General features: G+C 39.8%; 8 protein-coding genes across 20 annotated transcripts; 3 read left to right on the top strand and 5 right to left on the bottom strand.

The window, feature by feature from the left end:
- Positions 1 to 3,496: 3,496 nt before the first annotated feature.
- On the top strand, positions 3,497 to 5,569 carry EloC (transcription elongation factor elongin C). 2 transcript variants are annotated; one of them, XM_089590883.1, is made up of 4 exons: positions 3,497 to 3,660; positions 3,974 to 4,059; positions 4,262 to 4,455; positions 4,522 to 5,569. In XM_089590883.1, exons 2-4 carry the CDS (start codon positions 4,027 to 4,029, stop codon positions 4,661 to 4,663), a joined length of 369 nt encoding a protein of 122 aa, XP_089447009.1. In that variant the 5' UTR covers positions 3,497 to 3,660; positions 3,974 to 4,026; the 3' UTR covers positions 4,664 to 5,569. The 2 variants fall into 2 exon arrangements, with proteins under 2 accessions (XP_089447009.1, XP_014212006.1); XM_014356520.2 differs by having other exon boundaries at positions 4,001 to 4,059; positions 4,522 to 5,568.
- A 42-nt stretch (positions 5,570 to 5,611) lies between these two features.
- Positions 5,612 to 6,372, bottom strand: Blos2 (biogenesis of lysosome-related organelles complex 1 subunit 2). Of its 2 annotated transcripts, none has more exons than XM_014356521.2 (2): positions 6,291 to 6,372; positions 5,612 to 6,222 (listed from the first exon to the last, which is right to left on the bottom strand). In XM_014356521.2, exon 2 carries the CDS (start codon positions 6,194 to 6,196, stop codon positions 5,711 to 5,713), a length of 486 nt encoding a protein of 161 aa, XP_014212007.1. In that variant the 5' UTR covers positions 6,197 to 6,222; positions 6,291 to 6,372; the 3' UTR covers positions 5,612 to 5,710. The 2 variants fall into 2 exon arrangements, with proteins under 2 accessions (XP_014212007.1, XP_089447008.1); XM_089590882.1 differs by having other exon boundaries at positions 5,612 to 6,216.
- A 6,136-nt stretch (positions 6,373 to 12,508) lies between these two features.
- On the top strand, positions 12,509 to 23,706 carry Atet (ABC transporter expressed in trachea). 3 transcript variants are annotated; one of them, XM_014356563.3, is made up of 12 exons: positions 12,509 to 13,188; positions 16,178 to 16,397; positions 18,492 to 18,715; positions 19,253 to 19,370; positions 19,768 to 19,957; positions 20,043 to 20,250; positions 20,365 to 20,541; positions 20,630 to 21,033; positions 22,147 to 22,315; positions 22,412 to 22,512; positions 22,604 to 22,759; positions 22,840 to 23,705. In XM_014356563.3, the coding sequence occupies exons 2-12, from the start codon at positions 16,240 to 16,242 to the stop codon at positions 23,182 to 23,184; spliced, it is 2,250 nt and encodes a 749-aa protein (XP_014212049.2). In that variant the 5' UTR covers positions 12,509 to 13,188; positions 16,178 to 16,239; the 3' UTR covers positions 23,185 to 23,705. The 3 variants fall into 3 exon arrangements, with proteins under 3 accessions (XP_014212049.2, XP_089447787.1, XP_089447786.1); XM_089591661.1 differs by lacking the exon at positions 12,509 to 13,188 and having other exon boundaries at positions 16,134 to 16,397; positions 18,504 to 18,715; positions 22,840 to 23,706; XM_089591660.1 differs by lacking the exon at positions 12,509 to 13,188 and having other exon boundaries at positions 16,134 to 16,397.
- Positions 23,707 to 25,511: 1,805 nt separating this feature from the next.
- LOC106641917 (trypsin-1-like) lies at positions 25,512 to 26,465 on the bottom strand. Its single transcript, XM_014356498.2, has 2 exons — positions 26,034 to 26,465; positions 25,512 to 25,960 (listed from the first exon to the last, which is right to left on the bottom strand). The coding sequence occupies exons 1-2, from the start codon at positions 26,225 to 26,227 to the stop codon at positions 25,579 to 25,581; spliced, it is 576 nt and encodes a 191-aa protein (XP_014211984.2). The 5' UTR covers positions 26,228 to 26,465; the 3' UTR covers positions 25,512 to 25,578.
- Positions 26,466 to 29,283: 2,818 nt separating this feature from the next.
- Positions 29,284 to 35,706, bottom strand: LOC106641965 (uncharacterized). 8 transcript variants are annotated; one of them, XM_014356565.3, is made up of 5 exons: positions 35,493 to 35,706; positions 33,061 to 33,184; positions 32,807 to 32,908; positions 31,845 to 32,357; positions 29,284 to 31,632 (listed from the first exon to the last, which is right to left on the bottom strand). In XM_014356565.3, the coding sequence occupies exons 3-5, from the start codon at positions 32,828 to 32,830 to the stop codon at positions 30,325 to 30,327; spliced, it is 1,845 nt and encodes a 614-aa protein (XP_014212051.2). In that variant the 5' UTR covers positions 32,831 to 32,908; positions 33,061 to 33,184; positions 35,493 to 35,706; the 3' UTR covers positions 29,284 to 30,324. The 8 variants fall into 8 exon arrangements, with proteins under 8 accessions (XP_014212051.2, XP_089447331.1, XP_014212050.2 ...); XM_089591205.1 differs by lacking the exon at positions 35,493 to 35,706 and adding an exon at positions 35,194 to 35,410; XM_014356564.3 differs by lacking the exon at positions 35,493 to 35,706 and adding an exon at positions 34,523 to 35,035.
- A 3,583-nt stretch (positions 35,707 to 39,289) lies between these two features.
- TTLL5 (Tubulin tyrosine ligase-like 5) lies at positions 39,290 to 95,701 on the bottom strand. Of its 2 annotated transcripts, none has more exons than XM_089591112.1 (15): positions 95,208 to 95,701; positions 77,502 to 77,684; positions 74,732 to 74,815; positions 74,469 to 74,592; positions 44,796 to 44,902; positions 43,553 to 43,766; positions 43,121 to 43,377; positions 42,338 to 42,537; positions 42,033 to 42,259; positions 41,756 to 41,954; positions 41,508 to 41,673; positions 41,277 to 41,420; positions 41,052 to 41,202; positions 40,807 to 40,973; positions 39,290 to 40,739 (listed from the first exon to the last, which is right to left on the bottom strand). In XM_089591112.1, exons 2-15 carry the CDS (start codon positions 77,675 to 77,677, stop codon positions 40,520 to 40,522), a joined length of 2,436 nt encoding a protein of 811 aa, XP_089447238.1. In that variant the 5' UTR covers positions 77,678 to 77,684; positions 95,208 to 95,701; the 3' UTR covers positions 39,290 to 40,519. The 2 variants fall into 2 exon arrangements, with proteins under 2 accessions (XP_089447238.1, XP_089447239.1); XM_089591113.1 differs by lacking the exon at positions 95,208 to 95,701 and adding an exon at positions 94,733 to 94,778.
- Positions 63,610 to 73,493, top strand: LOC106641973 (uncharacterized). Its single transcript, XM_014356589.2, has 2 exons — positions 63,610 to 63,978; positions 71,555 to 73,493. The coding sequence occupies exon 2, from the start codon at positions 71,592 to 71,594 to the stop codon at positions 73,425 to 73,427; it is 1,836 nt and encodes a 611-aa protein (XP_014212075.2). The 5' UTR covers positions 63,610 to 63,978; positions 71,555 to 71,591; the 3' UTR covers positions 73,428 to 73,493.
- Positions 95,702 to 98,636: 2,935 nt separating the features above from the next.
- LOC106641919 (Molybdenum cofactor synthesis 2A) lies at positions 98,637 to 101,269 on the bottom strand. The gene is made up of 8 exons (XM_014356500.3): positions 100,959 to 101,269; positions 100,656 to 100,802; positions 100,269 to 100,572; positions 99,684 to 99,999; positions 99,509 to 99,609; positions 99,212 to 99,432; positions 99,044 to 99,127; positions 98,637 to 98,973 (listed from the first exon to the last, which is right to left on the bottom strand). Exons 1-8 carry the CDS (start codon positions 101,265 to 101,267, stop codon positions 98,902 to 98,904), a joined length of 1,554 nt encoding a protein of 517 aa, XP_014211986.2. The 5' UTR covers positions 101,268 to 101,269; the 3' UTR covers positions 98,637 to 98,901.
- Between the last annotated feature and the right edge of the window lie 14,472 nt (positions 101,270 to 115,741).

Raw genomic sequence — 115,741 nt, 5'->3', positions numbered from 1 at the left:
AAACCAGCCGCAACTAATGTAGTAGATGAAAAATAAAAAGTTGACATGATTGATGCTGTTTGCGGCAAGTTTACAATACATCTTTTACCCAAAAATTGACCTATATATTTATACTTTTGGAAGTAGATTTAGGTGAAAGATAAATTGTAAACTTGCCGCAAATAGCACAGACAACGTTAGCTTTTTATTTGATACGTATACAATTAGTTGAGGCTTGTTTAAAATCGATTACATGGCTTTACTGTAAATTGTAATACTTACAATAGAGCCATGTAATCGTTGGTATATTAGCATGAATTAATACAAGGAAAAAAGTTCAACTCACTGAAGTTAAATATACCCGATGATAACACGCACGATTTCTCATATTCTAGAAAAAAATCAAAGAAAACATATTGATGGATGATGATCCAAAGCTTGTATAAGTTTCTTGCAGTTTTTTTTTTGGTAACAAAACTTAGTAACTTCCCTAAGATATACTACTTGAAATAATGAACTTTTCAAAAAAAAAAAGAACATCCTTGAATTTTTTTAAAAATAATTTCATTGCATTCTTTTAAAGTACACTAATTCGTGTGGTACCTCGTGATATTTTTCGTTTCCAAAATATCATCACAACAGTAGTGCTTGAATAAGTATGTTTAGTTTGAAGTAAACGTTTGCTATGGCATCCAAACATACTCATCAAAATAATTTTTCTCAGAGCTACGCAAAACCATTATATATTATATTTGCTTTATTCAAACACGTTACTTATAGATAATTACAACAGGTTAAATACATCGTAAGATATCTCTTGTCAATCAATTAAACGTGTGTGCAATCCAATTGTCATCTTGATCCTAGCTCCCCCCCCCCCCTACATAAGACACCCTTGTATAAACAAAATTCATTAATAGTAGTAATAGTAAAATAGTAGTACTTGTAGTAATCACTACTAAGTAGTTGATTTTATAAGCCGAATAAGATAAGTAGAACATTTATGGTTTTGGAGGGAGATTCGCAGGTAAAAATTAGATTGTAAACTTGCCGCAAACAGCATTTATCACGTTAACTTTTTATTTTCTATCTATTTAATTAGTTGCGGCTGGTTTATAATTGACTAAATGGCTTTACTATAAGTTATAGTAATAATTATTTCGATCAGCGCCATCTAGCGGTATTTTTTTTTTCGCCAAAAGTGGCCTCTAAAATTCTGAAACCGAGCACTAGCGCTTAAAGCCATTTAGCAAATTATAAACCAGCCGCAATTTATCTCGTAGCTATAAAATAGAAATTTAACTGTACATGTGTTTTTGGCGGCAAGTTAACAATTTATCTTTTACTCGAAAATATATCTTCAAAAGTACAAATACATAGGCGGTCGATTTTTGGTAGAAAATAGATTGTTAACTTGCCGCCAAAAACACATATACGGTTAATTTTTTATTTTATAGCTACAAGATAAGTTGCGGCTGGTTTATAACTTGCTAAATGGCTCTAAGCGCTAGTGCTCGGTTTCAGAATTTTAGAGGCCACTTTTGGCGAAAAAAAAAATACCGCTAGATGGCGCTGATCGAAATAATTATTACTATAACTTATAGTAAAGCCATTTAGTCAATTATAAACCAGCCGCAACTAATTCAATAGATAGAAAATGAAAAGTTTACGTGATAAATGCTGTTTGCGGCAAGTTTACAATCTAATTTTTACCTGCGAATCTCCCTCCAAAACCATAAATGTTCTACTTATCTTATTCGGCTTATAAAATCAACTACTTAGTAGTGATTACTACAAGTACTACTATTTTACTATTACTACTATTAATGATATTTGTTCATTCAAGGGTGCCTTATGTAGGGGGGGGGCAAGGATCAAGATGACAATTGCATTGCACACACGTTTTATTGATTGACAAGAGATATCTTACGTTGTATTTAACCTGTTGTTATTATCTATAAGTAACGTGTTTGAATAAAGCAAATATAATATACAATGTTTTTGCGTAGCTCTGAGAAAAATTATTTTGATGAGTATGTTTGGATGCCATAGCAAACGTTTACTTCAAACTAAACATACTTATTCAAGCACTACTGTTGTGATGATATTTTGGAAACGAAAAATATCACGAGGTACCACACGAATTAGTGTACTTTAAAAGAATGCAATGAAATTATTTTTAAAAAAATTCAAGGATGTTCTTTTTTTTTTTGAAAAGTTCATTATTTCAAGTAGTATATCTTAGGGAAGTTACTAAGTTTTGTTACCAAAAAAAAAACTGCAAGAAACTTATACAAGCTTTGGATCATCATCCATCAATATGTTTTTTTTGATTTTTTTCTAGAATATGAGAAATCGTGCGTGTTATCATCGGGTATATTTAACTTCAGTGAGTTGAACTTTTTTCCTTGTAATAATTCATGCTAATATACCAACGATTACATGGCTGTACTATAATTATTACAATTGACAGTAGAGCCATGTAATCGATTATAAACAAGCCTCAACTAATTGTATACGTATCAAATAAAAAGCTAACGTTGTCTGTGCTATTTGCGGCAAGTTTACAATTTATCTTTCACCTAAATCTACTTCCAAAAGTATAAATTTATAGGTCAATTTTTGGGTAAAAGATGTATTGTAAACTTGCCGCAAACAGCATCAATCATGTCAACTTTTTATTTTTCATCTACTACATTAGTTGCGGCTGGTTTATAAGTAATGTTATGGCTCCATTTACTTTAAGTAGTAATAATTATTTTGATCAGCGCCATCTAGCGGTATTTTTTTTTTCGCCAAAAGTGGCCTCTAAAATTCTGAAACCGAGCATTAGCGCTTAGAGCCATTTAGCCAGTTATAAGCCAGCCGCAACTCATTTAGTAGTTATAAAATGAAAAAATAACAGTATATGTGTTTTTGGCGGCAGGTTAACAATCTATTTTTACCAAAAAATTGACCTCCTATGTGTTTATACTTTGGAAGACAAATTTACGAGTATAAGATAAATTGTTAACCTGCCGCCAAAAACACATATATCGTTATTTTTTTATTTTATAACTACCAGATGAGTTGCGGCTGGTTTATAATTGGCTAAATGGCTCTAAGCGCTAATGCTGCGGGTCAAAAGTTTAGGGCCACTTTTTAGTTCAGAAAACCGCAACGCTAGATGGCGCTGATCCATATAATTATTACAACTTACAGTAGAGCCATGTAATTTAGTATAAACCAGCCGCAACTACTGCGGTAGGTAGAAGATAAAAAGATAAAATTTTCTATGCTATTTGCGGCAAGTTTACAATTTATATATATTTGTTTTTCGTCAGATGTCAGAGGTTTTTGCGTCTTTACCGTTACATACAACATACAGTGATACAGTACTGATGGACTGATGGTATATTGGTATGATGCGTGATGGCAGATGGCAGAGTTTGCGAAATAAAGTAGTAAGTATACCTCCGCACAGTCCACACCAGAGGTCCGCACAATCCTTCAGAGTCCAGAGGAGTCCTCTCCTCGCCATTTCCTCGCAGTCAGAGCTGTCGCAGTGCGAGGCTCGCACGTCACCCTAGCATACATATAACTACATGTGATACTTTAATGACATATCACTGCTTCATTTACCCTTGAAAATCAGCTGTATCATCCTAATACAATTTCTCCGTGTTTTTGTTATTAATTTAGGTAAAGTGAAGCATTTTTTTGATACATTTTTCACTCTACGAATTATCGTTTGATCGATTTTCAAGCTCAAATCACGTAAATCATGAAGAAAATATTAATGCTCTAGTGTCATTATTGTTTTGTTTTTCATGCGTTTTTTCTTTTACATTAATGTATACTATACTATTTGGCATTTAAGTTCTGAAGTTTTGATTTTGCATGACGTATTTTATTTGTAGAGATATTTACAGTACCAACACCTACTTAGCTAATTTAAATTGAAATCTTTGAAATTTTGAGGTTATCAAATAATTACGATATAAAATGTAAAAAGTTTACAGCCGTTTTCTCACTTCTTCAGGATAAATAACATAAGAAGCCTACAAAATGTCAGGAGACGTTAATATGCAAACAGAAAAGGTATACCTCAATAATCATCTCTCAAGTTATTGTTAACATTGTGAAGTAATGAATACATAACCTTAAATTTTTTTTTTTTTTTTTTTTTTCACATTTTGTCTAAAGTATGAATTGATGTGATTGTCACATAGTTTCTTCAATCTTCCTCAATCTTTTTGATGGCAGGTTATCTTATTCTATTTTATTTTATTCATACTTACAGCAAGAGTCTGGCCCAGTTTATGGTGGCTGTGAAGGACCCGATGCTATGTATGTAAAGTTAGTCAGTAGCGATGGTCATGAATTCATTTTGAAACGAGAACATGCACTAACGAGTGGGACAATCAAAGCTATGTTGAGTGGACCTGGTCAGTTTGCAGAAAATGAAGCCAATGAAGTCAATTTTAGGGAAATTCCGTAAGTATTAAAAAATTTAGTTGACAATTACTGAAACTAAGAAAAAAAATGTCTTGTTTGTTACAGATCACATGTTTTGCAAAGAGTTTGCATGTATTTCACGTACAAAGTCAGATATACAAATTCGAGCACAGAAATTCCAGAATTTCCTATTGCACCGGAAATAGCTTTAGAACTTTTAATGGCCAGTAATTTTTTGGACTGTTAAGCGTTCATGTTCTAACTTACTATTTGAAAGTTTTGCAAGACATTAAAGTGATAAAAATATATCTTTTTCACTGAAAAAGCCTTTTTACCATGTAATGAAACTCAATTTCTTTCATATTGTGGATAAGATATGGGCTTTAATACACATAATTAATTAGATACAGTGGATGAATAATTTAATTATTATTTCACTTGTCCATGAGTATAAGTCAAAGTTAACATTAATGCTTAAAACAGAAAAAAGTCCGTCTAGCCTTAAATCGTGAATTGAAAGGAAACAGTACCATAGTGAACAATTTAAACAACTTATCAATAATCAATAATTCTCAAATAAACTAGGTATTTGCAAGTATCTTTAAAAGTTAGTTTAAAAGTAAAATCAAAGACTGGGCTTTATTTAAATTGAAGTTTTAAAAATAATTTCTTTTCTAACAAGTGTTTGTAACGTCTTTAAATGTTAAGGTTTTTGATTCATGATTGGATCTGTAACTATAAGTAGACATTTTAATTCAATGAACATCTGTTATTTGTATGCTTTTATTTTTTTGCAATGATTAGAAAATTTATAGAAAAAAAAATCTAAATAACTTTTTATTTCAAAGCAAAGCTAATTAATATGCTTATAAATTTGTTTTCAAATGAAATTTCACTTTTTGAATTGTGATAAATAATAATAACAATTATGATACACACAATTTGTAAGAGTTATTTATTTCTAAGTTCCTTATTATGATGATCATCTATTGTGGAATGATTGTACAAATAAAATTGAAATATCATTTTTTTATATGCAAATAGTTATAAACGTTGTTTGGTTTTGGATAAATTAACATTAAATTTTTTTATCAACATTCAAACTTTATCAATTATTTTACAGTTTTACAAATATATAATAATTAAATTACAACAATCGAAATAATATCTTACATTCATACAAGTGCAAGTAGCAAATCACAGACATTAATGTAAATGCAGTTCAAAGTACTGCATTCAATGATTTACGACTTTAAATTTGAAAACCAAAATAACCAATACCCTTGAAAAATATTCACTTTTTGGATTCTTTTTCCATGTCCTTAAATTTTGCTTCTAATCTGTTGGAGTAAGCCAAGAGTTTGTAAGCAGCCTGTTCTAATTTTGTCACACTCTCATCTATTTCGTTGATGTTATCTAAAACTGGCTGTAACTTTTTGTACTTTTGATTGAGCAAGTCTAAAGATTGAGCCACATTTGTAGAGATATTCTTAAGCTCCGAGTACTTTGTGATTGTTTCTCTATTCATACGTTCTAGAAGCTTGTAATCTTCATGAGTTGCAGTGAGTTCTTCTTGTAGGTACTCACTCGTCTTTTGAAACATAGTGTTTGCAAGGCGACTGAGATTCGGATCATGTGGATCCAGAGCTTCAAAGCTGCTTGTACTGGTTGACAAAGTTGTACCTCTTTTTGGAGATTCAAATCTCAAGTTTGATTCCCCTTCTTGGGGATGTTTCAGTTCAGTTTGTTCAGGAAGTACTTCTTCACTTGCTGATGCCATTTTTACGTCACAATTAGTTTCTGAAACTTTAGTTTTATCATACATTTATTTTAATTCAAAGAAAAAACTTTGTAACAGACACATTGTTACTTACAATGAATGATGAAAATTAAAAACCTTTTGTTGTACTTGTATTAACAACCATTGGTTCGTAATTTTTCGGAATTGATTTTAACAATCTGATGTATATTACTTTATAATCCATTAATTAACAAACACAAGGAATTCGTAAAAAAAATAAACAATACGACACTTAACCTAAATATAAGTGTGGAATTTTGCTTTTGTATGAAATAAAAAACATTTATTTTATCATTTGTGCGTACAACAAAAAATGTAGCTTTTTAGATTGAATAGTTGTCCATAAATCACATATTAAAAACCCATCACGAAAAATGACTTGCTAACAACAATGACGCAGACGACAGATAATGAACAAAAAAAAAAATAGAAACCACCTATACTTACCTACCAACTTGACAGCACAGAGATTGGTCATTTTCACGTTACGTATAAAATTCAAACTGATTCTACATTTATAGGCGATTAATTTATCTTTTAATAGTGTAATCCTTGTAGTAACGAAGCAAAGTTTATTCTTCTAAGATTATAAATAATATAACTATTTTTCATGATGAGTCAGTGTATACATATTTTCTCTTGAAATATATCGTCAAATTGAGTTCAAACATAATGTAAATGCACTCAATCATACGTATTTATGATCACCTTCTTTAGAGATAAATGTTAAGTATAACTAAGTAAATAACCTTTGTTGCTTTTAACAAAATATATTTTTTCTCGGATACATGAATTTGATAAACACCAAATCCTAATTAATATTATTTGATTTTTATACAAACATAGAGAGCATTGTTCCAGAAACAAGTTAGCTGAAAAACTATCAAGACAAGTATGTCATTATCGTCATTGATTTATCAATATTATTCACCCTTTCTGGACTTATGCGTTTTTTTTTTTTTTTAATTTTTTTGTTTCGATTATTGTTTGCAATTTTGCCATACGTTTTGAAAAAAAAAAAAAAAAAAAAAAAAAAAAAAAAAAAAAAAAAAAAAAAAAAGAAAGAAAGAAATGCTTGGCTATGTGTAGGATGCTGGCCTTAAAATGATTCTTTGAAACTACCTGGGGAAAATAATGTGTACATACGAGTCTCAGAAAATACTTGACTCAAGTTCTGGAAAATGTTCGATCTTCAAATGATAGTCAAGTACAGTAGCGAGTTCTTCCGAAAGATGAGGAAATCCAATCTGAGTATTTAATTAATTGATATTCTTATTAACGCCCATCCGGCCGTTCCTCAAAACGGGGTGTTACGACGCAAACGGGCCGAACATAGATAAAACTTACTTTTTTCCTTCAAATAATGATAACAAAACACATTTCAACCTAAAAAAACTCAAGAAGGAGCGCTTGGCAATAATAAATAATGAAAAAAAAGAGGGTAAAGTAGCTCATTGGTTGGTAGTTGCAATTACAAATGGGACTCAATATCATAGCTTAAAGCAGGCCATTATTTGATATATTCTTGGTATCGATTGACGCACATGACGTATATAAATCCATAAACTGTACCTTTCAAGGGCCGAATCTCAAATGTTTTTGACACCTCATTTTTCTATGATCTTTCAATTTCCCCCAGTATCAGTAAATTACACAATAATCGTAAGTATGTACATTAAAATATATTTCCCTTTCACCCCAAAAATCTACCCACGCAATAACAACCTTACGCATGTACGTACCAATTACGTACACCCATGAATGTTTTAACGCAAAAGTTGGAACAATATAAGTAAGTAAGTATGCGCGTGTGCGCGAAGAAGCTCGGGAAAAGTTGTGTATAGCATTATTGCACATAATAGCTGCGAGAGCACACGCGAGAGCGCTTCTATACATATATAGTGGTACATGTATAATACATAAATGTGCAACGCTCGCGTACACCCGGCTCTCCTTTCTTTGTCTCCCTCGTTATATTTTGTGCTGCACATCATGATGTTGTTATATACATATACATATTTCTTTTTTTATAAAACGAGTAAAGAAATATATAAGTATACCTACCATATACACACGTACAATCGGGGGAGTGCACGCGCACTCGGAGAGAGACGAAAGCATTGGATAGGTATACACGCGCACTCGGTTTATCGACCCGACTCTCGCTCGCTTGCCTTTACTTGCGCTTCTCTCTGTGTGTGCATATTCCTCGATTCCCTTCTTTTTCATGCAGTTTCGCGCACATTTTTCCCAACCACAACCACATTCGCATAAATGTGTATGAATGGTAGCGCTCTCGCTTTTAATTACATTTATTGCAAGTGATGTCGTTTTCCTCAAAAAAAAAAAAAAAATAATAATTGAAAAAAAAAACAACAACAACAACAACAACAACAAAAACAAAAACAAAGATAGAAAAAGCATTGCTTTTGCATTGGGGGAAGAGGAGCGGGCTTTCTTTTCCTTCCCTCCCAGAGAGTTGTACGTAGGTGGGTGGGGTTCGATAGATTTATATCCTCGCGATTTTCATTGAGGGAAAGTCGAACTCGCGGGTGTGTTGGGGGTATATCGATGAGCGGCGCCTTTATATATATTTCCACTCTCGGCGCGTGGAACTGTCTTCGCTGTATATACTGGTGCATGCGCTCTACGAGCAACAAAACGGACCGAGATTTTCGCGAGCGCAGTGCCGATCGAGTTGGAGCCCCGGGTTTCTGACAAAACAGACTCTGTACGATTTCACCACTATTCACAAATTTTTAATTAATAAAGGCAATTACTCGTGTCTTACGATTACCGATCTTCGCCGGCAGCAGGAAACATTCGTCGATCGAGGGACAAAAAGGAAACAACACTTTTTTTTTTCTCTTTTCCACCGTCATAATATGCGTGTATATACATGCACGTGTTTTGATTCCGACGCTCTGACTAACGCGATCTCTTTCATCGCGCGGGTGATAAGGTGCCAGCGTCATGCGCGACTGGAGACACTGGATTTTGGAAAAATCGGCAAATCGAAAACGGTATACCTACGCACGAACGATATATATACATGACACTCCCGACAAAGAGCAGCCGTCGGAACAGTTTTCCCAAGCCAATAGAGCACACGTTGTTGCGTCAGGGCATTGTTGTTATTTTTTTTTTTTTTTTTTTCACGCTGGCATTTCAATTGGAGATAGGATACGTACTTCGCACAACGCTGCACACAGTTCAGTGTCGTCGTTGTTGGCAGAGTGCATGAGTCACACTCGAGAGTGCGAGCGCACCCGGTGCGGCTGTTGTGTCGCTGAGTGCAGCTGCACTCGGAGAAAGGATGAAACAGTGAACAAAAAAAAAAAAAAAAAAACTTCAGCGTCCCGGGAAAGATATCGTGCTGTTAATGAGCCGCACGCGATCGAGTCCGGCCGAGAGCAGTGCCGCCACGCGGTGCGCTCGGATGACTTTGAGGGGATGGTTTTTGTGGCTGTGGGAAAATCGCAAGCAAACTTTACGGCTTTGTTTTGTAGGGACTTGAAGATGATCGGGTGTTTTTGCGTACAATCATCGTTGACTCTTTTTCAAACAGGTCCGCGTGTGGATGCAAAACAACGCGGCTTCGTATGCAACGAGAAAAATGTTTCCCGACCATCCGCAACTGAAACAAATAGGATAAAAATCACTCGGCAATTCATGCTTGACGTGGTATCTATCGCGTGCGCGTAGCATTGATTATATGCGTGTAAAAGAAATGGGGGAAAAACAAGTAAAAGAAAGCTCAGCAGCGCTAACTGTACAAATAATGGTATAAAAATAAAATCGGCTGAGCATTTAGGTGCATGACGACAATGACGATCGAGTCACGATGAGCACACTGGTACATTATAATATATGATTGGGTTCTTTGTTTGCGTGTGCGTAGGTATACATACGTGTTTTATGGATTAGCGGTGACCAACACATAAATAGACGAATAAGGCAAAGCCGTGAGTTCAATTGATGTTTATTTCGAGCACATAGACCGACATATATATGTTTACCTTCATTTAACGGGATGAACAAAAAAGAAGGTTCGGACGAGCGATTTTTGATTTCAAGAGAGACACGAATGTTTTTGTTTTTTTTTTTTTTGTTTTGCCTTATCATATCGACAAAGCGGTAACGTGGGTAATTTCTGACGTCTCGACGACTAATGTTTTAGCTGTCGCAAAATAGTAGTTGCGCGCATGACTCGCTTATTATTTGTAGCTGAAATTGCCGTGATTACGACCAAACGTCGCGGTATTATTCAGCGCTTAATTTGCGTGCTTGCGTAGACGTATTTCTTTCAGCAGTAACGAGATAAGCTCACTCGTAATATGGGACTTGCAAGAAATAAAAACAAAAAAAACTTGATTCATACGTGGACCACGAGAGAGTGTGTCATTGATGCGTTGTGCAGTGCTGTATGAAAAGTCCAAGGATTTTATTTTTATTTTTATTTTTTTTCCTACTTGTAGGTACATCAAAACAATAAGTCATCATTTTTAAAAGTTGAAAAGTAAAAAAATCGATGAATATTCAAAGTTCGAGGAATAATTTTAAACAAAAATAATGTGCGTAACGTTGAAAAGTAGGAAAGATAAAAAATGCACACGTAGAGGCGACCTTCCGTATACACGACAAATAAAATATGTATGCACGTACAACGACACAAGCGTTTAAAAAAGACTTAAAAATCGTGCCCTCTGTTACTCGTCTCTTGCAAGGTTTCGATCTCGCCGCCAATTTTTTTTGTTCTCCTTTTTGTTACTCCTTCTCTATAGTCGACTACACGTGCCGGAAGAAAAAAAAAAAAATCGGCACATCAGAACACGTTGAAATATGAAGAAAATTGAATGGTACGAGTGGATCACCTGTACCCGGGTATTGATGGAGACGCGGTGCGATGAGGCTACGTAAAGTTATACAGTGCACGGCTCGACCTCGGTTTTCTCCAGGAAACAGGAAGTAACGATTACGCTGCTCTGAATCCGAGGTATATGTGATTACACATCACTGTACGCGCTTAAGCTGCGCAGAGAGACCATCACCGCGCGCGCTGGAACAGATTGCCTTTCATCCTGTATCTGTTTTTCCGCTTGGCGTTTAAGATAATCGCGCGTGTGCTTCGTACAAACGCGTTTAGCTATAGATTTAACGAACAAAAGCCGATTCAACGTCTCAAAAACAATAAATCCCTAAAGAACGCCGTATTACCTCTTTGTACGCACGTCGAAATGTTGCTCTCACGAGTTTTTTCTCGTTTACACGCAAGCGGTGCCAATCAGCAGTTTCCTGAATTTTCCTCCGGTCCAGCTGTGACAACCGTTTTTCCGAGCGCGTAGCCGCGCTACCTTTGGGTGCCGTTTTCGCGTCATACTTATCCTCTTTTGACGTATTCGGTATTTGGATCATCGACAAAGCTCTCGGCTCCTTTGTTATACCTTGCTTTTGCCATTTTTACGTATTTTCGGGCAAAAACAAATTCCACCCTTGTGCGTCTCTTTGAGGCTCGTGGAAAAAAGAATTCCCTTTGAGTTGCACCGCGTAAATAAATGTACTTGCAACTGTTTTTCGCAAAAAGCGCGTTTCATTGGGTACCTATGAATTGCGCTTGCAAAAATGGCACATCATCCTAGAAACTGCACTTTGGTGCGATTTGCCATTATACCTTCGAGACCTGTCGGTGATTAAAAGTTACGTGAGCAAAAAATTCCAAAGCTCATGAGATACTCTATACATGTACGTCCTAATTCCGAGGAAGGAAAAAAAAAAAAAAATGCCTCTGGAAAATCCTTCGTTCGCGCGTAACAATGGGCGCGCAACGCGGTGTGTGCCTCCTTGCAGCTCCGGGCGGTCCTATACCCACGTCCCGGACAAAGGAAAAGACAGCGCTGGCACCAAGAGCCTCTCCGCGTATATACGCTTGCATCCCACACACCCAGTCGTCATATCATATCTTTGTCCCTTTCTCGCGTCGTGGTTCCGTCCGAGGCTCCGAGAGGAAGAGCCTCATAGCTACGGCACTGCGGCACGATCAGTAGTACAAGCCTCTGTGTGTTGTACACAGCGACAGTAGTAGCGGGGCCGCCGGTCTGACGGCTAGCCTGGCTGGTGTGTGGTGGGTAAAAAAAAGAGCGTAAATATATAAGATATACACACAGCTGTGCTCACGCGCATATATATATATAGATAAATCGGGTCGCATCGGCGCGTAACTACCTTACGTGTATATATATACACCTCCGCTATCTATAAAACCACTATACCACTCCGGCTGCAGGGTATAAACTACTCTTCGACCGACTCGTATCGGTATATTCCTATCGGGCGTCAGTGCTGGTGCACCAGCCGGACGGACACATCGGCCAGTCACTCTCGGGCTTTAACACACACTCCACCGTCACTTTTGTACCTCCAGTGTTATATATCTACTAACTAAACTATCTCCATTGGCGCTCGCTCTGTATATTATACACAATACAACTTCTGTCAAGCCGGAACGGATATGGTGTGCGCGCGGTAACAAGGTTGTATTATATATTATACGAGGGATAAGTAGTTTCGTGGCGTTACGAACGACTGCAGGCCGTGGAGCTGCGCCGTTGACATGTGACTGTGGGTGTGTGCAAAATAAAGTAAAAAAAAATAGTCAACGAAAAAAAAAATAGTTAAAGAAACGTGTACTCGTGTGCCGCGTGGTACGGGTGTCGCTGTTGAATTACCAAGTGCCCCGTGAATTGTGGAGTAAAAGGAGCACCATCAACACCACCAGCAGCACAGCTGATATACTTGCAATTATTACGACAGTCCGACGCCGGGAGGGAAGAGGGGGATAGAGAGAAGGAGGGTGTGTGGAGCAGCCCTTGTTCTTCGCTGACATATTATATATCACACGTATATAATATAATACACGCTGCTGCGAGTGCCAGAGATGGGCACAAATTTTCTACCCTACTCGAGATAAAATTGTTCGTACATAAATATATATGCATTATACATATACACGAATGAATAAAATATATATATGTACAATTAGCAAGTGGAACGAAGGGGAGTAGTGGGTGTAACGGTGCTGCGACGAGGCTTCGCACGCGGATTTATCAACGAATACGAAGATTTGATTTAGAGGGCCAGGTTTTTATTTTTGGTGCTGTTGTTTTTGTTCGTTTGCTCCAAAAGTGGGGTGTGCGAGGGTGCATGCATCCTTTGTAGTGTACATATACATACATGTATGAGAGAGAAGGGTGAAGCGATTGATCGTCGTCGGCTGAATGGGTGGATATTTCGGAACGCTTTGGCCACCAAACGAAAAAAAAAAAAAAAAATTATACCGGAAAGGGTGGAAGATGCTGGGGATCTTTGGCCCAGCCTGACAAAAAAATATCCTTCCTTGGACTCTAGTACTCGCGAGTGATCCAGTGGCTTGTCGTTTGTCATTGTTTCAGTTCGCGACGATGACAGTCATATGCTATACTTGATGTTGAAAAACACTTGTGCACAGTGGATAACGAATTGACAAATTTCATTAGTCGCAGGTGTTTAATTGTTCTCCCGGTGACGAGTAAACTAAAACAAACAAAAAAAAAAAAATAAAAAAATAAACTAAAATAAACGTATACAACTACATAGCTCTTCGATCGGCATGCGGTATTCCTAAATTATCCAAAAAGCTCCGTAACACTTTTAAAAATAATTGGCTCGCTATGCGTTATTGGATGGCATTCAAATGCGCACACACACACGTGAGGGCGCGCGCGCACTCACCACTCGCGCGGTGTATAGGTATACTTACATATTTGAAACAGAGCACATTTTGCGCGTACTCGCATGAAATTGCTATTTTGAGTTGTCGGGCCGGCACCAGTTGTTGAACTTAATTCCCCGAAATAAGTAATTCGGGCGCGCGAGTTCACGGGGCTCGTTTTGTACACGTCTTTTACCGGCCGATCGAACGAATACTCGTTGAAAATTTGGAAAAGACTCGGTGTCGCATGATACATGACAGTGGCTTATCATTACCCAACACGTGTGGGCCTAACGGCATGCACGTATAATATGTATATTTATATATCGGTCGAGGGAAGGTATTTAAAGGTCACGGAGATGTTATCGTATAACTGCAACGACGAGAATTGGAAATTCACTCGAGAATAATCAAACTTTTGGATCGGGTGTACTGTAACGGGTACTTGTACGCTCGATACGCGTCTGGTCATCACTTGTGGATGAATCGTTATATATACATATATGTATCCATTAGCCGACCGGTCACGCTGTCCGTGTACATGTAGGTGAACGAGGTACTCGAGAGCGTATCAATTTTCGTTTTTAATTTCTCTTAATCGAAGCTAATATTTACCCCAATTGAGAGCGCACGACCCGAGAGAAAACTCGGCTCTCGAGTACACGATTCGTATACGTGTGTGTGTGTGTGTGTGTGTGTGTGTGTGTGTGTGTATGCGCGTTGGGCGTTTAATTTCTATAAAAAGCACCGCACGGCTATACCGCGCGCTTGCATGAACGACTATAGGTAGTGGGTATATTACATATACATATATATACTTGTACCGTGAGTATATAATACACACACCCTGACTGTTACAATAATGTTAGTTTCAGCTGAAAAGCCGCGATGCTATACATATATCCTGCACACCCATGATTTCCTTGAGATATTTTCGTCTCGATTTCTATCATCCAACAAACCATGGGATTTTTTTTTTCCCTTTTCAATTTTTTCAAGCGGTAAACGCGTTTAAAACGACATACTTGTGAATTATCTCGTATACGCAAGAAAAAAGTGTAATCTGCGTTGCTGATTGTAATTATTTTTTTCTTCATATTCGATTCGCGCAAAACGTTTGCTGGTGTATAACGTAGATTGTATATATAATAGGAAAAAACTAATAGTCTCGCATTTTTTTCGTGAAAAGTTAACGACTCTTTTTCCCCCATTGTTTTTGTTCCACGTGTTTGGCGAACATTTTCTTTCATTTCTTTCATTATCAGTAGACAAAAGTTAATATACACACGTGAGTGTGCTTGGAACAAAGTAACAAAAGTTTACTTGAAATAACTTGAAAATCGAAGCTTTTGCACAAGACAAGAGTATGAAATGTCGTGCAAACACGCTAGACTTGCACATGTAGCGCTTGCACGTGACGAGCCAACCATTATTTTGATACGACGCGGGTCGTGCAAGTGGCGATACAAGCAAGTATTAGATAGCCTTTTTTTTTTTTTTTTTACGTCAAAGTCGCAAATATCGCGTAAATGATTAAACTGAGGCTTTTCCAGACAATTATTTTCCTCCGCTAGTCGGTTCGTCTTCTTTTTTTAATGGAAATGTAAGAAACACAATACCGTCGTGTGTTGCCTGTGCAATCGTCAAAGCTATACAACTCGATGTACAATAGTACGTACCTATGTTTGATCGATTCCATGTGCGAGTGCATTTAGCTTTCATCACTTGCAAGCACACGTTTCGAGACACTCGACAAAAAACATTTACACGTTCCCCGAAAAGTCACTTTCCCCGAAAAATGCACTTTTTTTATTGAAAAAAATTCAACACATAGATGTATATATTTGTAAAAAATATTACAACACGTTTAAAGGCATAACGTGTATTCGGTGAGAATTGCTATCTTTATTTCATGTTAACATATCGACCGTGCGACACACATACGCGAGGGAGTAAGCGTTTTATTAAATACGCGTCTATAACTTACAAAGTCAAACGTAATGAAAATAATTACATCGATGAAACACTAAATTTTCCACAAAATATACATACTTAATGTCCCGATAAAACTGTTAATGGATTCGCAAAAGTATCAATGAGCTGCTTTCGCGTATTTTTTTACACAATTCCACCAGAGCACGAAAATAAATGACAATGTATTATAAAAAAAAAAAAAAAAAAAAAGTGGTTGAATGAAACATGCATGTTTTCAGGGGAAAAAAAAAAAAAAAGATTGTCACCCGCAAGCAACCCCGAGGCTTGACGGAGCCCGATAATGGCAGATCTGGCGGATCTGGCGCTCGACACCGCAGTTGAATCGCAGTACGATGGCAGCGAGCAAATTCAGTTCATACCGGGCGGAAGCCGCCAGGTGACGATACGCCCGCCACCGGCGAGTCTCCACCTCGAGCACGTCAACAGCACCGGCGCTGAGTAATGATCCATTCACTTTCAACCTCTACCGTCACCACAATCTAGCCTTTTTTTTTTCCTTTTCTTTCCATTGCAACACCATCACGAACAACTAATCATCGTCCCCTATATTGCAGTACGAGAAAAAAATGTCCAACTAATAAAGCGCCGAGTCCGAGACGATAAATGACAATTGGCCGGGATCGAAAGTTAAGTGATGCATTAATCCCGCAAAGAAGGTCACCCCCGGCTCTTTCTCTTTCGAAGGAATCAACGAGGCATAAGAAAATAAACACATACGTATACTACGCGCGCTCGATTTATCTCCGGCCGATCGATGAGTCCACGTACGCGCTGTACGTATATTTATATACCCGCGACTCTTTGCTACTTCGTGACGATTCTGGTCCCGATGTACATGACATTTCGTGCCGGAAGCCTTGCCGATGAATAACTCGGTAGCTATATCTTTCTCTTTCGCCGCGATGACGAATGCCGATGATACGTATTACCTGTGTACACCGCAACAACGTTGTTACCGAACGCGACCGTCCCAGCGCCAAAAGGACGCTTCGACTTTCTCAATTTTTTTTTTTTTCTTTCTTTCATCCTCCCCCGTGTCATTGGCCAAACGAGGGCTCGTTAACACACGGCTCTAGAGATTTGGATTAAAATGGCCATGCCTGACGCGTAGAAAAATCTCGCTGGATAAAAAGGTCCCTCGAGTAAGTGCTCCTTTCTTTTATCCAAGCCGGTTTTTGACCCTTGGGATGATGTTGTTGCATGTTCATTTTTTCACCGATCATTTGTATGTGTACATATACAGCTCAGTTGGGCTCTGTTGAGTCATTTCGGTAGTTGCAGATCATTTTGGTCAAGTTGTAGAGAAAAACTTTTCTTGAAAACTGGTGAAAGCCCGCATCGATTCGCAGTACACTTCCATCTCATTGTCGAGCGTCTGCTGCAGTATGAAGCAAAAAAAAAAGGGAAAAAACGCAATTTTTGTACAACGGCCAATTTCACGGAAACTCGCTGCACACGTTACGTGTATTTGTCCGAATTCGACGCTAGTCGCTAATTCCAAAAGCACACGAGTATAGACGCGGAAAGACGCGCTGAGCTGTTGGATTCGTGTCACGCCGAAAGGCAAACATCAGGGATTTTGCAAAAAAAAAAAAAAAAAAAAAAAAAAGAAAGAAAGAGGCGCAAGTGCGAATTGATTATCTCGCAACAAGAGAGAGAGAGAGAGAGTCCTTCATGTGCCTCCCGATGCAGCCACCCATAAGTCCTTCCCTCGCGCTCCTCCTTCCCTCGTCGAAATATCGATCTCGCGAAAAATTTTATCTCTCAACAATGAACAACCGCAAAGGGCACACGTGCAGAAGAACTTGTTTGCCTTTTTCGCTGACGTAATTTCTCGGGGAAAAAGTTACCTATTCCACTTTTTTTTTTTCTTCCTTTTTTCGTTTGCATAGAAGAAAAAAAAAAAAAAAAAAAAAAAACCAAATTGCCACTAAAATAAAATGCATAAATTTCTCGCCACGCCGGGTTTTTATCGACGCCCGACCTCCGATCGCATATATATGTGTGTATGTCGTAAGGGCGATTTCCATGCTAAACGCGCGGAATGAATTATCCGAGCTAAAAATATACGATCGCACAGAATCCATCGGCCCGTATATCCATATCGTCTCCCGAGCGGGTTTCCGAATCGCCACGCTTATTTGCACGATAAGTATAGGTGCACATACATGTAGATATATCGGTATGCTTACACACGACGCGTCGTCTTACGTGTCTCTCTCTAAGTAGTCTCTTATCGATTGGCCAGCCCGCGCGGGAGGGAATTCATTTACGGAAGCTACGTGGAGGACGATTTACATATGCACCCTATCGCTGGTGTATATACATATATAATCGTTTATCAATTTTTTTCAATGCCACTCGATTGCGTGCGAACGCTATAGTAAAAGAAGAAGAAAGAAAACAGCGTACCCCTCTGCTTGAAAAGCTATATAACCATTGTACGAGGATGGGAAGGATAGAAACGCGAGTCTTCCGAGGGGATGAGGAGGCCTCGAGATATGTGTATATATCTCTGATGATTGTCCGTAGGGATCCGGGGAGTAATAATTGCGGCTGCAGCGTTGCCAGCTGTAAGAACAACGGTTGCGGCGGCGCGAGCCTACCGAGCCGGAAAATCATGCCGAACGGGCCGGGTGTCCACGGCCAGGGGAACAAAAAGCCGGCCGTGTCGCTCACTCACCTGCCGAGGCGGCCGCCCGTCGACATCGAGTTCAAGAATCTCACCTACAGCGTCTACGAGGACAGATTGAGAGGTATACACAACTCTTATCTGTACTTTTTTTTTTTTTTTTTTTTTTTTTTTTTTCCACGTACACCTATACTCGAGAGTACATGGCTTATTAAGCTTTGTTTCTCGCTCTTATACAACGCGCCCACGGGGTGAACGACCCGTACGCGCGCGAACAAATAAAAAAAAAAAAAAAAAAACATAAATAACAATTTCAATCGTAAAAGTGTAACGCAACATATGTATACCTCCGCGAGGCTCGGCGCAATAAACTTTTGCCAATTTTATCCTCTGGCTGTAAAAACTTTGCCAAACATGTTTACACGCATCTACGTATATGCATAACAGGCGAAAGATTGATGGCTCCCTGAAATATACACATATATATATATGCAGTGCGTTTCTGCAAGTGTTTGCTCGAGTAGTTACGTCGTTGCTGACGAAAAGAGGGAGAAGGATGTAAAAAGGCGGAAAAGTTGGCCATTGCCGATGTGTATATATATATTCATGTATAACATGTACATTGGATATGCGTAATGAATGGTTTCCCCTTTCATTTCAGGCTACAAGACCATATTGAAATGCGTGCAAGGAAAATTCAAATCCGGCGAGCTGACGGCCATAATGGGCCCCTCCGGAGCCGGCAAGAGCACCCTCATGAACGTACTGGCCGGTTACAAGTAATGCACATCAAGTGTATATATTTTACTAGATTTTGCTCTCGCGAAGCGCAAACGTAATATAGAGCGCAAAAAAATTTTCCTAGCTCTCTTTTTTTTTCTACTTTCATCGCGTGCACGAACAAAGACAGAGGGAAAGAAAAAAAAAAAAAATTTACCTATACCCCGGGAGAAGAGCGCGCGCGGATCGATAACTCGATAACACGTGTACCTACGTACACACGCTTTGAAGGTCGCAATTATATCTCATATACCGCGCTGGGGTCTATTACGTGGGTATGAACGATTCATCAATCAAAAGAAAAGAAAAAAAAGAAGAAAAAAAAAAAAAATTAAATAAACAAAGTTTGGACTACGTGTTTCTCTCTGTGATAACGTCGATACTGTTTGTTGGAAGGACGTCCTGCTTGAGCGGCTCGGTTTTGATAAACGGAAAGGAAAGGAATCTCCGTAGGTTCAGAAAAATGTCGTGCTACATCATGCAAGATGACCGCCTCCTGCCCCACCTCACAGTCTACGAAGCCATGACTGTGTCCGCGAATCTCAAGCTGGGCAAGGACATAAGCACGTGTGCCAAACGAGTTGTGGTGAGTGAGAGCTTTTGTTCGATCGACGGATTAAACAAAAGAATCATAATATGTATCGAGACGAGAAAAATCTTTGGTATCGCAGATCCAAGAGATAATCGAGACGATGGGCCTGAGCGAAGCGTGCAACACGCAAACCCACAGTCTGAGCGGTGGCCAAAGGAAGAGGCTGTCCATTGCCCTCGAGCTGGTGAACAATCCGCCGGTCATGTTCTTCGACGAGCCGACCTCTGGCCTCGACAGTTCCTCTTGCTTTCAGTGCTTGAGCCTCCTCAAGTCCCTCAGCAGGGGAGGTGAGGAGCAAAAAAAAAAAAAAAAAAAAAAAATGCCCACAAATGGCACACCGACCGTATACGCGAGATCTATTATACTATTGAAAAAAAAAAAATGGTTTTTTACCCACGCAGGTAGGACAATCATCTGTACGATTCACCAGCCGAGCGCCCGGCTCTTCGAGATGTTCGATTACCTGTACATCCTAGCCGAGGGCCAGAGCATCTACCAGGGCAACGTGGGCGGACTCGTGCCCTTTCTCTCGTCGATGTGCCTCCACTGCCCGAGCTACCACAACCCGGCCGACTACGGTACGTACACCAAATACCATACATGTACTCCCCGTTTCGACCGATCGACAATTAATTGGAAAATGGCCCCTCCGTTTGTCCGAGGCAGTGATGGAAGTAGCGTGCGGCGAGCACGGCGAGTGCGTGCAGAAGCTCGTCTCGGCGGTGAACAACGGCAAGTGCAACAACTACCAGCAGCAGCAGGCGGTGCTGGCGGCGATGCACGGCGCCTCGAACGACGTCGCGAAGCAGGCGATGCTCCACCAGCCAGCCGAGCCGGAACCGGAGATCGGCACGACGCCCGTGTCGGGGGACGCGGTGAGCGCGAGCAGCAAAACGACGCCGCCCGAGGCCAACGGGACCAATGTCGTGGTGAGCGTGCCCGTGTCGTGCACGACCTCGCTCCTCGACAGTGCCGAGAGCATCGAGGCCAAGGTTGGCTTTCCCACGAGCGGCTGGATCCAGTTCTGGATACTACTCAAGAGGACCTTTCTCTCCCAGACCCGCGATCTGGTGCGTGCAGTTTATCTCATTTTTCACGCGTTCCTACCTTTCGCGCGAAACGTGCTAGCTCACTGGCAATTAAACCTTCGCATCGGCTTGTATAATTTCCATACGCGTTACGGTGTGATGAGCGTAATAAAAGGGCCCAATATTATACTGAACTGCAGGCACGTCTGATCTCTCTATGGGTTGTATCGATTTCGAACACGTGTTACTTTTTAAAAGGAAGCGAGCTACTCACTTCTTATATACTCATAACATATACTCATAATCCTTATGTATTTCGAAAATAATGTTTTCCTACTTCGGAAAAATAGTATATTGGCCACATAAGTGCCATCCAATCGGCACTAAAGTATACCTTATGGTACTTCTGCGACGACAACTACTATTATTGTTACTATATTCTTTCGTTAATGGTACACTCAAATTTACGGATAAGGAGATTCTGGACGTGCTTTCGTGAGTTTTGAAATCAGTTTCGAGAAATAATAATACTTATACCACTGGAGCCTCTATGGGATTGCCCATGCATCGGACCGTAGACCGATGACAACGACCGGTATGTACTTAAACAGCCGCAACCCCCCGACGCTTAAATTTTCCTCTCGTCCGAACGAGTTTTTCCACTTTATACTACGCACCTCCTCTGCCTTGTCTCACGTCAGGTATACAGAAAATATACACACACACACGTGCACGTGCTGCTTTCTCCTCTAATGTACACATACATATATACCTTACAAGGAGCACGACGATGCTGTTGCTAAGCGCAATGAGTCATCGGCAGTTCTTTGTCCATGATATGTAATAAAGCTCTTCCTCAAGATAAACTCCCCCCCCCCTCCTATTTTTTCCTACCTTTCTCGAAACAGGATTTGGTTTTAGATGCATATTTTGTCATGCACGATCGAAAATAATGCCTCAAGAGATTTTCCTGGCCCGATACTTTCACTGGAAATCGGCAAATAAGTAGGATCGCTGATGGGCTGAAAAAAATTAATTACAATGGCACCTTACGATGGTCACACTCAATAATTTTTTTCTTGAAATGAAGTGTATATTAAAAAACGGTGATGGAATATAAATGTTCAACAAACCAACAATAATAAATTATTTCAGACGCTGACGCGGCTGAGGCTAGTGTCGCACATAGTCGTTGGTTTCCTCATCGGTACTATTTACTACGACATTGGTAACGATGCCTCTAAAACGATGAGCAATGCCGGCTGTGTCTTTTTTACCGTCATGTTTGTCATGTTCACCGCCATGATGCCAACTATTCTCACATGTAATTAAAATCGGTTTTCTTCCGTCATTGCTATTAAGTATATTATACCTACAACAAAAGAAAACAAAAAATTAACGCCTCATCGATTGATTACAGTTCCAATGGAAATGGCCGTTTTTGCCAGGGAACACCTCAATTATTGGTACTCGCTGAAAGCGTACTACTTTGCGAGAACCTTGACTGACATACCGTTTCAAGTGATTATCTTTTTTTTTTCACTTATCTTACACCAAGACCGCATGTATTACAAAAACGATGAATTATGATGATTTTTGCTTCTTTCAACAGATCGTGTATACGATAGCCTACGTAATAATAGTGTACTTCATGACGTCGCAGCCCCTCGAGCCCGAGAGATTTTTCATGTTTCTAAACATTTGCATATTAACGTCTCTGGTCGCCCAATCCATCGGCTTACTGATAGGCGCCGCAATGACTGTCGAGGTAAGAAATATACATACATACATATAATATATGTGGCGTTGAACCAAAACCGATTTTGGGAAAAAAAAAAAAAATTACAGACGGGCGTGTTCATCGGGCCAGTGTCGACGGTCCCGATAATCCTGTTCTCGGGCTTTTTCGTCAACTTCAACGTTATCCCGTCGTACCTGCGCATCTTTTGCTACATCTCGTACATGCGTTACGGCTTCGAGGGGGCGATGGTCACGATATTCGGCTATGATAGGCGTAGCCTCAAGTGCCCCGAGGACTTTTGCCTGTACAAGTCGCCCCGGAAATTCCTCATGGACATGTCCATGGACAAGGCGGACTACTGGGTCGACTCTCTCGCCCTCATCGGCTTCCTCACCTGCCTGCGGATAGTCGCCTACTTTGTGCTCAGGCTCAAGCTGCGCCTGCTGCGCTAGACCAATATAACCCTTTTCCTTTTTTTTCATTTTTTTTTCTCCCACACACGCATCATATTACACACCACGTAGGTATACATGAATTAGAATTACGTTACGTATGTATATATATATATATAAATGCATACTTACGCGCAAGGGATCCAAAGACGCGTCTCGGGCTCTCTAAATGTAAGTACGTATAAACATGTACGTGTGTGTATGCGTGTGTCTGTTCGGAGGGTGATTTTTATACGTACTCGTGCGAATGATATTATATCCGACCGCAAGTATTAATCGTTCGCGGTGGAGGAGAACTCGGGATGGAAACATCCAGAGGCACGTTGGAATATTTTTCACCGCGTACATAGGGGAAGGGAGAATTTTTTCTACGGCGATTTGTACATTGTATAGACGGTATCGTTGCAAATTTCTTTGTTTTTTTTTTGTTTCTTCGAGCGCGTGTGCGTGTGTCTGATGGTTGAGGCTGAAGTTCTATCGGGAAGGGGGGAGGAAAAGGGATTCATTGTTTTTTTTTTTTTCTTTTTTTTTTTTTTTTATATAACGTTCACAGCCGACTACAATTCCCATTTACTGCCGAGTGTGTTTGTGTTGTCATTGGTTCGTGTAGTGCCAACGATCCGAGAAAACCAACAATACTATGTGAACGAGAACTAATTGTAATAATAATAATTGATAATGATGATGATTGTAGCTTATGTGTTGCGATATTTATAAAAAAAGCGTTTTATTTTTCTATTAATCTTTTTTTTCCCATTAAAGTGTATCGTTGGACACGGGCTTCAATTGATTTTTAATAATCTCGAATATGTTAACTCATCGATTGATATCGTTAGTTTTTTGTATGCAGAGTTGTTATTGTGTATTTTTGAGTATACAACACGAGGAAGAAAAATTCTAACGAAACCGAAATGATCTCATTGAAAAAAAGTGTCGACGTGTTGCAATAAATTTGTAAACGATCTATAATATGTAAGCTTAATAGACGATGATATTCAGAGACAAGGTAAACAATAATGATTTACATAATATGTTTCAATTGTTGACATACCTTATTGTATACGTGTAACATATGCGATGGAATTCCGATGTTTACAATTTAGTGAGTACACGCGCTAGTTCAATTATTATTGTCCATCGTGGAGGATATGGTATTATTACGACTAAATTAAAAAATACAACTTGTAATTGCCTTAGCTACATGAACAACCCTTAATAAAATGTACACACGTCGTTACGTAAACATATTATATACGCAACCCTTACTATGATTACCATCACTTAATCTTTTGTTTATCAATTATAATAATCTTTTATCCAAGAGAACAAGTATTTTTATGCCTAAATAATGTACATATACATTTATACTCTTGAGAAGTGCACGTCGATGTACACGGTATGTATGTCGCGAGAGATAACAGTTGTGAGAGGGTAAACACAAACAGCAGAGTACGCGCTAAGATGCGAGGAAGCAAAATTGTTTTGTGATACAGTAACTATACTCGGTTCCTCGCCAATTCGACTAATTCATCTTTGTAAAGGGCACGAAGGTCATAAATTTTGTTACGTTATTGGCATGATGTATAAACATAAATATAATATATGATCCTGTGAAAAATTATTGTTACACGGAAATCCGATGATAAACCAAGTGTACCTGCGACGACGCGAATCAATTTTTATAAACTATTGTAATGATATGTATATCCGATAGCTATAAAATTTTATATTTTACTTATAGTAGGAATCTCATTGTGCTAATAACACTTTTATTTTATTTTTTATTATCGTGTACATTGCTGAACGTTAACGTTGTAACTATTATTCGTCACGTTTTTCGTATAGGTATATGTTTCTTTTTTTTTTCATTTTACATTATTTATAAACAACTAAGATCTGTCTCGAAACTTTTTTTCCCACGGCTGAGACGAAGGAAAACTGTAGGGGGAAAACATGTCTCAATCACCAGTTAAATTATTCGATGTTCTATAGATTTGTACTATTTTTGTATAATTACCAATACTATTATTATCATTTGTATTTTCTTTATTCTCAAAATAAAACGAAACATTTGTTAACACCATTGTACATCAGCATGGGGACTTTATTCTACGTCATGTTATCCAGTAACCACCTACTTGGGAAAAAAAAAAAACATTATAAACAAACATTTTTATAGTCGTATAGGTATACCAGTCAAAGTCCACGAAAGACTGCCCGAATTTCTACCACGATGACATTAACGAGTAAGAAAATAAAAAATAAAATTTACGCAAAAACGTCGTTTTATTAAAATATAAATACTTATTAAGTAATATACAAGCACGAAAAAATGTATGTATCTATATATACACGAAGAGTAAAAAACAATAAGCAAACAAATGTATACAACAATCAAAGGAACAACAAGTCACGAGAACTCAGAGTGTGATTTTCGATCCAGCGTCTGTAGTGGGAGACCTCCGTGTACACGCCGGGATAGTAGGCAGCCGCGCACCCGTTGCCCCAAGAGACGATGCCGGCGAGCCGACCCTCTATGGTGAGCGGACCGCCCGAGTCACCCTGGCAAGAGTCCTTGCCACCGGAGCCGTAGTAAGAGGCGCATATCTGGCCCTCTGGTAGGCCCCCGAAGCTCTTGTACGCGTCGTTGCAGATGTCCTTGCTCACGATCGGTATCGAGACCGCCTGTAGCTGTATAGGCATGCCCTTGCCCGTGCTGCCCCAGCCGGTGATTACCGCCTTGACTCCCGGGGGTGCCTCCTCGCTCGTGTTGAACCTTCAAAAGTAATGTCATATTTTTTTATCCGCTACTCAATGTTTTTGTGTGTATTAATAGTGCGGTTGGTTACAGTTCGATGGGCTGGCGCGTGTCGTCGAGGACGAAGGGTTCGACGAGCCGTAGGACGGCGACGTCGTTCTGGGGTACCCCGTTGCTGTTGATCCCGTAGTTGTCGTGCCTCAAGATCTCGGCGACCTTGTGCAGGCTGCCACCCGTGCCCCACTTGGACGTGCCCGCGCGCACCGTCAGCTGCTTGGGGGACATGCCCACGCAGTGGCCCGCCGTAAGGACGTGGCTGGCCGAGACGATAGAGCCGCCGCAGACGTGCGAGCCGTAGCGTTGGAGGGACACTTGGTGCGGGAAGGTCTCGATTTTTGCGTTCTCGCCTCCGACAATACGCCCGTGCGGGAAGAGGGACGACTTTTTCACGTGCCCGGCTGATGCGTTTGTTGCAGCGCAGGGTTTTTTTTTAAATAACGTAACAATAATCAGTTGTTTACACTTTCAGGTAACCACACGTATATATATATATATATATATATATATACACATGGTGCGCAAATTCAAGTAAAAAAGATAAAAATTGTATTTGACGAGTATCAAGAGGAAGGTGGAGCATCTTAATTCTGGGACCCGATACAACGTATTTAAACCTCGTAATCCGGGGGACAGGTGATTATCGATTTATCGATGGATTAACAATTGTAAACAAACAATTATATAAACAAAAATAATTCATAATAAAGTACATAAAAATGCCAAAAGTAATTCCTTTTTTTTACACAAGTAATTTTTTTGAGCAATTGTATGACACATAAAAAATTTTTAAAAAATTGAGCGAGTTACATTTTAAATGAGATGAAAGGTGTATAAACGGTGTTTTTAGTTTAAGAAAAATAAAAATTCAGAGAAACTTGGACGTTTGAATAATAATTTAATCTTTTATATGTTTACGGTAATAGACACAACAAATGCGTTCTAAATACTTTCCTTTTTTTTTACATGAATTATGGTTAAACCACTTTTTAAAATGATGTATTTAGAGAAATAATTTGTTGTCCTTTTAAAAAAAGAGTTATCTGTTTGTATGAAAAAAAAAATTTTTTTTCTCAAGTAGAAACAATTATATTTGCACTTTCTATACTTTTAAATCATACAAGAATTCTTAGCTTCAACTGATATTGCACGAAAAGATAATTCAAAATTGTAATTGTCGATTACGATCTTAAATGATTTACCGCGTTTCAATTGCGATGCAACATGAGAGAGTCATATCAGCACTCGACACTTTTATACCACACACGTTAAATAGACCACGTATAATTTTTTTGCTTAATGACGATTTTGCCGGAAAAAAGCAAGAAAAGTACTTGTAAAAATCTAAATACAATTTTTTTCTTCATTTAATTACCTGAATGTTAACTATACAAAATTATCCATCCAATGTCTTTACCAAGTTAGTCTTATAATGGTTAAATTAAAAATCAATGAATGGTAAATGGTAAATCAAGCATTTAAATCACGTTCACAAGCTGCTAACAGACTTCTTTTCGTACCATAAACGATTTTTTTTTTTTTAATCGACAATTCGCACGGATAACTAATTATTTTTGTTTCCGATAAAAATCAACGTGAGAGAGTGTGTATGTTATTATAACGCGTAAACATGGTAAAACTCACCTCCATCGACAGTAGCGGCAGAGGCAGCAGCAATGGCCAAAGTGACCGTAATTAAGAAGCGAAACATCGTGATTGTTTTTAGGTATGAAAAACTTAAAAGCGCCACTCGGGTATTTATACCGTTTTACATGCGACTCGCGTGTACATTTGTTACACCTACTTCGTCGAATTGTTTTTTATCTATATAATATATATATATCCTATCCATTGCAGATACGATAAAAAAACTATATATGCATGTATATCGCCCGTTTTATTGTTATCAAAGGCGATCCAGATAGCTCAATTACACATTATCGGATGGAATTTGTTTTATACATTAAGATTCATCACATACATTGCTCATATGCCACTCTCGCTGGCTTGCATTTGAAGCGCCTTATATACGTAAGTACCACACGATAAATCATAAGTGAGCTGCTGTCGTTGGAAAAGAAATTTTGGACGTTGCATGGACAGCCAATTTGTTGTAATGTTAAAAAAAAAAATCTACTTGAAAATCACGTCATTGACACGAATATGTATTGGTGTCAGACGATATCTCGGAATCAAACTAAGTACACCTAATGTACATATACCTATATTTCCAATCGTACGAAGTTAACGAAGTAGTTTTCTCACCATTGAAGTTTCGCTTGCGCTAAGAATTTTCGATACGATCATTTAATGAAAAAAAATAGTCAACGTACAAAAATGTTTCATCTTGACGAAAGCCCCTGGAAGCGCACGTACATACAATCTTAGCATAAAAATAAATTAAATAAAACTTGAATTCGTGCCGGCGGTGACATATGCCCAACTCATTCCTTTGCTTACACCGCATACGCATACTAAAAAGTCACTTATACCGCTGAATGATAAAAAAAAAAAAAAATAGGTCCGATTTGAATATTCATCAGAGAATTAGTATGTTTCTCAGCGCTCGCTTGATATGATTGTGGCATACTTTTGAACCAAGGAAACCTATGTACATATAGTAGATTTTTGTTAATGCGGTAATGAGGAGCCGTAGTTTTCACACCGTCGTTAATAACTATGGCAATGGTTTTTTTTTTTTTTTTTTGCAGAGAAAGCCACAAATAAGTACACCAAAAATCAAAAACAAAGGGCGTTTCTGCGAGATGTGTCGTGACTTGGTAGTCAGAGGAAGATTTCTTTCTTACCGACAAGCTGGGAGGAACTCTCTGATCCTTTTGTTAGCCTCAGAGAAATAAGAAAATATTATGGAAATCGGGTAAAAGGTAATAAAAGTGACAATACAAATTGAAAATGGATAAAAATTGTTGATTAATGATAAAATTTTTTTAATTAAGTCAAAGTTAAAAAACAGAATAGAGCATGAGAAAAGGCAGCTTTGTGTGTACCAATGAACTAGCAGTGATTTTATCAGGGAATAATGATGTAAGGTATTAAAGAATTTTTTTAATTTCGGTATATCAATGTTTGTATTAGATTTAGGGTTAATCTAAAAGTATCTATTCGCGCGGTAGCACATGGCACGTCCACATCATTACAAAAATAATTCATGTGAAAAAGTTCTTCCCAGCATATATTGGGTTTTAAATGGCTCATAATTTTCAAGCATCGAATAAAAGGGTGAATATCGATAAAAGGTAATTATTAAATTATTACACAAATCGTTCTGCTTGCTTAATTTATTTTCATCGTTCAAAATACGATGTATAAATTGAGAAAATATGTTTCAAATATTAGGCGCTGACAATCAATTGATTCTTATTACGTATTTATAAAATTCTAAGGACAGTGAGCAAATCCAGTCACAATAATAAATTAAAGTTGGATTTGTCACTTGAAATTTTATTTTTTACTTTTAGTTTTTTTTTTTTAATATTTTTTTATAACTTTTTTGCGTTAATTGGTGTCAGTTTCAACTAAATACGTTTTTAATTCATTTGAAAGTTTGCGGCTTTACGAATCAAATAATAATAATAAAAAAAAATAAAAAAAAGAATAACTAAAGCTACAATCACTTTAATAAATTATTAACTTGAATTAGAAGTTGTAAACAAACTAACTAAAAGAATCGATTGTATAACCATTTTTCTCTTGAACTGATAACGCAACTGGACTTACATCGTATGCCTCACATTATAATGATCGTGCTCGTCAATTTAGCATTTCGTATAGCATAAAAACAAAACATTAGGCTTGTGCAATCGCCTAGATGACTTATGACTATTTGCTCACAAGATTACGCAACACGAGTCTTCGCAATTGTGGAGTCGAAGGCGAAGATTCATCGAATTACGTAGAGAACAACGCACTCGATTAGCGATTAATGCGAGTGCCACCGTAACAATTATGTACAAGTTATTATTTTTTTTTTTTTTTACAAGCACTATTATGTACAAGTACTATTATTTGTTTTACTCCTACTTCTTGTTAATGGTTCATCAGTATCATATCTAAATTTCATATCGTAACATTCAAATGACTAAAAATAGTTGTAAAAAAGACGCGAGTTTCGCTTTTAATCACATATTAAAAGTTTTTACCCTAGATGTAACATTAAAAATGTTTAACAAAATTGGATATTATTATAAAAGTAACACTGATCTGTCATAAATAGACCATTATTTACATCCAAAATCTAGAGGAAAATTAATTAATTTAAAATCATAATCCTAACTGCTATATCAAACAAGTTTCAAGACTATTATTTACATATTTATTGTTACGCTGACGTTATCGTCGTCCTCAAATTCTTGAAGCTTCATTCTGTTCAAACTTATCATGTCTGGTATGTCGAGATAACTTTGTACTTTGTCAACTACCAGATTCGGAAGACAAGATTGAAAAACGGCATTAAGGTTGTCAACCACAGACGCTATGGCTTTAGTCTCCTCTTTGCTTATTGGTCTCAAACCCAAGACAAGGTTCCTGTCCAGCATGTTTGCATAGTCAGTGAAGTAGTGTGTATGATTCTCGAAGATACTACGAATGTTGGGCTTGTTGACATACGAAAGCAAGCTGCGCCTATTGCCCCGCAAGAACTGGTAGTACGTTATCTCGTCATCCATGGAAGTTGTCTTCAAAAGCTTAACTTCTTTGATGCAACAATTCTTAAAGTACTTGCATTCTTCCTTGAGTCTATACTCATGAGCCAAGATTCTCCTCAAACCGTCTTCCACTTGCAAGTCTGCTACGTCTCTCTTGATCATGTATTTCATTAGCAAAGTCTTTATGTCAGCGTTCAATGAAGCATAGCGTGGATTATTATGCAAATTGGCTACACTCGCTCCAAAATCTAATAGGAGTTCGAATATCTGTAGATAATTATGATCTATGGCGTACTGTAAGGCGGTCTTGCCATGAATATTTCGAATATTGACATCAGTGTTACAATGGAAGAGTAATTGTTTCACCAAAATCAAGTTGCCCTTCGATACCGCGTGATGAAGTGCCGTCATGCCTTCAACGTCCGCCTGATTTACATCTAACGTCTCTTGACGAAACAAAAGGTTAATGCACGCACCGTCGTCGTCGTTTACAATGGCAGCTACAAATGGGTTCCTACCGGAATCATCCGTAATGTTGACATCAGCGTTGTTTTCTACCAACAAACCAAGCATGAACAAGGAATGCTTATAAACCGCGTAGTGCAATGGCGTGCCACTGAACTTGGAGCGGGCATTTACGTCCACGCCGTTTTCGAGTAGCAACTGGACAAAGTCGTGCCTAACTTTATTGACCGCGTAATGCATCAGATTCGCGTCATTGTAGTCTCGTTCATGGAGATTAGCGCCATAACTCATGAGCAGCTTGAATGTTTCAATGTCACCGCCGAGCACCGCATGAAACAACGCTGTCCGACCGTCCGTGTCTCGACGATACAGTGGAAGACCACATCCTATTAAATATTCGACGATTCGGTAAGAACCCTTTCCACAGGCGATAAATAACAGTGCGTTGGACCATTCATCGTCACATATGACGCGTTGAGTACCTTCTAGAAGAGCTTGCAAAAGCTAAAATCAAAACATTTCTAGTTAACAATTACGTCAACACTCGAATGAGCATTGTTGAAGTTAATTTCAATTTGCAGACAAACCGACAACACGATAACGAACGAATGGCAAAGAAAGAAAAAAAAAAAAAAAAAAAAAAAAAAAAATGCAAAGCCCGATAAGTACAGCATTTTTATGAATTTTCGTGATTTGTAAAGTGAAAAACCACTTACGTTAGAGTCATTCATTCCTATAACCATGTGCCAATAAGTATCAGGCGCACGATGTGGGTAGACGATCTGGTCCGGATGGCAGCCTCGATCGATGAGCAATTTAATGACGTCGGTATTACCGCCGCGTATGGCATTGTGAAGCGTAGTGACCGGCCAAAGGGAGTTAGCCTGTACGACGGGCTCGGCGCCGAAGTGCAACAGCAACTCCGTCGCACAGAAATCTCCACGAGAAACCGCTATGTCTAAGGGTGTCTCTCTTTCAACGTTTTTCGCGTTGACATCGTACATATTGGACCAGAGTAACTCCTCCAGCTTATCATACTCCTGTTCCCTCACAGCTCGATGTAGGGGATACATTTCGAAGCTTTGGCTAAATCGAGCTGTCATTGGCAGCACACTGGGTACCTCATACCCAAGCTTTGGTTCAGGAGGGTGGTGGATCAAGCAGAACTGGCTAGAAGCGCCTCCATCACTTCCAAAGACGTATTGTGGCCGCCAAGTCCCGCAGTTTGTCTGTTAGACACACACGCAAGTTATTAATTTAAAATTTAATATTTATTTATTGGATTACCAAATTAGAAGATGTATGAATTATATGGTTTATATAGAAACAGTCTAGTAATGTATAAATGAAAAAATAAAATGGTTTTCTACAACAAATTATAAGGAAAATGCAACAATCAATCTATGTATACAAAATTTAGTAAAGTAAAATGAGGTACGTACATGAGACATTGTTTTTTTTTTAACGATCAGAGAAATAATGACTTGTAGAATCTATAGTTTTCTATAGTAATCAAGATACAAAGAAAGTTTATCCACAAAAAAGTTCTTAAATTTTTTCAACGAATAATCTTAGAAAAAAAATTCTAGAAACTCTTTCATTGAATTCTGCTCTTTTCATGCTAGAATAGTTGTGATTCACCAGTATTAGAAAGTATCAAAAACCGTAGAAAACTCACTTTAGGAACATATAGTAAAACCATTTTGACTTTGAAGACAGTTGTTTGAAGACCCACTTTGTATCTTGATTATACAATTCAAAATAATTGGACCTAAAAAGTCTTAAATAAAGAGTGATATTTAACTCACAAGTAAAATAAAATCAAAGTGTTTACAATAAAATAAAGCCGTTACACACAATGGAAACCTCTTATTTAATAGATAAACTCAATTCTATCAAAATTTATAACAATGAGCAGGTAAAATTTCTTACCTGGTGCATGTTGCTTTAATTCTCAAATTGTCTATTAGCTGCCTATCCAGTGTCACTTTTCTGATTGACCAAAAGATGTAATCTTCGATGATTTCCTGTTATTTTTTTCGGGCCATCTTTTCATCTGGATTAAAAATATATACAATCGTATAAATTCAATTCTTAAAACTTGAAAAACAATTCTTAACTGTAACACGTTTGATTCCATGAAAAACCAAATATTATTTTTAGTTACTCTAAACTAAGAAAATGATATAACCTTTCTCATTGTTTTAGTTGAACTGAAATGTTTACTAGGCAAAACTTGGAATATTTTTTTGTGAAAGTCTGTACACTTTAGGAACATAACATATCATTTAAACACAAGTTTGAATATAACAATAATAAGTTGAATATTGTGTCAATAGCTAATCATAATAACTGGGTAATAACACCAAGAGATAAAACACCAAATTAAATGTAACAAAAACTTCAAAGATCCAAACAATCTCATGTAATGCACAGAATAATTTGGTTACACGCCAAAAATATGAATCAACTTTAAATCTATAGATCTGATTAGCATTAAAAAATTGTGTATACATTATACTTTGGATCTAAACATATTGTGATACACATAATTTAGAAAATTCATACTTCATCTTAACCAGATAAATAGATGCAAAGCTTAAATAAAACCATTGAGACTAGATGAAGGTTACCCAGAATTCAGATAGAGATTCAGTGGTCCAGTCATAAACCTTGTGAGTTCACAGCCAAGAGATTACAGAAAGAGGCTACTTGACTTGTGGTGTTAGTCCACCTTGAAATGTAACTGATTTCTTAATAACCCAGGTCTTGCTTCTAATGGATTACAGAAAAAAGGTTAGATCTATTTCAAGTTTGTTGAACAAAAAATGATACTTGCTGATGTCTGAATGGAATTTGTAAGATATTGCAACAACCAAGCAGTTAATGCAAATACTTTATATATATAAACGTTAGTTATCGCTCTATGTTGAGTAATAGTACACGTAGTAAAAGGAGTGGGGATGTTTACTGCTAAATGAATAAATGTTTTTGTGACATGTGGGCGACTTAACATACATACATACACATACATATAAATAAAAAACCAGGTAATCACGAAAAACACGTCAATTGTCGATTTTAAGCACTCAACGAGCTCTATTGTGTAAACGCATTCGGTAATCTGAGCAAAGATTGTTGTAGACATTTACAGAATAGACCCGAAAAAACGTGAAAATTAAGCTATCCCAGCACTAGAACTCCGAATGGTGGTCCATGCACGACAGCACATTGACACAGGCAGCTGACCGTGGCCACTTTAATAAAGTAATAAAGTTGCAAAAGTACCCCTTGCTCAACACGAACGTCAAGATCAACGAATAATTTGCATTGATGGCCCCGCTAAAGTTTAATTTAGCCGTCAAAAGTTGTTCAACTCCGAGAGAGTACTCACTCGACCATAACCTCTACGCTGCTTTGAAATATCCAACGTTTTCATACTTGACTTTCGGTAACTTTCATTGACTAAGCGCCATATTAGCTAGTTCGTTGGGATATCTGCAAATTCTGCGCTGATTTCTTCGCACTAGTATGTTAACACGGACGATAAGCGGCGTCGAGGAAAACGAGAGAAATCAAGTGTATCGCACGCGAAGTCAGTCCTGTTGGTGTTAATCGACACAGGCACGGGAAAAAAGGGACGAAAAATCGCGTTCACAGCATGGAAACCTACGGTGGTATCCGATGGCCACTTTCTCCGCGCAGATTTACCTCGGATACAGTCGCGTAACACACTCTCCGGTCGCTTACTCGTTCACTGGCTCGATAAACGAGCAATATTTAAGAAAAAAATGCGACTAAGGATCTAACACAAATGTTTCACGCAGAAAGGACCAAGTAGGTATATCTCAACTCTGAAGTCACGAGAAAGCACGAGAACAAGTGTATGTAGGTAACACCTACACAAGTACTCTGCGCTCCGACTCCGACTGCTCCGAGCAGCTCGAGCTAAAATACGTTTTTATATCTGTATATAACCTACGTGTAAAAGAGAGAGGAGAGATTGTGTGTGCATGTGAAATGTGAATAGACCGAATAGACGTCGATGCCCCGATATATACATACAAATCCGGCTGTACATAGATATATTTCCCCAGGTGTCGGCACCTCTTCGTCGTCGTCGTCGTCGTCGTCGTCGGACGATCCTCCAATCCAACTGACATCTTCCTAACCTCAAACCACCCGTGCCGAGAGTGCGTGTGCGCGCGGGCGAGACACCGAGTTCACGAAATAATCACACCCGGCTTTAAAACGACAAACAACCAGGACACCCCAAGGACGGGTTTTATTGGTCTTCGCGGTTAACCGATGAATTTGTTAATACTTAAGTAAAAAAATATCATTCTTAATGCAAGTTAAATTACCTTGTCATGCAGACCTTTTCCACACGTGGGTTGTGAAAGTTCGCGGTAAAGATTTGTCGCGCTCGGTATTCTTGTGAGTCCCGTGCCGCGACTGGCTGGTCGCCGACTCGCAACGGCCAATCCTGAGGTTGCGGGACTATTCCTAGAGTGGGCGGCGACCGGCGCTGCCAAAGCCCGCGCGCGAGAGAGGAACAGACAGGACGACAGCTGCGGCAGCAGCACTTTAAACCATCCGCTTTAAACTTAAACTGTCCGAGCTGGGTATGTATAGTATATACTTACCACCGGCTTTAAATGTGTTATGTGTAAGCTACGTTTTTATTGTGTTGAAACTACTGCGCGTGTGTGTTTAAATGTTGTCACACGCGAGACGCGAGTCTCGAGAGTGCTCGTTACCCTCGCTCGATAAACTTTTTTTTTTTATAACGAACCCGGTACAATTGAAACAACTTTTCCGTGGTTTTGACGCCTGACTCGGTGTGTTATTTATGTGCATGTTTTAATGCACAACGTGAGATTACTTGTTTTATGACTTATACATGTTGCTCATCCTTCATCCGTTTAAATTAAGTCTACTGCTCTTGATGATGATGTCTGTCAAATTTAGAAAAACTTATCATAACTTTTAAATTCTTACATAGAATTGCGTACAATCAATTGTACCTATACCTCAATCACGCGTTATTTCCAGAATTTGATTTGCCTGTGCGCCCTCGTTAAAAATAAAAATTACATTTTGTATCGGGCAAAAACTACAATAACGATTGCTGACAAAAAAAAAATGAAAATAGCCGTGTTTTTATATTTAAACGTATACTTAATCATAGTCATTTCTGCCTTGGGTGATATATTATTAAAAACCGTCGGTGAAGTGAAGGCACCTACACTACGATCCGAAGCCGTATTACAACGTATATAGGCACAGGCCGCAGGTACGTATATTTTTCTTTTTTATCTGACAACACCTACGCGCCCTACTTCACATAAATCGTTGTAGGTATAAAGTATACAGAGGGGGATCAAGCGAGGAACCTAATTACCTAATTGATGCCCGCGAATCGATGCTACAGCGAGGACGGGGATAGATTGAAAAGCCAAAACAGTCAATTGCAATAAATTGACTTGATTATTTAAAAGCGCAAAGTCATATATACGTATACAGTCACCCGAGAATTGGCCATTTTTCCAACAAGTATGACGAGCCGATTGTGGGTGTTCTATGCTTTTGTTAAAGGGTGGATGATGTGAGTATATTTTTCCAAAAACGTTTAAATTTCGAGGTGTAACAATTTAGATAAGCTCTCTAGGTAAAAACGACGCGATTCCAAAATAGATAGCATACATCGATAATACGTTGAGTTTTTCGAATTATAAACTTTCGTGAATCTGACACACAAGCGCTATAAGTAAAATACTTCATTCTGTTTTTAACACGTCGTTAACTAACTTACTTGACATTGTATTCACAGAAATAATTACATCAATTTTCGTATTAATTTTCAGCGATAATTGATAAAGTGGCTGTTGTTTGATATTTAAAATCATCTCGCATTATAAAGCAGGAAACGTTTGTTTTAAAATGAGGATAAAATAAAATTACACGGATTTATGTACTTGCTCAATTTATTTCATCTTTCAAAATATGATGGACATACATTGGAAAAATATTTTTTACTATATTAGGCGCTGACAATCTTAAGTGTACCTTCATAAAATTCTAAAGGCCTCGACGAAAAGTTCAATTGTAATGCTTGCTACTTGAAAGTCTTTAGCAAAATTCAACAAACATTAGTTTGAACAGTAAACTTGATATCTATTTTGAAGAAAAATTGATCAACAAACAGATGGTGAAACAAGTTTGTATCTTCAACGAAAGCATCGCAGATAAACTTTTCATCATTACCGTAATTTATTATCGTATTAATCAATTTTCCGCAGCTTGAAATATTTGTTAGCTGAAAAAATGACTTGATTATTTCATCACAATAATAAACAAGATTCTTGAAAAACTTGGGATCTGCGTCTTCTTTGTCACTTGATATTTGTGAATCTTACCGACAATAGTTACTCTGTTATGATACAATTCTCATAAAATTCACGCAGATCCCTGCCACCCCAATAATAGCACCGATACGAGAGCATTAACAGTAGACAGCTTAAAAAAATAAAGAAAAGACTCTTCAAGTGCTGACTAGCAGATTATTTTAATCCATAATTCTTTTGTTTTTTTTCTCTTTTATAAAGATCACAGGTAAAATGGAAAAAATTGGCGCTCGTCTTATCCTAAACTCCTTATATTACTCACATGCCCGTTTCTCCGTTCAAACTTTACAACACAACAAAACATCATTAAGTATACGTTCATTTAATCAGCACCAAGTCTTGCTCACCTTAATCGTATGATTTTGCTAAACAGTAAATTTTAAACAAAAATGAATTATTTAATAAACGGAAACCAATTTTTAGAATTTCCTTGTACTTAAATACGAGGAAATCCGACAAGTATTTTTTTTAATAAGTGACACGCAAATACAATATATATATATATTGTGCAAAAGCTGCAACCGCTACACGATTTCGTCACCGCCATCCAAGCATTGAATTTATTAACATGTAGTACCTTCGGTCCTTACTATTTAATAAAATATTCACAAAAAATATGTGCGAAGCAAACATTTATCATATCCTTAGTTTAAAGTAAATGAACACAAAATTAAAGTACGAATTGTATAAGTACCGATAGTTTCTCCCAAAGGCAGTTCAATTGTTTTACTTACAAATGTAAAACAAGCGATCACATATTGCGATCGTCACGCAATTTGACAATCATTTTGTAAGCGACAGTTTAAAAATGGATTCATATATGTTGTAACATCGTGCCTTTATGCGGAAAGTGAGTTTAATAGAAATACTGAAAGTTATTTGTAGTACACCATAAACATACTGTAAAAATGTGCTTTGTTTTAAAAATTACGGGTTAAAAGTGAAAGTAGATACTGGAAAGCTATTGTATGAGAATTCAACCATTGGTAACACAATCACCTAGTTCCTCGATCACATACAGATTATATAAAATACCTTATTAAAAATTTCTACTTTTTTTTTTTTCTTGTTTTTGTATACTCACATCAGGCATTTTAATTCACTCATCGTATATCCGTATTTGATACGCATATCTGACGATTTAAACAAAGTAAACAAAGTTTGACACCATTTTTTTTTTTTTTTTTTTTTTTTTTTTTTTTACTGTAACTTCTTATTGCACTTCAAGTTGCGAGGTACTCGTGAAAAATACTATTTAGTGCGCACGATTTTCCTAGCATGTATTAAAAACACTTAGCTAATTTTTAATTCTGTAATGCTGAAAAAAAAATACATGTTTTAAATCAAATTACGTTTAGTTACGAAAATCACGTCCTATTGACAGCAGAGAAAGTTTTGATTCATCACTTTACTTAATATTTCAAGGGCAATTTTTCCAAGAATAAAATTTGAGGCATTGAAACTGTACACGTGCCAACGATTACCATTAAATGAAATAAAAAATTGTATAATTGATTAGGCTTTAAGCATATTCGTTGTCACATTGCTCAATCTTTTTTTATCAAATAAAATGTGATATCGACAAAGTGGTGTTCTTGATTGATAGTATCGTTATTTTTTTTTTTTTTTGAGTTATGCAATCAAAATATTAACATTGTTTCACAGTAAAATATTTGACTGTGCTGGTGTAAGCGCAAAACCAAGTACACTAAAGAAACAATAAAACACCGTAAATACAAATAAAACACTATGAATAAAAAAATTCAAAATTTATTATATAAAAAAAATAAACATTTTACTACAATTAAATGATTTAAACCAGTAAAAATTGAATAAACCATTTTACTTTTGCTAACGTAACTCGTAAAAAGAAAAGCCAGACGAAATAAAGTGGATGGAGGCTGGTTATCTTTTTCGATTTCTGAGTTTGCTGAATTGGTGCCAGCCAATCAACTGTTCATGCGTTCGTTTTATGCGCGCGAAAATACGAACCATAAAGTTATTTTTAAAAAAACAAGGACGGGTATTTTTCAACCTTATTCACTAGATATGATAAAAAGCTTGAAAAAGCCATGTGCGATGTGTAAGTACGTAGTTAAAAAGCATTTTATATTACAGTATAAATATCCGCTTATTACAATAAGTTTGGATAGGTACCTCGTTTATCTCTTATTTTACTTCGGCTTGTTTGATAAGGTATTATTTGAATCACTGGAGCTTATTGATTTTTTCCTATACTTATTTGCTTTTCTAAATATACAATTATTTCTTTATGCTCTTTGTAATTTAATATCGAGAAATTGTTTGGCAAAAGTTATTGATCGAAATTCCTAAAGAGAGCCAAAGAGAGTGGTAATGTTTTGTTTTGTTTTTTTTTTTTTTTAACTATGAAAACAAAAATTTATTCACTAAAAACGGTAGAGATATCAACCAATTCCGAGGAAAATAGAAGGTCCCTCAGCGTGTGCAATTTTACCTTGAATATTAGTTATTAAAATCAAGATATGCAACGATGCTTGACTTCATAACCGAATTTTTTTTCTACTCATCACGTACAACTTCAAATAAAAAAAAAACGTTAAAGCAAGTACACTTTGGCGACGCTCAAAATAAAAAATTTGCTAAAAACATATAAAATATTATAAACGATCTCAAAAATGCTAGCAACAACAAGTAATACACTATAATTTTCAATAAAAAAAAAAAAAACTCGTGCAAATAAATTAAGTTACTTTGTCTTTATCTCGCAAGAGCAATGAACGATACACGGGCGAAAAAAAAACTCGGCGCACTCCTTAGTCCAAGCGCAAAATAGTGTGCCAAAGACCAGATCTTCAAAATGATGAAGACGCACAGAAAGAAAAAAATTAAATCCGATCGTTTCAAATTTTATTATCATCGTCTCTCTGTACTCTCTCTCATCCCGAAATGGGCTATCTTCGCGACGCTTAAACTACAATTGGACTCCGAGTCAGCAGAGCCAACTATGCCCTGGCGAGCCTGTTTGATCGTTCGCTCGACTGATTGCACTTGCATTGTTCCGCGACTGTGGCGTTAATGTGCACCCTCGAGGTGATGTGTGGTAGGGAGCCCAGGAGATTGGTACCTCGCAAGCTCCCGGCGAAACTGCTGCGACCCAAAAACGTGTGGGCGCAGTTGTACAGTTTGGTCTGCAGTATGAGCACGTCGTCGAGATCCTCCTCGCTGAAGAAATAAAAACAAAATGACGATTTGTTGACAGGAAAAAAAAACAAAGAAAGAAGGAACTGACCTCGCAGACAGGAGAAATTTTTGAAATAATCTATTAGGTACTGTCTTTGGTCTATCGACGCTGTCCGCGTACAGATCAGTCTCTCTATTGTAAAGGTAGAGAAAGTCCGACAGTTGCTTAGCCGTGACGGCAGCTCTATCTTTGTCACCCAGTTTACTGTTTGGCAGCTGAAACAAAAACAAAATAATGTAACGATCTCTTTGGGTGATGAACGAAGTCACGTGACAGCTGTAACGATGGCTCACAGTGAACATGAAAGGCGTTCGTAAATTATTGGGCGATTGCTGCAGGAATTTGGAGACGAGATCGCAACAGACAAAATCGGGATTCTGCTGGGATATTTTGCGCAACACGTGGCTCAAATAGTGGCCGAAAGCTTTCCTGGCTTCCCCGGAACTGCAAGCATTGGTAAATAATCATTTTTTTTTTCTTTTTCTTTTTCTATATAAATATAGGTACAAGTAAGGCACCTCAATTTATTTCCCTCGTGCATCATTTGCATGACTTGGCTTTTGTACTTGTGGGTATCGGTATTGTCTAAATTTTCCTTGCTGTCGTTTCGATCCAAGCTCTGCTTGTGCCCCTTCACCAACGCTCTCTCGTATCTTTCGAACCTGCACCACAAAAGAGGATCACGTAACGGTACATGTATCGTATCACCACGTCAAGTGTTGCACAGGGTGTACAATATACACGTATACCTCGAGAGCCGATCCAGCTTGACTTCCGGAACAATGTAACCAGCTGCGCGACTTGCAGCGGGGAACAGCTGCTCGTGCAGCATCAAATTGTGATTGGTACTGGTGGCCTGCTGCACTCTGGCGGGCCCAAGGGGATCCGACACTATCGGTATTCCCGTCACGGGATCTGCAAACGTTGGGACTCAGTTTCACCTTTTTTTTTCTAAACAACAAAAAAATAAATGGCATAGACGTATATATGTATGTACCCAAGTACTGCGAATAGAGCTCCCACGACTTGGGACTCGGGAATATGAGGACGAATCCACCCCTGCGCTCAAACTGGGCCCTGGCCGAGGCCAATATTCGTTGCTGCTCGGAGCTCAGGCTGGACTTGGTGTTACCCGGTTTGGCAGTGGCAGGCTTCTTCTTCTGATTCAACGTCTCGGCCGAGTGAACCCTCCTGCACTGCGGATCATCCAAAGTTTCGTTACGTATACGCACTCGTACAATAGGGCACAAAGGTCTTATACACAGGAATATTACACTGGACATTCGCTTGGCGGGGTTGATGAGCCTGTTGGGCTGGGTGGTCTTTGGCCGGAGGATGGGGTCGACGGCTGGGACCCCGACGAGGGTGAGGAGGTCGGCTATGAGGGCTGACTTGACCCGGACGTCCAGCGGCGAGTCGCAGCCGAGGGACGGCATGAAGTTGACCTCGATCAGCCAGGGTTTCAGGGTGTCATCGATCAGGATGTCGAAGCCAAACAGTTCTGAGATTCGAGACGGGGGCATGATTATCCAAAGGGAAAAAGGTACGATTTGCGGGTGGCGCGAAAGGTGGGATTTACCGAAGCAGGTGTCGGGATGCTTGACGAACTGCTTGATGCCGCTGATTATTCCGGAGGCAGTGGCGAGGATGGACTTGATGATGACGTCCTCGATCCGTTGCATGAGCAGTTCGGTGTCTTGGCCGATGGAGCGCAGGTGCCTCAGGAGTGCCGACAGGGTCCACTTGTGGCCAACGTCCTCCGCGTCGGGATCCTCGCTCCTGGAAATCGGTCATCCGAAACTACAGTTTACCCGAAAAAAACAACGTTTTTTACGATTCCGGAGAGTATTCCTATAACTTGTGTGCGACAATTTACGGTTTTGTTGTCTACCGATAATTGCGTCAAGCGACCACCGGAGTCAAAACATTTTCTCGGGTATTAACGTGCTTCGCGAAAACTATTCTTGGACGACATCCAAATCAATGATCACTTTGTTTTCAACTACTTAGTTGTCGTTGAAAATTCGTCAACTTGTCCCACCAGTTTTACACGAAAACACGGTTGTTTACGCTTTAACGTCACGTTTACAACGAGCATGGCTAATATAGAAGCTCAGCGAGCAAAACACACGGCAAACGATGAATCAGCGATGGGCCACGTTGTAATTGATTGTTTTTTTTTTTTTTTTTTTTTTTTTCACAATATTGCCGAGTATTGCAATTGAAAGAGTACAATTAAACCTTTGCAGCTAGTAGCCAGAGATTGATACAAGTGAAAGGAAAGAAAATATTACACCAAACGATGGCATAAAGTGCCAAGAAAGAAAAAAAAAAAAAAAAAAAAAAACAGAATAAATCTCACTTGACGTAATCGACGTGAAACTTGTTGATGCTGTAGTTGCAGAGGTGCATGCACGGATTCCACACGTACTGGTTGCCACCGTCGTACTTGACAGTAGCGAAACGCACGAGGCCCTCCTCGTACAGGTAAATGACCAGTGGATCGTAATTCGTCACGGCCACGTACAACCGCAGGTCGCACTTGTGGCCGTCCACCAGCAGCGGGTTGTTTATGTACTGGGCGACTATCACCGACTCGTCCGTCAGGATCTTCTCCGGCTGCAAGTCACGGGAAATCCAAGATTTACGTGATAATATTGTTACGGGAAGGTGAAATTTTTTTCTTTTCTTCCTCGTCCTACTCCCCCCGATTCGATGCCGAGTAGCAAAGGCAAAAAAAGAAAGTGGTGAAAAAAAAAGGGGGGGAGGGGTGTAGGTATAGGGAAGGGCTTACGCTGTTGACGATGTAAATGCCGCGGCCGCAGGAGCTGGCCTTGGGTTTGACGATCCAGGGGCCCCTGTATCTGAAATGGGCGGTCACGAGCTCGCGCGCCTCGTTCGGCAGGACAAACGTCTGCGGTATGAAGTCGAGATTGCGGGTGCCCTTGCTGCGCTGCATCGCCTCTATGTTCTTGTACAGCCGATCTTTTCGCGTTATCTCGTACGATCTGTGCACGGGAGACAAAATAATTTTTTTTTTTTTTCTTTGAGCTGGCATTGTCTTTTTTTTTTTTCAATATATACGGATGCAATGGTTCAAGGGAACGTACTGAGATGCGAGAGGTTGACAAACGTAACAATAATAATGAAAAATCACACGAGGTAATGGAAAGACATTACATGGGAGCAAACATATTTACAAATTGTAATAATATAAACAAATTTCATTCTTCGATCGAGTCATATTTCAACAAAGAGTTATGAATTATTCAAGTATACGAGACGTGGAATATCACGTTTGTCAGATCGAGACGCTATAGGTGCATGAGTTCAGCTGCTATGGATTAACTTTTTTTTAAAAAGTGTCGATTGAGCCGAAAGTTGTGGAGATGATAAATTAGCTTTTAGATAAGTTTTAAAATAAATAAAAATTTCGTACAGGTACATTATTTAACTTGGTAATCGATGAAATTATCGTTTTTTTAAACTAAAATTGATTCGTTTGTAATTAACAACTTGATTGACTTTCGTGGCTTCACTATAGCGTTCTTTAATTTCTTTTGAAAGCAAGTAAAAACTACAAAAAAAAAAAAAAAAAAAAAAATAGTACAGAGCGATCGTAATTTTTACCAAGTATGTTTTTTTTAGTACCTTTTACCTCCACGTGTGACACGTATTTTGCGCGTCGTAGAGTCAACCAAATAACTGTTATAGCATACATTTAATTTATACAAATATGTATATACATATTTTTAGATATTTGATGTACAAGTGCGAGCGCACTATGATGTTTGTTCAATTCAGGTTGATTTTCAATTTGAAACTCGTGCGCGATTAATTCGAGGATTTGCTTATTAAATGGAGCGATCCCATGAATTTAAAGGAGCCTAGGGATTTGGACGTGCGCCAGCCAGCGCTTGAGGTAATTACATTGTCACTTGATACGCAAAAAGAGTTTTGCGCACACGTTTACGTAAATAGATACGTGTGAAAAGAAGAAGAAAAAAAAAAAAAATAATAATAATAATAAAGCTTACCTCGGAAAATGGTTGACTTTTTGGTAAGGCAGAAGATTACGAAGTACGTCCGGCTTTGGGTGGTTGCCTATCCACAAAATGTTGAACGTCGGCTCGTTGATGGAGACCTGAAACAAGAACATACAAAGTCCACCCCCGCGGCTCGATTAGGCTACATCTTGTACAGCGAAGGTTTTTTTTTTTTTTTTTTTTTTTCCCTGACCTGGATACGGATATGCTTGTGAGTGGTTTTTTCTTATTGTGACAGTTATTTTAGAGTATCGTTGGATTGTTCTATAGTATCTCGAAAATTTAAAAAATAAAAAATAAATCCTTGTTGGAGTGTTTCAAAATGCGTACAACAACAAGCTAGATTGGGTAAACGCTTTTTAATATATTTATTTTAATGGGAATACAAAACATGGCATTTCATCGCTTGTAGATGATTTTTTACGAGCATCGTGTTGCATCGCAAGGTCGTCACTTTCGAACGTAGTACACAGTTTTTGTGAATCGTTAAAAATGATCAAGGCCATTTTTATTTATCGAAAGTTTTATTCATCGACGCGATTGCACAACGTATATAGATTCAAGTTTTTCTTTTTTTCAAGTGATTAATTCTCACTATAGTATATGAAGTTGCAGTTAACGCACAAGCTAAAAATGAATGAGGCACCTTAACGTGTCAAATGAAAATTCAAGGTAAATTATGTATCGTAAATGTAAAGCTACCTAAGCAAAGTTTCATAAAAAAAAAAAAAAATGCTCTTGCTCTCAGGAAAAAAAAAAGTCCAACCGGAAGGCAACGAAACCATGAGAGCTGTTAGTACTATAAAGTACACGCCCATCCTTAAAAACTTCCTCTTGCCAAGTCACGAAGAGCCAAGCATGAACTTTTAGCCTTACGTCATACGGAGAGAGTATGTATAAGTGTATGTACATATAAAAGAACCCACTGTCGACTGTGTACAGTACGACGAAAACTTCTCCCATCCTTTGCTGATTCGGAAGAATCAACTCGAAAGCAAGTCGTGCGTAGGTGCATCCTACAGATGTGATTGTAAAAAAAGGAACTCTGGTTAAGAGTCCCCAAAATAATTTTGAGACGCACCTCTAAAATTTTTATTTTTTATCTCCCACTAGCCTCCAGAGACATGAAGAAATCAGTGAACGCGCTGATCCTTTTTTTTTTTTTCCAGATTTTTAATTGTGCTTCGCGCTGATTTTATCGTAGTATATAATTCATGCAATGCTTACAGACTTGGGCATGGATACATTTTTCATTTGTTTTTCAATTTTTTCAATTTTTTTTTTTTTCTTTTGCCAAAATTTCAATCCAATGTGTATGCCAAAAACTTTTTTTAATCAAAGTATTTAAATATCGAATTACAAGTGTACTGCACTTATCTGATGGAAAAAAGAATTTTTTTTCTCATTGTTTTTACGGATAGTGACAAATAAAAAATTATTTCAGCAAAAGAGAACGCACCTTGGTTGGGAAAATAAAATTTGTTTTTTTTTTCAAAGTTTTTAAGAATCTATAAAATGATGGTTTGCCTGAAGACATCAGCGAAGTGCCGCACGCGACTTGTACACATAGACGAGTGCTGCAAAGAGTATTCCACGCGCACACGAGTAGGTAGTACCTACTTATTATTATACTAGGCTCTTTTTAACGTGCGAAGATTTTAATTTCGAGAGCTTTTTCGTGTTCCCAGTTTATATTTTCTTCTTTGTACTCTCCGGGCCAACGTAGGTGGAAAACATATATATATATATATATATATATATATATATATATATATATATATAATCATTTAAATTTGTTTGCAAACTACGTAATATCTCTTGATTAAAATATAATTTTCAAGTATACAGAGAAAATTGAGCTTCCATTACTTTCACTTAAAAACTGCGCAGCTCACGAATACAATACATGGTCTTTTCTTGTTGCGTTAAAAAACATTGGTAGCGTGTTATTTTTGGACACTTGTCCCTTCATCCCATAAATGTGCCTCGTAACATTTTTTCCCCTTTATTAAGGATCCGTCGATATACACAGAGTTTATATTGAAGAATCTATAGGTAGGTGGGTAGTGTAGGTACCGTGTGCGTAACGTCATTCGCGTGTGCGTAAGTCAAATAAGAGACAAAGGCACGCATCGTGACGATCGTATATAGGTATAAAAATGTACAAGCGGCACGACATGACGTCGCGGACTATCCAAGGGCAAGATCGAGCGCGCAAAAAGTGAGCGTTGCCCGATAATGCAAGTACAGCTCGTTTGCCGCTACTGAACAGCATACGTTGTACACGATAAAAGGGGGTACAGCACAGCATACAAGTACACACGTCACACACGTGCTTTCCGCGCCGCTATACGGAGTACTTGCACACATTTTATACCCCTATACGCATGCGAGTCACGGCCTAACAGGCGCTTCCGCGCTTTCAAGGTTTATACTCGTTGACGTGCTCTTAAATGCTCGACGATGCGTTGACGACTTTAACGAAAGAAAAAAAGATTTTTCTCCCAAGTTTAACGAGAGGTGCCTTTCTTTTCGGCGATCGATCGCTCGTGATGATCTGGTACACTTTTACCGTCTTCCCGGCTGCACTTTCTCTTTCGTCCGGTCGCGAGCTTACCTCTTTCACCAGCCAATCATTGGTGTATTTTTACATTTATTTTCGCTACAACTTTTTGCCGAACATCATTTTTGTTTTCAACGATTTTTCGATACCTACGTCTGGTTTTACGACTCCAAACCGGATCTTCGAGTCAAAGTTTTTTTTTTTTTTTTTTTTTTTTTTTTTTTTTTTTTTCAGTTGGTACCTTCGAGCGTCAGGAGCCAAATGGTTATGATGCAGTCGGCAGAAAATTCACCGTGTGGATTATCGTACGTAGAGTTGCAGGAGATGCGTAATAAATAACAACAGCTTAATTGCTTCCTCGTCGACAAAGTACATTCAATTGTTCGGATTCTTTTATTGCTCCCTCCCTCTCCAGGTACATATTTATATCTGGGCGATCTTTGTCGCACGAAAATTGGACGATCACATGATTATTGTCGTTTTATGGAGGAAAATGTGGTTTGGTTATATAAACAATTCATGTTACTGTAGTCCGTGATTCAAAGAGACTGGATATTATTTGCTAAATTACAAATATCGCGCTACAGCTAAGCATTATTGGGAGAACAAAAATAATTGTGCTGTACAAGAAAAAAAATTATCAGCGCATTGGTCACGGGTTGCGGATAAATCGCTCGAGAAAGAGCAATAATTCTTTTGAATGTTTTTTCCAAATGTCAGGCGTATCGTGTGTAATAAAACACGCCCGTGTACCCTCGGAAAAATTGACAATCACGCGAAACGGTTTATCTCAATTAAAAGGCCCATCCGTCACGTCACGCGTCCGTACACAAGACAAGAGTCCCCGTGTCCGTCGGCGATGAGGGAGGTTTGATACGTTCAACGCACCGTACGCGTCACGCGTAAAAGCATATAGGAGAGGAGGAGAGCTTTAATGGCCCGTCAATTGATTTTACGATCGCGCAAGGCGTTTCAATTGCCACTGCGACTACACGAGCAATAATAGGCGTATTTGATTCGACGCCAGAGACGATGATTACAGTTTTTCAAGTAGGTATACTAAATTTTTTTTTTTTTTTTTTTTTTTTTCACGTTACAATGTATAGACGCAGGGAATTCTCTGGCACTTGTTTTCACGTGACTCGAACGTTACGGAATTTCGAACAACAGCCAGATATAGTTTCACAGAAAATGTTGTCCGCCGAACGGATGGACACGAGTTTAGCCGGCCTCCCATGTTAGTAAATACGAACCATAATTTATTGTGTCACGAATAAGCGTAATCGTTTGTAACGCTTGAGAAAATTTTGATTCCCCGACATGCGCGATTTGTGACTAAATTTTTCAAGCTTTCAGTATGACTATGGATTTTACGGTCAGTTACTTTTTTCACGAAATCGGGTTTTCAACGCGTTATCGCGAGGAGCATTTTAAATCATCGTTACGTTGGTCGCTCAAGAAAGTTGGAAATTACTCGCTTCGGTCACATTTCTTCACTAGAAACAATTGCCTAGAATTTGGAAGAATATCCTCTACGAGATAATATTTTGTTACGTCGAAAGTGTTTTCTTGTTTAAAATGAATTTTTTTTTTCTCAGAGTGATAAAGTATAATTTTATTCCAAGAGATTTTTCACCTGTAACTGTTGTTTTTTTTTTTTTTCAGTGTTTATAAACCTCCATGAGAGGTATATCCAAAACGAAACTGCGTGAAAAAAAGTTTTGTTAAATTAGTCCAAGGTCCCTCATCGAATACTTTATCTCAAATAAGCAAAAATGTTATGTTGCGTGTTTTCTTGACTTTGATCCAATGACACTCCGTCGTACCCTCTACTAGCTCCAGGGAGTGGCAAATTAATAATAACAACAAGTAATTTTCATTTCAAACAAACAACAACTCACATGTATACGCGAGTGTGCATTTCTTACGACAATAGCGGATAAGTGTCTCAAATAATGTTTACATTTTTATGCTTATTTTAAATCACAAGCATCTCTTAGGCGACACAATAAACAATAATCAATCGCGAAAAGTGAATGATAGTGGACACATTCCGCGTATCTGTACACGTAACTGGAAAAAATTGCCGAAAATGATCAGCTTCGCTCCATTCGATCGTAAATAAAAGAAGTAGCGACACACGCCCACACGTGGCAAAGCGTATTACGTGACCGTGAACACGTACTCTAACTCGTGTGGATATATATCGAGAGCTCATTGACTTTCCTCCTCAGTCTTATCCCTCTGTTAGCCGATAGGCCGCGTTACATCAGAAAAACACAACAGCGAGTACACCGACCGCGGCTCGATACGCGTGACGTATCGATTCTTCGTGGATTTTTCGCTGATGCGTGCGATTTTTTTTTGTTATCCTTTCATGGTTTCTTTTTTTTTTCTTTTTAGTCCGTTCGACCGTTCTATTGAGGTTGTGGTTTCGATTGTTACTGGGATGAGATATGGAACAAGCGTCGAGGCTTTTACTGTTTTTTTTTTTTCGCTAGTAGAAAAGAATGGATCGATTATGACCTTTTTTTCTTGATCTGTGTCATTGATACTTTTTAAAAACTTGTGTGTTTTTTCGTGTGCATTTTTTTTTTTTTTTTTTTTTTTATCTTTGTTAAAACATTAATAATTGTAACACAGATATTTACTGACTATAAAACACAACACTTTTTTAAAAATAAAGATAGAACACTAATTACGTAATAAAAGTGCAAAAGAAAGCACGACAAGACACCTTAAATTGATATGAGAAGCTGCTGGTGTGAAAAATACGAAAATTCGCTGATAAATAAAAACTGAAGTATAAAACAATTTTAATGACATCTCTTTTGTTGGTTCGAGTGATATATACATTCATCGGTACTTTCGTTATTTCTGTACTTGACGTTTATATTGAAATAAAAGCTGCATTTCAATCATTTATAAAAAAAAAAAGTGGCATAATATGGAGAGACGATTGGGTTAATTGGATACCGATGAATATAATGGAGGTACCGCTGCGATCGGTAATGGCTACGGAAAGTATTAAAATGACATTACTCTTCAATGCATAATCAATGCATGTGCCTCGCTTTAATTATTCAATGATTGATTTTTTTTTCTTTTTCTACTATTATATACAATTCATGCAAGTCGAGAGGATGTCATAATTTAGTGTCCGATCGAATGATTTCTTTTTTTTTATCAATACTTGATTATTGTGTTATCATACTGCGTCTTTCCAGAAAAGATGACGAGCAACAAACCCTGGAGTTACTGAATATCTCTTTGATTTTATATCACCCTCTTCAAAAGCATCAAATAGGTCAAAGTTGATAAATAAAATCGTATATAAATATATTTAATGCGTACGCACCTATCGAATGATGATGAAACATCTGATTGATGTGGCTTTGCTTTTTTTTTAAGAAGAAGAAAAAAAAAAAAACTACTTTTTAATGGACTGATCAAACATAAAAGCGCAAGAGACACGTGCATGCTTTATTCGTGACATTTTTCGTTTAGTTGCAAGCACCACTCAAACAAGGATCGTCAAAGTGATTCACGTAACGGATGTGCATCATAACATACACGGCGGCTATTCATATAAACCAAAAAAAACAACGGGCGATTTCGTCCCAACCGCGGAGTTTAGATAATCAGGTGCACACGATTTGACGAACGAGCTTGTTTACGCGTGCATAGAGCTCGAAACGTTGTGATTTTCGTCGCAGGTGGAGTGTTTATACTCAACGGATAGGCCGTTAGCGCGCGCTGTGAAAACAAGTTAAAAAGATACCATCTGCTGGTTGGTTTATAATTAATTTTTTTTTTTTTTTTTACCGTTTGTTCAAAAAAAAATTGCTCTAAAATTAGCCCGCGAGAATTGGTAAACAGTCGCGGGAAGGCACGTGCGCGTGACGGCGCATAACTTTTTGTCACTCAAATCTTCCGTTTTTGTTTTCTTTTTTTGTTTTTTACACTCGGCACTGCGAAAATTATCATTTTTACCATCAAATACGCGCCGTTGAGCGGAGTAAACGCGTGTCTGCAATAATTTCGACTTGTGCACGTGTATCTCGTAGCGATTCAGCGTTTATTGCGTGCCCATAATATTATGCACTTTCAGCGCGTATGTGTCAGTCCACTCGCGGTGAAAATCAAGTTTGAGAACGAAGTAGGTTCATGTTTCTATCATTCGCGAGTAAAATCATGCCGATTACGATGCACGAATATTTTCTTCCACTTCGAAGCAACGTTACTACGAATCTTGATTTATCTATCATCTATATACAAATATACACAATTTGCAAATTCACGGTAAATTTTCACGCGCTCGACCGTACAGTAAAGTTTTAGCGGTCATTTGCTATACATACCGATTTTCATGCGTGATCGGTGAAATCTCGACAAAGTGTTTTTGCAACTTTGCACAATTGCAGTGAAAATACTCAACTTTAGATCTACATTCAACATTAACCATCCAATCGCGCGCTCTCAGCCCTCACCAACGAAACTTAATCGCTCGCACTTTCTCGAGAGATCACCATGGTATAAGTATACACAGGTACAAAGGTACGAAATCTCGTTCGTCTCTCACTCCCGCATACTCGAATATATCATGTATATTAATTAATCGTTACAGTTTTATACATGTAGTCTGTAGTGCACGAGCCTCGGAAATCCTTGGTCAGACCACTTACGTATACAATCTCCCGAGCTCGGACGTATCCGGAAACTCGTGCGACTACTTATCGTACATACTACACAGTTGACGTTCCTTCATACCGTACGGCTATGACGTATCTCGTGCCTCCTTACAGTAACGCACCTACCTATATACACCGCAGGCGAGTCACGCGTCACACGTATACAGGTACAGTAAGAACTTTGAAGGCTTTTCCGACACTCGGTGTTCATGCAGTTTTTTGCACGCGTTAGCTCTCCAGTCGCGCGGATCTCTCTCTGTCTCTCGAGGCCACCCACTACCGCTATACGTATCTCTATGTATGCGTAATTATGTATAACGCGACTGCACCTTAAACTCGAAAGACCGAGACGTGCGAGCCCATAAGAGCTATACGGGGAAACCGGAGCTGTTATCCGTTTCGCTTGTAGGGGTTCAGCAGCCGTGGTAGAAACGCACCCCCGTCGTCCGCACGGATGTCTCAAAAATAAATGTCGGTGATCTCAGGGGCTTGGGCATATATATACATGGAAAAGAGACTGCAGTATACGACGATGGGATGTTAAGCTTGTACCAATTGCAATATGGGTTAATCAAATTTATCGCAACAAAGAGAGCGAGGCCGCGAAAAGGTCAGATGGATCTTAAAGATTTCAAACAACTGCTCCCCCGTACCTTAAAACGGCCCTCTGTTTTCGATGGTTCATCCGCAACGGAGCAAATTTTTCACTACAATTACCGCACATAAGTGGGGCATACGTATAACATATATATATATATGCATGACATTACAATAGCAGTGAGTGCACGAAAGCTCGAGTTTGCAGGGAGTGTAAAATGTACGTGTACTGCGCGGTGGGAAAGAGAAGAGACGGGAAGCCGTATGCATCCTGGGTGGAGACAGGGCTGGGGAAAAAAAAAAAAAAAAAGAGAAGAAGGATAACCAGCTAACTACGTACTACAACAACCATTCCTCTACATTCGGAAGTTCTTTGTTTGGAGTTGCGTATAGCTTTTGCTTTCGTGTATACTAACTTGTTCTTCTTGCTCCTCTTACTTTGCGTGTGCGTTGTACTGGTGATAGGAACAACAGTAATACCTACACGACAGAGGCTCGGCTCTTTTGTTTCTTATTGTTTGTTATACATCCTTCCTCTCCGTCTTGAACGCGAATTCTTTTTTCTTTTTTGTTTTTTTAAACGAAATTTTGCCGTAAAATCTATACTACACAACATGATGGTGGTGATGGTGGCTACACACACATACATATATATATACTGCTCTACAACGTGGGTGTATAAGTTTTGCGTCTATACATACAACATATATATTATACACAGAGAGAGAGAGATACTGAAAATGAAAATTGCTTGCTTACCAACTTGGAAATCAGCTTATACTTTTTATTTCTAGGGACTACCTAGAACAATAAAAATATTCAAGGCTATCTCCATATAAGGTACAAATTATGGAACGTTTGAATGGTGTGATTTATGATTATGTCAATCCTGGATTCAATTACATTTTTCTTTTTCCTGCTTCTTTCAAGTTCAAGTAAAACATGATGGTAACGCATCAAAAAACGCGGAGAAAAGCACCGGCCCTATATACTTCAACGCTTTATACCTCATGTAGGTGTGCAACGAAAAAAAAATAAAATGGCAACCTACGAAAAATATTTATCCACCTTTACTCCGCTTTTCTCCCGTACGTAGGTATACACCCGACGAAGCCGCGCAAGATGAAACGAAGAAAAAAAAAGGAATGACGTGCGTCATCAATACCGCTCACACGTGCGCGCGAACAGCTGAAAGTTCGTCGACACGATTAGGAACATTCGTCTATAATTGTATCGATCGAGGCAAAACGAGTTTCGAAAAAGTCTCCAAAAAAAGACGTGTTTATGACTGCGTTATGTATATAGGAGCTAAGGAGGAGGATATATGGAGGAACAATTTGCGGAAGCGACGAAAACGAGCGTCAGCAAACCATAGGGTTTCAGGCAATTTTTTTTTATCCCCTGGTCACGTACCTCGCTCTGGGTTTTTAACCCCAGCTCCTATTTGTACCTTATTCGTGCGAGGTTATTCACGAGGCAACTGCTGTTTTTTTTTTTTTTTTTTTTTTTTTTTTTCGCATTCCCAGCACGGGTGTGTGTATTATTACACGCGAGATTCGTTTCGATGACGCGCGTATAGAGTTATGATTTATGTGGATCAACAAAGAATGGAGGCGCTTCTGGGCCGTTTGATGATTTAACGGTACAAGTATATAGTTGCTTCGGCTATTGGTGAACTTTCTACAGTCAAAGATTCATCGCGACCATTGCAGGTACGTGCACTGTGAATCACAATATATTTATCGTTGTACTCGTACTTATTGTTCTTCGATGTATAATTTGGTATTGTTATCATTGGTCAAAATACCAATGGTCTTGTTAAAATGAGTATAAAAAAGGGGCAGTTTTTCCACGAAATAAGAGAAAAAACAACGTTTTCCTCGGAGACGAAACCTCCAATGACGTGACGGCTAGAGGGGAGGCTTGGAGATTAGGAAATTTTTCGAGAAGTCGAAAATATTTGCGCGGACTCACGGCCGAGTCGAGGGGTGTTGGTTTAACGCTCGATCGAGATATTAATAAGGCTGAGGTGTGCGATCGAAAACCGATAATCGTTGTATACAAAAGCGAACGAGTGTTCACTTTTCCACGTGAATTAACATTTTCTAATAATGTCGTAGGGGGGGGGGGGTATGATTATACAAACACAAGTGTACACGGTACAAGACGCAATTTTACGCAACTCGTGGCAACCGATCTAGTATATGAATTTTGACGCAACGCATTTGCATAATATACGACTACGGATGGAAAAACATTTCCCAGCACCGACACGCAAAAGAAGAGAACCGAGAAGTAGCAGCTGTATAAGGACAAAACGACAGCCATCCAAGTGCATTGACTTTTTCGAGCTGTACGTGAAAATGCACTCAAAGGGCAACACGTGTGTCGCGGTGCACGTACACATACGGAGGAAAAGAAGAGGAAAAGCGTCTGGCTCTGACGTCAGCTACCGTATATGCGTGTGGCATGTGTACATACAGGTAGATACCCTCGCGAGCGACTTCCTCGATATTGCAACGACTTTCCGCTGTCGACGCTGATCTTGAGATTTCTAGAATATTTTTTGAATTATTGAACGGCATTGGAGCAGCTGTGCTCTCCATCTCGGCTTTCAAACGAGACGGTTCGTGCGCACAGAATTCCTTTGGATTTTGATTTTTCCTTTTTTCGTTTGCAACAAAGTTACTCCGCAGATTGCAGCACTTGGGAGGGGAAACGTCGGGTACAGAAGGTAATATATTTTGACGTTTCGGCTCCTACGATGGACATTGAATTTTCTCGCGGGAATTCCGCTATCTAAATTTAAACCAGTGAAAATTTTCACTATTTTGGTAGTGAATATCTGTTTCACTTGAAGCTACGTGAAAATGTTCACTATTTAGATATAAGTTTTTTTTTTCACTTTCAATTAAGTGAGAATTCCACTTTTCTAAAGTGAGACGTTCTTCAAATCACTAATCGCTAAGAAATAGTCAAATAATTCACTATTTCGTGAAGTGAAAATTTATTTCACTGTGTACAAAGTGAAGTTGTCCTTCCACCAGTATCTACCCTATACATTGGACCGAGAATCCTCCAGTGTTCGCGCTGATGGTAGTGATGGTCGTCTGATCAATATTACGCCATATAAAGTTTTGTCGATCACAGTTAGTAAACACGATTTTATTAATATTAGCTTGTATATATAGTAAAGTGTAAAATTATCAAAGTGTATCTATTCATAATTTGCAAATATTGCCAGCAGTTTGTCAATGCTTTTTCATAAGGCAAATATTAGGTTATATGTCGTGTACCATGTGTCTATGACATACGTTGAAGTAAACGTGCCTCTCTGCAGTGTAAAATTTATTGTCATTTCACTCTGTGTATCATGTAGGATGCATTTCAGTTCATAATAAAAGTGCAGTGATTCAAGTATGATGTTATTACTGTTGTAGCAATTTATAAATACACCACTACTGCGTGGTGATGTGGAGACAATTTCACTGCTTGAAGTAGTGAAAATTTCACTGCTTTTAAGAGTTAAAATCATTTGACTATTTTATGAAGCGAATATTCACTATTTGCATGTGACCTGATCTTAACTGACGAGGGTAGTGAAAATTACACTATTAATCAGTGAAATTTCACTGGTTTAAATTTAGAGAGCAAACTCTTTTGTTTCACAGAACTTGATTTCTACTCGTGTATTGCCAAAAGGACAAAAATGGTACATTGGATTAGAATTTTTTTTCCATGCAAATGCGCGTTTAATAAAAACGAACGGCAACACTAATCTGATTTTATCGCTCCACGCGATGAGACGATAAATCTTGTTTAACGTAACGCTGCTTACGCGTCAGAGTTGCGTGTACACCCCAAAAACACCTTGGAAAATGCCGGAAGTGGAGCAAACGGTGTCGCGCTCGGCGGCGACGTCGGAGTCGAACTTGAAGACAAGTGCCAGGCGTTCACTAAATGCGAAGCTATACATTGTAAAAAAAATGCCATGTACCTACGTACAACAGTGTAGAAAATCCTTTCGGGATCAGTACACCGCGGGTCAGTATACACCACATCTCGCGTGACAGCAACCCCGTCGATCGATGGGATTACACGGTATGTATGTATACAAAGCGATAACACACGAGCGACGGAATTGCCTTTCTCTCATTTCGCTCTGCTCATCTTTTATTACTGTCTCCTTGGACTCCATACAAAACCCGCCGTCCCGTCGAGCGAACGCGGCATTAATCTCCCAGCAATTACGGCCCGCGTCAATATTAGATTTTAATCGCCGCGAAATGAAGCTTTTGTCCGCCGTCTCGGCGCTCCTTTTTCCTTCTGCCTCTCTCCCCGTTAACGATGAGAATTAAAGTAAAAGGGCGCACAGAAAGGGGGAGGGGGAAAAAATTACTTTCGCCGGACGGACTTTCTTTTCGAAGAGCAGCGCTTTTCAGCTCCTCTGCACTTGTACCTATGGGTATCGCGCGGATTTTTTTTCCTTTTTTTTAATAAGAATCACCCGCGAAGAGCAATTATCCATAAACATGTATAGTAACGGGGGGAGAGAGGAATAAAAAACACACAGCGCAATTATCGATCGAAAAGGATGTGTATCGCGAAATGGGAATACAGCGGCCTTGGACTCTCGATGAATAAAGATTCTTTTTTTTTTTTTTTTTTTTTTTTTTAAATTATTTCTAGGGTATCGCGCGCTTTGATCTGCGCGAGGATGTATACAATATACCACCTCGTTGACCGGGGACTTATTAAACGCGATTACGGCGCATAATGATGACCGCAGCAGCTTCAGCACTATGTAGTGACGGTGACGAGGAGAAGAAGAAGAAAAAACTAGAGCTTAGAGGCACTGGATTAGTGTGACAATCAAAATGGTAAGCGATTCGTGACGCGCGACCGATGATTACACCATTAGCTCAAGTGAGTAATTCCCTTGATGGTACGTCGATACTTATTTCGTGATGCATGCTCGAGTCGTCGTATGTACCGTGTGTGCGTGTAGGTATCGTCATCGGATAAGCTAATAATGGGCACTTGGAGATTTTTACTCGTTCATCTCGAGTGACCGTTTTTTGCCGAAGTAAAAGATCGGTGTCTCGGGATTAATGGAAATAAAAAGGCGATATTCTGTATATACACCACACGACGAAACAGTGTCTCCTATAAACAAGTTGTCAACCATTGCGCACGTGTTGGAAAAAAAGGGGCAAAAAATTACATGGTGGGAATCATCTTCCTCCTTTCCCTGCACGTTCATCTCCTTTGCTTTTTTTCAGCGCCCGCGGAAGGAGTCATCACCCATGGTGCACGCGTGTCACGCGAGAGAGAGAGAGAGAGAGAGTGAACAACGAATTCGCAATCTGCGAGCCGGGGAGATGAAAAAAAAGCGTGGACTAGAAAAGAGAGCCGCGGAGTGGATACGTGAGTTGTAAGGTGAGCTATTCGCTCTCTGGTTTTATTAATGACCCAGATGAGGGTAAATTTATGGACCGTCCTCGTTGTGGACACTGCGGCGTGAGTTTTTGTGGATACCCGGTGAGGAAGATGTTTGCAAAAAAAAGGAGGAGATTGTTATTAATGGATTGGATGGATGATTTAGTGGTACGTGTCAAAATTACACGTAGTCGTGTTTTATTGGAAAAAAGCTACATGCACGTACCCTTACGTGAAATAATGAACAATGGAATTTCATTAGTTTCGAAATCCGTACTTTATCCAGGGGATGTACAACAATCAAAGTGACTTTTCACACGTACTTATTTTTCTTCGCACGGGTGTGCTTCACCTTCACTGAGAGTGTAACATTATACCATTGTTATCGATCGTTTTTTCTACAGCAATTTACTGAATTTACATGGCATGCAAAATTACTGCCGTACATTGATTTATCGGCTCTTTTTCGAGGCCTATACGTACAACAATGTGTTGATTGTATTTTTTATTTTTCTTTCACAAATTTTTCCAATTCATCGTGGCAGCAGTGAAAATTCATCCGAGCGTTGAACTTGTCACTTTTCCAACTTCCACGCGAAACAAAACGTTCATATTTAAATTGTAACTATATACAATTGGAGGAATGAAAAAAAAAAAAAAAAAAAAGCGCTGAAAGCGCGAGAACAAGGAGACGTTAACGAGGCACTGCAGCCAAGTGCGAATAAATGTACGTATACATGTATATATATATGCATGGATGATTTTAAACGAAGAGTCTCAAATCAACGCCAACAGCCAGCAATTTACTCGCTCTCCCGGGCAAGTATGCTTACGAAAATTCCAAGAGGAAAAGGAGGAGAAAACCATCGCGGATACTATATTTTCAGTCGCAATAAAGTACGAGACCTGCATTGTCCAGTAGATGCCGAACATCAATCAAAAGCCTTTGGCCGAAAAGGCACATGGGTGTAGCAAGTATCGAGAAGAAGAGTCCGGCGCGAATAAAGGAACGGGTCGCCGTGTCATTGTCCGTGTATAATATGTACCTACTGGTGACTTGCTCTCTCTCTCTGGTAGACACACAGTGGTAGCGAGCTACGTGTGGGTATCGCAGTGCGAATCAAGGCTAACAAGAGAGAGACGGGGCAGGAAAGAGAGGAAGAAAGAAAGAGAAAGAGACGTAACGCGCACGAGACCTCGAGAGGAATCTACATGCCTATAATATAGTGTGCCCGCGGCGTCGCGCGCGAGAGTTTGGCGCCGAGTGCGATTGACGAGGAGGTTTCCTTTCTTACGTTTTTTATGTGTGTACCCTCACGTCGGATTCCCACTCGTATACATATACATATCTGAGTCACGGAGAGTTGACTCAACGTTTGCCGGGAGCACTGAGAGACTCGTTGCGTTTTTTTTCCCCTTTCTTTCTTTCTTTCTTCTTCATATCGACGCGTATAGTAGGACCATTAAAATTTCGGTCGCTCGTAGGAGTGCTCTTTTTGAGAGTCTGCTCTGTCGAGCCTTATTGGGACGCTGCAGTGTTTTTTTATGAGAAAAATTCATTGCCGACCTCAACTTTCGAAAGTTTCAACCGTGTTGACTTTGTATAAGTGTACCACCATAGCAATTGGCGAGTATGGCTACCGATATAGTGATTTACGTCTCAAACTTTAACTACGTGCACGCATATTGAATACCAAACTCCGAGGTGACTTTCATCTCTCGAGGAGGTGCTTAATCGTGACACGAGTTTATTGATAAACTACTGAATCGTGTCAATGGATGCACCGTACAAAGTACATCGAGTATCTTATTTTCAGAGGGTACATTAATTATTCACAAAACAATCATTCATATCAGATTCTACGAAAACAACGACGATGTTTGTACGGTTTAACCCATGAGTTGTTATCAGCGGCAATCGGATCATCAAAACGATGGATGGGAAATTCTCTAAAAAAAAAAAAGAAAAAAAAGAAAAAAACAGCCTCTATTTAGAACAATCGCCTGCCATCGTCTTCAGGTTCATCTCCATCGGGCGGTTAGGTATTTAATTTCAAAAGACAAGCGAGTATCATCGCACGCGAGTCATTACTCTTAACCAATGAAAGATCACGATGACAATGGTAAAAGACCCTCCCCGACTTTGTTTTTTCGCGGACCGGCAGCAGCGACCGAGACGAATGAATCACTGGCGTCGGATGAGATCCCATTTTCATATTATATATATATATACCTACACACCACGCACGAGTAAAATCAAAATCAACCGGGGAATTCCTCATCCGCGTGTATGGGTACTCTATTATTCCATTAGGCAGAGCGTCTTTTTTTCACTACAACTTCGCAACACGCGAGGGAAAGAAACAAATAAACCAGAAGTGCTTGTTTCCATTGTATTGTTATGTCGCAGGTGTACATATATACTTTACGATGCAACCGTGGGAGGTAAAACAATCGTATGTTATATTTTTCTCACCTCTATACGTGTCTATACTCGATTACGACCAATTTTAATGAATCTGTGAGTTTTTTGATTAATTTGATGGAGTTATAAAAAAGGATTTCGTAAAACCTCCCTATAAGTTTGCTTCACCACGCGCAAGTACCAGCTTCGTGTCAATCGGCGATTTCGATGTATCATCCACGGCTATCGATCTCCCGCAGAACCCAAAATCCACAATATACCGTCCTCGTAAAATACCTAGATACCTACACGATACGCGCTTCAACTCCGACATAACAAGCCGGCCGTAAATAACGCCCGATTTAATAAATATACCTTCCTCGATGAAGCCGAGTCGCAAGAAAGAAAAAAAAAACAAAAAAAAAAAAAAAAAGAAAAATTTAACGAGGTCGACAAACCTGCACAGCGCCCGAGGTAAAGCCTTCCACCCCGCGACCCACGCACCTAATAGAAACGCGCATCCGGCGAGCAGATGGTCGCGTTAACCCACTTTGCGATACTAATTAATGGGATGGCACTCTCTCGGTGGGCCGAAAATATACAAACAACACAAGGGGTGGGTCGACGCACCGGCGTGCCCGAAATACCGCGCGTCATATCCCCGCCCCGATACCCGCGGCAGAGCATCGACATATATATTTATAGAAGCCGCGTATACCGGCGCCGAAAAATAAACGGTCGCATCTCTTCCCTCGGCGGTGATCTCTTGGCCGAGCGTTGCTCGTTCGTTTTGATCCGTTTACGCCGAAACGAGGGAGGTTGCGTTCCCCCCGGGGATCGGGGTCAGGGATACAGGTACGCGCGAGGCTAAGCAGAAAATGGCCATGTACGAGGGGGATATGGCTTTGGTGAAGGAAAAAAAAAAAAACAGCGAGAAGGTGGAATTTCGTGCGAATGGCGAAAGAAAGGAAAACACACGCGTAAACGGGGAGATAATCGAAGCGTCAATTAGCACCGATGAAAATCGGTACACGCGTGTGTAATTGCGCTTATCTTTGACGTTGGATGCCGGTCTTTCCCAGAAAGCTCGTCGCGCGCTCAATTTATTCATCCCATGCGTATAATCGGCTCTCCCGATCGCTCGCGCAAGACGGGATCCGTTGGCGAGAGATTATCACGCTCGATTTGCCGAAATCTCATCTCCTAGCTTCGCTTCGCGTTAACTTTGAAACGCGTTCGCGGAAAGAGGTATTATACTTTACATTGCAAACGCGCCCAAGAGAGGGAAAGAACTTCCGCGAGAGGGAGGGGGGGGCATAGAGCAAAGTGGTACAGGAAATCTGAAAGTCATTAGAACGACAGAGAGAGAGAGAGAGAGTGTCCATTTTACAGCGTGTGGCGCGCGTAACTTTGTGTTATGTTTAATGACGTGCGTATGGGCTGGCGCGCGAGGTGGGGAGAATTAATGAGTTTCCGAGCTAATTTCCATCTAATGAGCAGGAAAGCTCGAGTTTCTTTCTTCTTTTCTTTTTCTTCTCGGCGCGTGTAACACTCGTGATGCAGGAAGGAGGTGCACGGTGCCGTGGAAAATTCAACAGAGGTGAAAAGTTGTTCCGTCGCGTCCGATGGGCTAAAATGGAATTTCAACTTTTCACGGTGTCAAGGAGGAGGGGCTGGAATTTGTTTCCCCCCCCCCATACAGATTGATGATGTATACACATTATCTGCACCGGGGGTTTTCTCCCTCTCTCTTCCTTACTTAGTGATTTTTTCTTTTTATATTTATTTTGGAAAATGAAGTTTGACCAACTTTTGCTTGTGACTCAGGCAAAGTTAAACGCCGAAGGGCACACCCTCCAACTTTTTTCGTTATCCAAATCCCCTTTGCTCTCAAATTGCAACATATATTATATACCGAGCCGTACGATATTTAACTTTGTTTTTCGTCTCGAAACTGCTCGGTAAATATGTTTTGTTCAACAATTCAATTTTAATTAATCAGTTGATTAAATTAACGCATCGCATTTGGTTCACCTCAACGAGCAAACCCCCATTGAAGGTCGACGATGCAACCGAAACGTCACGGCAGGGATTTCCCGGCGTCGCGTCGAAATCAGTAGTAACAGCCGATTACGGTAAGCCACGGAAGATACGTCGAGGATTGTGACAGAACCTTCGCAGCGAGCCTACTTATTTCCAGCCACTCCGAGCATCAGCCAATGGGAAACTTGTTCTACTTTGGAAAGATCTCCAACACCCTCTTTTTTTCCGCGTGAAAGTACCACGTACTCTGCAAAATCATCGGTTTTAACGGAGGGGCTGAAGATTATCGGCGCACGTGTCGTGCGACACACACGAGTCGAGAAATGTGCACGGCTTTTGTGCGGTCCACTCCCGAAGGTAAAAAAAAAAAAAAACAGAAAAGGAACAAGGAGAGGTCCATCCTTGCACTTGGCAAACGGCCACCTCTTATACTGTACGGCGTAGAAGGCGAAGGTAAAAAAAAGAAAAAAAAGAAAAAAAAAAAAAAAAAAAAAAAAAAAGAAACAAAGAAAGACGCGGTTGCAACGACCAAGAAATAGAATAGGGAGGAAGAGTGTTATTTGATTAAAAAAAAAAAAAAAAAAAAAAAAAAGTGGCGGCTCCCTCCGTAAGGTGTAGATATAAACAATGAGCCCTCCACCCTCTGTATATTTCAAGGAAAAAAGGTACACGGATACAGACCCACTCACCGATGACTAGAGGAACAACGCACGCGTATGTTACATATAGGACACAAGTGGGTATACCTGGACGCGCACACGTTCACCCTCCTCCTCCTCCTCATTCTTTTCTTGCTCTCCGTTGCCGCGGCTGATGTGTGTTTGCGCACGTATTATATTATTATACGTGTGGCGGCGACTGGCAGCCTATACCTACCTATCCCCTATATACACACACCCGTCCCCGTCTCTCTGCAGCTGGTGGTGTTGTTGTACGAGGCAACGCGCGCGAGGGAGCGAGAGGGAAAGAAGACCGGGAGGGAGAGAGAGAGAACACACCGAGCGTCGACCGACCGACTCTCTCGGGCTGTATAATACACCCGCCAGTTCGGAGCAGCGGCTGCCGAGAGTCAGTCTACCGCGAGCTGCCGCTCGGAGAGGTGGAGTCGTTTGTTGTTTTTGCCATTTTTTTTGTCGCCCAAAGCAGTTATAACAATAAGATATAAATTATCAGCAAAGCCAATCATTCTCGCACGTGAGAGTAAAAAATTAAAAAAAAATCAAACGCGTGTCGAAAGCTCAAAAACGGAGTTTCTCCTTTTCGTTTTGCAGTACCTATAATCGCGCACGTAGTACGAACCTTTTACGCGTTATTTTATGCACGTTACCGCATCGCAGTTGTGAATTATATCAAATCAAACAACAAGATCAAGGACCGTCACGTTTAGTTTCGGAAACTATACTCGCAAGCTCTCACCTCTGGATCATCGCTGTCGAGGTAGGTTTTGTCGCGTCAACATAGAACACTTAAAAAAATTAAAAAAAAAAAAAAAACCTCAAGTCCAACCAAGCGTTAGCTCGCTCCTTCTTTCGATATTCCAATTTTCTCTCTCAGGACTTTGTATAGCCTCCTCTCAGGATTATGTGTCAGATCGCCTCTACTCCTCCGCGTGTACACACGTGAGCGACGATCTACGTATAGGATACAACGTAAAAGAGGCGAGCGCGCGCGATTCGCGATCTTTGAAAACAATGTGTAGGTGTATACACGCGCTAAAGTATATGTAACGCGAAACACGTACGTACATACAAATAAAGAGAGTACGATGTACTCGGATTATATATATACACGCGATACCCTCCTTTTCACGCGGAGCTTTCTCCGCTTTTCCGGCTTTTTTTTTTTCATTTTTTTTTTCTTCTATCTACCCGATCTCCTCGCAACATCCAAAGACGCATTTGCACCCAAGTTGGCTCACATATATCGGGATGCAGACATGTATAGGTTCGCGATGACAGTTACGACGATGGAAAAATCATACACATGCGAGAAAGAAGCAAGTGCGACTGCAACACCATTGACCACATATAATAATAATAATAATAACAATATATACCTACCCTACACACATGTACAGCCGGTGGTCAGGTGCTTGTGGTTCGTATACACATATCATAATAGCCGCGTATATAAGTACCCACGTGCGTATACGTAACGCTCGTACTGGTTTGCAATTCACTTTGCGTTAAATCATCCAATCGGACAAGTAAAATTTATATCAAAGCGTTAGTGGCCCCTTCCATATACAGAGAGAGAGAGAGAGAGAGAGAGCACGACATATCGATCTGTTTATCATACACACATACACGGGTAATTTAAGTGGCGCGTTATCTGGCAAACATGTATTCACCTATACTAAGTATATAAATTTACGTTGCGGAGGGTGAGCGAGGCAGCTTTGCTGGCCTATTACGGTGGATGTTGCACGTATATGCACATATACATACGCGTTGGGTCGATGCGCCGCGCCGACGAAGTTGCAGAGAAGTATATATCATATACTTACTGCAGAGAGAGGAGAAAACCGTACAGACGTTCACGGGTATAATGTGTGTGTTGTATGGATGTTGCAAGTCTACGAGTGGTTACATTATTCGTGTATATGTTCACGAGAGCGCGCGTACGAATATTATACGATGTGCGTTTCTTTGCCCCTGCTCGTCATCGGTGTGCGATAAAAAAAAAAAAAAAAAAAAAAAAAATGAAAGTGCGAGCAATCAATGATAAAGTATTCAATGGACGATCGGTTTTTCGTGCAATACACCTTGTACGCGAACGACAGCGCGAAGCCGGGCTGTATATCGTAAAGTTCAGGGGGAGAAGGAGAGAGGGAGGGGAGAAAAAAAAAAAAAAAAAAAAGCCAACGGCGGATAAGATAAACGCGAAATTAACCTGCAGAGCGACATCAACGGTTGTGTGGATTATTGTATATACTCGTCTCGTGGTATCGATCGGCACTCCGATGATTACCTTTTAGTCTTACTCGCGACTCGCGTGCGAATCCGAAATTCTATACTCCCTCGTGTATGGACACAAGCGTAAATCCTTGGCTCGTCGTTCGGTGTAGGGGAAAACACACACACACCCACGTTATACAAGAATATCAAGTATATATGAGCGGAGAAGGAGCGCTTGGTTCGTCTCCTGAAAAAAAGAGGTAAAAAACAAAACAAAAACAAAAACAAAAAATCGGCCGGTACTCGGCGCGCGCTTGGAATACTGGTCCTTTACGTAACGCTTGGCGCGCGTTAATTGCATAACCCATACCCACCGGCACGGATACTCGCTTATACGCTCTCGGAGTGACTTTTTTCTTCTTCTTCTTCTTCTCCTCCTCGCCGGAGGAGGAAGCGAAGGTAAGGGCGAGCCGGGATCTACGCTTATGTATACGTGTATCGCCTCAACTTTGAGTTTTGCGAGGGTATACAGCCGACGCGTTTCGATATTATACACACCTCGGGGAGGGAGAAAAAAAAGTCAGGGCACCTGATGCAAATGTTCGATCTCCAATGTATATACCCATGACAATATACGCGGAAGTTGCCGATATTTACTCTCCTAGCCGGCCTTTCCGAAGAGCCGAGTTTGATCAACCGGACCGTGATCGGTATGTACACACCTACGCGGGAGCGCGTAGTTTTTTGCGGGTATGAATGGAAATTAGCGCGTCAGCCGTATACTGAAACGTATTTTCACACATACAGGTACTTATTCGGCACGTGTTAAAACGAGAAATTTTAAGTGCGATCGGGGGACGTAAGTTACTACAGCGAAAATCTGCAGCCGCGATTCGCGGGTAGTTAAGAATTAACCGTCTCCCGGCCTCGCGGTTCAATTATCACCACTCACGTATTCCGTCTCCCCCCGCGCCAGCAAACAAAAGCAGTCGGATGAGATAAACGACCTCTCTCACAATAACGCCTCGAGCTATCCGCGGATGGGCAAACACTCTACACGCGTTCGTATACGCGCTCTTGTCGCAGTAAAGTGTAATCACCGACTCTCTCTTTTTTCTTTCAAACTGCATCAACTGCAGTAAAACGATCGAAACGACGTATCAGACGTAATACATATATACCCTATATAAGTGCCGGCCACTCGATAAATCTATACATACAAGTGTTCAGCGAATGAAAAGTCGTAAATCTCTCTCACGTCGCGCAAAAGTAGTCCTTGCTCTCTGGCGTTGTATATTATACTCTCTATAGCGTGCTGTGTGGGATAACGTGTGTATGGTGCGCGAAGGAATTTTTGGGCTGCTTCCAAAAAACAAAAAAAAAAAAAAAAAAAAAAAAAAACAAGTTCTCCAGCCGAGGAGGTAGAGAGAGATGAGCTTTTTCTCGAATCAGGTGCGTTGTCTTCCCTCTCTCGCTTATATGTACGGGGCGAAGAACTGTGTCGATTAAGCGGCTCGGCGCGAAAACAATAAATTTTCGCTTCATCGCACGGCCGAGACGAGAAAGGCGGCGCCTACTGTGCTTTTTTAACTTTGCTGCTTCCTGCGACTTGATTATTATTGTTTTTCTTTTTGTTTTTTTTTTTTCACACAACGACAGTAAACACTCGCGTGAAAAATACGACGACACAAGTTATCGAACGATGAACAAACACAGCCCGAAAACAACGGGGTATATACCAACCGCGCCATCGCCCAAGAAAAGCCGCTAATGGAATAACAAAGCGGTTCTCGCGCTCCATGCAAATCGCATCATCCCCCCAAACCACTCGGTAAATTATTCACGCTCAAGCCCTATTCGCTCATCTATCGCTTGAACGTATACAAACGACTACCCCTGCCACTTGTCTCCGCAACAATTACTCCTATTTCCTCCGCCCTACCGGCAAAACAGACGCGCGTCCATCCAAGACCCATCACCCATGTACATGACCAGTCAGCCCGGCGAAGAAGAAGAAGTGAAAGTGGATGAGTCTCGGGCTCTTGTGTACCTTGTACGCGATATATGTATATGTATATACAAGTCCGAGCCAAAAACCGCGAACGAGGAAAACAACGTTAAGGTCGCGGTGTGTCGCAAAAATGCCGTAACCATCAGCCAATATGATAAATCCCCCCCCTCCCCCAATCGAGAGTACAAGTGGCTCGAGGTCGCTCTCGATCGTCTCGACCTTATCGACCACCCACGTACCTATACCTGCAATAGAGGCTTTTGTGGGCTTTTCGAAGAATAGTACTGCCGTGGGGGACTCTTCGGAGCTTTCGGCTTTCGGGCGGGATGAACGATTTCCCCCTCACTTTGAACTGCCCCCTTTGGGCCGCACAGATACAGACCCCCCCCCCCCCCGATGAGGAAGAACAAGAGCACTGTCAATCAGAGTTTTTTCATTGTCATGCAAAGACAAGTATATTTGGAGGCCGTTGGTTTGTTGACTGTTTCGTCAAAACTGGGCGTATAGGTATATGTGGGTAACTAAATAGCTCGTTTGCGGGGAGATTTGAGAGTGATGGGTACGAACGACCGTGGCCTCTCTCCCTCGAGCGAACGGGTCGTAAATCTTGGACGGGGCAAGCGTTTCGGAGCGCTCGTTATTATATGGTCCGGGAGTAGAATTAATACCCCCCTGGGATCAAGGGGGGGCGAGTACTTTGGATAGCGACTCATCTGATCCCGATGACGATGCTGGCGAGTGCGTTACAACCAGGGCTGGCCCGACTCCAGTACACCCGTATAAGCGTATATACCCAAGTGCATGCAATCCAAGGGTCGTTGGTATGGTTGCATGGGAGCTCGTGTTTTAACCTGTACAACCGTTACAGGCGCATAAACGAATTAAGAGTTTTTTTTCAAGGTATTGTGCATACCGTTTCCGCACCAAATTAAGTCCCGCGGTTGCAGGTGTGTCCTGCGAAAACGTCGCGATCGTGCTGTACTGTGGTGCACGAATGAAAGAAAAAAGAAAGAAGATTACTCGAACAAACTCCAACGCGATCCAATTAAGAGAAAAAAAAAAAGAAATACGAGGGACGGGGGAAGGGTGATAAGTTTGAGAAACTTTTTCTTCCCAGCCACTGTATGTCTTGTATATACAGCTGTGGCATCCGGTTGCAATTGTATCCCTCACACGTGTGTACTTGTGGTACAAGGGTTTCGAACAAGTACAGCGTTTCGGCTACATTTCAGAGTCTACTACTTTGTCGCTACAGTTTTCCCGGTCTGTTACCACTATATAGTATATACACGCTCTTCCATCGTTACTTTGGATTAAGTAACAAATTTCTTCGTTTGCAGATTTGCTCTAGCCCCTTCCATAGTCGAGGTACGCGACATGTGCCGCTGGCTTGTTACCAAGCTAACTAAACTTATCCTTTTTTTCATTTCGGTAAATAGTAAAAAATTTCCTTTTCAGCGACAAATTGTCCATAAATTTATAAGTTGGGGTTGTTACTTGGTACGCCGCTATCTTGATACATGTGCAGGTACGTGCTGAATATTGGTATATATACACCCGGAAAGTGTGTATCGTACAAAAAAAAAAGAAAAAAAAAAAAAGAACGACCCATGAGCTCTCGGAGGTCGCGGTTTTTGCGATGTTAAAACTCATTTTCTATCCAATAAAAAAAAAAAAAAAAAAAAAATGAGCGCGTGGGTAGATTTAAAAAAACGCACGCCATAGCCTTCCGAAACGTGCCTCGAGGCGATTGTTCTTCCCTAGTTTGAATGAAAGTCGCGTGCTACCTTAGCCGTGTTCTTTTGTTGCAAAGCTACATAAAGAGGAGGATAAACGAGCAGAAGCTAAAGACGGAGAACGTGGAGAGTTATTGGAAAATTATTCGGCCGAGTGCGCCTCACGGCTCCTTCGGGCGATTGCGCTTTTCCACTGCGAACTACAGCCGAGTGTTTGTTTCGCCACACCTGCTTTGCGTTTGTTTTTTATTTTAACCAACCAACGGGGGTGATGCGTCTTAGCTGCGCGAGGACGACGCGGGAAAAAAATGCAAAGTTGCCCCACATGTTGCAACGCACGTCGGTGGTTACCATATTATGGTCGCGCGTGTATGGATATACATATATATAGGTATCCAGGATGGGCTAAACAATTTCATCAACTGTGCTAATAAAACAACACTTATAGTCTTTGCTGTGAAAAGTTATATCTTTCGATCACCAAGTGTAGCGTGTGTCCTCGAGACTGTCGATTAAGGGAGGGTTGATCTTGCAGCGATTGACTAAAGAAGGTGAACCCGTGGTTTCTCTATATAACTCATCTTTGTGTACACGACTTTACGTTCCTATGTATATTACAGAGATCGAGAGTAAACGCAGGTATGCAGACCGGTATATTTAGAAAACCAGAGGACAGATGAATAATTCATCGACCGAATTTCATAAATAGACGTCGAGGCGATGGAATTTACGTCTCTGTTTGTTGCCCACGATCGGCAGTAATTATTTGCGAAAGAGAAAATGCATTTTAGATGGCCATTGAAAAATAATAATTGTATACCGTGCGGTCTCGTCGTCGACCAACTGATTTTCCTTCGGCGACTCACCTTCGAACGAGTTCACACGGGGTTGGAATGGAACCTCATCTCATCGTTTTTTTTAAAGTCTGCCCGGCAATTTATCCCATTCCACCACAAAATACGAATTCAGAAAAGCCAAACCAAACCACGAAGCCAACGACGACGAAATGCACAGGTTAAATTTAACTCGCGTATATACGGCCGCGACGAACATAAATTCAGATCAGGCGGCAGGTGCTTCGCGGAAGCTCTAGTGGGTGCAAGCGAAGAAAAAAAAATGGCACACGCCACGGAGTCGTGGAGGAAACTCTCCCACCGACGATTACAACCGAATCGCCGATTGAGCGTCTCATGTGGTCTCGTATCGCAAACACAAGTAACCCCCTCCCCCGCCAGTTCGCACGTTGCCGATCCACGTGATCGGTATGGTACTCTCGTATATGCCGTGAAAAAAAGGCCACGAGCGTCGATGAGAAACAGGTTATATGTAGAGGAAAAATTGGAGGATGTTACGGCAACTCGGTTCGGAAGGTCGTGCGGGACTCGTTGATAGTTTAGCGGCCGGCGACTTCTGTTGCGGACCGATCTTTGGAGGGCAATACCGGACCGAGTGGCGCAACCGGGCCGCAGGGGTCTTGTACATAATCAGCGTTTATCAATTCTTCTGGAAAGGGGGGAGGAATCGACATAAAAATACACATCATCAACACGCAAAGTCGATCGTGTTTGTTTTCCCGGTCTTATTTTTAATGGCCGGTTTTTTCGAGCCACGATGATTTGGCTGGAATTAAGATTCGAGAAAAAACGAAATTACGAGCCAATTAGCCTAAACAAGTAAGTAGGTATACCCATACTCATGCACAAAAAAACTCGACTGACGTGTTTGTCTCCCGGACTCTGTTGATCCATAGCAGCGCCAGTCGCGCATATAATTGTCGTATTTATCGGGACCTAATAGCCACCATTAGTTTTCAGATGAAACCCGCGAGCGAGTACATTAGTATTCGCGTCGAAATTTCGCAACTGCGGAGGGGCTATTTCGCTTTATCGACATCCTCGCGTAGAGGCGTTAAATTTTACGTTTACGACTCGTAAGTTCGAGGTCCTCTCGGCGCTTGTTTATGTTTTCGCGCGCTTACACCAGAAAGCCATTCAAACGAGTGGCAAAATTAACGTGGCCCCGCTAATCGACGACACCACGATCGTTTGATGAAAATGACGCGAGAGGATAACGACACGATGTGTTGAGAAAACTTTTCCACTGGTAAAAAAAACAAAAAAAAAAAAAAAAATATTTTCTACATAATTTTCATTACAATCACGCGCAGAGCAACTTCCGGGCAAGCTACAACTTTGGCCAACTTTCGCGAGACTGCGATAATGCATGCGATAACTTTGCAAGCCGTGCGATTCCCTGGGATCATAATTTCTCCCCCTCTGTTTCTCCGAGGCAAGAAGATTGTCGACATCTTTGGTATGGATAGGTGTACCACTCGAACTAATCCCAACTGTTGTATTTGCATGTTTCAGAAGGACTGATGTGAGAGGAGGGATCCATCGAGGAAAGATGCCCGGCCACCGCCAGCCCAGCTCCCTCGAGGCCCTGAGCCTGGGGCGCGTCTGCCAGGTGCTGGACGGCACCTGCCGGCGACTGCAGGCCTGGTCCCTCGAGACCTCGGTCGCCTCGGTGATCGTCTACGCGAAGCAAAGCGTACGCCCGTACTTTGCCAACGCCCTCACGGCCCGTCTCCGGTCGCAAGTCATCGAGGAGACGACGCGCATGCTCTTTGGGCCCTCCACGGACGGCTCGACCCTCATTGCCGGCCCTGCCCCACTGTACCTGCTCGCCCTCCTCCTCGGCCACGACATCAAGCGGCTCAAGGTCAACATGTGCTGCTACTACGGCTGCAGCCACCAGACGGCCATACTCCGGCTCCTGGCCAGCGAGGGCTCGGGCCTCGAGTCCCTCGAGCTCGCCCGCTCCGCCCTCCTCGGCCTCGACATCAAGCTCCTCGGCTCCGCCCTCCTCAGCATGAAGAACCTCCAAAAGCTCACTCTGCGCAACATAGCCAACGACGCTGTCCTCCAGATAGTCGGCATGAACTGCCCGAGGCTGGTCCTGCTGGACGTCGCGTGCTCCCGCCAGGTCACCGACGCCGGGCTCAAGCAGCTCCTGCTCTACGCCGAGTTCCGCGACAGAGCCCAACTCTCGCAGACCACCACCACCACCACCGAGTCTCTTTCTCCCGCCTCGTCGTCGTCTACGTCGCGCTGGTCCAGGTCGTTCAAGAGTTTGTGGTCGAAGCTGAGGTTCCGGGCACCGGGCACAGGTGGCCAGGGTGGCACCGTCAAGTCCGACAAGCACGCCGACAGACAGCAGGTCCTGCTGTACCACTGCGAGAGCAAGAACCCGCTGTGCAACACCCTGCGCGTCCTCAACGTCGCCAACACGGGGGTGACGAGCGCCGGGGTGTTGTTGGCCCTGATGCACGTGCCCCGGCTCGAGTCCCTCGCCGAGTACTCGCACATGGGCAGGGTCGTCGAGATCATGAAGCGCGGCGTCATCGACTTCAAGCGGCCGTTCAGCCTGACGCAGGTGCGCAGCTGTCGCACGACCCCCGGCCGGCTCGAGCTCCTAGCCCACGCGTGCCCCCGCGTCGAGAGGCTCCACATATCCGAGCCCCACCACCCGCCCGAGGCCCTACGGCTCTTCCCGCACGTGACCTCGCTCAGCGTCCACGGCATACCCGTGCAAAAGCAATGGCTCGAGGGCTTCTACGGCTACCTACGGACCCACGGGCCCAACTTGCGCGAGCTCGACCTACGGGTCGCCCAGAGCGACGCGCCCCTCGACATCGATCTCCGCGAGATATTCGCCAGCTGCCCGAACCTGCGGGCCTTCACCAAGGACGGCTCCAACGTCGTTTGGTCGCCGGGGCCGGACCCACCTGCCCTCAAGTGCCTCAGGCGCGTCCAGGTCGGCAGGAAGGTCACGGCACTGGCCATCACCAAAATCCTGTCGTTGGCCCCGGAGCTGAAGGCTCTGCACGTCCACAGCTGCTTCGACCTGACCAACGAGCAGCTCGAGCGGCTCCTCAGCGAGCAGCCTCGAGCCGCCGTCCATCACCGGTCCTCGAGACGCGGCGCTGGTGGGCCGGAGGGTGGGAACAGCCTCGTGCGGAACCTCGAGTGCTTCTACATATACGAGGCGAGCAAGATATCCGCCGCGACGGTCCTTAGTATGTTCAAGAGCTGCGGCGGCCTGAGGAGGATCGGCAACCTGGCCAACTGGGGCCTCGACTGCGAGGGCGTCAAGACCCTCCGGGGCACCCTAGCCAAGGCGAACCTCGACGTCGACCTGTGCCCCGGCTCCCACTGGTTCTGGAGCGACTGCATACAGTAGCTAATCAGCCCGACTCGGAGCAGGTGAAAGTTCACCGCGACGTGTGAAAGTTTACGAGGAAAAAAAAAAAAACAATAATCTCGCGCGCTCGGTCCAAGAGATTAGATAGCTGCCATTAGCCTGTAATTAAGTATAATTATGTCCTCCGACAAAAAGCAGACTGCAAATTCATCAGTATTATTCGTACTATGTGTATAAAGATGTATCGAGAGGCGAGAGAGGGAGCGTGTGATAACGATGCGCGCGCGCGCGCGAAACGGGACGGCTCCTCTCGCCGCGGAAAAGAAAGCAGAGGTGATGGAGAAGAACTCGATTCGAGAGAAAGGTCTTCTCGTTTCGTGTGCGTGCATACTTAATATGCCCGATTGTCTCGGCGTGCGGATTGTGCGTCAAAAAAAAAAGTATACTCCATATTTACACAACCGCACACACAAGCTGCCGTTGTACAATTGTAACGTCATAGGTGTATAGCTTAGCTCGTAAGACGTATCCATACATGCGATTATGTCGTTACGAGCGGTTTACTCGCTCTATACGGCTCATCATTAGTATAGGGTAGTTTGTTTGTACATGTATCGCGCGCACAACGACAAATTAATTATCGTCACGGTCTTAAGAGGTGCATACGATGTGGCGATAACAATGATTAATGAAATCGAAAAGTAATAATAGCAATAAGAATAATAATAACAATAATGAGCAATAAACCTTGCAATATGTTACGATACGCGCGCGACATCGTTCCTTATCACGATATACATACTATATATGTCGTTGTACGGATGAAAACTACGTTGCACCATATGTATACTCTATAATCACGATGTATATTGTTATCGAAAATCGATTTTTTAAATCCTCATCCCCTTTTCTTTTTTTTTTTTTTTTTTTTTTTTTTTTTTTTTTTTTTTTTAATCCATGATGAATAATAATAATAATAATAATAAAGTCTCATTATCGTAACAGCACATCTATGCGTGTTTTGATGATTTCTCGAAAAAAAACCCAAACGAAGCCAGATAGTTGAGAAACGATACGTACCTCCGTCAAACCGTGGGACTGCAGGAGCAGGTTGACCAATTTCGTGTCGGTCATGAAGATCTTGTACGTCATGTGAAGCTGTTTCGCGGGCGGGTCTTCCGGAGGCTCGGCCAGTGCCGAACATCTGCAAACACGCAAGTGTAGAGGGGCATAATAAAAGAAAAAAAAAAAAAAAAAAAAAGTAGAAAGTCGCAAAGTCAACGCGACGTCGGCGAGATTTTCACTCGTCGCTAATAAGGAGGTGAAAATGTGGGTATACGCACTTGAAGCGCAGCATCGGGCTTTTGCTGTTGCTCGGGCCACTCAGCAGCCACTCGTTTGTAAGGCTGCTTCTGTCCTTTGCTTTGCTGCAAATCAAAAGTACTCGTTTATATTTATTTCGATTTGTCGCATTGAAAGTAACAGCTGGATACAAGTAAGTATGTGGTACATGGCAGATGAAAATCTCGAATATCCTCATTTGATACCTTTTGTTCTCACCATTAACGAATGACGTTTCGTAAAAAAAAAAAAAAAAAAAAAAAAACAGTACGTGACCCACATGACGAAACCACCAGTACATAATATTATACCAACAAAATAGGGCGTCCAGTTGTACTAAACAGCCGACGACAGGGACGACGGGGTAAGGATGGAACGGCCAAAGTGTACAGGATACATAACTACACCCGTGAGTTCGGGACCATAAAAAAAAGGAAGAGAGACGCTCTCGCGGAAGCGCCGTAGTAGCCGCTGCTTTGCATACGCCGAAGGTCCTCCCCGAGCGTGATGGCGTAAGGCGCGCAGGTGTACGCGTTGAAATGCGGAAAACGAATAATCGCGACGGGCGCGCGCGTAAAATTTCAATGCCTTCGAAAGAGGAAAAAAAAAAAAAAAAAAAAAAGGTAACTGCGTATACGGACACGGGGGCCCCGGTAATCGACCCTTTATCTCTCCTGGCGAGTGAAAAAAAAGCGCAAGCGTAGGTGGCCGGGCTCTTCCGCTAAAAATCTACACGTTCGGCGACTCTCGGGTCCCTCTCTCTCGCTTTTTTTTCTTCTTTTTTTTCCCTCATCGGAAATTCTAATCCACGATGCGGTGGTTAATTGGCTCGCGGGAATTGAGAGTAAGTGCCTGCAGGAGGGAGTGGATACCTCTCGGATCGTAAACCCAATTATACGCGTCGCTCTCTCGTTTCCGGTTTTATACGTACATATACACTTTAATCTTCACGTAATTTATTTCATTGAATTGGCCTATTCGTTTTTTTTTTCGTTTCGAAAAGACATTTTTTAAATCTCATTGTTATGTTTGTCAAAATGCAATGTTGTCCGAGTTAATTACTAAATAGCTGAAAAGTATTTTATCCTCAGCAACTGAAATTTGTCAGGCTAATTATAAAAAGATTAATGGGTATTTACACGCACACCGCAAGAAAATTTCCGAAAATTTCTTAGAAGCAAGAAACTATTTACTAGAATAAAATAAGATTAAATTGTCTCGCTTCACCACAACGTTTATTTGAAACTCCGAAAATATTATTCATGTAAAAAAAGCAGTGCCGTATATCAAGAGAATATTTACTTGGCACTATATACTCGAGTAAATATTTTCTAGGTTTCAAGAAATTTTTTTTTTCTCTGCGTGTATCATATCCGCGATAACATTCTTTTAATCCGTGGTTGAACAACTCGAAAAAAGAGTAGGTGTTGTTTTATGGTTTAGTAGAGCACGTACATTTTCTACCTGAAAAACTTATGAATATCATTTGAATAACAACTTTGATGCTTTTCAGCGTATGATTTCCTCAATTCATTTACTTGTTTTTACATACGTAAGTAGGTACCTAAGAACCTGAATATCTGCTTTGACGATCAACTCGCGGCCTTCGTTGCACAATAAATATTTAATTGCAAACGCGTTTGAATGAAAATCCAATTAATAATATCCCTTTTTCTATCCTTCAAAGAATCATTTCCTGTTACTTTGTTATACATCTTTTTTTTTTTTTTTTTTTTTTTTTTCTTTTTCTTGACAAGTTATTACGCTGCGCAGTTTCGCGTGGGTTTTGAGTGCAGCGTTTTAACAACCCGAGATATTCGTTGTGCAATTTTTGGTAATGTTGGTAGGCGAGACGCGCATCTATTGTAACACACGCGTAAGTATATGTGTACGTGGTTAAAAGTTGGGAAACAAATGTGCGAAATAACAACGTAATGCCAAACAATGAAACATTTACTGCTTCTCCATGAAATTCCATCGAGAGAAATCATCCGCGAAAATTGCTGTAATCGTCTCGTACACGCGTCTGCGCGTGAATTTATCATGACATTACTATAAATATTTTATACCCTTCTATGGGTATTATGGCTGTTCGATTACATACCCACCGCGGCTAATCGATATAACGAGCTATTAGAGTAAGTAGTGTAAGTACAGTACATGTGGGTGTAAGTATAGAGGCCGGTTGTCATAATATAATATCTGCCCGCATATACATGTATACAGCAACTTTGGTGGCCCGAGAGCTGGCGCCGCCTCTCGGGTAACTATTAATGTCGGTAAGAGAGGAATCTTTGCGAAAAGAGTCGAGCTGTCGGGAAAGCGCGTGGAATTGTTTTCCCACTTGTGCGCGGGAAATTTTATCGCCGAGAAAAGGCTGGTTAAAGGTGCTGCTCCTGTTATATACCTATGGAAAAAAAAGTAAACTTTACGCGGTCGATGCTCCCTTCCTTTGTCTTTCTTTTCCTCAACTATACTACGAGGTTTTTCGAGATTTGATGGGCGAGATGATTAACGGGTGTATACACATAAATCAGTCTAGCGCGCAACAACTGGTCGTGCCCCCCCTCAATGAATAATGTGTTCAGCTTATACCCGACGGGGTCAAGAAACTCGTTGGGCACAGACAATCCGGTCTCGATTAAAATTTCCCATTTGTGAACAAGTGCAGGACGGACAAACTCATGATTTCGATTGTTGTGCAAGTGACATTGGGAAAAAGGCACCAGATCACCCCACGATTGACTGGTAATTGTAATAATGACCAGTCACCTGTCCGTCTTATTGGCACCGTTCGGCTTGTGATGGACAAACGGCTCGAGAGCTTCCTCGCTGCTGTTGGACAGTTGCGACATCCCAGACAGGCTCGAGGACGACATCAGCTGCTGCTTCGACCGTCTTTCGTCCTGCAGCTTTCCTGTCGTCAAGCTCTTCATCTGCGTCAGCATTTTGCACCTGCAACAATTGGAAAAATCGTCTCTTACAGAAAGGATGTACCAATCTCTCGACTAATACGATTGAAATTCATAAAGATATTGCAAATGATCGAACATATGGGTATAGGCACTTGTGGAATGCCGGGGGAGGAAAAATCGGTACCCACGTGAGTCGATCGGGTGATGGATGGAAAACTATATATGTACCTTATAAGTAATAGGGTATATGGTACTGAGAAAAATATAAGTGACTATCGATTTCGTGCGTACGTTATACTTGTGTACTAATGGATCGACCATCGCCGTTATTGAGTCCGAAGGTCAGCTAATTTTCAACCGAACGTGACACGAATGGCGATCGATAGAGGAACGTTGGAATACCGTAATGCCCGAGCTTTGGCTTACCTATAGATCGATTCAAAAAATGAAATAAAGAAACTCAGTCAGGCACGCAAGAAAGTGTACATTTCCCTCTCTTTTTTTTTTAAAACTCAAACCTATACATAAACACTTTGCATTTTCAGCGATACGTATCAGACGAAGCGGAGCCGGTGCGTTTTTACGGTTGGTTCTCGAGCACACGAATAAATCGACTTATCAACTCGGGCATACCAGCTGATAACAATGTTGTGTACCTGTACGAGGTATACATTATACTTTGACACAGCTGCTACTGTTACGGGTAATATTTATTCGTGTTTCTGTACCCTCGATATTGTTTTTCTTTTTTCTGATTATACTTTTATACGCAACTGACTTTGCTGTATTCTCACCAGTTCTCTTCGATCACATACATATAGCTGTGTCACGATGGAAGGAATAAAGGAAAATACCAATGACCCACTCGAGCGATGGTTAATCCGAAAACTATTGCAACCAGTCTCGGGACAATAGAAATAGGAGAGGAACCACGTGTGTAAGTTTATGTACTTGTAACTGTAAGGTTGTGCCTATATAAGTGTATTATATAGTCGGGGCGCGCGTGCCGATCAAGGAACTCTAACTCGGCCGTGCAGCTCGCCTTAGCTGCTTCCGATCGAAGAAACTAAACTCCCCCCCCCCCCTTATGTCCCGCCAACGCTGTCGACACTCGTTATATTATTTCGCTCGCGCACCTATGAGCTGACGTGTCCATTATATTACAATATACACGCACGCGATAAGCTGGTGGCGAAGGTTTGCCGCACACCCTCGACGCGATGAGCCCACGATTCGTCTCGAAATTGACACTCTCTGAAGTATACAATGTTCAACGCGAGAATTCGCGTGTGCACATATGAGCGGTGGGGGGTATTGCGATTGATTATAGCCCATTACCGGAAACGATGTGTGTCACGATTCACCATCACCGCCTGATCAATTCCACCGAGGTTGTGCATCGCAGCACACCGGGTATGACTGTATACATAGTATACGTGGGTTTCGGCGTATCGTAATTGCATGCGCACGCGACATTAAAAAATTTATCATGAGCATTGGAAGATCGTCCAAAGATGGCATTGAATTTCACCCCGCGCTCGAACTACTTTTAGCAAAATCAATTGCCTGGTTGTGTATGGACATGTGCGCCGAGTAACCCTTGAGGTCGCCCTGCATTACGTACAGTTTTCTTCAAGCCCGCCGATCTATCGTGGCTCTTTTTACTTCTCGTTATTAAAAGCGAATGTACTCGAACGAAGCCCGCGATACGAGTAAAATATATACAACGGCTGCCGCAGCCCAACCTTAAATGGTGCGCCCTTCGCAAGACCAAAGTCGCGTGAGGGGGAAGAATGACTCACCTCACGGATCCGATGGTGCGTGGCTATATCCCAACGCGGACGCGGTATACGTGATTAACGTGCTCAACCGCGAGGGGAGCTCTCCTTCTCTTTGTATCGTGCAGGCACATCACGCTCGTCCCCATCCCTCCTACGTTTTTTTTCCTTTCTCTACATTACAATGGCACGACCGAGGAGGGGACGGTCAAGTGTATAGTCGATACTGCACCGCTTGGGATTTCGCGGTTAGTAAAAAAAAAGGAGGGGGGGGAGGGCGATCGGCACATCCTTTCTGCAGCTTCTGGGGATTTTCAAGCTGCCCAGACTGTGCTTATCGAGGGACGAAAATATGAGAGCAGGCGATGACAAATATGGGTACAAGCCTCGTACACGAGTCCGTTCGCGTGGGCGAATTCCGACCTAATCGTACCAATGCGCCGTTTTATTTGGCGATGCATAATTCAACGCCGCGTATTATTTTTTTCTCACGGTAATCGGCATGTAATATATCACCCCATCCGCGATCCAATCTGCGGCAGATTTCACTCGTCACATATAGCCTCACTTTTCGGTGGACAAAAAAAAAACATTCCCACACGTGCAAGGAACCCCAAATCTTCGACGTAGACCCGTGCTTCCGCCCCCCCTGTTTTTTTTGATAACCCGATCAAAATTTCCCGTCAACCGATCCTCGCTAAACTCGCGAAAGGTGCCGAAAGAAAGAAAAAATAAATAAATAAAAACGCCAAAATTCCGCGAAGCAATTCCAGAGCGAACGATGAGCCGGCCCCGATGGAGGCCACCAACCACAGTAGTAGCAACGGCTACACGCCCCGGACCATCTTCACGCGAAGCTGCTGCGGCAAGAAGAGGTGCCCCAGTCGTCGGCGGCGCCCAACAAGAGTCGCGGGAGTCGAGACGCGCCTCGCTTGGCTGAGGCACCGGCCCAACTTGCTGTCGCTCCCGCGCGAGATCCACTTGGCCATACTCGGCCACCTGGGCTCCTGCGACCTGCACACCATGCGCCAGGTGTGCGTGTACTTTGAGGAAATGGCCCGCGACCCCATGCTTTGGAAGGACTACGAGGTTCGTTTCTCCACTGCACCCTTGGGTACACACAGGTATATATACATTTTGGGCCTCGGTTGCGTGCCCCACACCCCTCCCCCACAGGTAATCGACAACGTGATCAAGACCAAGAGCGTGATCGGCGACCTCAAGCGCATGCCCTTCCTCAAGAAGATCTGCATAAGCAACAGGTCCGACTGCGACGACATTTTGCGACAGATATCCGTGTCCAACAAGAACTTGGAGCAACTGTCCGTCGTTAATTGCACGGGTATACTTATGCCATTGCTCGCTATCACTGTGTACACGTACTTGGGGATGGGGTAACAATTACAAGGGAACACAATGTTGTATAGGTTCAACCTCGGGCCTGTACCTCAGGGCGAACAACCTGACGCGGATAGCCAAGCGTTGCCGGCGGCTGCACACCTTCCAGGTCCTGGGGACGCGCTTCCGGGGCCTGAAGCTCTTTCGGATGATGGGGGAGGCCGGGCCGAGGCTGCGGACGCTCCTGGCGACGACGACGAGCGCCCAGTTCCGGGCGTTTGCCCGACACGCGAGCCACGTGGCCGAGAAGGACCGCAAGCTCCTGGCCGCCCTGCCGCGCAGGCGACTCGCCACGATGCAGTACAGGGCGCTCGCCGACTCGCGGATCACCTTCACCTACGAGGACAGGCTCCTCGGTATGGTCGACCTCGAGCTACGGGCGGTTGGCGCGGAACTCGACAGGCCGATCGCGGTGTCTACCTGCCAGGACCCGCCGAAGCACGACCCGTGACTTGTTTTCATTTATGTCTAATTTTACTCGTCCTACGGTGCACCCGTAGCTTATCTGTGTGTGCGTAAGAGCGCCAAGTGGTCCCGTTGTATGAAAAAGTTGTATGTACTTGTGTGCAGTGGCGTGTCAATAAAAATTTGGCCTCGATTCCTCCGTGTGGTCTCAAGGCTTACTAAAGACTTTGTGAAAATCCACTCGGTAGAGGCGTGAAAATTAAACGGGGTCTCTCGAGTGCCCCCCCCCCTCATTTTTCTTCTTACTCTTTGTACAGCTGTGGTGTTTAATCGATTTGCCGGTGGGGTTTGTAGAGAAGAAAAAAAAAAAATAATTTTACTGTCTCTCGGTTTTTGCTTTTCGGTATATTATGTAAGCACGCGAATGGTGCTTCAGAAAAATCAAATTATACCGGTGCTTCGCGTTGAGTTACAAGGTCGTGATTATTTCGAGACGAGCGAGCGGAAAATCGTTTTGATAACGCTTATTTTGCTATACAGTACTTGACGCGATGAATTTGGCGAAATACCAGCCGACGTTGGCGTTTCTAGGGTAAAGAAAAAAAAAAAAAAAAAAAAAAATATAGTAGTTTTTACAATCTCGGTCTCTTTCGTACATGTATGGATCGTTCGTACATTCAGGATGTGAAAATAAAAATTTCCATCTGATGACAAATACCTAACAATTAATCAAAGGCATGCGCCTTATTTGTTTTTCATCACTATAAAAAAACAGCGGGGACTGTAAAAAAAGAGGGTATGTATATAAAATTGAATAATGCAAAGTGTAGGTAACATTAAAATATGTCGCGCAAACGTATACTAAACGAAATTCCAACTTTTATACGTATTTACAGGGACGTTCAAGACATTAGCAGTTTGTCGTCCCGAATAGCTTCCCATTCCTCTGTATCAGTGTAAGCAATGGTACAGGGACTCCACACCTGCATACCAAGAACCAACGACAAAGTTTGCGCGGCATGAAAATCGCGGCTAAACTTTTGCTCGCCTGCACGGTATTATTTGGCCAAGCCACGAAGAAGGATATTCTTCTTATGTGCAGTGTACCTTAGGATTGTTTCGTAAGTTGTCGTGTTGCAAGTAACAAAGTTAAGGGCATCAAACGAAATTAAAAACTTTGCCGGTTGCGTTTGCTCCTCAAACGAGGGACAAAAGTTTTGATGTGACCCTGTAATTAAAGTCTCCCCAGAGCTCGCGGGGTAGGTATGAAGTGTATGAACGCGAATGAATAGGGAGATTTCTAAATTAAAATTCACACTTCGGCACCCATATCCATCTACACGTCTGCGTTCCACACATCTACAAGTCGACGCTGATGCTCCAAGGAAGGGCTAAAAAAGCAGTATAGCGCACACGTCGACAATAGCAAAAATAAAAAAAAAAAAAAAAAGAAGGTTTGGTAGATGTAAGTACACACATCTGGTATATACAAGCTAGCTATATTATTTCCTCTTTATTGCGCAACAAGCCCCCACGCGCCGGTTTCTAACTTTCTAAAGGGGGATAAGTAGGTGTGCACAATTGCTCTATCGGCAACGCGAACCTAATAACACACGTATAGGTATAGCGAATGGTTTTTAAGCTTGTACGAAGGCTGATGGCCTTTAATTCAGTGGCGTGTAATCCAGTCGTATTGGTGTGATTATCTAATTAGCTAATGCTACTTGCGAGGATTTTTTTTTTTTTTTTTAAATTTAACGATATCTTTTTAGCTGAATCACAGAGGCCAATTGTGTCTTCTCTGTTTCACTACCGTGCAAAGGAGTTTTTTTTCTATTTAAAGAAGCTCGTACGCGTAACACTAGCAGCTGGCATACACGTTAATTATCCGCTCGTCGCGTCACCAATAAACGCGATGCTCGAGTACGCTATCACCTTTTTCATTTTATTTTGTACACTTTTTTAAGATCATCATATTTTATATTTACATTTAAAAAAAAGGCATTACACGAGCACAGGGATATAGGTATAATATATACCCAATGCAGGGTAAATGGGGTAATTTTGCCCGCATCCACGTTGTATAAGGACACTTGCTGCAAGATTGGTATACTGTACCGATTTCCACAATCGTCCACAATTGTATACCACGCGTACTACACCCGAATCACAAACTGTTCGAATTCCGGGACATGCATGCGATGGTTTTGTGTGTGTGCAACGAGGTGTATACATGTAGCCACGTTGTTTCGTCACTGTACGACAGGATAAGTGAGACGATCGTTATCGCGCACCTTATGTACGTCTTGCTCCGGTAGCTAAACGACGCGGGCAGGTGGGCTCGAAATTCAGACGATAACTGTATACACCTACGCTCCGAGTGGGTTTCCGCAACAGATTTCCACTTCTTGTAGTAAGGAGCAAAAAAGAACAAGTAAAATTGCCTCAATCGAGCCGAGTATACTTTGATCCACCGGTTGCATTTTGCTGACAAACGCGGAGGAAAGTACCACACGCGAACTGAAGACTCGTTGTTGCCAAAATCCATCCAGCATCCATCCGTCACGATAAAAATCATTAGATATGGCAAAAAGCTCTCTTCTACGTACACTACCGCGCAATGACTTTTACCAAATACACCCCATCACTTAGAAAAAGAGGTGTGGGTTAGCTTGACACCGACAGCTTTAATTAGGTGCGTGGACGAGAAACGTGCAAGGTGGTGTTTGTTTTTTTTCTCCAGTTGGAGAGCTACTCCTCGAGCTTTCCGATTAAGGACCAAAAAGAAAGAGAGTTGGTCGAGGAGACAAGAGCTTATCTGTGCCAAAGACGCCCCGCTTTTACGAGGCTGCGTTTGAAAACTTCGCGGACGGGTGTTTCTCTACTCGTCTTCCCCGTTCCCGGAGAACCGGATGAAAGTGGATGGCTTGCAATTTTCTAAATAGACGAGGCGCTCGCGCGTCCGCCAAGTTGAAAAGATAAAACGGAGGGTAGTATTATACCTTTGGGGGAGGGGGGGTGCAATGACTCGTAAGACGGACGAGCGGGTTGGAGGCGAGGTGGCGTGATTCGGGCGCAAAGCTCGTGTGCATGGGAAAACGAGATACCCGAGCAGGAGGTAACTTGTAATGACTCTGACTGCGCGAAATCGGAACTGACAGACGCTAGAGAAGCAGCCAAAGTTTTCCTCGTGTGTGTGTATCGGTAGGATCAGGGATCTTGGATTAAATTTTATCTCGATTTCATAGTCACGGAAAACCTATTGAGTGCAAAAATATACTACATCGAAGGACTATAAAGAAATTTTGCATTTTTTAATAAGTACTTGACTGTTTTTACCAGAAGTATAGCTCGGAAACCACCTCGCGTTGCTAACAATATTTTAGACAAAGCTAATCGCAAATTGATGGTCTTGCAAGTGTAAAATCAACTCAAGCTCACCGATCAAACATACTAAAGTAAAAAGCTTTTTTTTTTGTCCAAGTATCAGAATGAACAAAAAATCGGTAATTGTTGGTTTTGCAATTATAAAATCAACTCAAGTTCAACGATCGATGATATACTAATTGAAGTAAAAATCTTTTTCTTTTTTTTTAATCTAAACACAGAAGTCAATAAAATTTCACTCACTACGTGATAACCAAGAGAGATAAAAAAAAAGCTATATGTGCCTAGGATCGTTCGCCTCGCAGTTATATTTGCATATCCAGCTCTCCCATACAACAACAAAAGATCGAACCGATAGAGTGCCCACGTTTCACAGTATAGTCGAGGATATGTAAAATATCGTTTTTGCGCGTAGGCAACGGCAATTGTTGGGGCAATAACAATCTTGGGTCGCTGAAACCAAACTCGGCTCGGAGATCGGGATCGAGATTAACGAAATTAGCGGGCATTAACCCACTTGACTCGACTGTACGTACACATGACCGCCCCTGCAAGGGGTTGCGATTCCGATTTTTATTACGTTGCTCTACAAATTTTTACCCAATCCACCATGAAAAATTGCACTTTCGAAACAATATCACCCGAGTAGGTACAATGGTATAAGTATATTTGTGCACGTGCGTTCAAGATGATGTACGATAGTAAGCGAGAAAAAAAAGGGAAAAAAAAGCGGTGTAAAGATTGACGATTATCCTGCAGTCGATCAAAGCTCATCCTTTGATGGAGCACTCGAGCGCTTCCTCTGTACAAACACTACAAACGGGCTCGCCGATCACCATTTTTTTTTCATCAACCCACATGGTTGGGCGCGCGATCGGTACAGCTCGCAATCACGCTCAATCAACATGCAAAACGCCTCCACCCACACCACATGTCCCTCTTTGAATCTTATCCGTACCAACGATCTTGGGGAGGCAAAGGGCGGGTCGATCAAGGGGCGAACGTCTTCATCCACGTGCCACCCGTGCTGATAGCAGGTCTTTAACGGGCTACGTCTAGTCTCGAACGACGCCTACTTCGTTGTATTACTTACACGTCAACCGGCATAGATAATGAGGACTGTATGTATTGTATACACGTAGCAGTCGCAGTTTGTCCATACGTATGCCACCACCTACGTGCTACATACTGTACACCGTTTTCGCGTGGCGAGCAGTATGTGTGTTTACCCCCCTCGAGTTTGGCTGAATCATCGTCAGGGCAGGTGAGCTCACGCGTATACTCCCATAGGGACGAAATGAGTTGGATCACGGTTTGATTTCCTTGGACACACCCGTACAATGTGTGTGACGTGTGTCGAGTCAATTATCTATTGGTTTGGATTACAGTATCGATTAACAACGATTTCCAGCTCGAGACGAAAATTCGGGCTCGCAGCTCGGCGCGGATGTCTATTTTTATGTGGCATCGTCATGCTCGATCTAGCGATTTTCCGAGCCGGACCCATGGCCCCGTTTTCTTTCGCTGCCCGTGTACCTACACACGATCGCTCGGTCTCCAAAAGCAGAGACCCAAGTTTTATCGTGCACACGCCTACGGGGACATACCTATTTTACATCAGAGTGAGTCGGTTGGAATTGAAATGGCCGAACTATAAAAAAAAAAAAAAAAAACCAAGTTGTAAGCTCTCGAGTATGAGTTGAACAAAGGAGGAAGGGAGGAAACACAAATCAAAAAAACGGAATGGCGAGAGAGACGAAAAAACGGCGATGATTGCTCTTGACACTTTCGCCAAAGTTTCCCGTTAATTGCACGGGGCGAGGATCGATCGGCCCGGTGGTAAGAGCCGATTATTTTTAACGGGGATTACGCGCGTCACGCGATACCATAATACGACTCGCGCGCCAACGTGGGCTCGGATTCAATTGGAATTGTGTGTGTATATATAAGGTATATATATATGCCTATTGTGTTTTGCGTCGGAGTACCTATACGTGCGTGTGTCACTGGTAAACTTTGCTCGAGAAAGTTTATCGGGAAAATTAATGTGACGTGCGTTCTTTTTACGAGATACTTTTGTACCGCGTCGGAGTTATCGATGGAGGCGAAGGAAATTTAATGCACGGAGTCTCGCACACCGCCGATTACGGGCGTAAAGTCACCTCTAATTTTTGTCGTGCGCGGTTAACCTTCCTCGTAAATTTATGATAAACCAGAGTACACTTATACCGCCCTACCTTCGATAATACAATTACGCGTACCTGTCTTTTTTCCATACGTAAATTATTCAATCGTGCACCGCACTACCAAGCCAGTCGTTTGAATTTTCATGTGACCCATGCGTTTGTACACAACTTACGTCACACCGGTACTTGTTGAAGTTTTGTCGTTAAACAACCGAGTGTGGATGAATTCGACTAGCTCTGGATGAAAAAAAATAAAATAAAATAAAATAAAAGCAAGAAAAGTGTTTAATACGTGACATAACACTTCACGTGCATCGACAATAAATTTTAACAACAAAAATGATAAACAATCTTTCATTTTGTTGTTTTTAAAATAATGTTATACTACTGCAATGCGTTTCACAAGAAGCGATTTAATGGCACGTGGATCAACAGTGTATTTATACATGCACATTATATATATATTAAACGATTGAAAAGCTGTAAGCAAATTTACATGGGTATTATGAAATGATTTCAATCCAGTCGTTATTACGACGCTCGTGTAGTAACATACCAGCCGAGGTATTCACGAATAATAAATTCAACCAACATATATTATAATGTATATAAAGTGATTATTATTCAGTGAGCATTTATAAATATTTCAGTATCAATAGACCGAGGAAAAAATTTTAAAAAACAGTAGTGAAACTCGAGAAAGGAGCAAACAAAAAAAAAAAAAATTACCAATCTATAATGTAACGTCGAAACGAACGTTTCGGCGAATAAATAATTAAGCGAGAGTTGACGCAAAACCGTGAACTCGGCGGTGCAAAAAAAAAGGAAGAAAAATATTATTTTTGTGCAATCGGTAAACAAAACAAGTCCAACTCACGAGATTTTAATGCGGGCTCTTTTTGCCGACGGCCTCTGCGCCTGATTATGAAAATCAAGCGGCCTCAACTCGCTCCCCGCCATCGTCGGAATCATACCACGAGAACACACACACACACACACACCACACACACCAACAAGGAGAAACAAAGCGGCGAAAAACAAAAATAACCAAAAGCCACCCTCTCCCCCCAAGTAAGTACACTCTACTGCCAGACGCTGCAGGCACACCCCGGAGATAAGAGCTCGTATATGCTTGGGGTGCAAAATCACTGTGTATAATATCATCCAGTTGTGGGCGCGCGTGCAGACTGATGCCGGTTGCAGAGCTACTACCTATATGCAGCCCCTCGTAGCGGCCGGGGGGGGGGGGCTAAGTATGAAAATTTATCCTCCGCGCGCACGATATGAAAGTACATAAAATACACAACGTAACAAGAAAAGTGAAAAGCCGCGTATAGAAACAATGTGTTTCGAGTATAGCCGGAGAGGTGCGAGCGGGCCGAGCGCGAGCCGAGCCAGCACTTGCCGAGCCTACCGTTTTTTTGTAACTCTCGGCTCTACCTATTCCGCGATACATACATGTATATAATGTATATATATATATATATGTATATATACGTATCACCGATACGCGGGGGCGTGGGTGCAATGCGCGCGCGCTCCCTCGCAAGCAAGCGGTGTCCGTCAGCTGCTTCTCGTACAGCGATGGTATATATTATTATTATTATTATTATTATTTTTATACCTACCATATATATATATATACATATGTGATTGTGAGGAGGGAGGTAAACCCATATCACTGGTAGGAGGTGTATACGCACGAGGAAAGTTTGTTTTTCACCTGTGTGGTATACAATCATATTTATGTACGCACGTAGGTAGTATATATACGTGTGCGTAATGGAGCGAGCAAACTGGCCGTAAACTACAAGTATATAGACTCAAATACAATGCGAGCAGTAATTATCGTATGGCTGGCTCGCAAAAATTTATCATTATGGCTCGATATACCACGAACAGTAGCTACACAGTTGTATGAAAATTGTAAGGAGTATGGTGACTAGTGTAGGGGGGTGCAATGGATCGATTGTTTTCATAGCTCTGTATAAACAGACTCATCAGTTCATGGTGGTTGTTGTGCATAACAAATAATTGTTGCTACAATCAATGGCAAATAAGTTTGTTTTAATTTTCATCGATTTTCATTCACGGTGTTGAAAAATGTCTCGAGACGAAGGCCTTTCTTTACACAGAGGTCAAATAAACAATATCGAGCTATCGCAAGTAATCCTCTCAAATAAAACCAATTGCGAAATTATGATACTTAGGACCTTGGTAAGGATGATGCACCGAGGTATATTTTTTAAATTAACAAAATTAAAAACACACACCGAGTGAAAAGCTCAGTTTTACGGCAAAGGACGATGGGGGGGAATAAGAAAAAGCACTCACCTTTGCTCTTTCAAAACGATAGTACTTAAGGAAAAAAAAAAAAAAAAAAAAAAAAAAAAAAAAAAAAAAAAAAAAAAAAAAAAAAAAAAACGAGGTCGGAGCCTGCAGCAACCAATCCTCAGTCTCGAGACTCGTTATATGTGGCGCGCACGAGGAACAACTGCCCCTATATATTCCTGTCTTCGTATTAAAAATAGAGATGGTAAATGTTGCCGGGAGGCGCGAATCTTTTGGGAATTACGGAGGTTCAAGGAGCCACGAGTGCTCTTGAATAATGAGGATATATATTATATACATCGAGGACAGAGAGAGTGAGGGTGGATATGCAGAGGCTCATATACTGAAATGCAGGGCGTCAAAGCTAATGCTCCGCGAGCACCATCCCTGGAGAAATTAGGGAACAGAAGAATCATATAGGGGTTCGCGTGGACGAGGGAAAAAAGAGTGTTTTTTTTGCATAGCAAAGATTTTTGTGCCAACGATTATCATGAAATTGTGTATGGTATATCGTTGGTTTTTACGTCTGGTGAAAGTGATTTACAGGAATATTATGTGCGTCACGTAATAATTTGCCATCAGGTACAAGCTTGCAAGTAGTTACGATTGAGCGATAGAGCGTGGATTGCGAAACGACAATTAAAATTATTTCTCTTTCGTTTATTTCCCCGTTGATATGAAATAAAGGAGTTGGTACTATCTTGATGTGATTCCAGTGCATTTTTTTTATCGTTCGAGCTAAGGGGGATACATTTTTCTAGCAAACGTTTCCATCGACAGCGAATGAATCACCTCGATCAATGCAATTGCAAGTGTACATACCGAGAATGATGGTAATGATAATGGACTGCACCGAGAAATTATTGTTAGAATATTTTGGAATTCGGTGAGAGCTTTTTTATGAATGCTCGACTCGCTAGCTAATACCAATATACAATTTAGATCGGAGTGAGGATTTTTTTTTCAAATGATCATCAATAATTACTTCAACATGTTGTCAGTTCTTGCAAGGACATGTATTGTCTATAAAAAGTTGCAGCCGCCAGTTTCGCCTGTTTCGGTCAAACAAGTCCACATACACAATGGACAATTTTTTGCCAGTTAAAAAAAAAGGAGGAGGGCCAAAAACGTAAAATCTGGCACAATGTATTTTACGACAAAAAAAAAGGCGGAAACGAATTCTATGAAGACAAAAAAAAAGATCAGGGCGTGTACTTAGTCGTTGTCGTTAAACACAATAAGTTGTAAGCTGAGCGCTCTAGTGACACACTTAACGTTAGAGCTGTCGAATCGTAACGCGTACGTAGATGGATGCGTGTAAACGCTTTTACCTTGAAAACGCGAGTTGGGCTGGTCCAAGGATAGATGTGCGATACCATTTTCTTTCTAAAAATAATGTATAAACTATTTGTTGATGCTTTCCCCCATATGTACATCGGTCATTCGGTATATAACTGGATTTAGTCTGACCTGGTTTCTCCTTTTGACTGTTGGGCAAAAAGGCGTATCATGAAAGAGTAAGTATATAAATATGGTCAAAATGATGGTTTCAACCTCGCGTTCGTTGGATGATTTCGGGTTGAATGTTTTTCAGGATCTTTACTTAAAGTGTAAGAAAAATAATAAAGCTTTTTTTGAAAAAAAATGCAAAATCTATCAAAACGACCCGTACAATCTCTACACGTGCACCAGCTACATAATTATATAATAATACAATGTTAGATGTTAACCAGCTACATAATTGTTAGATGTTATTTCGACAGGACGCCGGCACATATCCGACTGGTTGTGAGCTTGAACGCAAAAAGGGGGAAGGAACTTGAACTAATATCCAATTAATTTCAAAGTTGGTAACCTTAACCGAGAGGGAGGAAGATCCTACCGAGCCGAAATGTCAAGGATCAAGCTCAAAGTGTGTTTTTTAATCGGAGTCGGCGGTAAACATTGCCTCGGCGGCGGTGATTAGAGACGATTCGCATCAGGTGGTAGAGAGAAAACAAAATTAATTGCGCGCGTTGGCGCAACCGGAAGCGCTGAACTTGGAAGTTTTCTAATCGATGGCCCGTGAATTACCGTTCGAGGGCCTCCCTCCTCCTCCTCCTTTGCTCAAACTTGTGCGCCACGTTTGTGTGTACGTACAGTTGTACACATTTTCGAATGTTATACACCAGCTACACTCGAGTCCGAAGGTGGAATTTTTCTTTATGATGTTGCGTTGAATTTTCAATATCTTTTTTTGTTTACGGCTATTTTATATTCCAGCATGAATTTCCTGGTACGTGAGTGAAACCATGGATAGTACAAAAACGTATGTGAACTGTAGGCGTAAGTAAAGGTGCCAAGACATGTCAAAATCGTAGAGTTAAATAAGTTATGAGAAATTGCATAAAGTTTTATAAAAAATTTGGGTTCTTACATGCGGACTCTATAGGGTAACTTTTAAGCTACGACGGCTTGAGCAATTCAAGGAGTCGGTGTGTGAGGCTAGATCCAAACACAATAGGTGCTTCGTATCGAGACAAATGCCATCTATAACGTGTTGCAAAGGTATAATCATGACATGCAAAAGAAGTTGAATTGTGTATGCAATTCATCACTAAAAAATACACGCGCACAAACATCCAAGTGCCATCATCTAAAATCGTATATTACTTACTAAAGTTTGAATGTTACAATAACCAGCTTATACAATGTGCCACAATGAAAATTAGAGTGACTATTCAAGTGATGAGTCCAAAAGTTTTAAAAACATGCCGCTTTGAGCTTTACATTCCATCGCATTTCGACTGTTGTAAAAACTTTGGCATAGCCAGACACGAATTCACTTTTGATGCTTTATACTCACACAACGCAGCGAACACCATCTTTAAAGGCTTTACTCTGGCTGAATTTCTTGCCCCTCCATAAATCGCAAGGGTAAAAATAGAAGACTGAAACAGGAGCCAACTATCTTTTCTCTGCGTGAAAGAAAAAGGTAGGTATACGTATGCATCGGGGCGCTGTATGAGCGATTTAATAAAAAACATGCTCATACAAGTTTGTTAGATATTTAAGTAATTGTTTCTGTGCTCCTCTACAGTAAATAATTACTTTACAGTTAATCAACTATTGTATAGAAAGTAATTTAATGAGCGAATTCTATGCCTTGCGATTCATTACAAAATTATGGTAACTCTAGGTCCAAAACTAACCAGCAACCCATCAATATATGTTCTAGATCTTGCTTCGTTGTTCTCGGTAAAATGAGTACATGCACAATCCGCACTGTTTTAGTAGATCATAATGGACACACGAGCACAACTGTAAGTTTTGACTATAAGTTTTACTTCCCGATTAAAAAGTATACGCGATACCGGTTTTTCTGTAGTTGACAGCCACATAGATGTACGCCTCACCACGAGTGAGCTGGATGAAATAAAAATGTTGAAACTATAAGTAATTATTTTCCTTTTGTTTTTATAAAATTTGCTCAAAAAATGTTTACCATGATTTCATACTCTGTTCACAAATTGGGAAAAACGATTTCATGGTAAAAATCGTTTTGAACCGCTACTACGGATCGTTATCAGCGTAAATATTTCAAATACAGTTTGATATTAGAATTTATAAAAATAAAAAAATTTCCCGTGATTCCATATGGGGGTATACAATAGAAGTTAATGAAATTGAAAAAAAAAAAAAAAAAAAAAAAAATGTTAGCCAACGCAAACGAAAACGGTACCGTAACTCGCCTGCGCGAATACTACGATTTCACCTCACGCATACATTAAAAAAAAAACATTTCCGCAAGATAGCACACGAAACCTAAACTCAATGAGGTGTAGTTAAAGGCAGTTTTTTTCCTCATACTTTTATGGGTCTGAACTAAATTACGGGAGGGTGCGTGTACGTGTGTTTTTCGTTCCTACTGCTAACTTGGGCAGGAAGTTGGGAATGGCGTTTGGGGGTAAGTTTATAGGCGCTTGGCTGGATTCCACGGTTAACTTATAAAAATATTATATTACGTAGCCAATGCTGTAGTTAATTTAATTTTTCCAAGTGAGAAAATATATACAATGTAATATATTATTAGAATAAAACTCGTAAATTAAACCCGAGGTGGCTTGCGTTAGAAAATTAATAGCAATTAAAGATAACAATCAACGGAGATGAGCCGTGATAGATTGGCCATTAAGGCTAATTGGGCAGTAAGCCGATAAATGTACCGTATGGTGAGCAGTTATGCTCGAGGAACTGTGAAATTCATACAAACATTAAATTCGAGTGTGTAGGTATGCTCATACGTCACCTTCAAGACTTTGCCAGGCTATAAAATTGAAGTTGAAACGAATACAACGTTCCATCACTGTTTACTAAATTTGTTGTTGCTAAAAACATTAAATAATAAAAAATTCGTAAGTTTCGATGCGGTGATTCGTTGGTGAAATTACAATAAACTTATACATTATTTGATTTTTTTTCCCATTAAAAAAAAATGAAATTCGCAAGTTTAGAAACAGGAAAAATATCGTTAATCGCTGGCGAATCTAAATTTATACATTGCCCCGAAAAGAATAATCAAAGAGTGTTTTAAGTGCGAGATTCTGACGAACGTCCCCTCTTTTTCCCCGTTTATTTCCGCGCGAAAGTAAAAATATCTTACAGTCGATGGTTACTTTAAATACGAAATGTATATACGTATATAATTATACACCCAAAGCAAATGTAACAAAGAAAGTCATTCAATGCCTTTTTTTCTATCGTACTATCCAAACCGACACTTGTTCTTTTTACTTGCAGTTACAATACGTAAATTTCTATTTTAATAAAAAAAAAACTTTTAATGAAAAAGAGAGCAAATTTTCTGCATTTCTCAACAAAAACCACGAATGAAATATAAAAAATCTCGACTACGGAAGGATGCCCCTGGCCTTTTTTAAAACAAAGCTCCTGGTCCCCCGCAAAGGGCTGGCGCCGTAGTACAACAAAAAGATAGGGCCAAGTAATGATACGATACACCTGCATAAGCAACAGTCTTCCCAGAGCAAGAGATAAAAAAAAAAAAGAAGAGAGAGAGAGAGAGAGAATCACCCACCGCCGACATTGCACTCCCTCGACGGCCTTGGTCCTTCGATTACACACCTCCTCCCACTTCTCGCTACTTATTTTGGGGAGGCTGAATACGCCGAGATACGTACCTATGTGTGTGTGTGCACATTAAACCTACCCTCCACACAATAGATAGTGAATAAAAAAAAACAAATGACAAATGAAACTGTAGCCGGTGATAAGCTGCAAACCTCGATGACGTCTAAACAATCCCGTTACGGACGATCAAAATGACCAATAAGGTATATCAGCTGTCAATTTAAAAACCAGAAGAGAGAGAGAAAAATCGTGGCAGACGACGACGACACGCGTGCAGTGTATATATAAGTAACTCTCTCTCTCTCTTGCACTCTTATATTTTTGTGCAATCAGGAGGATAAATTGACACAAATATAATCGTCCTTCCTTTTGTGTTCTGTCGCTAAAGGACATAATATGTTGTGTGTACAGGGAGTCGGAAACGAATAACGTTCGTTAGGAAAGGTTAGAAATTTAAAAGGCACACCGTTACGAACCATATAACACACTGCTCTCGCTGATAGATACTACTATTTATGTTATTTGTTGTTGTTGTCCTGTTGACGTATATACACACCTGTGGGTGTGGGTTAGTTTTATAAAACGGAGCAAACGAGCAAAAGACCGCGCAAAGTGAAGCACCAATCACATTGAAACGTCTTCCGCATTGTTGGTAAAATTTAAACAGTAGTATATTATATACTTTGGTGATACGTATGTACGGATGAAGGGGAGGGGGAGGGTTGATTTTTTGGAGCAAGGCGCAAGAGAGGGGCAGCTCCACTACGGCTGCGGCGCAGCAGCCCTTCGTACGTATATATTTATGTACTCAATGATGCGCGAGAGAAAAGAAGAGCAAGTTAGCAGTGGTCAAAAACGCGAAAGAATAAAAATGATAACAATCCACGCGCAAGGTTCGAAAGGGGGAGAGATAAGGGAAGGTAGGTAAAAAAACAATCATTCGTGACTCACCTCGAGCTCCCCTCGTTGTCGACAGCTTGCTTGCGCTCTCTTTCCCTTCCTCTCTCTCTCTCTGTTTCTCTTGTCCTGATGATGACAGAGAAAGAGAGAGTGTACTTTTATAGCTGCAACCACACACTCCTTATTCTATCCTCTTTACGTCTCTACCGATACTGATGCTGCAGACTGTACTCTCTGGACAGATCTTCCTCCTCCTCTTCCTTCCTCTATATATACCTTCTTGTGTTCCTTACACGACAGTAGCAGGAAGCATCGCTATACCTTTCTCTCCCTCTTGTAAAATGTATTCAGGAGAGAAGCGAGTCAGCGAGTGGAGAAATAACTTTTTTTTTTTTACGCGCGCATTTTAGGCACCACGACGAAAGTTAGAGAAATTTATTATGACAGTAATCTACGGGGGAGAAGGAGAATTAAGACCGTCTGCGTTTAAGAGAGGGCAGCTTTAAGCGCGCGCCGCCGGCGACTGCGGCATCCTGAGGAGAGCCAAGGCTGCTATACTCTATACTGCTGCGTGTAAATATGTATACATATACATATATAAGCAGCACATGACACAGCAGACAGCATAGCCGCTTTTACTGGACTATGTATGTATATTAAGGTTAGGAGCGCCATAAGATGCGACTACTACAAACTGCAACTGTAAAAATAGGTACGCACAACATTAACATAAACGTAATAATTAATGACTGATATTGTCTATCTATTATTATACATTAATATACAACATACCATCGCGCAGCTATAACGTTTACATATATACATATACAGCATAAACAGCTGCTGTATAGTTGATTGCTGTCTGCTACTACCTACGCGCAGCAGAGCGGCGCATGCATTTTTCGTATAATACGAATATTATTCGCGTATCATATATATTATGGCTCATTATACGAAAACTACATTATTTTTTTAATCCCACAAATACTTAGTTCTAATTTTATTGTATGTAGAACAGTATTTATTATTTAGTTAGAAAATATTTTCAACATTATCCTTCAAAGACAGAACCATAAAAATATTTCTAATTTGTAAGTTACAAGGCAAGAAGAAGCTAATAATCGTCTGTATAATTTTAGAATGGTGCTTTAACGTTATTAAATTTTCAAGTATTTTCAGGCTCCAGCTCATCCTGTGAGGACCTTTCTTTGTATTTCAGAATAATTAAAAAATGTTTCTTAACCAGTATAACTTGCATGAGTTCCACCGGGTATGTACCCAAAAATTTTCAAATAACTAAACTAACTCAAAAAACTCAAATAATCCCATGTTTTCAAAAAATTTCAAACCCATTATACACAACATTGCACTTTGTGTGAATTTTGATCCCAAGTCAATGCTATGTACCCTATGCCGATAATACCGGTTGTATTGCGCGCGGCCAGAACGCAAAGGCGTTTGATTTTTTTTAAAGAATTTTAAGTATATTCCTAGAAGTAAGTTCACGTAAAATAATGATAGTACAGTATTATGTACAAAATAATCATCATATTCCAACCAAATCATGAAATTCACTTATGTACATTTAACCAATTTAAAACGTTTTTGTTATTAATAAATCCTTGTACTTTTTTTTTATTACCTCATACACTTGAGCTTGCACTTAAAGAAAGAAGAAACTTGAACTGATAAAATAACAATAAGTACTTACCTAATCAATTTCGAAGTTGGTGACCTTAACCGAGAGGGAAAGAGAATGTGAACTTTGCGGGAAAGGCCACACTCGAACGATTCACGTGTGAAAAGCGGAAAGAGATTATTGAGCCGAAATGTCAAGGATCAAACTAAAACTGTGTTTTTTAATCTGAGTCGGCGGCAATTATTACATGAGATGATTCGGTAGAAATTTCTTTTTTTTTTTTTTTTTATTACTTCGATGGTTGTTGATGGGAAAATCATATTGTGAAGATGAAAAAATGATAAAAGCAATATATTTTACGATGAAAATCGAGATTTATTTTAAGGCTGATTGCGAGAAAAACGAGATGTTGCGTGACGATTGTCTGGGAGAACTTTTTATGTAAATTGAACTAGAGACCTTGCCTCCACATATTGTACGTTGTACAGGTATACATTTGAACTTAGTACTGCTCTTTTTTGGGCTGGCACAAACAATCAGTATTTATTTTCCAATTAAGCAGGTTTTGTTCGAGTGAAACTTTTTATCGAAATATTTCATGAAATCAACGATATCTTCAAAACACTGTCGAATCAAATGGGGATGCAATGCTCGATACATCCATCGTTGTTCTCCTCTCAATTTACGAAATCACCAATAAACTGACGAAAAGCAAAAAAATAATTCCTCCCACGCGAAGCCAAACAAGTTAGAAAAGCAAAGCGCATGCAAGTATGTAACGTGCACCACTCGGGCCTTTGAACAAACTCGCTTTTCCAAAAACTTTTCGTTGCGCTCGCGCGGGATTATGCACAAAAGCTCCCTCGCCCGATTTGAATTTAATTACCTACGAAACAAGAGCAAACACAACTTATTATCAAGCCTTGGATTTTCGAGGCCGCAGATGTGTTGCATGCCAAACAAGATTATGGACACTATCGAACTAGCACGTGTTCTTTTCAAAAGAGAAAAATAAATAAAATAACATAAAATGCAGCTGCACACATGGTGTCTCATCGAGCAAAAACTCTGTTGAGACTGTACTCCCCTGTATGTATCCATCGGCTCAACATGTTGGGTCAATAGTACATCAACACAATTTTGTGTACACATAGAGTGCAGGTTCACGCGTATTTATTAATGAATAGGTACATCTACATCTGCGTGACGCGTTCCCCTGCCGATTTCGAATAGTCCCCCTGCTGTGCGTGTCACTTGCAACGCTCCCCCATACAAGCATCCCCCTACTGTTAATTGCACTATTCGAGGGTGTCGTATATGGAAGCCTTTGAGCGGACATACGAGCAAGTGGCTTATAGTTATCATACAATCGTAAATAAATATTGGAGTGGACCCATCAGGTTATAAACAGAAATTTTAATCGAGGCAGATCGGTAGTTTGAACTGTACGGTTTCGACGCAATTTGTCAAAGATATTTACGTGCGATTACGTTCAACAATAATGAAAATATGAAAATAAATAATTTTCAATTTACGCTGTAATCTTGACTGATTTTCATTATCTAAAAAATCATGGCAAGCTGTTTTGATGAAAATGAGAATTTACCGACAATACAAAGCAATATTTAATTCAAAGCCTCAGTTATGTCGCGCGTGGAATGAAAAATAACTTTTAATAAAAAGATAAATCATAGTTGTGCTAATAAGGAGAACATTTGCGTAACTGCAAAAGATTTCGAATTTTAAATGGTAACTAAATTTTGAGAAGTATCATACTTTTCATTATTTAATTAAAATTCTGTATAAAATTAAAAAAAAAAAAAAAAAAAAAAAACCTATTCCAACTTGTACCAAAAAATACTTCAATCCAAATATTTACAAACATTTTGCTTTGTACATTATTTTCAAGTATTTTATGTACATATTTCTTGTTATTTACGAACAAGTATTTAAAGTAACTAAAATTTAACAACTGACGTATGCATTTGATAACTTCAGCATCTTTTTTTCAGCATATGATTTGAACAGTGAAATTATGATTTCCAAAGCCATAGGTAGTGCAAGCATGTTTAAAAGAAAACTGAAGCGTTCGCAGTCTTTGCCAAATCATCTAAATCTTTTACCATACCTATTTTCAATTTCATGGGATGCTGAATAACTGTCTGCCATAGCAAAGGACTAAAAGTATTCAAATATTGGTTAAATTACAAAAAATTTACCAACCACAGAATATTTATGTGTAACTTACTCTTTTTCTGCTGTATTCATTCTTTAAGTTTTCATCACCACATTCATCATCAGAGTTTTCAGGCTTTTCTTTCATCACGCCTGCCTGAAATATAACGAGAATTAAGTTTACAGGTAGAAAAACTTTAAACAATAATTTCTCGTATAAATTTTACTATTTATAATTTACCCATAAATTTTTGTATTCTGGTGAAGTACTTTCTAAAAGTAACAACCGATCCTCTATTTTTTTTAATCGTTCATATACATCTTTGGGGACTGGTTTATTCATTCCCAGTATTTTTTCCGTGGATGATATTCTTTCTTCAAGAACTGATGGATAATTATTTGACTCGTTTTTTAGTTTTGGAGAAACATTTTGATGGCTCCATTGATTATACACTCTACAAACTTTATGTCTAATTGAATATCAATTTACTGTGTGAGATGGCTGTAAAAATGTCCTTTATTAGTTCATAAATATTACCATCCCTGTGATTCCTAGAACTTTTATGTTTCGTCCAAATAACGTTGACTCTACTACAAGTTGATGTTTTGTCGTCACTGTTATGATTATCCAGGCTTTGGCTGTAAAATAAAATACAGTATATGAAGAATATAGAACACACTATTAAAAAAAAGTATAGTATTCTTTATCAAACCTGCAAATACAATTCTCTTGTAATTTTATTAGACTTGCTTTTTGTTTTTTATTTAAACAAAAAGCTTGTATCCGATTAAACATTTCTTCTGTGTTCCTTTTTATTTGACACATATTATAATCAACACTGATTGTTGCACGTCTTTCACTATCTGCCAAGCTCCCATCCGAACTATAATCTAAGGGTTCAGACTTGACTTTAACTGAATCTGCATCAGTGGTATTTTGACAGACAGATGCCATTTGTGAATTATACACTTCCAATTTATTTTCTTCTCTCTCTTTTGGTCTTTGCTCTGTTTTTGTATAGATATCACCTACAATAGTTGAATTGGAAAGGTATTAAAACTTGATTTTAGTACATAAAAATTGCTATTTATTGTTCAAAATAAATAAAGAATCTTACAAATGATAAAAACTAAATGTTCTACATGCATTTACGTGTATTTGTAAAAATAAAATATATATGTAACCAAAAACAACAAAAATAGTGTCAAACACTCGTGGTTAAAAAGCAACAGTTATTAAAAATTTAAAATTTTCAAACAATTAAGAAATTTGTTCATGTTAGTAATAATTTATTTACTTTTCGTCCATAAACACTCTTTGTTCTCTTTCCATTGGGCCTCATCATCTTCATAAACTTCTTTTTTCCAAATAGGTACTACTGATTTTACTGTATCAATAGCAAATTGCACAGCTTGTAAAGATTCTTGCCTGTGTGGTGAAGATATGGCAATTACAATGCTTGCTTCAGTGACAGGAACTTGTCCTAAACGATGATAAATAGCAATTTTTTCTACAGCATACTTGGAACGAATCATTTTACATACTTTTTGCATTTCTTTCACAGCCATGGATTCGTAAGCTTCATACTCAAGATGTAATACCTGCAATAGACATGACACAAATGTTTAAAAATTCACTATAAATATTGACATCGGTATAATGTTGTTGTTTTCATTAAAAATACCTTTTTCTGTTCAAAATTGTCCCTTGTTGTTCCAATAAAAGTGGAAATAGCTCCACAGTTCGGGGACACTACGGTTTCAACAATGTTATCAAAATTTAACTTGGTCGAGTAAAGACCAACATAATCCTTTGTATCCTCCATATTATCCTGTGAGATGAAAATGATGTCAGTGATCAATAACAACCCCAACGAGTCAAGAATCATGCATAAACCACAAAGGAGTGAATTAAAACAAACATAAAAACTTGTGAGCTTGCACTGAAATGTAAACTTATGGAACCTTTAAAATCAAACGAAACTCACAACACATATGGTAAACAAAAAGAGAGTTATATCACCTCCACTGATTGGCGGTATCACAGCAATTTCATCGCCTTCTGCGAGCTGCAAGGTGGCAGCCTCGTCGACGACACTCTCGTTGTGAGCCAAGACGAAAGTGTCCTTGATACTGTCCAGATTGAACTCGTAGACAACTCTATCCTTTAAATCTTCGAAGGTCAGCGAGTGAGATGGTAAGACGAGTTCGGCGTTACGAGCACCGGCGAGCTCACATGCTTTGGCAAAAAAGAGTACCCTGACGTGAATAGCAGACGATGGTTTTTCTATGCTCATCCTAGTCGTCTCCTATAGAAAGTTTAGGGTACATTCAGGCTGGTTTACAATGACTAACTTTTGGAGTTGCGAGTGCGGTATAAAGGCGGGTCCTCAAGTAACGCTACACAGTCCATACGTCGGTACGTCCACAGTAGTCCAAGCAAATGCGCATGAACTACAGGTAATTAAAAAAAACAATGTTATTTCAAGTTTATCAATTATCAGCCTAATAACTTTAGTATAGCGGATCAAGGAGGTATATTTGAGCATCACTAGTGGTTATTTGCATACAATATGTCAATAGGCTCGACGATTAAATGGCAACTCTGGACGTTATTAAATAATTGATTGTAACTGCATAAGCTGTATCCTTTAAAATTTCTCGCTATGTATACCTTTGAACAAATAATCTGATTATCATGGAATCAACCCGAGATAATCGCGAAACGATTAAACCTTCTGATTGTTTAAACAGCGTTTTTACATCAATTAATGTTCTGTGCAAAAATATAGTACAAAAAAAGTAGAAAAACCAAAGATTGATAACGTCTAAATCTATAGATGGAGATTAGAACTGATTTTGTTTAATTTTTAACTAATCTTCAGTTAGTGATAAAGATCTGTCTACAGATACAAACGTCTTCTACGTGGCTAACGTGTGCATACATAGGTATGGGTATAAATGATTTTTTTTTTTTTTAACTTCTCAATTGGCAACATGGGCATCATCAGGAGTCAATTTCAGCCAATGGGGTATAAATGATGGTTCACATCCATGCACAATGCTACCTTGTAGATTTCCATATTGTTGTTGTTGTTGTTGCTGTTGTCAACGAGCGTATATATATTGCAGGAAGGGTGTGCGCGCGCAATATCCAGGGTAAGGAGGTCAGTGATGAAAACAAGGTCAAACAGTAGCTCTTGGCAGAGGGGTGGTCCTTTAGCACACCCAGCCACACTATCTCCTCTCCTTGGCCTGGGCGTACTAATCTCGTTGTACTAGTGGGCGTTGGGCTGATGCTGCACGTACATGGTGAGCAACACATAAGCCGCGCATCCATGGGTCGTTGATTTGTCGCAGCGTTGATCTTATGTAGGAAATATTTGAAACTTGCTCGCACACATTCATATATTATAAATAAGTATATAATACATGCTCTCCTAAGTTGTTTGAAATTAGTTATACTTCTGGGAAGATTGTTTGCATTGGTACTGAAGCCCCAGTCGGGGACTGAGGAGCCCTGAAATGTGTTTAGATAGTGTAGATACCTCTATTACACAATTTGCAAAGCTATACGGCTCACGTTTTCATTTTAATTTTTCCTGACGTTTTAGTGCCGAGGGCATCACTTTACTCAATCTCATATTCCTCGTTTTGCATGAAATTGCCCTCATGACTCTGGGCTGGAAAGATTTTATAAAGCATCCGAAAATTGCACTGGGAGAATTTGGAGCGTGGCTAGATTGTTTCCTTAACTTTAACAATATTTACATGCCAGTATCATAACGCCGTTGGATAATGTCATCTTCAGGTTTTCTACCGGTAGGACAAGTTAACGCAAAATATGGACGTTACAATTTTTGTACTAGTACATAATTTTGTTAATTTTCAAAAGAAACGAAAATCATTCTGCTTTATTAGCAAGAAAAGATTTTAATTTCTTTACCTGTGCTTTTTTGAATTATCCCACGCAACATGGCCTGCCTTTTTTTGTGAACATTGCAGTCTTTGGGGTGGAGTGGCACGGATCGATATTTTACTTTACTTGCTTAGATGGACTCTATAGATACACGAACTGTGCATTAGTTCACTTGTGTGAGAGTACAATATATCCATATGCTCGTAGGCAGCAGTGGCTCGATTCCGAAATTAATAATTTATTTTTCATGTGTAAATTGACCATTTTTTTGTCAACCACCAAACATGATTTTTTAGTATTCTCAAAAAATATAAGTATGCATTTTTGGCACACCAGCAAAATAATAATCCGGCAGATGAATATATTTTATAGTCAACAAAACAACAACGACTCACTCTGAAGCAATGTTGATGCCAACGAAATGACATTTTGTACCAACTAGATGGTCACACATAATAATATGTAAGTATTTTAGACACCTTTTTTTATGCTTAACAGAGCGAATAATCAGTAATGTAGCTTATCTGTTTATAAGCCCAGTAATTTCGAATTTCAGATCCAGCCGATAAAAAAACATTGAAATACGCTCATGTACCAAAAAATGCAGCCTACAAATCTAATGTTTGAAAAAAATGGAAATTCCCCAAGTTTTGGGCATGGAAACCTCGAAATTATTATTCAGCAGGTTTGTCAACATTACGTAACAACAAGTTACCAAATAGGCCTAAAATATTATTGTACATTTAATTTTTCTCCCCAAACCTGAATAAACTATCGCCCATATACTTCATGTCATATACACGTGACTCGACGTGAACCAATGAAATGTCCAGAAACGAGGTTTTGTCACAGGCTGTATTCCATATTCGTGCAGTATAGGTATATTATTTATTACAATAGGCAGTCTCTGCGGTTCGATAAATCCATAGGGTAGGACCACGTGACTCCCATACACAGATACAAAAGTTCTGTTTGTAATACATGAGAAACCTTATGGATTTTTTTTGTGTTCATTAATTTAGGGTAACAAATGGTCCGAGTATTGATTTTATTTACGAGGGAGGCTTGTAGTTTGAAAAATTAACGTAACAACGCTGCGCATGAATAATTTCGTGGGGAGGCACTGACAAGAACGAGATAAATGTGTATGGGTAAAAATAGCCGATAGTCCCGATTCCCGATATGTACGATGTACCATTGCAATACACATGTACGTGGCGTATATTGTAAGATAGGTAAGCGTTCGAGGAATGACCGAAACGCTTACCATAGAGGAAAAGGGGGACAAGAGGCAATTCGTCACTATGGCATATGTCTAATTTTACCTCCATCCCATGGTTGGGCCATTGCACTTGGACAATGTATTATTTTATACGCAAGTAAACTTTAGTACGTACATTTTTTAATAAATTATTGTCGTCACGTATCCATGCGATTTTGGTAATTTTATCATAGTAATCATAAATCGGTAAAATAATATTATCCGTGTTGGTGTTCATGTTGCGTTCAAGTTAAAATATTGGCACTAATCGAATTTGAAAGTATCGATGGTAAATAATCAAAGTGTCACATCACGCGACCGATAATTTTTTTTTTTTTTATCAGCTTCTGGGATGATGTATGTAGCATCAAAAAATAATAAACAGAGAAACGATACGAAAAAAAACTCCATGAGACAAAGACAGTCGTACATATTTCACAAGATGTCTCTATATAGATTATTTTTACAGCCGCACGCGAGCAAACCTCTACACTATATAACAAGAGCGAAATTTTTTTTTGGCAAGTAACATTATCATAATTCTCGATCCTCCTGCATTTTAAACGATATCTTTCTAAGCAATACCTATATAAGTATATATTTAATCTATAGGTATACGTGTGTAGCGATCTTTTGTTATTCATCGCCACTACACCAACGAGAATATTTAAATGCTCAAGTTAGCCATTCGATCGGATGGTAATAAGTATACGTAGACAACCTTAATGTACTTGTTTTCAAGCACACTCACGTGCACGGCTTTTTTTTCCTTCGTTTTTTGTAACTAGATGTACGTACACCACCTTGGGATACTCGCGAATTAGTCCGGGAGCCAGGGTACTTTTCGTAGCCGATGGAGGTCTATGGTTGCACCAAAGTTTTTTTTATGTATTTTGATGCACTGAATCCGATTTTCGAAGGTGCTTGGCTGTAAAGTTGGCCGATTAATTGTTATAAACATTTTTTATAAACAAATAAGAAATTTTCATTTTTTTGACATAAAAAAATTTTTTTTAGATTCTTTGGCCAATTTTAAGACAAAAAGTATTCTTGTCATTTTTTCGTAAAACCCTTCGTTTACGAGTAAAAAATTCACGAAGTTTCGAAAAACAGGGTTTTTCACGAAATTCGACCATACGTTGCACATTTATTAATGCATATTTTTTAATCCAACACGGCTTAAAACTTTCGTATAATATAGTACTACAATAATATGGAATGAGCAATGTATGATTTGAATTGGATTTTTATCTAGCAATGCCTCATCGTTAGGTCTATTGCGCGCTTACGCGGTAAGTATGTACTGAAGACCACGCATGAGAGTTCATTATGTTTATTTATAAAGAGCTGCATTTAAACTTTCTTCCGATATTCTACTGTAAAAAGGAAAAAGGGTAAGTAGTAAAACAAGTTTATGCAATGCAAATGATAAACTGAGACTAAGAATTCAGTTAATTTAAGTTAATATGTCACCTAAATGCTTCATGTTGTAAAATGTACAAATTGTAGATAACGCAGATATTTGGGTTATTGGGAATTATTTATGCATTTATTAGATTCTTGTTGCTAAAAACATGATAGATAAATAAAAAAAAATTTTTTTCAAAAATAAAAAAAAAATTTTGTTTAAACAAATTGTTTAACAATATGCTACCTAACAATTTTTATGATGTGCATCCTTAGACATTTAAATAAGGAGTGAAAATATCGGAAGAAAGTTTAAATGCAGCTCTTTATAAATAAACATAATGAACTCTCATGCGTGGTCTCCAGTACATACTTACCGCGTAAGCACGCAATAGACCTAACGATGAGGCATTGCTAGATAAAAATCCAATTCAAATCATACATTGCTCATTCCATATTATTGTAGTACTATATTATACGAAAGTTTTAAGCCGTGTTGGATTAAAAAATATGCATTAATAAATGTGCAACGTATGGTCGAATTTCGTGAAAAACCCTGTTTTTCGAAACTTCGTGAATTTTTTACTCGTAAACGAAGGGTTTTACGAAAAAATGACAAGAATACTTTTTGTCTTAAAATTGGCCAAAGAATCTAAAAAAAATTTTTTATGTCAAAAAAATGAAAATTTCTTATTTGTTTATAAAAAATGTTTATAACAATTAATCGGCCAACTTTACAGCCAAGCACCTTCGAAAATCGGATTCAGTGCATCAAAATACATAAAAAAAACTTTGGTGCAACCATAGACCTCCATCGGCTACGAAAAGTACCCTGGCTCCCGGACTAAATCGTGCAGTCGTGCATTGCCGTGCTGCCGGCGACATCGAGATCGGTAATAATAAGTCTAGACTGAAAATTTATTGCGCCCTAGGCTCGCCCTGACGCATGACGTATGGGGTGTATCTGTTTATCGACAGCGTCACAGAAACTTTTCAACGGTCCTACCAGGAATAAATGGAAATATCAGCTATTTTTCGTGATGCGCCGCGGCCATAAATTTTTTACCCAAGCGAATCATGACAAAAAATATTGTTGGCCGCGATCGAGTACGGGTCTATGGAAGTATGTTTATGTATCGTACCATTATGCCATTTTTTATCGATGCCAACTGGTAGATGGTTTACCTTTAGCATAATCTTTTTAAAAAACACTTGGTTTTTTTTTTTTTTTTTTTTTGTATCGCCCTTGAACTTTGTCGTACATTAATTTATGGTTAATGCAAATATAATCGATATTACTTGTATCGTTTAAAAATAAGTTTGAAGTTACAGAGCTGTGTTATTATATACACTTAATGTACACTTCGGCGATTAGGTTGCGTGAAAAAGACACGATAAAACCACATTAGAGATAATATACTAATAGGTGAACTGTGCTTAGAAAGATAACGAAGATAAGGCTATATCGCCTGTGTTTTTCTTAAGATATTGCATGTGTAACGCGTTTTTAATGAGCACGGGAAGATAACATTTCATTTTAACTTTAAAAACTATCTTGTTCGTTTTTGTTTTTGTTTTTTTTTTCACAATCAGTGATGCCATGAGTATAAAAAAAACATTTCGGATGTAAATATAATTTTATGAAACATTCGTCACTGTAATCGTCGTATCAGTACTTGTATATGTGAGGCTGGTTGGACAGAACTGTACTCAATGGCTCGACAAAGCGCGCCCATCTTGACAATTTCCTGTCGCGGAAGACTATATTGTGTGCTATACCGCAGCCCTTCTTTTACCGTCAATGTGCAAGAGACATAGATATAAGAGAGAAAGGAATCGGAATACATAATATATTATTTATGTTTTGTGGCTCACAAAAGCGCATAGCTGTATAAGTACAGTGGCCATTGAAATACACAACCATGCGCATACGTTTCGACCGAATGGTACACGATTTAAATGTAAACTCAATCTGCAATCGCCATCGAAAATCATCAAATTTGCATTACAAGCGGTTGCCCATAAATTATGCAAGAACTCATGTTCCTTAAAAAAGACTTGCAGTTGATTTTATTTTCAACCCAAAACTCGTAAATGTTTTTTTTTCTTTTTTTTTTCCAAGTAAAAATGCTGTTTGTCAAAGTGCCCTTGGACGTTCTAATTTGCCATTGTACCGAGGACAAACGAGACCAGCTATACCTACATGAAATGTTATTTTATCGCACCAGATGGTTGCAATGTATCTGCTTGTAATTTCCCTGAAATTCAAAGCAAAAAGTAATTTTCAAAACTGTTTTCTCCTTTTCATTTCGACATGTGTTCATATTCCTGCATTGCATCAACTTGTTAATAATTGTAATGGACGCTAGTTAACAGATGACGTATAATACGCCGAGGATGGATGGCTTTCTTGTCGGTGCCATTTTAATTTACATAATCAACTTTCCTTGATGGTTCATTCGCTATATGCACATGGTTTCACGTACACGTTAATTACCAACGTAAATGTATCGAGTCATCGAACCCCGTGAAAATTACCAGATGAAAGCTTCAATATTTTGTATTTGATGATAATCATGTGACGTAGGCAATTTGTCACACATTTTATATTTCATTGCATATGCGACCTTTACTAAAAGTGAGTGTCTAACTGATGTAAAACTCTGAATTGATCATCTACCCATGACACAGCCAGTATTTGTTAAACATTAAAATTTATTTGATGCTCATTGGGGTCGAATTTTAATGTATATTGTTATAATAGTGACGAACGGTAATTTATTGCATCGATTCAAAACATAGAAATACAAAAATGGCACGCAACCAAAAGTGTAAAAGTCACCTTACACTTTGGATATTGTCGTGTCAAAGATGTCGCGATATTTTTTACATATTTACCGAGCTTTTCAGGTTACTCTGCTTACTAGAAAAAAAAGTCCACTAAAACAATTTTTTTTCAAAAGAAAGTAAGTAGATCATTAAATAAAAAATAAAACCACACCCGTGCCTTGAAAATCGGCCGAGGAATCTTAATTTAATTAATTTAATTCGACTGCCAACTGGCTTCTAAGACAGTATAGAAAGTAAGCAGCCTTCGTGCAATAATTGCATTCTATACTTACCTGTTACAAGAAAGTGTTGATTATGCACACGCGTGTGCACTTACCTTCGCGTGACCTGATAAACAGAACCGCCGCATAATTTTAAAAGCAAAATCTTTATTCAATTTAATAAATTCAAGTGATTAATTTATTTTAGTATGAATCTTCGCAAAGATGAATCAAGTACCGAAAATGATTGAATCAGCTATAGGTTTAAGTATCAAGTTTATGAAAAAAAAAAAAAAAAAAAAAAAAAAAAAAAAAAAAATTCTAATGCTACTAGCTCGTAAGTGTTTCAGGGACACCCGACGTATTGCCAAAATCTCTCCCACTCGACGCTCCAGTGAATCGAGGAAGGAGGCGGTTCGAATCACCCATGATGTACTGCAGCTACAGCCAAGATCAGAGATATATCCCTAACGTATAAATATAACGCGCGTGCGAGCAAACACTTAGCTAATTGTGTATATATATTATATCCTATACATTATTCGCGTGGTGCGACTCCCTCGATTACGCAAACTAGGAGTGTATAAACTTGATTCGTGTCACGGTCACGTTTTTTTCGCGGTATAGGTATAATATACACATATATATATATACCCTGCATTACATGACGCACTCGCCAATATACCCTCGTCGGGGTAAACCATCTGTGACTACATGGTTATAAGCTGCTGTACATATAGACTTCTGGGTGGAAATTCGAGTTGGCCGAAAGGGAGAGAAGCAGAGCTCGTGGGAACGAAACCTTAACGCGGTCGAGATGCTGGTGACTTGTGTGGCTTCACTTCGACTTGGAAGAAAATGCTTGTGGTTTATCGACTTTTCAGGTGGAACAAGAAATGTGTATGTATATTTAAAAAAGAAAAAAAAATTCAATAGTGCATACGGCATAATCTGCTTTTTTAAATATTTAAATAGTATTAATGTTCTCGAAAAATAAAAAAATAAAATAATAATGAGGCGAAGAAACCATGCGTGCAATAGAAAAATAAGACCAAGTAAATGCACACTTTTATCACATGGTTACATGTGTGCGTACAATGTTTGAATGAAATAAAATTGAAAAAGTGTTTTTTGTCACTTGTAATGGAGGTCACAGAAATACAAACCCCGAAAAATATAAAACCAAGCAGAATGCGGTCGCCAGTAGAAAAAAACAACAACAAGAATTCCAAGAGTTTAGAAAAAGTAAAAATTACGCGTTAAGAGTCGTCAAGAAGTAGCGTCGGGCGAAAAAAAGTCTTAATTGCGAAAATCTCAAAGATCGCCGGGCTATAGGACACTTTTTGCTTTGCCCTCGACAAACTAATTGCAAAGCGATGAAAAGAGAGAGCCCTATGATTTTTTTCCCTTTTTTTTTCTTCTACGCAAACTTCATCGTTTTCCTTTTAATGATGCCATTACGTTTGCAACGCTTTTAAAAATAGAATAAATCGCACCAATGATTTTCGTGACAAAACTCGTGTAGAAAGCTATGTGTTGTGCTTGCATAATATAAGCTAACGCATCCATGAATCATGGGTACATTCAAATAGCACAAACACATGTTGAATCATAAGTAAAAAACAAAAAAACAAAAAAAATTAATTCCAATCAGATAATTTCGTGATGCTATAGAGCAAAATAAATGGGATACCATCAAGACTGCGTGGATGATAAAATTAATGGTTGGTACACCTTGATGAACGAAGAGAAAAACAAGAGTATAATAATTACTAGAGTTGTTACGTAAACGTCGGCCGGAGCTTTGTATAGGATAGCCTTCGACTTGCCGTTGTTGTCTCTCCCGTTCGGGTTTCTGTGTACCTCGTTTATCTCGCTTTACCAGCTTAATGTCTTCCTGTTGTTCTAACACCTATAGATTTTTTTTTTTTTTTTTTTTTTTTCGAGCAATTCTAAGGCAAATGCTTGTTTTAAAAGATACACGCTGTGCGATTTTTTTTCCTATTCTCTGTCCTTCTGTGTATACTAGAAAGTATATAATTTTTGATCGAATCGTGATATATAAATATCTTACACGTGGTTTTGAAAACAACATCATCAAATAGAGCTGCTACAACAACAGTTTCTTTATCATCTCGACTCTTCTACGAGTGCAAACTTGAGAAAAATTATTTCATCGATTTTTAAACATAACAAAAAATAATGATGTGCTTTTTTGCTGAAAACATTTTTAATCGGTCAATTCGTTAAACGAATGTTTTTTTCCAGCAGATAAGTGCAATATATTATATGTAATAAATTTTATTGTTAAGTATTCGGATTCAAACATTTAAATAATTTTAAACAAATTTTAATTATTTTTTTTCTAAATTTTTTTGACTGGAGAACGTATTTTTATGCATTGTATTATAATGAGTGTTAAACAAAAAAAAAAGTTGGTATAAATTTTTATAATTAATTAAATTTTTAGCAAAAAATTCTATTTGAAAATTGGAGGAGTATCCGCAAGTAAGTAATCAATGCTTGTGTAAATGCAATTAAAAAGATTTGTACAGTATTAATCGCCTCGATCGTTGAACAAAAATAACATTCATAAATCAACCAATGCCTTGAATATTTGCCTATATATATAATTATATACTTGGTGTTGTCGCGTGGAAATACGTTTAATCCCGGGAGAGAAAAATACATCGACACAGAAAACAATATGACCTCGTAAACATGGCCATCTCCAAACAAACAGAACATAATGTTAAAATGAGCACGAAATAAACTCATAACGACGGATAATCTATACCATAACGGACTACGAATGAGATAACGCGCGTCTACATAATTTACACGAGTAGCCACAGCAGCTCTTAAATTTTAAACGATTTCATTGCGTTACACATTAAGAGCGTAACTTGTACAATGTTTTATATGAGCTCTAAAAAAAGGTGACAACGCGAGCCACGTCATTATACACATGAAATATTTTTTTGCTGTGGAATTTCAAAACTGCTTTTTTTTCAGTACTATCCGAAACATTCTACTTCTTCTCTTCCTTCGCTTCTTTCGGTTGAAATGCACCGATTACGTGTCGAAACGTCAGAAAGGTGGGAAAAGGATGGAAAATCGGCGGAACTCCCGTTGAAAAAAAGAAAAAAAAAAAAAAAAAAAAAAAGGAAAAGAAGGAGAAAAGACTCATCCGAGCGCGCTTGAGCTATTATTCACGGCGCCTCGAGAGATTGCCGTCATCATTCCGTTTCGTCACCATCCGCTTATATATTATATCGACGCCTGAGAGGAAAACGGCACTGCACATTTTTTTCCCAAGTTTAAAAGGAACGCGAGGAAAAAAAAAATTTATTTCACTCCATCATCCTATGCGCACACGTAAATTAAAAAAAAAAAAAAAAAAAGGTACGAGCATCATAGACATCTTTTATACCTATTGTTTTTTTTTCTCGCTTCAGCAGCTGAAAACCCCACGACGACGGCTTGATTTTCTTCTTCTCTCCCTCCGCTGCAGCTCTTATCTAGTCCCGCCCACCGGCTATCTTGCTCTTTATCCTCCCCCTACTCTTCCAGGGCCCTCGAGTTTCTTATCTCCCGATTATTTTTACACGTTTGGGTCCTCGCGTGTTTTCTCGTTCGAGAGTCTTGAGCCCCAAACACACTGACTTGTACCAGTTGCACGTGTACCAAACATACGAAAAAATACATCGAGTTTCCGGGTACACGCACATTGGGAATTAATTAATATGGGATCGATCTTTTTTTTTCGGCACATCTACATCATTATGTAAGTATGTTGATCGAACTGGCTGTACCATATAGTCGAATGTTGATGTTGACATTTGCTTGGAAGCACGATGAGCTCGACACAACCTGACACTTATATCTTACGTTTAATGATTATCATTAATTTTCATCATCACCTTATATACGTAGCTTCTTATCTTATATACCACACCTTTTCTTCTCCCTACTTGGTAAAAACACTTTCCTCTTTTTCCGAAATTACAGATTAGAACGAAAAAAATGTATACAATGTATGCACGTCACATTGTATTTTTATATTATCATACGTAGTTCAACTGTACTTTAGCCATTGTATTATCTGTCCACTTTATTTTTTGTAACACGCGAAAATAGCCTCAAGGCGTTTGCAAGCAAGTGGCACGAAAAACTATTTGAGGAGCAAACGATAGTTTTTACGTTCAATTAACTTTTTCGACAACAAAACAAAAGTGTCTCTTTGAAACACTGCAACTCGATTCGTCGTTTGATTTTGTTCTTTATTTATTTTTTTATTTGTTTCGTTTTTCATTAAGACGAGGGTCAATGCGAGTATGCCCACGAGCGCTGAGAAATTGCTCGTTGAAACCTTATCTCGAGCTCTCAACTTGCTGCCGCGGTTGCTATGATTACACGTCGTTTGCGCAAACGCACTTTTTTTTGTGCCTCCACTGATATTGGTGCTTTGATTACTTTTTGATTGTAAAAAAAAATCCACAGTAGGTATATCCAAAGCGTAGAAAAAAGATTGATTGCACATTTACAAAATTAACAATGAATCAGTCATCGTTGAAGAGGAAAAAAATAAAAGGATACTTTTTACGCAAACATAAATAATGCCTGTAGCAATTGTTTTGAAAGTCAGATTTCCCCTTTTCATTTAACTTTTTCCCAAATTTTTGTGCCCACGCAGCATGTAATTTATGTTTTTTACTCAGTTGGCTCTTTTTTCCGCTTTTCACAGGTACTCATCGCCGGGACCTTTTCGCGTACATATATAATATAAGGATATTGATGTCCATAATGTCGCAGCAATTCTTGTTCATCTTGATTTGATTTATCGCGTAATCAATCCTACTCCGCGAGCTTTTTCTTGCAATCATGGGTCCAAGCTTTGCTGTGTTTTACCGCATTCAATGAGATGGAAAACTATTAGGATGTAATATAATGTGTGCAACGTATATAGTACCTAATCGGAAACAACAATCACAAAGAAAAATATACTTTGCACCACCCTTAAAGTCCTTAGAAATAAAAGGAAAAACTCGAGTCGTTTTTTTAGACTCGAAATTTATACGATTCCTTATATATAATGTGCGTTTGAGCGCATGCACGTACTTGTTAACAACATTATTGTACAGTTAATCACTCCCTGGACTTACATAAGGCAGTTTTCCAGACGCAAACATTGGGGTGGGGCTAAAAATGACTTCTCTTGGTCTATAGGCAAAACTCAATATACTGATACAGCATCTTTTACACGCCGACACACACATACGGAGTGCAAGAGAAAGAGATTGAGCGCAGAGACGTGTCATGGTGCGACAAAAGGCTTGTTCCCGTATCAGGGAACAATTTAAAGGGACAGCCGGCATTGTTAGAAAGTATGCACATACTACTTATATATACTTGTGATGAAGGCCATAAACGAGACCCGATGAGGCATGGAAATTGTTGGGAATCTTTTGTTTGGGGTTTAGTTGTATATGAAAAAAATATGAGATACATACCACAGCTTCTGTACACAAGGAAACATATTTACACGTGTACATTTTTCTCCCCATTTTGCTGTTCACTATGACACTCTATAGATTTTTATTATTTAGCAGCTTATTGTCTCCAACGAGAAAACGCAAAAATGAAAAATTACATTGGCCAAATACTTACTGTCTCCTAATGACGCGGAACCGCCTATACATGGACAACTCGCTCTTCTCTGCATGGGCTACATTGTACTCGATAATGAGCAAGAGGAAGTGAGATACAGAGGCGCATACTCGGGGAAGACAATCACCAATCTCGCAGTTTAGTGGGGCGGCAGAGCATGACATGTCTGTTTATTATTTTTTGTTTTCAAATGTTTCTTCGACCAAATTAGTCCGGGAGCCAGGGTACTTTTCGTAGCCGATGGAGGTCCATGGTTGCACCAAAGTTTTTTTTATGTATTTTGATGCGCTGAATCCGATTTTCGAAGGTGCTTGGCTGTAAAGTTGGCCGATTAATTGTTATAAACATTTTTTATAAACAAATAAGAAATTTTCATTTTTTTGACATAAAAAAATTTTTTTTAGATTCTTTGGCCAATTTTAAGACAAAAAGTATTCTTGTCATTTTTTCGTAAAACCCTTCGTTTACGAGTAAAAAATTCACGAAGTTTCGAAAAACAGGGTTTTTCACGAAATTCGACCATACGTTGCACATTCATTAATGCATATTTTTTAATCCAACACGGCTTAAAACTTTCGTATAATATAGTACTACAATAATATGGAATGAGCAATCTATGATTTGAATTGGATTTTTATCTAGCAATGCCTCATCGTTAGGTCTATTGCGCGCTTACGCGGTAAGTATGTACTGGAGATCACACATGAGAGTTCATTATGTTTATTTATAAAGAGCTGCATTTAAACTTTCAATACACTTTTTTTGAAATGAAAGAACTAAAATGGCAAGTCACCTCCACTCAATCATACAGACACGAAAAAAACATTTTAATCGTAATGGGTGCAGTACATTTCGTTCTGTTGTCATAAAGTAGGAGAGAATTGAGCCAAAATAGATGTAGCTGTTCAGTAAAAATAATCTCCCTCAGTTGTTACATATACTTGTTACATAAGTATAAACGCTAAATGTGCACGTATAAGTTTACACACGCACTTACTGCACAGCTGGTACGCAAATATTCAAAATATGCGCGCGCTTCAAAGTTCCAGCGAACAAGTTCCAAACCGCCGAAGGAAACTAGTAGAACGAGAGCTGAGGCCCGAGGTGGTTGAAAATCTAAACCAGCCACCACTCTCACCAGATTTGAGAAATTGTATGGCTCTTGAAGATACAAAATATTTTTATCATATTTAATTTTGGTAAAGAGTTATGTGGTTAATAAAGTAGCGCCATGTAGTTAGTTTTATAAACCTGCCACAACTTTAATCAACAGATAGCAAATAAATAGTTTTACTTAATTATACAATTTGCGGCAAGATGAAAATTTATATTTTACTTCAAAACTGACCGTAAAGTCATTTTTTTTTTTTATGGTCAAATTTCAAGTAACAAATTAACTTTTATCTTGCCGCAAATTAGATAATTTAGTATTTACTATTTAATTTCTATCCATTAATCAAAGTT

The sequence above is a fragment of the Copidosoma floridanum genome, unplaced genomic scaffold (genome assembly GCF_036245765.1).
Source record: "Copidosoma floridanum isolate Cflo_tuat_1 unplaced genomic scaffold, Cflo_Japanese_pri ptg000013l, whole genome shotgun sequence".
Lineage (NCBI taxonomy): Eukaryota > Metazoa > Arthropoda > Insecta > Hymenoptera > Encyrtidae > Copidosoma > Copidosoma floridanum.
The sequence above is the reverse complement of the archived record's forward strand: the minus strand, read 5'-3'. Positions and strand labels throughout refer to the sequence as shown.

Coding starts and splice junctions, on each gene's coding strand:
- EloC (XM_089590883.1), top strand. CDS start 4,027: ATGTCAGGAGACGTTAATATGCAAACAGAAAAG. Junction 4,060..4,261: donor TTAATATGCAAACAGAAAAG/GTATACCTCAAT, acceptor TCATACTTACAG/CAAGAGTCTGGCCCAGTTTA. Junction 4,456..4,521: donor GTCAATTTTAGGGAAATTCC/GTAAGTATTAAA, acceptor TGTTTGTTACAG/ATCACATGTTTTGCAAAGAG.
- Blos2 (XM_014356521.2), bottom strand. CDS start 6,196: ATGGCATCAGCAAGTGAAGAAGTACTTCCTGAACAAACTGAACTGAAA.
- Atet (XM_014356563.3), top strand. CDS start 16,240: ATGGCAGATCTGGCGGATCTGGCGCTCGACACCGCAGTTGAATCGCAG. Junction 16,398..18,491: donor GTCAACAGCACCGGCGCTGA/GTAATGATCCAT, acceptor GATTGTCCGTAG/GGATCCGGGGAGTAATAATT. Junction 19,958..20,042: donor CGTGTGCCAAACGAGTTGTG/GTGAGTGAGAGC, acceptor TTGGTATCGCAG/ATCCAAGAGATAATCGAGAC.
- LOC106641917 (XM_014356498.2), bottom strand. CDS start 26,227: ATGTCCCCCAAGCAGCTGACGGTGCGCGCGGGCACGTCCAAGTGGGGC. Junction 25,961..26,033: donor ACGCGCCAGCCCATCGAACT/GTAACCAACCGC, acceptor TTACTTTTGAAG/GTTCAACACGAGCGAGGAGG.
- LOC106641965 (XM_014356565.3), bottom strand. CDS start 32,830: ATGGTTTTACTATATGTTCCTAAA. Junction 32,358..32,806: donor TTTTACTATATGTTCCTAAA/GTGAGTTTTCTA, acceptor TGTGTCTAACAG/ACAAACTGCGGGACTTGGCG. Junction 31,633..31,844: donor TAGGAATGAATGACTCTAAC/GTAAGTGGTTTT, acceptor TTTTGATTTTAG/CTTTTGCAAGCTCTTCTAGA.
- LOC106641973 (XM_014356589.2), top strand. CDS start 71,592: ATGCCCGGCCACCGCCAGCCCAGCTCCCTCGAGGCCCTGAGCCTGGGG.
- TTLL5 (XM_089591112.1), bottom strand. CDS start 77,677: ATGCTGACGCAGATGAAGAGCTTGACGACAGGAAAGCTGCAGGACGAA. Junction 74,816..77,501: donor GGTGCCAATAAGACGGACAG/GTGACTGGTCAT, acceptor TTTGATTTGCAG/CAAAGCAAAGGACAGAAGCA. Junction 44,903..74,468: donor AGTCCCACGGTTTGACGGAG/GTACGTATCGTT, acceptor TTCTTGTTTCAG/GTCTCCATCAACGAGCCGAC.
- LOC106641919 (XM_014356500.3), bottom strand. CDS start 101,267: ATGAGCATAGAAAAACCATCGTCTGCTATTCACGTCAGGGTACTCTTT. Junction 100,803..100,958: donor TTTTGTTTACCATATGTGTT/GTGAGTTTCGTT, acceptor TTCATCTCACAG/GATAATATGGAGGATACAAA. Junction 99,433..99,508: donor TTCTAGGAATCACAGGGATG/GTAATATTTATG, acceptor TTAGACATAAAG/TTTGTAGAGTGTATAATCAA.